We start from the raw sequence: 114,415 nt of genomic DNA, 5'->3' as shown, positions 1-114,415 counted from the left end.
ACAGGGATAAGAAATTATCAATACAGAGAATAGATTAAATTGCAAGTGAGAAAATTGGAAAGTGAAATAATAAATATAGTAGGATCAATCACTGTGCAACAGAAACAGAAATAAGCTGTTTATATACTGTATAACTTATAATCAATTCATAGCAATGATAAGTCACGAATTCTGGTTGATGCAGCGATAAAAAAAATATATATATATATATATATAAATGTATGTAATGGCTCAACAAAATTTGACGATGAGTAAGATGTTTCGTATAAAAGGTTCTCTTATATTATATCCCTTTAAAATAAAGTGAAAGGAGTTACAATGTAACATAGGCGCAAATATGCAGGTATTTTTATCTTTAGAATAATTCTTTATCTTTTCTTTTTCTTTACTTTATTATTTATGATTTCGAAAAAGCTTAGCTCCTCTAAGAAACTAAGTTTTTTCACAATCGTATTATTTTATTAACAATGTTATTTCCTGATTGAAAAATTGGTGGGTTAAATTTGAAAATAGTTAATTTTTCGTCAAAGGAAAAACTAAATACTTAGTTGAAATATTATCGTCCTGTCGTTAAGCATCGACTGTTCGGTATTGAGGTCTAACATTTTCATAATTATCTAAATAATTTTTAAGATTTTCGAGTTTTATTGAATACTGGATGTAACAAGTAATTATGTACCTGTAAATTGAGAAGCGATTTCTCAATTTGCCCCATTCATAAAATAAATTGGCAGCACTGGAGTTTAGAAAAATATTGGTTATATCCGGATAGTTGTGAAAATGTGAGACTTCACTTCAGCTTATAATGCAAGATATCTTTTTATGTCATAGTAGACTGTTTCATTTTCATACTTATAGCGGCACTAATACTAGATGTGCATTATTATTTTTTTACTTTATTTCTAGCAATGCTTCAAGGTTTGGCATAATTTAGAGTTGTGAATATGCAGTAGTGACTTTGTACATTCGGATTCTGCAATCTCTTTACAATGTTGTTTGATCATGTTCCGTTGTAATGTCGTAATGAATTGATCAAGCCAAATCTAAATTAAACCGAATCTTAAGCCTGATGCAAACTGAGCTTATCGATTGTTTTAAACAAAGTTACACATTAACGTTAATCATAAAAAACTAATCAGGCTTTTTAATAAGGGTTCTATGAAATGATAAATTCATTACATACATATTACATGCTTCTTTAAAACGTAATAATATATGTGTTTTATTCCTCTTGTATGCAATATACGTTAATTAATTATTCTATTCGATAACTATCGTACTCTCACATTTTTTTCACTTTTACGTTATACAATACAAAGTTCTATGTGTAACAGAAATTTGTTTTAAAAAAATTACACGATTCTAAAAATCTAGACATTCTAAACTAAATGTCAAGGTTTCATTTATGATCATCGTTTTTGACAATATAGACAAGCATACTGCACTTATACTAAATTATTGTTAATATACTCACGCAGAAACCTTATTTTAGATCGGTATGACCGTGTCTATGCATTTTTGACATTTTTAAATCACTCTCTACCTCTACCTGTACAATAATTTCAAAATGGCGATAAAACTTGCACAGGGTTCGTATGTGTCTCTAAACATGACATGACAGGCACTTTTTAGTGTCAAAAAATGTTTCTACTCTTCGAACGTGTAACCGATTTTCAATCTTTCACTGGTCAATTTTTCCAAGGCACGTTGAACATAATTCGACTCTACTGGTGTTAAACAAAAAATTGTTCAAGTAATTTTTACCTACAAATCTGTTCTGTATACATTTATAGCTTGAATTACGAACTGTGCAAAACGTTGCAACACTAAAAATGGATGACAAAAAATATTTACACAGACTTACTAGAAAGCTGAAAATGATGTCCTAACGTGCCTTGATAATGCTGCTGAGTACCTCTGCAAATTAGCAACTTTTGCCGCTATTATTCGATTTATGTTTCATGTTTTAGGTATGAAAATTATGTAACTACGGTATGTACACGTGCCAATGATTCATAAAAATATACCATACAAGATGAAATAATTGTAATCTCTTTGAAGGAAGTTGATTTATAATGTATGTAATTATTTTCACAGCTGCATTAGTATAACAAAAATAATAAATGCTAGAAAAATACGAGAAAAAGAAAAATAAAAACTACTAGACTGCTTTTTATGCAAAGTTTAAAAAAATCATGAATCATTTCATTCATTTCACTTCGTACACCTTCCTTGAAAAATATAAGTCCAATGCGAAGACCACTTTTTTCGTTTAATTATTATTTTTTTTCTTACCAAACAGCAATCCAGGCTATCGTGCCTATGCATTTACTATTCTTTATGTACAATGCTAAGCATTCATGCTTTTAGAGTAAAATGAGCTAGTTACACATTTTATCTCTTTTTACTGTTGCAACAAACAGCATACCTACAGAAGTTTACAAGTGGCCAATTTCACTGTAAAATCACTAATGCTTCACTTTGTACAGGTACACTATATTAATTTAGGATTACTCATAGTATCAATAAGGTTTACTACAAGTATTGGATTTTCCTAGCTGAATTATCTCGAACTTTGAAGTGAAAAATAATACTAGTTTGAAACTTTATATCATTGAAAAATAACTGACAGTTCATTTTTCTTCATCAATATAGATTATTTGGCCTCGCTCTGTTTGCAAACCATATTAAACCTGTACTAAACCAGATTATTTTTATTTCCACTGGAGCGTACCGATCTTGTTAATTTGTCTCCTTGTGACACGAAGAATTTATATCAACACTGACGGAAATGTTCTATCGGATTAGTGATTTTATGGTCTTGCTTTTGAAAATGACATTGAAACATCTAGCTCCACTTGCTGAAATATTTATTGCATACAGCAAGCTTTGCATCATGTGTCATATTATTGGTTCTCATTAACTTTATTGATCTTTAATGTTAAAAATGGAATATTTGGAAAAATCCGAATCAATACTCGATACTGTATAAAGTATCAAATACGTTCTACCTAGCTATATGTATACGTCATTTATTAATATTATATTATAGAATTATTGTGCCGTTACCGTTTTGGGAGGGTGTTTAATTTTTTCTCAAATTTTTTTCTTCAAATATTCTCTGAGGCCGTTTCGTCCTTATTTTAATTGTTTCGAATGTCCAGTTGTAACACTTTCACTTAATCACTCAGTGACCTTTAGCTGCCTCTTTTGCTGCCATAATCAACGGTGTCAATGACGCCAAGGGCCTTGCCAACTTCAGGAAAGGATGCTGAAAATAAAATGAAAAATTCATAACTATTCCCTAAAAGTACTACCTATTTCTGATACTGTAACTCTACAGCTGATTTTTGATGCTCATACTCCAAGTTCCCTTCCAAAGTCACGCGATACAGTATCAATTGAATGTAGCTTGCGCATTCTTTCAACTCCTTCACAATTCTCATATCCGACTTCAATTCATCAAAAAGCATTCTTATTCTTTATTCCATATCTCATCAAGTCTGCTGACTTTCATCTAATCCTTGACAATATAAATCTTCTGAAACCAAATCTACTTCAATTGAACCAAATTCTACTTCAATAATATACATAATTCCACCTCTATGTTCATTAATCGTCTTTTTAAAATAAATCTGAAGATACATTCAATCCATCGTTCGTTATGACTACTTCAATCATTCCACATGCAATTAAGTGGCAATGGATTTCATTTTACTTGATAGTCCAAAATAAGTAACTGAGTTATACGAAGTATGTAAGCGATTAGTTGTCTGCTAATTTCAACGGCAATTAGAGAAACATGTGCTTCCCTGATTCAAAGAAATTGGAAAGTTGAATTAGCATTTACCAAACTGATTCTACGCATTTTTCACTTATTATAAAAAATTACTTCAATCAATCAAGCAATGACTGACGACCTTTCACTGAGTGAATAATATCTGCAGCTGATAAATTGCCGGATAACCAATAGACTGTTTCAAATTAGAGCAATATTTTTACTTCGTTAGAAAAAGGTCTAAACAATAGTTTTTGTTGTACAAAAATCTTCTCAAAGCATAAGATGTTTAACTGACATCATACCTCACAGCATGTGATTTTTGCCATTCAAATAATATTTAAAAAAAAACATACATATTCAAATTTATTTGCCGCATTTCCCAAAATAATCGTGAGTACGATTATCATTGTGCAGAAAATTAGAATATCTTTAAAAAAATACAATAGTCTTATTTACTCAAAATGTTAGATTGAAGCCGATCTTCCAAGATCAATAAAAACAGACATATTATTATTTGTATTAAAATTTGATCAGTGTCAAACCATACTAATTCCGCGAAGAAATAGGAATATGTGTGCTTCCTTTCAGTCACCTTTTAGAATTGAACCAAAGATCCTATACTTTGAGAATTTCATTCATTGTATTGCTGTACTCAATAAACATACATACCTTGTTCAAGAAAAATAAATAGTAAATATTACCCTTTTACTACCCAAAGTAGAGAAATCGCAGCGATTCAACACATTGAACACTACAGGTAAACATTGCTAGTTCAAAGTCATGAAGACCATGAAACCTAATCTTATATACCGTGTTGTTTCAAGTATAAGCCGACCCCCAATTCTCAGCCAGTATTTCAGGTTGTTTTTCTTACAATTAGTTACCCACATATGACAATAACTATTTTGACGGATACTGTCAATGCAAAAAAACGCTGACTTATATTCGCAACAATACCATACGTAAGTAAGCAATAATCAAACCTTTAGAAGCTCTGAGGCCGAGGAACGTTTTTCGACTTCAACTTCGAGACATTGGTCTAGGAAGTCTTGGAATATCCCAGACAGTTTTTCTTTTTCCTTAATTTCTGGTTTACCATTAGTTGCTATTAAATATAGGGCTCTCAGCGGGTTTTCATTCAAATACGGTGGTTCTCCTTCAATCATTTCGATAGCCATTATACCCAGTGACCATATATCCACCTGAAATGTAATTGTAATTTGCATATATTTTATATACAAAACAAATTGTTTGAGAAACAATAATAATAAATTTCTCTTTGGTAGAAATACTCGAAAGGTTTACTATCAATAAATCGTTAGTAAGTTAGAAATGATCATAAAAATGAGCATATGTGTAGTATGACTTTATAGTATAAACCGTTTGGACCTTGTCTGAATGAAATTTCAACGTCTTTAGGTGACTGTTTTGAAATCGTTGGTCAATTATAATGAAAATTTCTGTAAAACTCAAGTTTGAGTCCTGTATAGTGTAATGAGCGTAACGTGGGATAAATGACAACAAATCTCTCTACAAATCCGAAATAACGGAAATAAGGAATGCCATTGTTATATCTTGTAAGCTCATTGAACAGAGATGATTCTATTTGAACATAAAAGGACATATTTTTCATGACTTCTCGTACACGATCAAAAAATCGAACACGAAATGGTGATAATTAATTCTCTTTGTGAATATAAATATTACGTACAGATTGGCTGAGTATTTACTTTCAATACTGCACAATGTGACGAGTTAATAAAACAAAATGATGCTAAATTAAAATAAAAAGCTCACATATAGGATTGAATTCAAAGTCAATGATTTTCGTCTTAATAAATACCTTAGGACCATATTGTTTGCGTGTTACTACTTCAGGTGCCATCCAATACGGAGTGCCGACCATTGTGGTTCTCTTACTCTGTTCGGGTGAAATCTGAGCGCAAAAACCAAAGTCTGTAAGCTTGACACCTCCATCTAATCCCAGCAAAATATTGTCCGACTTGATATCCCTGTGTATCACTTGGTTGCAATGTAGAAATTCGAGAGCTTGAAGCACTTCTCTACACACTGCAGCTATTTGTCCTTCGTCCATGCACGTTTCAGTTACCACATCGGTTAAACTACCACCAGGTAAATATTCCATAACTACCCAGAGTTCTTCACCAACTAAGTAACTGTCCAAATAATTAACAACGTTGGCATGTTTGTTCTCCCGCATAACAAGGATTTCATTTATTATCAGCTCTTTCTTCGGCTGCTGCGAGAGGTTCATCTGTTTTATCGCCACTTCCATTCCCGTCGAGGTCTCAATCGCCGTATATACTGTTCCTGAAGCACTATACAAAAAAATTCTTTTGTTAATATTACTTTCATACATTACAACTTCCCAATTCCAAAAAGGGACCTTACTGTAACAGTTTTTGTATAACTAGTTATGAGTATCTGTAAATTATAGGCGTTTACAACCCCTGATTAGGAACATGTCGACCTTTGCTCTTTCTACCAATTATCAAGGCAAGTTTCTTTCTTGGTATTTGCAAGTTGTGGTTGTAATTGGCGGAATTCCCTATAAACAGTTAATACTTACCCTTGCCCGATTTTTTCCATCTTTGTATATTTTCTATTAGGATCTCCAACGCTGACAATGGTTCTAAGTTTTTCCAATATTTCGTCATCAGACATTTTCTTTTTTCTGGCTTTATCACTTTGCGTGGGTCTTGATTGGTCAGTAGTCGTTGGTGTAGGTGTAGCCTGGTTTTTATTTCTATCGAGTCCTGATGGTTGCTGCTGCTGCGTTCCATTTCGCTGTGGGGACCCCAATGATGTTGGTAATGGCAAAGGTGGTTCTTCTTCAATTGGTTTGGTATACTAGAATACAGAACAACCAACAATAGTAGAAAATTTTGTTATTCGATACTTAACCATGATACAAGAAACAATGTTTCTTGAGTATAAAATTAAAACATACATTTCTGAAAAAATACGTTATTAGCTAATTACTAAATAAAGTACTGTAGTACGCCGAACATTTTTGCTTACAATAGATTTGGTGCGCTCAGGTCTGGCGGTAATCGGTGGAGGAGGTGGTTCATCTTCTTGTTCGGAACTAGTTGCGCAAGCATCTGTTGGAGTACTGCTTGGACTGCTGCTGCTCACCCTAAATATTGGTTTAGATGAATAAAGAGTTTAATTCTAATTTCATAATATTTCATTTATTATCTTACACATTGTTCAGCCAAATTGTGGCTAGAACTATTAGTTCAATTTATACTTGCTACAAAGTTACAGATTTAGCAATATCAGTGCTATGATCGTAAAAAATTGTAGTTATTTAGAAAAAAGTTGTTTGATAATTATGCATGGAAATATATTGACGCTATCACGTATTGACAACAAATTATGATGAATTGTTTTTAAATTTTATTCGTAAATTTACAATATGGTAAAAATGAAGAAAATAACCTACCTGCTTAGTGAATGCTGTGAATGGGAACTCCCGGAAGCTTGGGACATGGCCTGACCGCGGACGGTTCCAATGTTGATACCAGTTCCCATGCCCAAACTTCGTGGACTGCTGGCCCGTTCAATCGGCGCTATGCCAAATGTTAAAGTACAATTAAGCCATGGTATTTGTGACGGAAGACAGAAGTAATAAAGAGAGAAGTGTGGAATATACATTACATTCCATTCGAATTGGAAAATATTACCACTTATCAATTACAACAAAGTTATAATGCTTAGGAATGATATTTTCATGAGAAAACCAAGGGTTTATCACTACACAGTAATAGAAAATTTAAAAAATAGTATTTAAGCTCGTATAATGATTTAAAATAGTTTTTTTTACATTAGCACAGTTCGGTTCATATAAAATATTCAACTCACCAACAACCCCAACCATTTTAGTAGTAGTCATATACTTTGAGCCCTTTGCTTCTTTGCTACTATTATCGTACCAATTCAAGACATCTAGTACTGCTTGGGGATTTTTCTTTTGCTCCTGCTTACTGATGTTGCTAGACATCAGTAGCCTAGCCCATGCTTCCGGCATCCCCTGTGAAAAAAACAATCAATTGTAGTCAGAGTTGATATCGATTAAAATCTAACTACAATTAGACAAATAGTTTGCTACAACGCTAAACTATATTGTCACCCTCACTTACCTGGACATCTATTATGATACATTTCTTTCACTACAAAAATTCTATTAAATACTTAAATTTTGAGGGTAATATGTGTCCAACTGTTGAGAGTAGAAAATAGCGAGTAAAAGTTTGATAAATATCAATGGAAAAGTTCATTTGTTCCTTGGATGTGCAGTTACTATAGTTTCTTATGTCTAAATTTACGGAGCAATATTTATTTTTTCTACGTTAAATATTCATGTGCAATATGCTCACCATTATTGTAAGAAATTAAAAGTTGATTTTATGAAAAGTCACCAACTTGCTAAATTTCAATAATATGACTTAATTACTTTAATTCAAAAGAAGAAATAAGTTAAAAAACCTGTAAGCCACAATGACTAAAGCGTCCACACAAGTAAGAATCTACAAAAGCTGCTAGGCTAGATTTGAATTCAGGAAAAATAATAAAAAAATAGTAAAAAATTAGGTTTTATATACTGCAACAAAAACAAACTGTATAGTAACGAAAACACATAAGGCAGTGATTGAGGTATAGATGAGCTAAATCTGTGGTCATTTCAATTTACTTACTTTCAACGGCAGCTTGAAAAAAATACGTGTTGCGTTAGTCTTTTATGTGAAAAAAAAAAAATAGACATAAGAAGCACCATACCAATTACCGACCACAACCCCACACTGTTCATAATATATGTGAACACTGTGTTTTATAACTTTAACTTGGTCTGTTTGTATGAAAAGATCTAGATAAATTTTAAGCTTCAATAACAATCTTGTGAAAATATATGACTTTTTCAAAACTAATCATCAACCGTTATTATTTCAATTATGATAAGAAGAATTAAAAAATGAAGAGTAAAAGATTTTTAATCCATATTACTTACTGCATGTGATTTATTTAGATGTCCCATACCAACAAACCAATAGCAAAGCGAAAAGCGAGTGCATTGTTAATCATAATGATAAATTGCGAAATTTTTATTGCGCTTACCGTAAATTCGCCAGTAACAGCATCGAATCCAACATGTACCGTGTGTTCAAAATTAGTTGGATAACTTATGTTCGGCTTGTCTTTGCCATCCTTCACCTTCATCTTGCCTTTTAAAGTTTTCTTCTTGCGCTCATCCGAATCCGGTTCTTTAGGCAAAGGACGCATGTCGACAGGCAAATTAGGCGTTGACTCACCTCTATAATGAAAGAGATTTTATTGATAAATATGTAAGTTTCAATAATCAAATGGTTCCGATGATTGTTACATTATCTAATGCATATCCATATTAATCCCATAGAATACTGATTTTTACTGTAAATTATAATTTACTGCAGGATGAAGCTTTTATTATTTATTATGTAACAAAATCAGTATCTCTAAAACATATTCGTCATTCAAACTTATTATAAAATAATATACTATGATATAATGTAGATGTCTGGTTTCACATTGTAAGCATAATAATCCAATTACACCTGCTGAGCTGATTCTTAATATACCCTATAAGCATGTATATGTGAAACTCGCAAGATTTTGTGTGTGTGAAAACTTGAAAGAGAATATTTTTAATGACTTCAGTCTCTGAAGATGTATTATAGAGTGGTTTCTGAATGGGAGGGCTTTTATATTTAGCAGGTACCAGTTTAGTGGTTGTTTCTCTATTTTTAGGGGGCAAGGGACTCCGCATATTGCAAAGAAAACAGCATGAACTAAATTTGCAGCTAATGTAACAGCTATGATGGTTGAATTAAAGATTTGATTATTTACTGCCTTTAATAAAATCTTCAATGTTGGATCAGAACACTGGATGTAACAGCATTAAAGTTAACAAAGTATAAGTATGTTCGACTTTACTACGGTTTGCGATAGTTCAGATAATCCTAGAGTTACGAAACAACGATTTTTCTTGAAAATCCATCATTACATTTATATTATAAACTTCAATTTCATTACAAGTAAACCTTGAATATATGAAGCGATAACAAGGATCATATGGTAGTTTCTATATTTGAAACCTTTAATTTGGTGTTGTTACAGTACCTGTTTGAGGTGAGGCGAACCGGTGGTGCCGGAGGTTTGTCTTCTTCATCCGACATTATGCTCTTCGTGGTGTTTAGTATTATTTACCTTTCCTTTATAGCTGGGCCTCCACTTATTCACTAGTGAACAAAATGTGTTAGCTATTAAAAGTGCGTAATCTGTTTTACACTTAAATCATTAATTAGTCCAAAATGTTTCAAAAGTTTAAAAAGCATTGAATTAAGTTGAAGCCATGTAATTATCAATGTGCTCATATCATTTTGTATTGTAACTTTTCAGCCAAATGTATTAGTGATGTTGAAATTCAATATCGGTTTAATAAACCTACTAAAAGAAATTATTATTTGACAACTTTCGAATGAGATTGTCAGAGTTCTCGTTACAGAATGAGTAAACTTTACTTCATCGTAGCCTTAATTTACCATTTACTGCATTTCTTACAGTTCAGAAAGTATTTCATCAAGTTGATGTTATGAACTTCAACTTTGTATGCATCTACTTGTATCTAATATACAGATTAAAGCTCATGAAATTTAATAGAAATACCAGATCAAGTAGCAAGTTAAGATGAGGATGAATTTAGTAACATTGCTGTAACGATGCATTTTTAGGAAAAATCGTTACTTCACACCTTTAGGTATGTCTGAAATTTAGTAAACTATAATAAGTAAATTATACTCATATTTTCGCAGTCAACTCTTTGAGTCATTCGAAAATTGCGCAATAATGATTCTTTCCTTAATGTTTCATTATGATAACGTTGCATACTTCAAGCTTGTAAAAACAAGACACAGCATTGAATTTTACATGTTATTATAGATGAGCTTACGTTCCAAAGCAAACGAAAATTGTCAATTTTGTCTCATAGCAAGATAAAAAATGTATTATTAATATGTTGATCGATTTTAAATAAATATATTCTAACACTTTGAACAAATTGGTGCTCTACTATATTTCTACTATTCAACATTGCAGTTACATCTGTTCGCGTCTCTTGAGCGGATTTGTGGCACAGATTAAATAGCTAAGTATTATAACAATTCGAATTAACTCGTTTCAGACTTATTTTGGTATAAGCTAATCAAAAAAGCAGCTATATATTTTAATACTGTAACTATAGATTCAAATTAGAAAGAGCTACATTTTTGTCTGGATGTATCAAGTTCTGTATTTTTCCAATTTTTATTTTTATTTTAAGCAGTCGTGTACTCAAACGACTAAAACTTGTTAATTTTCAGCAATCAGGTTTAGTTTCACTGTTAAATAAGTCAAAATTATCGGCAGCCATAAATCTATTGGCTTGCTACTTCATTTCATTTTTAAGATCTCTATACGAAGTAATGACATTTATCTTGATTGGTTCAAGGTTAATGCGACAAGAGCTGGCAAACTGTCCAAAAAATTTACCAGAGAATTGGAAATATCGATAAAAAACTGTATTGCATTTTCGTTAATCTGCATCTCTTCACACTATAGCTGAATCCACACGGGTTACTCCTGTCACATATTTGCACGCTACTGCTAAGAGTCACGTCTAAATCACGCAAAGATATCTTGCGCCAAAAAGAATCTATCTCGTATGTATTTTATGACCATTTAACGGCAATGAACACCCGCATCATAGTTTTTCCACATGTGTGTTGTACCTTAGGATATAAACAGAATACAACAATTTATCAAAACTAAAACGGCTGTGTAACAAAGACCAAACTTAATTCAAGCTGAGTATTAAGTTTAGGAGATACAAACATTTGGAATGCTCAGAGTGATCCATGTAGATTGAGTCCATAGTGAAATTAGCCATTAATGATACGGAACATTGAATGCAAAGTCATATGTATCATTGAGAAGCAATAAATTATGACTGCAAGACAACAACAAAGTTAACAAAATTTTTAACAGTATTAGAAGGCAGGAAAACGTTGACAGTTACGTTCAATTTCAAATAATTGGTAAGAGAGAAGTTGACAAGAGACAAGGTATAGGAAACAACAATAAGTACGTCTAACGAATGTGAATAAAATGTTGACTTACAAATGTAGATTAATCACAGTTATAATGGACAAGGAATTGTTTCAACACTAAAAATTTGTGGGGTATTAACTAGAGTTCTCTTTGGATTAGACTAGGCGAAAAATACATATGTATGTACGAATATAGCATTACAGGTTTACCATTTATTATTTGAACCTTCAGCAGCCTTAAGTGTATCACAGTCGAGTATAGTCAAAGATCTAGTTGATAAAAAGCATGCCCGACACTGCACTAATTGTGACAGAACAGAGCATTTGAAACATAATTCCACCGGCCGTTTGGATAATATAGCTGAAAGATCAAACAAAAAGAGAGTATGTTTTTGGCGTCGGAGGAGGAGGAAATGTCAAGTCCGTTGCAGACGGACCGATGTTTGAAGTGCAGGAAAGAAGAGAATGGATATTGGCCATCCGGGAGCCCCCAAAGCGTGAATCACACACGACGAGCGATCTGATCACCACGCATCTATACAAGCTCACAATAAAAAGGAACCACGATTTTTTCATGTACTTGACGTATTGCGGACGATATATACCGCGCAAACCTCTTAACCGGCGTTAGTCGCGTGCCTGAATGACTTAAAGTGATCAACGACAATTCATTTTACTAAATATTTCGATTTTTAAAAATCCTTTCACTTCAGACAAGGGCCTGAATCACCGCCCGCCATCGCCACAGACCATACGCATTCAAACGCGAAAGTAAGAAAGGCAACTACAGGTACTACCCCTGTGATTCGTCATCTTAGCTGTCTCCAGCGCCCACTGGTGGCCTCAACTCAAAACTTTGAAAAGGGCTGAAACTCTGATTCAAATTTCACTGAAAGGTAAAATAAGTAATTGACGTGCCCTAACCACTAAACAATAATGCCACTGATACGCGCACTGCAATGGTTAGGTATGACTGACCTTCCTGCTAGTGAAAGATATCAATCATGACCGTCTCTTCTACTTGCTCCAAAGTATATAAGTATGTATACCTGATCTCACTGTTGAATTACAGCTTAGGTTATAAATTCCCTAGAGCGTTTACGCTCTTTCTAGAATATTTTACCTAGCTGGTATAACGCTTTAATGCTCTTAGGGTAACGTGCACATATTAGTTATGCTAAACATGGCCGTTACGTTAACGCGAGGGTTTTGTATACAATTTTAATGTAGACTATTTGAGGTTCAGAAACGTTTGTAGTTTCATGTCGTACAGCAAGAAATTTTCATTATACTACGTTTAAGCAGCCAGTCCGTACACCGTTAATGTGTGAATAATTTTGTTTACGATATATGTCGCTAGTTCCAAAATTGTACCCAAGGCTATTTTCCGCTCCTTGCTCGGCCTGAAGATGGCCGGCGATGTCAATGGTGCTCATTCGGAATCGTAGGTCGTAAAATTAGCAGGGAAATCGAAAGGTTCAGAATCAATCTAAGTATCTGTACAATACGAGTTATGCACATTAATTGAACTGTGCAGGTAGCATGCGTAAACACAAGAGTAGTAACAATTCAGGTATCCATCTTTATGACGTCGCCCTCAAGTGGCCCTCACTTCAGTGCATGTTACAGGGAACGTGAGAGTAACTCTGTGGGTTTTGCTAATCGTAGCACTCATAGTCCACGGTTAAGTTGACGAAGAACAAAATGGCGGTTGCCGTAAAGTTGTCGTTAATCGTGTAATTTATCTTCTTATAATTTGACGCTCTTATCATCTGTAATTTGGGGTAACATTGTTCCAAAGTGTATTGCAAGTGAACTCTACCATTTGTAATTCCATCTTAGTGTGTGTTTTGATTAGTGAACTGTATCGTCGGCCTGATGCGGGTCGCAAACGAATCATCTATTGCAAATGATGACTTCAATGCTGCCTAGTTTCAATCCACCGATCGTAAAGAGGCTGTTGGGTTGGAAAAAAGGCGAGGGTGAAGACAAATGGAGTGAAAAAGCTGTGAAGAGTTTGGTGAAAAAACTGAAAAAGTCCGCGGGGCTCGACGAACTTGAAAAAGCGATCACCACACAGAGTTGTAACACCAAGTGCATTACTATACCAAGGTGCGCAAGTTCTGTTGTTGTTATTATAAATGTTGTTATTTTTGTTTTCATTTGTCTGTTTAGAATATTCCTTATTATTCATTGTTACATGAAAACTAAGATGACACTGCGTTGAGACTTTTATATAATTACTGTAACTAGATCTACACCCGCTTAGATTGATTGACTAGAGTTAATTTTATTTTCAGCTCAGTATTCAAATTACACGGTTTTAAACTTCCAGCATCTCAATTGCCGATAAAACACTCTAAATCTATCTAAAAATAGAATTGTATCATTCCCATGAATAATTTGTACTTCAATAGTGGTTTCATTGGCATTTGATGTTATTTCAGCGTGTTGAAACTGGCAGTAGCTTTAATCTTGATTTAAAGATATCATCCAGAGAGGATATAACGCGTATAAAACATATGACTTATAAGCAAATCCAAATGTTTGATATTAAGAATTAAGATTATAACACAGTTTTCTGCAATTCATTGAGCAAAAAGGTTCTTGAGCCTGATTCTGCATTGCTTTCAACATCTTATTGTATCCCTAGAGAGAAAATAAGAAATAAGAGAAAGTTGTTATCAAGTAAGTTGCTCATATCTGTGATGAATATCTAATGCATAAAACAGTCATTTATGAAAAAATGTGTTATTCAAAATACCATTGCTAAAACTTGATATGCAATAAATCTGAAGTACCTAGATTAACTGATTATATTCCGTTTTGTGAGGTTTATGAGAGTTTGCATGCTTACATCTGAAAAAACAAATGTTATTGTGAATCAATCAAATTTGTTTTAATCGAAAGTTATTTTCATTCTTAAATGGAAGACATTGTTAATTTTCATAGCTACTATTTGTTCTTTTCCAATGGTAGTACCTGTCCTGTTATGATTCTGAAAACAAGGTAAACAATGTTGCATTTGCAGGTATAGTTATTACTATGCGACTTTGAATGCAGGCTGATAATCCTTTGTCAATCTGAAGAATCAGTTTGTATCTGGTTTAAATCAGATAACATTTTACAAAGATATTGATTGGCATGTCAGGTATTGGCCCCTATTGCCTCGCAATACATGAGTCCAATAAAAAAATTGATTCTTCAACAATCCGGTTAATATTTCACTTCTAAAGTAAATCGCTTGATATATTTCCCAAATTGTGGTCAACCTACAGATTAAGCTTTCTAAGGTATATACGAACAATAATTGAATGATACGAAATGACTTGTGTTTGTGTGTAGTCATGAAGATTTGATTAAACTTTCACCTTTTAGCTTACAATTAATTTATTTAAATAAGTGAAGTATTTACCATCATCATGTTCATCATCATCATTATCATCATCAATACATTGAGTATTTTATCGATGAAAGCAACAAATCCATCCAAAATAAAACTTCCATTCCAAATTCCAATTCACTTTGGAGTTTTGTCATGTTTCTTTCACTTAATTATTTATATTATGAATACGTCACCTTAGTAATATCTCAGATTTATTTCAATTAACATGTCGTGTTGCCAAATAGCGGTCCAGTCGGACGTGTGGATTGCAGCCATCCCAGTTGTATGAAACAAAAAAATGAATGAAATTCTTCGTCTCTATAAGCGTAGCCATTGATATATGATGCATGATACATAATGAGAATACAGCATTTGCTATATAGAAAAACAAATTTTCATGCACCTTGAAAACCTGTATGAAATTCAGTCTGCTTATATTTTAATTACAGACCTAATCAAGGGGGAATCGGTGATAACGGCGTTCAGGGCATCCGGGGAAAGGGTCTACCGCACGTAATTTACTGTCGCTTGTGGCGTTGGCCAGATTTACAGTCTCACCACGAGTTGCGAGCCATTGAACATTGCGAGTACGCATTTACTCAAAAAAGAGACGAAGTTTGTGTGAATCCATATCATTATCAAAGAATACAAACTCCAGGTAAAATGAAAAGCGTTGGAAACTAAAAAAAAATTCTGTAATTATAATTATATTCTCATTCATTAGAGTGGAATATTTTCTGATAATCAATCAATCATTATGATGGAGGAATTATTCATGAAAATTTGATTTTGAATCGATCATAAACACAGATTGCAATGGTAACGTGTTGAAAATATTCTGCAGACCACTTTTGTTCTCTCTAAAGACATCACTAATTGCTTATGAAATTGCAGGATACTAAACCTTTATCAATTGTTACAGTTTTGCCAGCAATCTTGGTGCCTAGGCATAGTCTTTCTGGTGACGAATCAGTTTTGTATAATACCTCATTAGAAGAGTTGAGCGTTAGTGTACCAGAAAACACAAGCTTTCACGCGACATTAAATCATCAACAGCACAACCAACAGGGCATTCCGCAATCCCCGCAACAACAGCAACCGAATAATCCTTATCAAGGAATGCAGGTGACGAGAAATTCTTGCATCTATAGATGAAAATATAATATTTTCAATATTCAAGTTTCTTTTTAAACTCTAGCGGTTATTGTAGAAAATTTGATATATCAAAGAAACAGCTATTACTTTGAATATATCTGTGCGTTTTAAATAGGAAAATTTAAGAAAAGTCTAACTAGTCTTTGGGCATTTCAAAGAAAGTAACAAGATCGTTTACATCAGGCAATTCAGTGTTGTCGTTTCAAATTGCTGATTCTATAAATAGACATAATCTTTAAGTGAATCAGTTGATATATTATGTGATTCATCAGCTATGATGTAGCCTCCAAATTCATGCCAATGACGTGTGATGTGTGTAACAATATCTGATTTTACCTTTATGTGTTTTTGTTATGGATTGGAAAGGCAATACGATAAGGCTCTGAAAACACAATTTCCGTCAGGCATCGTCTTGGCTATAAGATTGAAATTTAGATTTATGAAAACATCATTTCTGTTTTTTACATGTATAATTTCTTGATTTCCCATTTGACGTCATTTTCTGTTCTTCATGTCTGTGCTTCTCTATGCTTCTGTATATGGGGTTGTTGCCTATGCTAATACTTTTCTTAAATGGCAAGTTATTTTTTACGTTTACTCGATACAGCTAGTCCCTCGTTTCGTCGTTCTTTTATTTTATCTATTTTTATATATTTGTTATTTAATTCGCCATAATCCTGTTCGATTTTACTAGATTTTTTTCTCATCAATATTACATAGAGTCTTCAACTTTCATTGTATGATGATGTTTTCTGCTACCCTACCCTCTACCCTAGTTGGAAGATGATATAACTTTCTATCAAATTATAATATTGAAATATTATTAACAAAGAATACTCGGTTTCAGAATTTTTGCATGTTATTGAGTGAATAATTGCCACTTAGTCTGTACTGGGAGGTAAACAACTTAGGGTACTAAATTTTTTACTCAAACAAAGTAATTTGAAAAAATTCTTGTATTCTTATTTAGCATTTTCTCTTTTTGGATTACAATTGAAACAATAAATATTGCTTTAAAGAAATCATGAACAACAAATTGAAAAGAAAAAATTCTGTCAAGATATAGTCGAAATTTCTCTCATTCAGCGTAACGCTATTTTTTGGAGCATTGTATAATTTTTTAGTGCTCCAGATTTTAAATAGGTCACAAGTTTAGGAGATTGACTAAATATAAACAATACATTTCCGTTTTGTCCCAGCATTTTTTGTTTCAATAGTTCATTTTATTGAATTCGTTTTCAATCTTATTGTGCTATGAGTGTTTGAGGAATTATAAAATCATATATATTCAGTGTTCTCACCTGTTATTTAGTAAAGCTCGTTTTTAAAGACATTGGTCAAAATTAGTACAATTCTTTTGTAATTCTCGACATTAAGTTTTATAGCCACCCTTTGCTTTTATATCATATCCTACATATTTTAGAGCATGCAAGCAACAAGTCCTGCGAGTGTCGGTAGTTTAGGAAGCGTCCAAGGGTCTCCACGGCCAGCTCCAGGATCTATGGATCCTCCAGCTGATACACCACCGCCTGGTTATATTAGTGAAGATGGTGACAATATGGATCATAATGACAACATGTCTCTATCACGTTTGTCTCCTAGTCCAGTAGATGCACAACCAGTGATGTACTGTGAGCCTGCATTTTGGTAAGTAAAAAAGCATAGCATTTCTTTGTATCCTGTTCTACCGATATGTGCAAAAAATAAATAAATAAGCATGTTAAATTTGGGGTAGTCGTAAGTTTTAAAAAGAAATTAAGTAGAACAGTATATTAGGTATAAACACAAAGTTGTTAAAAAATGGTTACCAGATATATTACAATGAAATATTATGTTTCTTTCAAGGTGTTCAATAAGTTATTATGAACTTAACACAAGAGTAGGTGAAACATTTCATGCCTCCCAACCGAGTATTACAGTCGATGGTTTTACGGATCCAAGTAATTCAGAACGCTTTTGCCTTGGCCTTTTATCCAATGTAAACAGGAACACAGTTGTTGAACAAACTCGACGGCATATTGGGAAAGGAGTAAGGCTGTATTACATTGGTGGCGAAGTATTTGCCGAATGTTTATCTGATTCTAGTATTTTTGTGCAAAGTCCTAACTGTAACCAACGTTACGGATGGCATCCTGCAACTGTTTGCAAAATACCACCTGGTAAGTTGATTTAATTATTCATTAAATATTTGTACGTAACTACTATTCTCAGCAGCATATTTAACAAGAGTACTGTTATAACCCGTCATATTTTTAATCGACATTCAAACAGATGTTTGTTGATCAAAATTAATATCAGTGCAATTTTGAAAAATTTAAATATCTAACAATACCAACTTGATGAAAAAAATTATCATGGTAGGTTTGTAATGAATTGTCTTATGAATAAACCGAGTCTAGGAAAAGTAAAATCCACTGAATATACCAAATTTTCTAGTTTCAAAGTGATTCGAGATATAAAGTCGCTATCTGATCTTTTGTTGATAATTTTCTAGTTTCTACATAAGCATGCATAAGCTATAAGTGACGTTATTCAGCGATCGATTTTCCAAAGTGAATACTCAACCAAAATTCAACACAGTTTGTTTATTACAAAAAAATAGCAGTTCCACATGCGGAGTTCTATGCCAAATAAACTAGCCTCTTATCTCAACTGTTTTCGATTTTATGGATTTTTTTTTCTTATTGTTGACCCGTGTGCCTGAAACACTAACAAATTTCCTACATGCATTTATGTATTCGTTTCCAACTTACAAATTTTGCAAAATCATTCTTTCTTCATTTGTCAATCAATTTTAAAACGGCTAAATATGTATGATAATGTACATAAGTCTAACAACATGTTCAACATTGATCATGCCCTCAAATACTTCTATTAGCTATATGTTTTTATCCTTTTTAAAACCATTTGCTCAACGTCAAAATACAACAGTTGAAATTTTATAGTCTATCTCTTTCAATTATTCTGCAAAATTATCCCGAATTTTTACTTTATAACGCAAAGCTTTTACGCTATGTTCTAAAACGGAAAAGTTTTGTTCTCGATTTGTTTAAGTGATTTCAAACTTTTCACAATTGTGTTTAAGATAATTATCACACTAATATTTGCTAATGTATGTAAATAACATCTCCACTCCAAACTTTTGATACTTTTAAGTCAATTTTACAAGTGACATAACTTACTAAATCACACAATTTCACAATATATTAATTACATTATTTCAATTCTGCTCTTCAATGACCTCATTGTCTGGTATGAATTTTTTCTCAGATAGTAGCACTAATGCCTACTAAAACTTCGCAGTTACAGATTTTTTTGAACTATATTACTCTTACAATAAAATATATGCCAAGAATGTGTCCGAAGCACGTGTATTTTAGATGGGGAAATCCACCCTCTTTGCGGCACGCATTAGAGTTAAGATAAAAATCTGAAAAAATTAACGAATTATTCTTGAATTATTTGTAGCCGATTTGGTAGGCGAGCCAGTCGAAGTTTAAAAATGACCATTTTAAGGACCATTCTAATCTACATACTTTTGAATTGAAAGGAAAACAATCAAATTGAATAATTGGTTGTTGCGATAAATATCCCAGAAATTCACCCACTTTTTCAGCCATCTACTCATACATACCCCCTTCGTGTTCCTTTACATTAACATTACCCGCTTCAATTTCATAGTTCATGGGATATATGCAGGCATATCTCTCCTCTCCTGTTTGTTCTCTAATGGTTATATGGAGAACTCTTAATATTCCAAATACCCTTACTTCAACTACCCTGAGAGTGGAAACCATCAGGGTCTATTATGTTACGAAAGATCGAAAGAGCTCATTATTCTACGAATTATCTAAAACGAAATATTAAAAACATCACTAAGACATCTTTTATGGTTAATGTCCTTAGTGATTCTCGATAACAAACTATCGAGTAAAAGTACTGTGCATTATATTTTATCACATACGATTACATTTGTACAAAAACTATCAATGAAATTAACGTAATCTTCTTTTTCATTTAACCCAATTGAGCCTAAATAAATTATTTTTATTGCTTTCCTCGTGTTTTAGGTTGTAATCTTAAGATTTTCAACAACCAAGAGTTTGCTGCTCTCTTGTCCCAGTCGGTATCTCAAGGTTTCGAAGCTGTATATCAGTTGACACGAATGTGTACAATCCGAATGAGTTTTGTAAAGGGCTGGGGAGCCGAATATCGCCGCCAGACTGTTACTTCAACTCCATGTTGGATAGAATTGCATTTAAATGGACCACTTCAATGGCTCGACAGAGTTCTGACGCAGATGGGTTCACCTAGATTGCCATGTTCATCGATGTCTTAAAAGATGGATCCTTGACGATGACCTTGCTCGGTCAAATGTCTCGCTACTCTGCGTAAGCATTGGAAAAATCTTGGACTAGGGCGAACGGAAAACTTCCAATCGATCGTTTCATGTATAAGTTAAAAGTGTATTATTTTATTTCAAAATTTCCCCAAGTTTCGATGATGGAGTATCGAATAATCACGGCAAGTGTGATAAAAAATATGCATGCAACATAAATTGAAGTGGACCAGGCAAAGATGTGATTGAGATGGTACTCCACGTTAAGATTACACATTTTGGTCACAAAAATTGATTACCTAACTCAGACCGCCACTGGTTTAGAAATCATTGATTTGTAAATGACGACTGTATTAAGGAAAATTTGAAAGCAAATATTGAGAACTTTGAATTTTTTATACATTACCATCTGCTATGTTTGTAAATATATATAAAGGGTTCCATCTCGTTCCATCTAATCAGTGAAAGTCAATGATGTCAATCTTTTTTTGCAATTGTCCTTCGGACTTGGGCACTAACAAAAGTAATGACATGTTTGGCCATTTTTCGCCAAGTCTATCGGTTTTATGAAATATTTCTTTTTTCTCATATTTTCGGGAACATACATTTATCAATTAGTTCCAATACCAAGAGCATTAGGGTGGATTTTTTTTTTTCCACTAAATGTATCACTTTTTTTCTAATTTCCTGGCGAAGAAACTGTTCAACGGATGAATGCGAAATTTGACATGTGGACTCATTCATCGTTTACCTATTTACAAAAATTAAAAATCATGTCCTCCCAAAAATACACCTCCCACCCCCCTTGACGCGCGATGATCCCCAATTGACGGTGTGCATGATTTGAGTCGTCCCATTGGTCAAATTGGAAAATAGTCAGCCACGTCATAACTTTTTTTTTTTTTGTCGAAGTATAATCGAAAGCAAAATGTTGAAAAAAAGTTAGCATCCACAACCTTCCTTGATTAACAATAAGTTTAATGAGATGGAAACCTACAGATACACATGTATGTGTATAACGCACATGAACTGGCTGCCAATCCCACTTATATCATTAATTGAAAAATTTCGTTTTTCAATTTCGGAATTGATTAACAAGTTTTGATTATCGAGAAAATTGATAAGATACTACAGTCTATTGAAAGATTGCTTACACAATTGTCTCTTCTTACTAGTCTGACATATAGCAAAAATATTTATTGTCCGTTGCTTCAAAGTTATTCACCTATTCAACCTTGATACCAGATTGAACCCTTCCTTTTTAACTCTTTTCAAATCTGTTTACTAGGATATTATTTATTACATGAACTGTATATTATTTCGCCATCATTCGTCATGGTTTGAATTTTAGGAGTGTGTTAGGAAAAATTTAGTGAGGCATTTTTCTCCCTGTTTCCTTTTGCCTTAATGTTGAGGATGATTATTTTAGTATAACCAAATTCACTCCATTCGATTTTTTCAAAAGGAAATGAGTAATGAGAAACATACAATATCCCATATTTGCAGGCTAAAATATTCTTCTCTTTTGCATTACTGGATGAAAATAAGCATGATTCTTTGCATACATCATTATGAATGGTTGTGTTCAGCAGACATGAATGTTGCATAATATTTCCTTAACACCACTGCTACGGTGATTTTATATTGACATTGGTTAACGAAGCACATCACTTCCATAACTTTAATCTTTACTGAATGTGGAAAAACTTACACTTATCCTTAACATTATATCACTTTAAAGTAATTATCTTTTCTTCTGTAGCGAGGTCTGATTCGTACATTACTCATCAAATTGGTGAGCGAGTAGGTTGAGTCAAAGTGTTTAACAAAATGTAATGTAAATGAGTTAAGGGAGGTTTCTACTTTATTCGATCGAAATATCTTCCATTTTTTATCAGCATTTGATGCAAAAAATATTAAATATAGAATGTTGATAATTAGTATGTTTACTAAGGCGTCTTTATTGTACATGTGAATATGTTTTTAAATTTGAGAAAACATGGTACTGAGAGTACCAACATTCTTGCAGTTTTTTATTCATAAAGTAAAAACGTTTGAATATTTTTGGATAATTGTGGTTCGACTAATGACAGCGTTTATTGTACACGTGCCTACCAAATTTCATATCAATTGCTCATCTAGGGCGTGTAGGTGCACTTCCGCAAGTGAAGAATATCATCGCTGGCGCATTGACATATGTGCCTCCTCCCAGTCCCAGTATTATGTTTTGTCAAAATTTGAAAAATATCACTATGGACAATAAAGACCGCTTAGTAAACATACCAAATATCAATATTCTATATTTAATGTTTTTTGCATAAAATATTAATAAAGAATTGAGTATTTTTTGGCCCATCAAAGTAGAAACCTCCCTCAATGATTGGGGATAAATATACGTATATTGTATCAGTGCTCACATGATGTTGAGAATTTATGAATGGGTTTATATTTTTCTACTGTGGTTTAAGGTTTAATATTCAAATTCAAAATATCTAGTTTGTTACTTTTATATTTGCAATGTTAAGAAACCTTTTATAATTCCATGCAATTGAACTTACCTATTTTCTAATCAATTCATTTTTCCTAAACAAGATTATACAGTGTTAATGATCACTTTTGTATACTTCAGGGTTTTTATTACTAAAATAACATTGGTTCGCTGCATAACATAGACTGCGTTTACAAGCTTTATGCATCTTAGCCATGGTATCTTCTTTAGTCATTGTATCTTCTTCATACTGTTCAGTAATTTCTCTTTATGTTTATTAGTGGAAATATGCATAGTTCTCATTAATAGTGCCAAAGGTGGCCTCAGACTCATAATCAAGTCCACTTCGATTTCATAGCTGATTGTGAGTCATAATTGAGGGCTCTTATTGTATATCATGCTATAATTCTTTTTCTCTGAATTTTTAAGGCCCCAGGCTGCTTGTACAGTATCTTTCTATTTTGATTTTGAAACACAAATGTACGGCTTGGAAACGGAATCGCGGGTATGCTCTTATACTCGACAAAAGTCATCAATCCACACATTCGCGTGATATCTCAAGAATAAGTCGCTCTTTCTGTCACAGAAAATTTGTGTCAGTTTAATTTCAACTTCCTGTAACTTAGGAAATATTTGTAAAATACAAATATTGTTCGGCTTGTACATCATTATTTGCACTTCCAAATTCAAACTAAATGCGTGATTTAGACAACAATTTACAAGTGAAATAATGAATTTATTTAGTATTGAAGTTCGTAAATTTATAGCACACTGTCTATTACAGATCATGCTCAGAAATATAATCGACAAATCTAAAGTAAACAAAATGAAATTGGAAAATAATTATTTTTGCATCAATGTTTTATTACGTTAACGTTAGCAACTTCAAATTCATCTCAGTTACTGATTTATAATGCAATGCCATTAGTCATGAATTAATCAGAACAGTTGTTATAAAATGAATTGACCTCTTTCTTGTTCATTACTAAATCGAAACTTTTAAGCTGTATAACAAGATGGTCGCCTAGGGTTTGGTTCATCTCTACGCTTTTGTAACTCACAATTAATTAACGCAACATATAGTTAACTTAGCTTCATGCGACAGAAAGGAAAACTTGAGAAGTTACCTACAGCAAACCATCTTTATTCTATTATACATAAAGTAATTTTTTTTTTTAAATAATTACAGTGAAACATTTTTAAAACGTATTACCTTTGAGCTTCCGTAAATCATCTGCAATCATTATTTACAATTACGCATGCTATTTGTAATACCAAATTTTGAAAATATGGGATTTCGCTATCAGTTCATTATGTTTGTCTAGTATTGGCATAAATGGTTTGTAGATACATGTACAAAAAGTGGGAATGTAACATTGAAATTATCCAAACAAAACGGTTATTCAGAGTTAAGTATAACAACAAGTAAAGAATGACATTTTTGATCCAATGTGATTTTTTTTTCAGTTAATGGTCATAATTCAGTCAATCTGTTGCGTTTTTATCGTGATTCCATCGTAATGTACATTTATTATATACGATACAATTTCTGTTATTTTTTTTAAATATTCGTCAAACTAGGCATTACATAAAAAAAATCATGCCTACCTGAAAAGTAGTTCAGTATTAATATTTGAAGTTCACAATGATTGGAAGTTACAATTTGAAAAATCGGTATTTTCCATTCACATGAAAAACAGGATGAAAATCCCATAGTGTGGATCTTACTATTGTGGCAATAAAAATATGCAGCTTTTATACTGTTATTCTCACTTTGAATGGAAGATAAGATATAAAACCGACAGCAATCGATCCTACTACTGTAGGAAATGTGGATGTTTAACTCACGTTAAACGTAGTACGTTAAATGAATGTCTTGCATAAAAATTTCTAATACTATATCGCGTACTATACACCTAGTATACAATGAATGTAAAATCAACCAAGCTACCTTTCCAAAGGTAGAACAAATATCGTTACGTATTATGGTGTCTTATCTTATCTAATGTCATATTAATTATTAATAAGTATGATAAGAGTATACATTCTATAAACGAAATGTCTTATATTATACATACTTATAATAGAATATAATATTGAAGAAAAGATCAAATACAATGTACTGAGCTTGCTGAACTGTTGGAAGTAGCGTGAAAGGAATATTGAGGTTTCCAAAGTTATGTTTTTTGCGATTCGGTATATCAGCTGAAATATTATGTAACATACAGGACGGCCTGCTAAAAATGATTGATTAGCTTTATCGTATAGACCAACGACTAATTGCAGAATGGAAGTGGGGTGAGTTATAGTGAACCACCTCTGTAGCAAAACAATGAAAATCATGCTACGTACAGGGTGACCCCATTTCGACTAGACATTGTGTTACAATCAATTTAATTTCATAGAGGGACAACACAGCGCTTTATCAATTATATTGAATTTGATTCCAAATTAACGATATTGTATATGTATGTTTAATGCAGTGTTTCTTAACTCGTGGGTTATCAAATAGTAGAGTATTGACGGGTCTGTCAAATGTCTGGCAAAGGGCTGTGATGAAGTAAATTGTAAAACAATTGTAGTATTTACCTGGTTCATGGTACTTTTTGAGATACCAGTGACTGAGCATATGCTTAGGTGTACGTAATGCTTAACAATTACCTATTTTATGATGCGCGAATTTTTGCTGGACTTACTCAAGAGCGGATGAAAATCTTCAAATGTGTTTAAGTACTATGTGCTTCTTTGGAATGGTATCTCTTATACTAAAAATCATTTGTAAAATATTTTGCAAGAATATATTTTGAACAATTTTCCATATTCCAGAATTAAATGACAAAATTATGTATTTAAAAATAATTTTTAAACAATGTTGGAACTTTTAAAAGTAGGCATAAAATTCACTATTTATTGATTACAGTTGTTTGTATTCATATATTTCAAAAGTTTGAAGTACCAAATTACGGTCTGGCATAGACTATTTTAATCGTTGATTTAAATAAATAATCTAGAGATAAAATAGATGTATAAAATTAGTTGATAATTATAAATTTGTAATATATCCTATAATATTAATTGTTATCTTATAGTACTAATAATAAAAATTCTTTATCCATGCGAAGCATGAAATTTTGTCAGACAAAAAATGGTGAGTAGTAATTTAATTAAATCTTGTACAAATTGGAATGAATGGCAATACGAAAGTGATTTGAATTTATCAAAACAAACTTTTAATGAAATAAGAAACCGGTAACTTGCTGTATTCTACCACATTCGCTAGTAGGAAATAATTCTAGTTCTAGACCAAGAACATTAATTTGTGCAATTCTCAAAAAAATTATACACCGACATTAACAGTTGGACTTCCTGTAATTTATACTATCTGCAATGGCAAGATCGTTTACAACTACAACTTACATTATCAACTATCTAAATGTTATTCAACTCATTCCGAAAGTATATGCAGGCATGCATTCACAAATTTTACGCTGATTGATAAAATTCACGTCATCGTCAACGGGAGGCAGATTGAAATGATGAAGAGTGCAAAGAAATGAAATTTACTTCACCTTAAGGGAAAATTTCTGACTATACCATTATAATAATTATAAAGAGTATTGTGCATTTTATTAATTCTGGGACTGAAATGAAGTTAAGAAACACTGCTTAACTACATACCTATATTTAAAATTAGGGTACAGAACGTTTATATTTTTAACTGAATCAGAATATTTAAAATGCTACAAGGGACTATCTGTGTCAGGGTCCATACTCTTATAGTTTGTGTTTAGCATAATTCTACGAATTTATAATAAATGAAAAATTAGAATTTATCAACATTAAAAAAAAAAACAAAGAAAAAAACTTTTTAGATGTAGCAGCAGTTCATATCCAGAATAGATTGACGGTATACCACAGGGGTTATATTCTATTGAAATATAAATATAATTTAAAATTGTATAAATGATTATTTAGCAAGTATACGACCGAACTTTATTTAATATGAACGAAATCGCCCAATATTTTGATGTAATATTTTTGGAATACGTAACGTTTGTCACATTAGAAGAATAAAATTTGAGAATTTATTTACATCATTTAAAAGATCATGTTAGAGTTTTTCTTGTACAAATTTTATTGAATTTATAATCATTAAAGTTGAATTATAGTTTTGGAAAGAATTGTCTGTCAATAGAATTAAAATAATTATTCTATGACTTCTGATTAATCCTATGTATAAATAAATCGTACATACTTATAAATGTTTCGCTGTGTCGTATTTTATTATACTTATTACTCCTTTGCCATATTAAAATACGAATAATTCATTATAGTGACCAAAAATTGACAAATTTCATAAGCCATACGTGAAAATATTATTTTCAACTTTTACAGTCATTATTACATATTCGTATTTACTAATACATAAGTGATTCTACATATTTATGAAAAAATCTACAATTAATAATTATAGATAATTTCCCAACTTCTATCACTTACACTGGTGAACAAATAGTTCGATTTCAGATTCTTAATCAGCGACTCCAATAACTTATAATTTCTGTAAAACATGTATATGTGTAGAGGAGCAACTTTCTCGGAAATGAATTATTCCTTCAATTTAACGATTTTTTTAAAATAAAATTGTATCTAACAATAATAATTTACGTTATATCCTAACAAATACTCTCGAGTATTGAAAACCTATTAGTATACTATCAGAAATAGCAAAACACTGGAAAGAAATATGTTGAAAAGTTTGCTAAATATACAAAAAATTAATATACAATAGGTGATATGAATACTTACCTTTATGACTCAAAGGGTCAACAGAACGTAATAATTATTTCAAATGCCCTCATAAACGTTGTCGTTGGATATAAGCTATTCAATTGTGCCCTTCAAGGGCATGAGCATTATGGTTATCAAAATCGCCGTAAATAAAATATTCAAATGTTATTCAAACTCTATATTATAAATGTAGAACTATTAATTTTGAGTGATATATTCATCTGGAAACCTTTATCATGGACATGGATTCCGAGACTAGTTCAACCATTCTTGAGATTAAAGAACTGCTCTAGTCCCTTGCATGATTAAAGACGGTTGTTCATAATGTAATTGGCATGAGCTCCTTCCCATTCAAGAATCTTGAGAAATGAAACAGCAGACTCATTCGACAGATTCGTTGTTGAGATAGTTTCGTCAGTTAATGCTCAGCTCCGAACGTTGTACCTAATTCGTTGTTCCAACATAAAAAATATGCCGGCTAAACCTCACAAAAATTGATTTGTGTGTGGGGCTAACGGAAACGAATAGAATTATTTGAAGAAGCCAAGTCTTCAGCTCTAAGTCGTCGTTCCAGAAAACTTGAAATTTAAATAGCGGTAAAATAAAAAATACAAGAAAACGTATTGTGTGAATTTTGATAAAAACCGATTCTGCATAATTACCGCGAGTAAAAAAATTGTATAAAATCTCATGAGTCATGATTTGAATACGTACAATTGAAATTTATTCATTCGGATAAGGACATACATATAGAATACATTACAAGTTTTCAAGTATTTATAATACTCTACGAATTATGCAGGTAGCATTTTTTGTAACCCTCAGGAAATTCTTAAGAAAAAACTTGACAGCTTGGCATCACTTTTATATCTAAAAGGTTTTGAAGTCGAAGTAAAACAGGCGAATTAATCATGGTGTTTATTGGTGTGTCAAATTTACAAACTTGAACTGTGAGGTTTCTTTTTTCCATCTCGTTTATGTAACACAGCTAGTACCCACTGTATACATAGATGTACACTCTGGTGCTTCTCAGACAAGTATAATATACATATAGTCTGGATTTATACTTCATGTACTTTCTTATTTAAATAAGTTTACATTATTTCTTATAGATCGTAGGTATCTTTGTATTATAAACGTTGGTAAAAATTCACCTGATAGTTGTTGCAAGTTCAAAATTAACTTGTAACCATACAAGTACTCTAGTATGATGACTATATTAAGTGCAGTCCAAACCAAGTACTAAATTCAATATAACTAAAACGATTTCTCTGTCGTAGTTCGTGCATGTTATTAGTTTTTCTGTCGCCAATTAAACGACTACATCTGAGTATCAATTAATTCATTTCATAATCGATTGGGTGATAGGTTGTAGCAATAATGTCTGATAGTTCTTAAGTCGACAACAAATTTTTTTTCGTCCTACAATGCGAGTGACTAAATTTGCTGGATCTCATGTCACTGAGAAGAGTTGAAAAGGTATTAAAAAAAAAACAGGTACTTCGCTTTGCTACAGTCTCATGTTTGTTCTTCTAGTTTATTCACCCGTTGTACACTTCATAGAATAGAAACTAATATTCTCACAGCAACGGATCTCAAATCAATGATTTCAACAATTCTTCTATACTTTTCTTCTAGCTTATTCCTTGGGCGATTCTTTCGTTTTAATCTTTACTCATATTTTAAAAAATTTTTTTGGCTGAAGAGGTTTTTTTTTCATTTTTATTTAATTGATCCGACGAAAACGGTGATGATGAGCCGGTGATGATAGCATTTGCTTAAGGGAAAATGAGCTAAGAGACAAGCCTGCAGTAGCCAACAGAAGTGCAGATCTCACGGTTTTACGATCAACGCCACCACTGCTGTACGTTGATGTACTAGCACTCTGAAAAATACGAATAAAAGAAATAATCACAATTAAAGTGAAAAGCAGTCACTTTACACACGTGCGCGCAAAAGTTCACTTTCACTCAGAAATTGGCACTATACACACGAACTTTACTCACAGGGGTCACAAAATATTTTATACAACTCAGGTGTGAACTTTTTGCACAAAGAATTGGCATAAATCTACGAATTTATTATTGCAATTTCGTAGAATACATACCATTTCATTATTTCTGCATCAAATGAAAATGTATTGGAGTGGTTTTGTTCAGAATTGTGCCCAGGACACCTCAAGAGGATGCTATAGCTAGTTTTTACCGATCGAGTAAAATTACGCGATTGCATGAAGAATATTTAGTAATATAAAAGAAACATCATTTCATGAGCGTTCCGATGCAGCAGAGCATCGACTATATATATGTGATCTAAAAGATTGAATAGGAAGGGGTGAACTATATTTTCCGTTGATAAGACATTTGGTTTGTTGAATCCAATAAAGTCTTTGTAAATTCGTTTGCTTTGTTGCATCAAAGTCGGTACCATCGACCGAAAGTTATCACAGTAGGTCCTAAATTTTATATAATGTCTTGGTCGCAAGGGATATCGAAAGAATATCGGAGTGCATTATTAAGAAAGAAAAGTTATTCTGTAAAAAAAATTTATTGAATAAGTTTTGGTGCTTTTACATTGAATAAAGTTAATTTTAGATGAATTCAGTGTCATGCAATTGATATGAAGGTAGTCGAAAAAAGGTATCGAAGTCCGTTTCATCTGTGTCACGCTTTGCAATGATTAACGTAGAGTATTCTATACTTACGAAATCCATGCCATATATTTAATTTACCTGGTTGAGTGATAGCCGAAAAGCATATAATGTAGATCTTGTTAAATGCATCTCGTGATTTTGGATGACACGCTGCTACCCGGCACCCTAAAACATTACAATTACAGAACACTGTCAGTTTTACCTAAATAAAAATATCACTCATTCGAAAGTAATTCGTTGTTTAATCTGGTTTCAACATCTCTTTTATAACATATAAATATTCAATTCATGGATAGATTTATGCTATTTTCGTATTATAATTATTCAGAGTTCAACTGTGTATAAATTTTTTTAAAATTTTTGTTTTTCGATTTGAACTAGTCAGTGTACAGTTTTACTTCATTTTTTAGGCATCGTTTTCATGTTCATCTTCCGGAGTAATAAATGTGTTACTGTATACGAGCAATTTCGTCAATTATAGGTGAGAGTGATCAGGTGCGAAATACGTAAGTATAAAGTTATTATAAAAATTCAACTTTTATTTATTGTTCACTGATAAATATATTACATCTTCAAAATAAAATAAAGAAAGTAACTCGAGTAATTAAATTGTTACAATAGTAATTTCTTATCAATGTCTTATTTTGTTGATGTTATTAACTTCAACATCCTGTAAAATATATCAAGACTAAGATGGCATGCCGCCATGTACAAGGCACCGAGAAAAGAGGAAGTGGAAACTGGAGAAGGCTAACGAGAGACAATGAAATAGAAGAATAAGAATCTCCCGGATACGGAAGCTCCAAAAACTGACCCTAATTTAATAGGAAACAGGTGGCACAGTTCACGGTAAGGATTCGGTCGTTTTCAACTAATCAGGACAGTATCAATCCTCCGGATCACAGATGTTACGCAAATTTCTAGGAGGTATTTCTTTGCCTCAAAATATGGAGCTTCTAATTCACTCCGGTTAAAATTGATTATTTTAGCAGTTGAATGAGTGAAATGCCCGAATAAGCAAAGCTTGTTGTTTATTTTTGCGAAAAAATTAATTTTCATTGTCCTCTCTCTAAGTTTCTCAGGCAGATTCTCACAGATTCAAGTGTAAACATATGTATTATTATTACGGAGTCATAGTGAAGTATAATTCGCGAATTTGCGATAACCTGATATATTGTAAATCTAGCGTAGAAAAGCTCAATGGATTGAACTATGTGTATATATAGTTAGGGAGTTTCATGAGAATCTGTGATCCGGAAGACTGACACTCTCCTTGTAAGCAGGGTGGATTAAAAGATATTGGTGATATCGGACAGCTGTTATGCATGATATTCTTCAGTCAAGTAGGTTACGGAGTAACGCGCTTACATTATGCGTACGGTAATAACTGATCCATTTGCTTTGGCTTATATCCAACTGAAATGATGTTGATTGTGGCATGAATTTGTGAATAGTATTGCCATGATTTTTAACATCTTCTATCTAAGCCTTTGTGTCAATTTAAGCGGACGGCTGCAACGTAAATCGGTTCTCCTTATAACAATAAATATGAATCTCATTAGGACCATGTAGAAGATAATCGTTATAATTTTTTATCGTTGGTATTTAAACGTAGATTTTATCCGTTCTCGCTTCGCTTCATTCCAGTCACTTCTGTTTCTACTTTATGTTGCTCGATGCGAGAGATCGAACCTTTGGAGGTAAACGCTATAGAAGAAATCACTATTCTACGAAACTTGTGATACTAATAATAACAATAACAGTAATAATTGAAAATTGATTATAACGATCGATTCGTGGGTCGCGTCTAAACCGCATAGATGACCTCTCGTAAAGATGGTAGTTTTTATTCCAACTCACATCTCCAGAGTGATTTTTAATAAATGATACATGCACTACAAAAAACTTTATTTCGTATGATTTATTAATAAGAGATGGTATATGGCTCGGTACATAAACCTTTCTTCAGATCCACACTTCAGGCCATCTGAGCCTCGAAGTATGTTAGTAATTAATTAATTAAGTCACTTAAGAAGGTTCTCACAACAGGGTATTAAATCTAAATCAAACTTTGTATATTCCACTGCAAAAAATAGTTATATATTCTGATCTTTGTAAAGAAAGCCCAAGTGTTAAAAATCAAGCATTTCAGTTCTGCACATATGCCTACGCAGTAATTTCGTACTGCTCAGAAAGGGTGCACTTTTCACAGATTTTAGTACAATATGGGGATGAATGGGAGTTTTGTTTTGTTTAGTTTTGTAGTTGGAACATTTTTTACCTCGTAAATTCGTTTTGCCGCGAATCCGTGCGCTTACTTCCCTTATCTTTTTGACTGAGTAATTACTACGAAGAATCAGCACAGAATATCATGCTGTTATCTGAATACTTCTGACTACACGTGTCTTTTTCGTATTATCAATTATGTACTAAATCCCCGAAATCGATCAATTAAATGAAACATATATTCTCGTCTTACACAGGTACTGCAACTTTTATGAATTGAAGGTTCTCTTGTACTTATGATCGAAATAGTTAAGGAGCAATTTACTTTTCTGAAGTTACACAGCTAGTTGATTACTGCAAAAGTCAATCATGTTCTTAAACTAAAATTACCTTGTACCAATAGTGATTTTTTTATCAATGCAATCGTGTTTTGAAATTATGGTCTATAGCATGCATTTGAACGGGAAAAAACTCAAAAATAAAAGAACTAATTTAAAATTATCGGCGCAGTCGTAGTTTGTATTTTTTTAAATGATCGAATTATAAGGTAAAAGTTAAGGGCAATCACGTCCAATAACGGCAATAACGTGTCTCTAATGCTTTGTAACCAAAAAAAAATACTTATAAAACTTACATTCTATGACTATTTCTGTTCAATTCTCACGTGATTTATTGTAAGACGTTTTAAACAATTTTTTTTGTTTTCTTCTAGTAATTTGCTATATTGAGCATGAAAATAGTATAAAATTCTGTATAAAAATAACACAAAAATTTGTAAAATTAGAAAGAATCATGTAAAAAATAATCATTTAGGAATTCTATTTTCTCTATAACAAAAAGATCTATAACAGTACGCGGAAGATGTATTGATGAACAAAGCAAGATATTTAAAGAAGTTAAAGTATAATCAAATTCTAATATCTTGACGCCAACAATACTATCTAAATTCGCAATAGTCATGTTAGCTTCAAACAATGAGTTATGGTTTCAGATACTCGGGGCTGCGACTTTTTCCCGATAACCTGATACGTCATGTAATAAATAGTCCAGTGGCATTGCAATAAACGGATCACAATTTACGTTTATACAAATGACAAAGTTCATTCACGTTCCCTTACACTGTGTTCGAGATGGATTGTAACGAAATGAAAATTACGTACAAAGATCATATCTCAATATAAACGTGTGAAAATTTCGAACGTATACGTAATCGAACTATTATCGAATCGAATTATTATTTGCATGTTAGAAGATCATTGAACATGATGTTAAAACAGCGTTTCTGTAGTCTCATGTAGCACAATGCATTGGGATTGAACAAGTCTATAATTACTCAACTGCAATATTCAGTTTATACTTATAGAGATCGCAAAGACGCCTTGGCGATGCAAATTAGGAAATGGCAAGTCGTGATGTTCTCGTTAATGGATCGTTAAAGATTTTCGTACTTCGAAGAGTTGTACAAAGTCCCTACCAACAAGCACTCATCAATTTACATACACTGTTTAGTCGTAGCTCTAGTCGGTTGTTGATGATTGTGGCAAAATGCACGTGCGTTAAATACTCAAGTTTCACTATTTTTAGTCACAATGCTGATTCAAGCCAGATCTTATAGCGTTATTCGAAACAAACAAAATCCGTTTACGAATCTACATCCCATCTGCAGTTCTCTCTACCTTGGCTTTGTGAAGACTAAAGATTGTGTGTTTTATAGTTAGCAACGTGCCGTTCTGTTCCCTACCCCACTGCGCCCGATTCACATCTAGAAGTTAAATTTAGGGAGACAGGATTGGAGCCGGCCTTTAGAAAGTAGCTCGGAAATGTCTTTGAATTTGAACTTGAGGACGTCTGCATTTGTGTGGGCAGGCTCGCATATATTGTAATTCTTATGTAGTCGAGAAAACTATATATAACCAGAAATTATAATTTGGTTAGTATAAAATTTACGGCTCCAAATAGAATAGACATGGCGTACCAGCTATCTGAGAATTGAATAATACTATAACATAAATTTTTAATAATGATAACAAGAATAACAATAGTAATGATAAATATTATGCAAGCTGTAGAAGCGTAAGTGTAATATAATATTTCAGTCAGATTATATGCAAATAGAAAATTTGAAGCTATTCCATAAAAATTTGAAATTCCATTTGTACTATATTAGGTTTCATTTCCTTTGAGTCTTAGAATCGTACATAATTTATGTACAATCAAAATAGATTTTTGTGAAAAAAAAAAAAAAAAAAATAACAAATGAAAGCTTTCCAATGATCAACAGCAACCCAAAGCTTCAGAAAAAATGCAAGGTAGAAACAAGGATGATCTAACTCATAACCGATTGTCAAACTGTAGTATTTGTGAAAATTGAAAGTAAATTTTATACAGTGTGCTTGCAATGACATTGCGCAATTGATACTTGAGAGAGAAAAAAATTAACGTAAACAATAATTCTTTTATTGGCAAACTAGATCATGCTGAAGGGAACAGTAATTGTAAAGAATAAATTGCGCTCCATTTCAGGTTCAAAGAGCAGTATGACATGTTGTTTGTTTGAGAAATAAATCTTATCAATCTTTGCATTCAAAATCAACTTATCGTAACATAAAGTTGGCGTTTCGACTGACACAGGCTTCAAATAAACATTGCAGTTACAGTACTAATATTTGTGATACTGAAACGAGCCACTGATTCACAAAAGGTTTTCACCGGAAAATCACTCAAATAAATGGCCTATGAACATTTCTGACACTTACGCGCTGATTCAAATAGTTTGATTATAAAAAACAATTTATATAAGAACTGTCTGTATATCAGTAGCTCGCTCACAGCGCTAGCTCCAGCCTTATCCAATATTCGTTTCTCTGATTTCAACTCAGGTCCTGCATATCTGATTACATGTAGAATATTATTTACTATCTTCTAGAATTACATAGAATGAATATCATGTACTATCTTACAATACTTTTCGGTTGTCTCAGTCTTGAATGACAATAAAGGTTGGTACATTAATTTCCTGATCCTTTAGATGTGAACGATGATTAAAAATTTAGTTAGTATTGATCTTAAGATATTGCAGTACATCAAGTAACAGTTAATTCATGCCACTTTCAAACTCAAACATTTTAATTTGACAAAATTTAAGGAAATGTGGAAAAAATTCTATTCCTTTTTGATCTCCTTGTGAATCCAATTATTTGATAGTTGATATATTATTTAGCTTGAGTATTGCCGTAAGAAGCTTTCTACAAGATTTCAATGTGTTCATCATTTCAATGGTACTTCAGAAAGTTTTCTGGTTTTATTAAAAAAAAATTAGTTTCAGTCTTATCTCACTTGTCTCATTATCCCATTCATTCACTCAATGATTTCTGGCATTTATAATTCGTTTGGCAATATTTTAATGAAAAGTTTTATGAAAACTTGTATCTTCATCACGGTGTACTAATCTACCATTCGGCCAAAGTGGCGGGCAAAAAGTATCACTATATAGAATCAATTTGAGACATACTTTTGACATTTAGGTCTGACCTGAGTCTGAAAGGGAAACTTGGCGAGTTTTTGATGGTGTTTGTCACTCAACACTTTCCTCAAATGAATATTGAAATGGCATATTTTCACGAGAAAGTGCAAGCCAGAAATAGTTTTTTAAGTTGATATAAAATTCTTGGGTACGCATTTGGCGAGTTCCCAATCGAGAATGGGAAAAAGAGTTTGCCAGTGTTTAACGTAACAGAGTAAAATTTTGATTAAGAGTAATAGGTCACAGCGCGTAACATATATCGCGCATGCAATAGCTAGTTGGCGGTCGTTAGTTGTGTGTACAGGTTACAGTATACAGTAGCACGTTAGATAATCTCGACTAATTTTAACAATTTTTCTTTTACGCTATACCTCATCCGAGGCGCCAGAAATCCGCGTATTACGTAAAATTTTCAATTGGGTGGAAGTCCACTAACCTTCTCACGAGGAACGTGTCGACGAAAGAGAATTACTCGTGTCCTCACGGCGGTATTCACTATCTACATGCACATGAAGCAGACGCCGGTTCCATACAATACTACTGATCAATGTCCACCTCGAATCGGTCGATAAAACAGCAGTTACTGCAGGGTGTTATGCCATCTATGAAGTACTTGCCGCACTATTTTTTCGCGAACGATGGTATGACGAACACCAGATGCATAACGTTAAGGCGCACGATGTCTCATGTTTTCAACTGCTGCGAACAGCGTTCAATTTTTTCTATATAGTTTGGAGACGAGCTAAACTTAGTTTAAACTTCGATTAACCTTTAGATGGTCAGGATTTCAGAGAGAAAAGTGCCCAAATTAGTGTCTCATATCATGTATCAACTGTATACAAAGTTCGTATCACAGGGCGAGCTGATACATCGGTTTTCCGGTCCTCTAGAGATTAACGTTGGATGAATCGGGCCTTATAAGTTCGGTACGACTTGGGCATTGGCATGCGATAGATTTTTCTTCACGAATGCCGCGCTACACATGTATGTTACTATACACATACTTAAATATATATTGCATATACTACATACATGTACTGTATACCATAAATATGCTTATATATATTAGTGTAGTCGCGCATGAGCCAAAAGCATGGCCACAGTCTGGTTAGGTAGCAGTTACGTAATTCTGACGTTATCTGCCGAAACGTTCTAAACAATGATAAAAAATACGGGCGCCATTGGTTCTCTAACCGCTGCTGAGTTGCTGCCGGGTTGAATACAGTTGAAATCCACACTTCTCGTCCGATCAGTCCGTTCAGTAACCGAACTTGGTTCGCAACGTTCGCGTTCTGTCCTATACGGTATTCATTTGCCAAAAGTTTCATCAGCTGTAAGAAACCTGTTCGAAGATAACACCGGTTGCAAGGTAATTTTTGAAAATAATACAGCTTCTTTGAATAAACGTTGCAGCTCTTAATTTGCGTTTGTTTTAGTTTTGGTCGTTTTATTTTGTACATACTACTCTAATTCTCGATAAAGAGGTTATATCAGTTAATTGCCTGTAATATGAGAAAATACGCGTCAATGTGTACAGACTATGTTAGTTGCTTCGTTAAATAGTTTTTTTTTCGGAATCTCCATATTGGATGGTTATAGATCGACTTTAAATATAAAAAAAACACAAATCTGTAATTTTTTCAGATTTTTATTTCGAGGGCTGAGTCTTTCTGCCAGCCTTTTTTTGGTTCTTAATTGTTGAGCGCTAGAATGGAATTTCCTATACATTCGAAAATAACGACGATTCAAAATTCAACGAAGATTAAAAAAGCATAAAATACGATGTTGTTTAGCTTGAAAAATGGTTAAAATATAATATACTAAATAAAAACACCAACAATTCGTGCGGTATATATTATCTAGAGGAAGACTAAGGCTTGAGAATGAAAATTTGAAAAAATTAGAGAGCAATTTTTTTCTACATTTGGAGCCGATTTATAACCATCCAACATGATCCTCCATTTAACGACCACCGTAACGTATATACACTGATCCATTTCTTTTTGCTTCCATACGAAAATTCACATAATTTATAAGATCCTTTGATCGTTCTATAATTGGAGTTGATCAGTCATTCCGTGATTTGGCTGGATTCGGAAATGATGGCGCAATTCTATAGTTTATCAGTTTAGCGTAGGTCAATTAACTGATGTGACTTTAGATAGTACTTTTATTATATAATTTTTAGCTGCCTTATACATATGTTTTGTCAGTATTTTATTGATCGCTGAAAATGACCGCATTTATGTTTCATTCAAGCATTGTCAGTGTCTGAAAGTTTTTTCTTTTTAATCAAATTTTCTTCTCCAACATTTACAGATGCCTGAGATCACGTTAGTTTCTCAAAATAAGAGTTTTGGCGGATGGCAAAAGGTCTTCACCCATGACAGGTAAATACATACTTTGATCATCTAAGATCCAGATGATGTTTTTATTTATGCTAATGGAAACTTTACGTTATTGTAAAATTCATATACACAGTGGTTGACAACTATAATCGCAACAAATAATTACTTGTATCACATTTTATTGTAATTCCAACAATATTTGAACAGTTATTCGTAGCAATATCCATTTTACTAAAATTTTTTAGGAACTATAAGATGTATATATCTTTTTTAAACAATAAATGAATTTTTCTTTCAGCGTGGAGTTAAAATGTAAAATGAGATTTGGCGTCTATCTACCACCACAGACGGAACAAGGCCCAGTTCCAGTTATCTATTGGCTGTCTGGTTTAGAGTGTACTGAAGCAAATTTCATTCAAAAAGGAGCAGCACAAAAATATGCGGCTCAGCATGGTGTCATAATTGTTGCACCTGACACTAGTCCCCGAGGACTTAACATCCCAGGAGAAGATGATGACTGGGACTTTGGAACAGGTGCCGGATTCTATGTTGATGCGACAAGCGATCCATGGAAAACTAACTACAGAATGTATTCCTACGTCACAAAAGAACTGCCGGCATTGATAAATGAAAAGTTTCCAGCCATCCCTGATCGAAAGTCTATAACAGGTCATAGGTAATGTTGCAATCACAGTTTAGTAAAAAAATAGTTATAGAGGGTAACCAAAACAATATTCGTCTTATAGAGGCTCGTAAAAATTGGCCAAACATGTCATTTTTCTTTTTTGAACTAATCTTCACTAGTTCAATCACTCTAATCTTGTCACAGATATTTAATGATTTGAGTTTCTTTTACATTCTCAAACCATTTCCATAACTCCAAAATGCTTTTGTAATATTTATTAAATTGTGATTAGAATACCAAAGTAATGAAAATAGTTTTAAATAAATTCATGTGCTAACACCCATTTACTACTGTTTTCCAGTATGGGTGGACATGGAGCTTTTATTGCTGTTCTGAAAAACCCAGGTCTGTATAGATCAGTCTCTGCAATGTCACCCATTTGCAATCCTATAAATTGCCCGTGGGGGAAAAAAGCTTTTAGTGGATATTTAGGTGGCGCGGAAGGAGATAGTAAATGGAAAGATTGGGATTCTACTGAACTCATTAAGAAATATAAAGGACCTCGACTGGATATCCTAATTGACCAGGTAAAACCTACAACATTGTCATGTTGTTAAATTATTTTTGAAAAAAAAAGAAAAAAAACAGTGTGTGGAACATAGTATTGAAAAAAAATTAACGTACTACAGTGATCTCAAGTACCTTTTGCAAATGAAGCGAAACTCGAGATTGCTCGATAAAATTTCGGACATTTCTCAAGCAGTTTAGTATGTGATTAAAAGAAATCTGGTCATATCAAAATACATTGAAATATTGGAAAAGTTATGAAAATAATAAAATAACATTGAAATGTTGTTTTAGGGTACAAACGATAATTTCTTGACAAAATCGCAATTACTACCTGAAAACTTGGTGGCTGCAGCTAAGGAAACTGGAGTGTCTGTCAATCTGAGGCTACAAGAAGGTTACGACCACAGTTACTACTTCATATCAACATTTATTGAAGATCACATCAAACATCACGCCAAGTACTTGAAAGCTTGATTGAGTTAACTTGGGTGGAACTCAAGATAAAAAAAAATTTTATACAAATAAAAATCGGGTACAAAATGTCCTTGATTTTAGTGTCAATGAAACCCTCGTTCCCATACTGCGTAAGTCAAAGTTTCATTCTATGTCGTAGTATTATTGAAACGTTCATACACCTAATGTTGTACTATATACCATTGATTAACTTTTTATTACAGCATCAAACGATACTGACAGATATTGTAAACGAAAATCATTTTACACCATCGTTTTTGGCATTTTCGTACTCTAATTATAAGAGACGTAAATCAGATGTTTTGTACTTCATAAAATGGTCCTGGTTGAAATAGAAGTAGGTTTTCCAAAACCTCTCTTTCCACATCATTTTCCAATATATCAGACAGGCATGTAATGTCACTTGAAATGTAATATTTATTTTCCAATGTCTGTAGATGCTTTCATGAAAATAATTTTAAATGTTATATAGAATTCCATACCTCAGCAGAATTCATATGATATTTAAGATTCAGAAAATTATACATGAGGAATTATGCAGTTTCTATTCAACTCTTTGAAATGCATCTCTTCATTGATATCTCTTAGAGATACATTTTTTTTCTTTTTTGTTAGAACCCGTAGATTTCTCTACCTATCTTATCAATGTAGTGAAAATTACAATTGGAGTCGTAACTCATTATTACTAACTAACAATTATTCTAAATATTTCAGATAGTGGTCTTCCAACAAAGAATAAGATTTGAATTTCGTTTACTTTCCTATAGCCTTTTACACAAAAACACAAAGTAGTCACTTTCATTCTAAGTATTTGCTTATAAATTGTCTAGTGTTGTTACACTTTATTCAGCTTACATCCTCCATATAAATAGTTTACAAAATCGTAATGTAGAATTAATTTCAACGTGTGGAAAGCATATCATGAGCGAGACCGAGGCGGTCCTCTCAATTCATGCCAAAAAGTTAAAATCGGTTCACGCTTCTGCCAGATATATGCATTGCCCCATTTCTGCCAGAATCTGGTTAAATAATACAAATTTATAAATATGATTAACTGAACTGATCAAGAATAATAGTCGTTATTATTGCATACATTTCAGATATACTCACATTCCCCATGCTGCACCTCCTAAATGTCCTGCATGATCAAAAAACTGCCACTTCATTATGCACCCTATCGTATCAAGGCAGACCATTGCCTTAATTGCCTGTGAAGAATATAGATAGTTATTGTGAAATAAGTCTTGCATTTCGATGATGAGACTCCACAGTTCGCAAAAGTAGCATACTTTCTTAAGTAAAAACGATTGTGGTCACTTAATTTACAAAATGAGTATAATTTCAGTACACACCATATCACCTGTGAACGTCCACATTGGAAGAAAGATAACGCTGAGCCGTAAGTTAGGATACTGCGTGCAGGCAAAGCCCACAATTCCCATTATGGCTCCTGACTTAAATGAATTAGTTACGTTAGTCCATGTGCTGTGCAATAGAGATATTTATAGAAAGAAAGTAATGAAAATATCAACAACTCACAGCTCCAAGAGAAAAGCCTGGTCTGGAGAACAGAGTCTTGTAAAAGTAACTAACAAGATTTGACATCACCCCACTACTTAGATATAGAGCTAGAGTCTGTTCCTTGCCAAGTGTTGATACAACCGGTGAACTGAAGCTGTGCAAAACAAACATATTCGCAGCTAAGTGTAGGATCGTATAGTGTGAGAATGTAGATAACACCATTGGCCAACACAGCGCACCTTGGGTTAAGAAGAAAGAACACTATTAATGCGAATCTGATTTGATTCAGTTGATCGCGAATACTAGTATTCTGCAGGTTCAGTATGCATTTCTGGTTTATCAATTAAGACAGTTTCTGCATACCATTGAACAATTTTAGAGTTTCATTTCATTCATCACATTAATCGATAACACATTTTTTTGAGTGATCTGATTAGGTAAAAAAGTTTGATTAATCCAGAACTGTATCGATTAGGATTCATTTACATCTTGTTTTTCTCATTAGAATTAAATAATAGGAAGCCTCGTTTCTGACAATAACATCAACCATTTCACTCAGCGATATGTTTTGCGCTGCCACAATATCTCAAGAAAGGCTTCAACGAAAAACAGGACTCTTACACTTCTTGAAATTTAAACCTAGATATTTGGTTTAAAGTTTGAATAGCCATATGCAACACATTAAGCTTTAGCATTTTCGAAAAAAAAATTTCATAAATTCGATAGTAATAAGGTTTCGTATTTGATATAAAAAAATTATTTTTCAAGCTAAAAGCCATGTTCTTCAGAGACAATAGCATGGCAAAAAAATCAGCATGATCGTACACCTCTTGTGCAATAACTTTTCTCAGTTTTGGCATTATCCTAAAGAAACTTACTCGAATTCGGACTGGAGAGAAAATATCGTTGCATGGTGCCCTGAAGAGCTGGTACACGCCACGCGCCAAATACCAAGACATTTAGGAAGCAAATAGGAACAAATAACTTTTTTCCTTCATCTAAGCTATTCCACCAATCGTGAACCGTCGCCCTCCATCCAGTGCGCTGAATAACGAGAGCAACAATAGGTCTATATTTTTCTTTCCACTTCACCTTTTTCAGTCTGTTTTTTCAAGGAGCACACTTCCATTATTTTTGGACGTGACATAAGCTGTACATGATCTCTCGCCACGCATTTAAATATGACAAATACGTGTTCTTTGAAAAACAGAGCTTTAAATAATTGCATTATTGTAATTAGAAAGTGAACAACAACTTCACATACTCTTACTCGAGGGAACTCGAATCGATGGACCACCTTCTGCGTGCGAGCCCTAATATTTTCATATTCCCAAATTGCTGATCCAACTATTGATGCGCTACTGAACTGTAAAATAATAATGAAAAGAAATTTGAAAACTGGGCAAAGCTATTTCAAGTATAAGAATATGAATTTCATAGCAAATGTAGTTACATGTTTTGTTGAAAATTATAATTTTTTTTCATGTCCGCCTAGGCAAGAATGTTTAGTTTTTCCAAATTATGGAGAACATTCAGTATTTTGTAATCATATCAAGTTGATAGAGCCATTTTCAATGAATTGGTGAAATTCTAGCTGCCAGACACCTTGGTAGTAAATACTCTACGATAGGTAAACGCAAGATGACATATCGAAAATTACATTTTGAAAATAATTATCCAGTTTTTATTTCGATGATAGTAGCAAAATATGACTTGAGCGTATCGAAAGCTATTGTTTTCGTGGTGAGATTTTCAGGAAAATGTGGTGGTGGTTTAGGAAAAGGAGTTTTCAGGTATCCAGTGTGAATGGCATAGCAAATTCCCGCAGATTTTCCAGTTTTCCTTTCAAAAATTTAGATTTTTTTTAAGATACCTTAACTACTCTTACTAAATGAACTCACTTTTCTCACTCAAATCAAACTCTTTGCATTATACGCATAATATTTTAATTGTAGGTGGAAATAGTCAATCTTTCTCAAAATTCATTTAATTTTGCTTAGTCTCAATTATTTAACATTTCAACAAGTATTGGGCATTTGGAAATTTGGAAATATGTTATGGTGTATGGATTTACTTGAAAGAAAATCATGCCTAAAGATTATTTCAATTCAGGAATATGTATTTAGCAATGTGAATTAATTTTGGTGATCGATTATCAGCAACACTTTATATATGTCATAATATTAACAAGAACTCAAATTTGATTTATGAACTTTTTGTACTATGTAATATTTGTTTTCTACAGATGTAGTGCACACTGACTAGAATATTTGCCTTGGAGCAGTATTAATGGGAGAAATCAGAAAAATTATAGGGGCCGTGCTTAAATTGGGTTTCCATAAATTCTTTAGCAGTAGATATTTTAAGTATATTTATACTATGAAGCATATGCTTGCTAATTAAGGAGAACTCATAATGAAAGAGGCTCAGTATAAAGATTTACTTGTTAGCTCAAATATAAATAGCTCAAAACAAACTAAGTCAGGATTAAAAAACTGACATCCGTTTACCAATCGCAGCAGTTGAATTAATGAAGACCTGATCTATGCCAGCTGTACACCTACACAAAAGTGATTAACATTTGGAACACTTTAGCGAAACTTTTAGTTCCACTGACAAGGTTGTGGCTAACATTGTTGACACAGAAAAGTTCTGCAAGGCTACTCGCGAAGATTGATCAGAGTTACGGATCATTCCACATATGCTCTTTTAAATAACCACTTTCTTTCACTTCGAGCAAGAAATTAAACTAATCAAAAATTGTGATAACTCATGCAAATAAATAGAGAATTACCATAATAGAGAAGCCAACTGACTTCCATAATCTTGTAAAGTGAACAGGATCTGGTTTGATACTTTCACTAGCAAATTGCGGTTTGATTTGTTTGGAGGCATCGGTTACTCTTCGAAAACACCTGACGTGATGCAGGGTCGTTTGCGACATAGATTTTGGTTTGTGATACTGCAGACCAGATAGTAACCTTATTAAAGAGAGGAATTAAAATATTGTATCATAGCTTCAGATGCATGATGTGACATAACCACAATTTACCAAAGATGACATTTCTCAGTGTTTACCGTTTGCCTGACATGTTTCCAAAATTGAGCAACGCCTGCGTGGCCATAATTGCCTGGGAAATAATTATCCTTTCATTAACTTTGTGTACTATTATAATAATTTTTACAATCTTCAACTACATTATCAATTTCATACGGAAGCCCGGTTGTGCGTACTGTAGTGTGAATTTTCACAATTCTTCGTCCATAGGAATGACAATTAAAATGAAAGACTTGCACTCAGCGCACACCAGGTAACGCTGCTCTGCTTTATCGGCAATCCTATTGGTTAAGAACTCAGCAGCATTTGCCGCCGGTGAACACACATACAAACTCACCGTACTTTGCAGAGTTACACCGTTACAACCAACATAACCATAAGTATAGAATATATATACATGTTCATATGCTCTGAGGTTCCGTTATTAACAGTTATAAGCACTGACAGAAGTTTTGTGTCACTCTTGCCCTACAGGATTATCAATGAAACTGTCTCACTCCTAGGGAATTTTTAGTGTGAGACGGCTGTTTCTAGATTCATTTTAAAGCCGTGTAGTCGCGTAGGTGTAGCCCTTACTTCATGGTGTAGCCGTAGAAAATGCCAAGATGGCGTTGTGGGCAACTTGCCCCAAAGATGACAAGTTCGGTGAAATTTTAATCGTCTACCGAATTTAAAATACGGTTTTAACCATGTACATACATATTAAAATAACAGTATTCTGCTACTATACACGATTTATTTTTCTGTGAGCAATGAAGATTAATTTTTTTTTGTTTTTTTCTACGTTGTCAACTTTTAAAGGTTATATGTTGCATTGATCTCTCATGCGAAATTCTGTATATATTCATTAATCCCGTGTGGTTTTATTGCAGTTTTGTGAACTTTATGTGTGTTTAACTAATTGACTGATTGCCAGCTTCGGCATAATTTTTTTTTAAATATTATTTTGAAGGTTATAGTCTCGTTTAATTCCACTCTAAATTTGTGAACTGTATATGGGTTCTAGTTATCTTTGATCCCGTTTTTTACTTACCATGATGGGTATATTGTACGAAAAACGGCCTTTAAAAAGGCCAAGATTAGGCCCTCCCGACGTATATCCACAAGAGCCTAAGCAAAAGGAGGATGAGCTTACATTAGTAAACGTTAAACATGGCTTTGCTACCATGCCCCAATTATCTGATGAATTTGGAACAGCCAGGCACTGTAATGTGACAGCTGCAAAAGTTGGTGCATATTTCAACGGTATACTTGCTAAGAAAGAAGAATTTGCCACGATGCCTGATACAGGAAGAAAGAGACAGCAGATTAATCCAAAGGATAACTTTTGGCCTGTAACTGCCAGAACTAAAAATGGGATCGAAGCTTGGTTCAAAGATCTGTCTGGCTGTAAGCCTTTACTAGCCTTGGCTAAGAAAGCCCCTAATTTTAACAAGAAAGAAGAAATTTTCATGATGTTGTGTGAATATCAAGTGCCGATGCTGAGAGCTGCTTGGTTTATTAAATTAAGTTCTGCTTATACCGTTGCTGTTTCTGAGGCAAAAATTAAGAAAAGGCAATTACCTGACCCAACAACTGGTAAGATTCAAAACAAAAAAATACAATAATAATTAACATCGACATGTCTTGTTACAGTCTATCAAATTTGTAATTTTTATTAAATGAGCCAGATATCGACAGATATATTGAACACTTTATCTAAAATTATTATACTCACAAAATGGGCACAGGCTGAAAAATGGCAATTGCACATTGTTTTTTAGTTTATCATTATTGAGCTTTAATATTAAGTGGTTGTTTGAAATCTTTGATAGAATGCTATATCATATGTTACGAAGGACTGTCGGAATTCCATTTGAAGTATTAATGGCAACTAACCAGTAATCTTGATGTAACGATGAATTTTTAGGAAAAATCTCTTTTCCACAACTTGAGGTCTATCTGAAATTACTATCAGTAAAGTATAATTAACCAAATTTTATTTATATTTTGCTAACTTAACTTTTTCAAAGTCATCCTAGAGTTCCAAAATAGTGATTTCTTATGCAATGTTTCGTTATTTTAACATGACTGACTACAAATTCCTTGGAACACAACTTATTAGATTAATTTATGCCCATCTGGCTGTTATTTCTCTGAACTTGTGAAAAAGAATATTGGCAAACTGAATTCTATGTTGAGGAAAGTCAGTGAACTGAATCTCAGCTAATTTGTTTCCAGCTTATACTCAAGTTATTCTTACACTCATTAGTGGCTGTTCAACAATATAGTTTACAAGAATGTAGAATGACATGAAAGAAGTACCACATACGAATAAAATGTTTAGAATTATATACCACTTGCTACTTAGATTACTACTCATTACTCATGTACTAATGCAGACGAAGTGTTTCAAAATTTCATTGTGACTTCCGTGACAATTCGAATACATGTATTAACAATAATCTTGGACTTGTAAAATACATTGAATAGTTTTCTTGACATGATACAAATTTCATACTGAATATTTTCTGGAATTTTCATTAATGAACTTATGAATCAGATACGAATGAATTCTACTTATTGCAAATAATCTATACATTTAAGTCGAGTGGGAATAAATATTTATGCGGCAATAACTCGATCCTTTTTTCTTTTAGAATGGACTGGTACCTTGATAAAATTTCTAAAAGATCAGCTAACCAAATTACAAGAATATTACCATATGAATCACAATATCTCTAATGGCACAAGCAGCAGTACCAATGGCAGTAATCTGAGTAATAACAGCACCAATAATACTGTGAATAATCAGCCAACTACACCAAACCCAAATCCTGGGCCAATTGTGGGTCCAACTATGAACGAAGATCATAAATTAGCACTTAAACAGTGGCATTACTGTATTCAATTAGCCAAATACATGTTTGAGGAAGGATTGCTCGATAGGCAAGAACTGTTACAATGGATCTTAGAACTGCTGGATAAAATGAGATCTGCTCCGCTGGACGATGGGATTCTGAAACTCGTATTACCATTAGCCTTGCAATATCTAGAAGAGTTTGTTCAGTCGGAGTTATTAGCTAGAAAATTGGCATACTTGTGCTGTCGTAAAATTGCACAGATGTGCAGCAATGTAGAAAACAGCAATAATCCTCAAAGTCCTATGGTCACTGCCCCTGTAAAATCAGAAGTCAGCAATATAAAAGAGAATCCCGTTGCCCCAACACCGGTTAATCCATTAACCGTGACTTTCAACGACTATATTAACTGTCCACATCACAGAGACATAATCTTGGGATTATCGGTTATAATTCAGGTACCTTTCTAATTACATAGAGTAAGTTTTGCTTGGTCGTCACTAAATTAGACACTAAATTAGACAGAAAAGTCATTTTAATTGAAAAGTAAAATAAACAAACAAGACTACTCCACACAAAGGTTTTTGAAGAACATTTTCTAGGGTGCAGAAAGTCACTTGAGAATGAAGAATTTATTTTATAAACATGCATTGAAACGCATCTTCAACAATCATTGTTCCTAAAAGATAATTGGTCATTAATACCAAATTAAAAAGTAACTTTTATAAACTATGTGTATGCTTTGTTATTACGTATCAGATTTGCTAAAGATAGAGCTTGCAAAATCATGATTTTGTATTTCACCATTTTCAACAATAACTAACCCATCTGGAAATATGAATGAATTTTTTAATTATTCCAATGCTAAGTTTGATTGGGGAAAAAAAGGATGCTAATCAACTCGCACATGTGATTTTATGAATTGGCAAACAAGAATATTATTTCAAGACACACTTTTGAAATGCTTATCCAGCTAGAACCTTTAAACATACACCGAAGTACTTTGTATGCTGTGCAAGTGAGCAGAATTGAAGCTGTTTCAAACTAGTTAAAGTGTTCTTCAAAAAATGTATCACTCAATGAGGCCTTTCATTTCCTGTTCAATATTTCTCGTGTCTTGTCAGCTTTGACTAAGATAATCTGTTCTTAGTTTGTACAATCAGTAGACCAATGTTCTAATTTCCCTAATTAACTATAAATCTTTAGGTAATTACGATTGAGTGTCCAACCGCCTTAGTTTGGAATAGTGTCGGCGAAGGTAAAGCACCATCGGTTTTAAATGGGTCGCCGTTAGATCATCTGCCTAGTCCTCCATCAGCTTTACCATGCCCCCCTGCCAGTTCGATAAATCCGACGATGAAGCAGATCAAGGTTGCTCAAGAAAGTGTTCGCCGACGATCATTAGCTGCCGAAGGCCGATGGTCGTGTGACAAATGGCAGCAAAGCAGTGCCGGTATGACAACGACTAAAGTCTTAGCTGCTCTGGATGCTTTAGATCGTCACAGTTTTGACAGAATGGATGCGTTAAACTCTCTGGATACACTGTATGCTAAAATATTCACTGCTACACCTAAGGAAAATACAAATGAGAGAGACACGAAAGTTGAATATTCTCCCCAGCAAGATGCCGCTATTATAGAAATTTTATGCGAATGGGCGGTAAGTTCGGAAAGGTGGGGCGAGCATAGAGCAATGGCTGTGGCTAAGTTGTTAGAAAAACGTCAGAGTGAAGCTACTGGAGAAACTAACGACAGTGATGACAAAGACAGTGTTTGTAGTAATGCTTCACCACCAGGGTTGCCAATTTTTCAACCATTACTCATGAAATTTCTCGACACTGACGCTCCGATTTTAGACCATAGTTCTTCCCAGTCCAAAGCACAGTTCACCAATTTGGTTCACTTATTTTCCGAGCTTATTCGTCACGACGTCTTTTCCCACGACGCATACATGTGTACTTTGATATCTCGAGGGGATCTGATTCAAGGTAATTGTACGCTACATTAAAAATTTAGAGTATCAAAGTTGAAGGTATTCCACGATTTGAAAATATTATTACCACGTTTCACTGAAGTTAAGGCTATCAATACCACAGGACCAGCTGCTAGTAAACCAAGTACACCGAACAATCGTGAACCAATAGACGAAGACAGCTTATTTCCTGGAATTGATTTGAAACCAGCTAAACTGGAAGTGCCAGATCACGGAAGAACAATGGATTATGATGATAGTAAAATTGACGATGATTTAGATAAATTGCTACAACATATTAAAGAGGATCAACAGAATAGCATGGATGCTCCAGACAGTCCAAAGGAAGATGCCTTGGGTGGCCATAACGCACATGATGGGCTAGATTCTAAAAGTCCAAATCCATGTAGACATTTACTTTATACTACACATTTTCCATTGCCACAGGTACTGGCATGATTTTTCTTACTCATATATTTGAGACATAAGGATACTGAAAATTTTCTGAAACTTTTTATGGTTGCAGGATGAAACCTGCAGTCAACATGACTGCAATCAACGTCACGTTTTGTTGTATGGTGTGGGACGAGTACGCGACGAAGCAAGACATGTCGTTAGAAAAATGACAAAAGAAATTTGCAAATTATTTGGAAAAAAATTCAGCATCGATGTTGCAGAAGGTGGCAAAGTAAAAAAACACTCCCGGAGTGAATTCAATTTTGAAGCTGTTACTCAGAAGTTTCAAAACTTGAGTTATTTTGACCAACACGTCGTCACGTGGCAGTGTGCTACACAAGTCATTGAAATGCTGAATACATTCGCATTAGCTGGATCATCTTACTTACCTGTTCAGGAACATGTCGCATTCTTATTTGACCTAATGGAACTTGCGCTAAACATATACGGACTTATTGATGTTTGTATTCAGATATTGAAAGAACTGCCGGAGATTGAAGCACAATTGACAGTCAGAAATAGTCAGCTCATCAGAAGTTACACCACAAGCTTAAGTTTATATGTTGTTGGGGTGCTGAGACGATATCATTGTTGTTTATTACGTAAGTTATTTTTCAAATTTGGACCATGTTAATATATACATTCTGTCTTGAATTTGTTCTCCATAATTACATATCTTCAATCATCCAAATTTATTCAACTTCCAGTTGCTCCAGAACAAACAACAGCAGTGTTTGATCTCCTTTGCAAAGTTGTCAAGCATGTTTCGAATCCAAGTGACTGTAGTTCTGCAGAACGTTGCGTTTTAGCACATCTGTACGATTTGTACTCAAGTTGTTCATTATTGAAGACAAAGCCCCATGGCGTGGAAGCTTTCAGCAATGCCTACCCTAAAATTCGAATAGCTTTGTACAGCGCATTACTGCCAACCCCATCGAATCACGTTTACAATTCTCAATTCATGATTGACGTCTTTAGTAGTCCGAGGCGTAGCGGAAAAATTGAGCCTCAATGGGCCAGACAGTTGAATGAAACTCCGGCGAATCGTTATAGCTTTGTATGCAATGCAATTATTGTTGCTGTGAGCAGTGAGACTGATAACGATAAATTGAACGATGTTGCGATAATTTGTGCAGAGCTCACAGCCTGCTGTAATGCTCTAAGTGCTGAGTGGTTGGGTGTCTTGATGGCATTATGTTGTTCATCCAACAGTTCATCATTTTATATTGATGTTTTAAATCAAGTTGATGTTCAAAATTTGAATGTTCGTAATTCTTTGGCTGTGTTTACATCCATTTTGATTGGTAAATATTCTTATACTACTTTTAAACTGAGTAATAATCAGACTGATAAAAAAATTGAGAAACTGTCATAAATCTCTAAAGGCTAATCCTTGTGTGATTGTGTTGCAGCCAGACACTGTTTTTCCTTAGAAGATTTTGTAGTGCACATAGCATTGCCGTCTCTTGTAAAGGCTTGTAACGAAGGCCGTGGCGATGCCGATATGGAAGCTGAAGCAGGTGCTCTGCTAACTTGTCACCTACTCTTACAACTATTCAAAACAGTCGAGTGCCCACAACCGGCTTTATATTCAGTTAGCACCAGTCCACATCCACTGCCCAGTGGGAATCTGAGACGTTACAGTATAAAACTTAGCTGCGACAGACACTTGCTAGCAGCTGCCCACAATAATATCAGAGTCGGACCTGTATTGGCAGTTTTGAAGGCGATTCTGGTTGTTGGTGATGCTACTGCTGGTAAACTTCCGCCTAAAAAACCAGACATTCCAATGGCACACTCTAACAAAGCTGGTCCAGGCAGTGTGGGTGCTAGTGAGAGAGAGTCTATTAGTCACATATTGGGCACAAGTGACATCTTAGGCGGAGGCGATGATTTGGGTCTTGATCTTGGACTGTCGTCAAGCAATCTTAGCATGGAAACAGAAAATGTTAAAGGTTTGTCAGCTTTTGCTCAGCATGTACTGCGCCAAATATGCAGTCAAGAATGGGTTCTAGAAAGGTGTCTACAAAATCCCGAAGAACTTTGTCATCCCGACATGCTTTTGGACAACATGTTAACTCCTCGTCAAGCTCAAAGATTGTTGCACATGATATGTTATCCTGACACGCTTATCGACACATTTTTAGACCAGAAAACGCACATCACAAATATACTGGAAAACCTCGAGCAATGGAGTCTACGAATGTCTTGGCTCGACCTGCAACTTATGTACAAACAATATCCAGCGGGTTCGAGTGATTTATCGCAATGGTTAGACACTGTTGCTAAAGCAGCAATTGATGTGTTCCAACTCAATACTATTTCTGGTAAACCGGACAAAAAATCAGGTTCTATATGGCTGGTAGCGCCTTTGGTATCGAAGCTGCCTAGTGCTGTACAAGGTCGTGTTTTAAAAGTAGCTGGACAAGTGTTAGAATCTGGTAATTGGTCTAAAGCAAGCAGAGAAAAAGGCAGGTCGAAATCACCATCTCTCTTCAATCATCAGCCATTTTTATCTTTAGTATTGACATGTTTAAAAGGACAAGATGATCAGAGGGAAGGGTTGTTAACGTCTCTGCACTCACAGTTGACACAATTTTTGAATATGAGCAAAGAAGAAAAAAATATTGGCTTAGAAGATCCAAAAACCAGGGAAGTATTGCAGGATGCTCTTCAACTGAGGTTCAGTTTGGTGGGAGGAGTTTTTGACACAATCCAAAGAAATACCACCGTAACAACTGACTGGGCGATCTTATTCGTACAATTGATTAGCTATGGTGTCATAGACTTGAACAATAATTCGGAACTATTTACAACGGTAATAGATATGTTAGCAACTCTAATACATTCCACACTTGTTTCGGATTCGCAGTCTGAGAAAGATGAAAATAAAAAGCATTATCAGAATCTAATGAAAAAACTTAAGAAGGAATTAGGTGATCGAAATTCACAGAGCATACAATTTGTAAGACAGTTGTTACCTCTGCCCAAAGTGACAATGGAAGTTATCACATGCGAACATGTCGGCTGCTTGACCGACACAAAGGGCAACAAAATAGCTGGATTTGACAGCATTGATAAAAAACAGGTAACTCATTTAAAAATATATCTTCCGCTATCGAATTGATGAATAGAATTTCATGCACATTGTGTCTTGTTTGTTAATACAACTTTAATTGTAAAACATGTGCCAAAACGGAAAAAAAAGTTCCCTCCATCATAGTAAAGAACAGAAAAATCAATCTGAATTATTACTAAATTTTTTGAAAAGGCCAGAGATTGTGTATACGTAGACTTATTTTTGATGTGATACCAATCTAATATTTGATCAGAAATGTAATTTTTCTGTTTATTTCTAATACTTATAAATTTTTTCATTCATAGGGCTTACAAGTATGTGACTCGCAAAAAGTATCTGCTTGGGAGTTATTAGAAGGGCATAAAAATCCAGCACCACTGTCTTGGGCCTGGTTTCGAGCGGTGAAAATGGAAAGAAAACCATTAACTTATCAAGCAGCTCAAAAGTTGCTACGTTATCATACTCATAGTGCAATAAAACCTGCAAGTCATTATTTAGACCCACCGCCGTTACCTCCCGAAGATTTAGAACCAGATAAGAAGGAATCAGAACCTGGTAAAGCTGATACACCAATGAGTGTTGAATCCCCTGGCAGAACAAGTAAAGGAAAGGCTATGAAGCCTAGAAAACCTAGGAAGAACAAAGGTGCAGCTACTCCAACGGCACCAATACCTCAGCAAATGCAGGTACATCGTGACTGATTCATAATGTATTCCAGAAAAACTTGTGTTATTTACTAGTAAATTGTTTAACAGAGCGGACAAAGGTATTCTGACTTTGTACCAGAAAGTAAACTTTTGCCTTGACTTTCTTCCGGTACCCTTTGTGTTATTTCAAGTTATAGAATTGTACGCAGACTCTTGACACTACCTTTTCGAACGTGATTGAATTCATCACAATCTTACGCATTTCACGTGACATATTTTCTTACTACTCACAAGAAAATGATGGACAATACGAATCAAGGTTGAAAATGATGTTTTATGTGGCTACAATTAGAATGAAGTTTCGCGCAAAGTCAAATAATTGGCCGTACAGTGGTCTCTCAGTAAAGTAGATTGTTATTTTCCTTAATACAAACAGATTGGCTTTGTGGTAATTCTTACAGTCCATTCAGTAAAAACAACCCTTTCTTTCTCATTTTCACAGCTGTTGAAAAAAGTGCGCTAATTCAAAAGGTTCTAATGCTCCATCAAAACACTGAATGTGAAAAAAGATCTTGTGTGATTATTGTTTGTCAATTTGTCAAGGAAAAAAATTGGCTAGAAACTTTTATGCATTGTATATATAAATAAATTATTTATGTCTAATATTTATATGTTTTTATTCCAGCAACAAGGTCCACCACAAATGCAACAGATACCATATGGTCAACAACCACAGGTTGTGCAACAACAAGCAATGTTCCCAGGGCAACCACAACAACCGCAACAGCAATGGTACCCAAATCAACAAGGACCAACACCACAGCAGCAGTATGGTTACGGACAACAAATTCCACCGGCCCAAGTCACCGGTCTTCGATACGAACGTCCCGGCATGAATAACCAGTCGAAACAAACACTATCCAATATGCTACGTCTTCGCGTACCATCCAATCAGTTCATGGGGGGACAACAACAACCTGGTGCACCCCCAGGAGCTGGACCAGCTGCATACCAGGGTATGCAGAGACCACAGTTCATTAGACAGCAATTGCGAACACAGCATGCTGGCCCAGGGATAAATCCACAGCAAACTATGTTCCCGCCACAACAGCAGCAACAAGGAATATATGCTGGGATGCAACAAGGTAATTTATACTGAACTTTTTCACTTTTTACTGTATTACCAGTGTTGTACGTAATGTAGCTAATTTCATCTATGATAATCATCCTGAGTAAACTTGTTTATCTTATATAGTTAGGGCGTGTGAAGTTCATCTTTCATTCTCATCTACACTGATCACAAAAATGAAGAAGGCACTCATTTTTACTTACAAAAACCAGAAATTTTAAAGATGAAAAAAATTCTTTCACAAATTTGTTAAAGAATATTTGAAAGCTTGAATCATCAGCATCACGATGCTTTTTGCAGATTTGGTCGACGTCAATTTTTTTTCTCGAATTTATGCCTCAGAAGCGACATGTGTAAAATTTGTAGATTGAACTTCGAGTCCAGAGTGCTGCACGAAGCACAGTAATTTTTTGCATAGATTTCTAAGCTAACAATTTTGAAGTGGAAAGTTGAAAATGCTTTTGTTGAATTTGGTGTACAATTGTTTTTCTTTTGTCAAGTTACTTTTTAAAAAACTGATCAAACGTAACAAGCGAACAAATCTTTGAGAAATGCTTTTTAAGAAAAGGGTTCTGAACATTGAATTACCTTTTTAACCACATACCCAAAAATCGAATTCAACCACTTTTGCAGGGCTGGGTCTCTTGCAAAGAGTATTCTTGAAAATGATCAATACAAACTTGAAATTTCACTTGACACAGCTTACATAATAATAGTGACCTAGGCTTACCTCATAAAGATTAAAATGTTCCCTACAAATCCCTTTTTGAAATTGGTTCTACAATGTTTTTCTGTCGAAATAAGCAACTTTAAACAGGAACGCATGATTGCAATGTTACCTATGGCATTAGCGTTGCCCAAGGTGTACCAGGTGAATTTGCACGGTAGAATCTAAACCTAGTTTAACCATTTTTTGAGAAAAGGATTTTTCGCAGAATTATGCAACTTTCAAATTTCTGGTTTTCTGAAGTGAAAATGGGTGGCCCCTTAATTTTTGTGACCAACGAAGATAAATCAGCTGTTCATCTTCACCTTTTTTTAAGCTATAAAGATGAGATAAACTGCTCTCTGAAACGTAGGTGACACCATTCGGGAGTCAAGACTCGGATGTGATTTTGCAAAAATAAATCTGTCCTTGTTTCAAAATACCTACATTATCTGGTTCATTCCAATAAATCTTGTTGCCCCAACAAAAAAATTATTCACAGCAACAATATCCTTTTTTCAGCACCCACATAAGAATATTTTGCTTAATTAACAATACTTTTTTCTCAGTGTATTAGAAATCTCTCTTTATTTTCGTCATTCTAATTATCTACATAACATTGATGATAATTTAATCTAGACGAATTTGTGTACAGATAATCTTATATTCATCTAGATAAAAATACTCATTATCTTGTACAACACTGTCTAGTGCTAATCGTTGGCCTTGCGTGAAGCTAACGCGTCGAAAGTTATTGTGAATCATTATTCGATTGATATTACAAGATCGATGGTCACTTTCAGGAATGAATCAAAACTATGCAGGTTACGGAGGGCAACAAATGTTGCCACAACAGCAACAGCAGCAAATGTTACAGCAGCCACAGCAGCAGCAACAGCAACAGCAGCAACAACAGCAACAACAACAACAGCAGCAACAGGGCATGATGAATCAGCAGCAAAATATGATGTTCCAGAACCCACAGCAAATGATTGGTGCTCAGAGAGGACAAGAATATATGCCGCAACAAAGAATGCAGCCAGGTGCTGCTCGGCCGCCTTATCATCAGGTATGAAGAATCAAAATGAATGTCTACTATACTGCAGTGTATTTTACATACATGTATTTAGTAGATTTTATAAGAAACAACATGAATGGGTAGGGAGAGATACCACTTTTACCATATTTTCGTTGACTTATTCTTTTTATTCATGATACGTCACTTACTGTGTCAGGTCCACAGCAAACAATTTCAAAGCCTAACTCCTTGTAACATCCATACATACATGTACACACGCACTTCCATATAAACAAGTAGAAACACGTAACTTACAGCTGAGAATTATCGGATGTCTAGCACTCAGGAGAAATGTACAAATTTGAAAAAGTTACAAGAAAATGAATGATAAAAGAGTTAAGTCTGCTTGAGTGATAGTCGTATTCAGGTCTTCGATTCTACTTTGGAAAAACTGGAATTACCAAGGAACTTTCATACAGTTCAGTCGCTGGACACCCCGAATTAGAAGTTTCACCTGAACATGCAATATCATAGATATTATACATATTTAGAGTTACTAGTATTTTGTTGCATTCAACGTATTTTAAAGGCTCCAAACGTCACAATGAACACTATGGGGCCAATGGGTGGGGGAGTTCAAAATCAACCAGCTCCCCCATATAGACAAGCTAGTGGCAAACCTGGCTCAGTTGGAGTTGCTGGTGTTGGAGCAGGTGGTGTTGGTTTACAGCAACAAAATCAACAGTTCCAACAGGTAAAGTTTATTGCAATCCATGGACTTTTTTTAATTTTATTTCTAATTATTGCATTGTTCCAAATACAAGTCATCCCTAATGTAAGTGGACTACAAAAAGCTCGACTGATATTCAGAACAATACATGTGTGCTAAAACTCGGCATAATGCATTAATCATTCTAATCTAACGCTGATCCTAAAGAAATCATACATTTGATAAAAATTTGTTATATGATATGTAATGGGACATTGCACATGAGCTGAATCAGTTGCCTCTCAGATATTTTGTTAATTCTGCATGTCATTAGTCTTTGGAAAGTTGAGTTCTCGTCCTAATGGATTGTCTAAGTAATGATGCATTAATTACATAATTTACAATCAAAAGGTTTTATTAATTAAGAAATAAATGGCTCCATCATCAACATTGCTAGGGTATAAGTTTTTCTTTCAATAGACGCTGTTACCAAAGAGACAAGGAAAAGATGATCGCTAAAAAGTAGATTCTTTCATTATTAACGATGTGGTATTTTCACTAATGTCGTCTTTTTTTGGGACATGGTTTAAATAATTAAAATTTTTCCGAACACCAGTACTAGGGTAATATCCTATTCATACGTTTTTCAAAGGCAGATAGTGGTTACGAAACCTAAGTGAGATAATCGGGAATTTTTGAAAACATTTTAAAACGTTTCAACACCGTGTCTGAGCCGAATATTTGACTTTCAATGCAACTTCAATATGATTTCACTGCAGTTATTGTTTCATTCTTTTTTATATTATTTCTGTATACAAGCATGGAAAAGGAAAAGACGCGGATTTTCAGTTTTAGTTTAATACTCATACTCTGTTTCAAGGCTCCATCTACCTGAGCATATGCAGCCAGTTCCTGCTATTAAACAGATTGCGAGTATTGCGAAGTATTGCGACAGACCATTGACAACTATTTGTATATTATGAACTTATACAAGAATGAATTTCAGATGTAGATCGAGCAGTTCTATTATTTTCTCTTTATACCCACAATTGATTCATTTATTTTTCAGCAAAGACTTTGATTGAAATTTATTTACCTCCACTGAGTAGTATTTGAAATTTTACTTTGTCTCTATAGCAGTAAGTTGAAAAAATAAGAATATATTTAGTATAAAATCAGGGACACCTTAGTTATTGGAAAAACTGTCTTTGTATAATATTTCTTTAAAACTGACGTTGCAAACTGACCAACAGCAGGCCATAAACCAGCAACGCATGCGGCATATGTTAGCCATGCAGCAGCAACAACAACAACAACAGCAAGGTGGAGGTGGTGGACAACAGCCGACACCTCAATTGGTAGCTCATCTTCAACGACACTCAAATCAACCACCCCAACATCCTTATCAACATCAACCCCCGCCGTATTGAGGTAAGGCTAAATATGACTCAATATTTGTCAGAATTGGACAGTTTTTCTTCACAGGAATTACAGTTTTTGAAAATCTACATTCAAATAACAAGCTATTATTGTACGTAGAGTTACAATTCAACAGGTGAGTTAGTTGAGTAAATTGAGATAAGAAGTTCTTTTGCTTGAGATGAATTATCAAAAACCGGTAAATGGAAATTAGTTATCTTATTTTCATTTTCCTAGAAAAGTTTATTGTTGATACTATTTATGTCTAAAAAAGTCACATGGTCTTTTATGCTGGTTTGAAAATGATGTAAAGTCAATTTTCTAAAGATTTTATGTTTTATTGATATTATTGCAATGGCCTAAATGTCACTGACAGAGACCCATACATAAGTATTGATGATGTGCGGTTGAACACAGGGTGAAAGTGGATTTCATATGCATAAAACAACTATTGATATATTTTAAAAAAAAGTTGTAATATGACTAAATTATGATACGTAATAAGGAGATTTTTCTACTGGTACAAAAGGATGCAACCCTAGTACATCATATCCAGGTAATAGTACATTTTAAATACTTTCAGCTCTATATAGTGACACAGAGTGAGCAAAATTGCTCTCTATATCATCCACCCTCGTATACAGCTATCAACAACAGCCAACTGTGAAATATCGAATTAAGGGAAAAGAGATTGCTTAATGTATTCTAATTGGTTGAATGAAATCTGTGAATTCTTGGCGAATTTAGTAGATATATTGATGTTGCAAACTATTTTTCAACCAAAATATTATAACTATTTGCATCCTTAGTACCCGCATAATTGAAGTAAAGGGTAAATTCGTCCATTTTGCTATCTGGGTGATGTGTTAACGAAGTATAGATGGAGATATGTTCATCAACCTAGCATTTTACTTTATCTCAAATCAAGTAACAATAATTTAATTTTTTTTTTTTTTCACACTATATAGTAAAAAATAATTGTATCGGTCGGATTTAATACTCACAAAATATTCATAATTTAATCATTGACTATACTGAGATGTATATAAGTTGTTTATATTATTTTTTACAGAGTTGCATTTCAGTGAAGCTAATATAGATGCACCTGAAGCGTGTCTCGTATCCGACATTGAATGTGAAAAAGTAAACTAGTAGATTAAAGTTAGTGTGGACATATGTAAGTGTTAGTGAATTGATTGTACTTAGTTTCGGTTATCACTATCAGTTGCATTATGGTCTAGAGAAACTGTGGACGACACTTAAGTCTTAGCAGTGTTTTAGTGAAATAATGGACCAATTCCTGTGTGTGAACTAATGATATTTCATTAGAAAATTTACTGTTACCTGAACCTAGATTTCAACTTGAAATTTCTTCAGGATAATCCGCATTTTCCAACAATTGTATGTGTATATACTAGTTACATAAATTTAAATTAAATGAATATTTGTAAACAAACCACACCATGTCTTCATCTACTTCTAATTATGAAAATAAAAATTGAATGAATCGCAGAAATTATATAACATGAGTATGGATATGTAGATTAAGTAATTCTGTGTTTTCACTGCCTTTTTAAACGTGAGTTACTAAATAATTCAAAAATGCCCTGAAACTTTTCGCATATTATCTTCTACCCTTTCACGTCCATGACGAATTGTATGAGAACCTTGAAATTGTCACCCACATGGCGTCAAAATCAAGAATAGCTGCAACTGGAATTTACTATTCATGTCACTTTTGGCCCTGAATTTTAATGCATATCAAAAACATGAGAGTTCAAGCATTTTGAACATTCTAATTGTATAACCCTTTCTCAAAGTGTTGATACATTAGCTTGTGTTATAAATTTTTTTTCTGAATTATGTCTATTTCATAGTAGGGAAGTTATTACCTGAGTGTTCACAATTTCTCAACAATGATATTCATACTATTATTCTTTTCTTTCAAATTGTTGAGGCAGAACTATAAAATCTGTTCACGTTTTCATGGTTATCAGCCCCAGTGAAAATTTCTATTATTATGAATTTTCACAGAAATTGGAACATTTCGTATTATCTCTGACAAAATTGTAACTATGCATAGTTTTTCGTAAAGAATTGTTTACTATCGTTAAGAACTGTAGTATCTTGCAGATTTTTTACTGAAAAAAATCAAAATTTTCATGAAAATATACAATTTTTTATGACAAACTATGCATATTTCAAACATTGCATTCATCAAAATATACATAGAAACATAAAAAATATTGTAACTAAAAACTTGTATATCAGATTACGATAGGACAAGTGAAACTGATTAGTACAAATAATCTGCATATAGCAAACCCTGCCCACCTGTAGCGATAGTATTCTAATTTCCGACCTACTTGGATCACGACCCAGACAAATCAATCTCTGCTGCATTTGTTTCTTTTATATTACATCCCACTTTTCTATTGTTTCCCAAAAATTGGCCCTCTTTCAGTTTTACTCCCACTATGTTTTGAAATCTCATTTTTACCTTCCAACTTCAGGTATCCTTTTTCTCTTCATTCCCCATCACATTTTCCACACTATCCTGACCTTCTCAATCTTCAGCTTGCACGTCCATTCTATTATATCACAACTGCGCTGTGTATTACTACCGCATTAAAATTAGAAGTCTCCTATTGTGAAGTTTGAGTAACTCATTCATCGACATACATAGTTCTTTATTACAAAAAATATATAGATACATAATTAAAATTAGTTCTGCATTCGCATTGAAATTTTAAATCACTGAATATTATTTTAATCAACTTCATAGGCTTTCATGATACCGCAGCAAAGATCAATTAACTGCATATATTCACTACCTCCTTCCAACAATCGATAACTGCATTCCTATTGAAAAAAAAATCAATTAATAATTAGATTTTTATTCGTTTACTTCATAAAATAAATGACCTATAAACATCTTTATTTCATTACTCATATGAAAAATTCAAATGGTACAGACCCCAAGTTTTTCTCCAATTATCGCCTTTTGTTTGTCAGAGAGTTCGGTGGAATAAACAATTTTATCATTCAATTGTTCAATAACCTGCAACGTATATAAAGTAAATGAAAATGAAATACATATTTTGCACGGAACTAATATATTTATTTAGTAATATTTACAAACGGAAACCATCGTGCTTTCGATGCAATGTAAAAATTGAATATCTTAAAAACTCAGACTACAAAGGGATGTCACGATTATTATTATTATTGTAAATGATTCAATAATACTTGTGATACTGGATAGAATACATTAGAGTAAATTGTTGACTCAAAAATCCATAATCTTCGGACTTTAGGAATTACTACATTTATAGTTATCAAAATCTACACTCTGTTTTTATGCACATTCCCAACAACAAAAATGCTTAATCTTTCATTTTATAAATTAGTGAAATTGTCTATAAGTTTATCACTTTCTGGATCAATCCAAATACATAAGTTTTGAAGCAATTTTTCTATATTCCAAGAAATTTTATACCATCAATATTTGAGATCTGGAATGCTTCGTACCAGCCATACTGACAGTGATGCCTTTGAGACCATGCAGGAGTATATTTATTTACATTATTTGAGGTTTCTTACTATAAATCATTTAATCACATCTCAATCAAAAAATTAAGTTTCTATATTTATAATCATACTTGGGTAAAATAAAAATAAAAAAATTATTGTATTCTACACTTGCCTGTGATACTGCATAAGCTTCCATCATGTAATTGTCGATGAACATTTCCACTTTGCTGTAATCCTTTGATTGGCACATTTCAATCATTTCATCCAACCATTTATCAGGAATCACCTGTAAGTAACTAAAACAGTTAATTACACATATAGGATGATGTGATATCAATGGTTTGAAAGATTAGTGTTTTCTGATAGCCCGGTCTTTTCCCTTCATACTACATCTGATTTCATTTTGGAATTCAGAACATTAGAATAGGTACAATTACAAAAACATTGCGTAACATAATAATATTTTAAAGTCATTATTTCAAAAATTGCTTCTTTGAATACTCAGGTTATGATTACTCCAGAACTGTTTAGGGACAGTATGAAGACTGACAGTATTTCAATATTATTACCATCATTACAGACTAGAGCTATGCAATTGATCGATTAATTGAAATAACAATTAATTGAAAGTTCCGATCAGTCTATAGATGAACAATTGATCAGGCCGATTGGTCGAAAAAACGATTAGTAGACTGATCGAAGAAATAATTAATTGAAGCCCACAATCAAATGATTAATCGTACAGCTCTTACTCAGTAAAGTAAAAAAAACTTCACACAAGATAAGTATGCTAACCCCGGTGACTTCCAGCACATCATCTATTGCAATTTCGGCACCTTTGCCTTTTAGTCGTGCTACAGATTGTAAGCATGTTATAGCTCGTCTCATATCTCCACCAGACGCATCAACTACCTTCATCAATACAGGTTTATCTGCTTTCAATTTTTCCATATTGCAAATTAGTTCTAGTCGCTCAATGATTTTCTCTTGGCCCAATGGCTTAAATCTGAATTTCGTGCAACGTGATGTTAACGGTTCTATGATCCGAGAGACGTAGTTGCATATTAGGCAAAATCGTGTGCTGCGAGATTCACGTTCCATAGTGCGTCGTAACGCTGCTTGAGCAGCATTAGTCATGCTATCTGCTTCATCGAGAATTATTATCTTATATGGAGGGCACGGTTTACCACTGAAATGTAAAAAGAAATTATGATAAATACGATTTGCAAAAAATATTCAAATACTTGTGACAGTTAACAAATTACATGCATTTGATCTATTTAAAGAATTTCTCCAAACATTTCACAAGTTGTGATTCAAAATGATTTAGAATTAATTGACAATGATGTTAGACTACTTCCGTTATTGATTTATCCAAATTTATTACACATTAAATACTTGAATTCCCTATGTGACAATATTATTCATCAATTTGAATATAAATAAGGAATTTGTTCTCAACTCAATTGGTCCAGGGTGCTCATATTTTTCAGTTTTGTTGTGTTATGTGAACTAGATATCTTGCAGCTCATGGAGTAGTAATTCAGATTTTTAGATATAGCAGAATAATAAGTGGGGTGTTTGTTTTATGTCAAATCAGTAGACAATTTTCCATGAGATTTTTTAGTTTTGTTAACGCTTTTTCACATAAGAATACTACCCTTCGAGGACTTACCAAAAATTTTAGATTACTATTCAACAAGTTGTTTTCAACCTGTGAATTTTCAAACCATTTCTCAAAACGTCCCATTGATTTTCAAAACGCAAAAATGAAATAACATCAAAGTGGAAGTGAATTCTTAGAATCCATTTTTGTCCGAGTTTCGTTAGTAAGAGAATACTTGGTAAAATTTTATTAATTAATTGCCTCAGAATAGAATAGTTGTCACACGAAATATTGAAATAACATTACATTTGTTGGAAATGATACTCAAAAATCAAACCTAAGGAATCTGCAATGCATATTCCCACAGATGTATGCTGTATACAGACAAAAAGTTAAAAGCTTAAAACTTCCAAATCTTCTTTAAAGCAAATTTTATGTCCCGTTGTTAATAAGAGCTGTTGTGAATTTTATAACAACTCCTGAGTTCAACTGGGAATATCTTTCCACCAAATTTAACAAATGCTATGTCAAAATATTTCTCAAACCTTTTACTAAATCATCATTGGCAATAGATATTTGTAACTATTCAAAGTCTCTATGATTGCTAATTGATAGAACTCTGCACTGCAAATTGTCGATTATGTGAAAGAAAGATCTAGATATGCGTTACACTTATCTACTAGATTGCCAACTTTACCCTATTGAAATCAACTGTATAAAATTGGAGATGTAGAAACTTTTAATCTAGTCAGCAGACACAAATAATTACTCTGGCGATTCATTAGTCTCAAAAAGATACATGAATTGAGACTAGGGGCTGCGATTCACATACTAAATTGCTTTATGATACTGATTTTCATAAGGATTGTTTAATGCATGCTAAATGGTTCAAATTATAATATGGATTTCAAATTCATAGGTAGATGATATAGAATTAATTTTTTCACTTACTCGGGTCTTGTGCCGCTGGCTGTTAACTGTGCGAAAGTTTTGACTTTGTCTCTGATGACTTGGATGCCACGCTCATCAGAGGCATTTAATTCTAGTATCCTATCCTTGTACATGTCCCCAAACAATTGTCTGGCTGCAGCTAATATTGTGCTGGTTTTGCCCGTACCTGGTGGGCCATAAAACAACAGATTGGGGAAATCGCCACCAACTAGACATTGTTGCAAAACTTTGACTACCTCCCCTTGTTCAACAACATCCTCTACAGTTTTGGGTCTGCTGTGGAATTGAGAAAAATGTGCTTAATGTGTTGTAATCGAATTGTGACATTGATCTATACTTTGAATCGCCGCATATTTAGAAATAATGATTTCAACCAATTGTGCCAGTCAAATTTGATAATCTAAATATACAACTGAAATATGTACGGAGGTTCTTCTAGTCAAGTTTCTTTTGGAGTGTTATTTATTGTATTGCAATGTCCAAATTGAGCATTTCATGCCAACTGAATGAACGCCTAACCCTCACCATCTTGGCTTTTGGACGCGTACATAATTTCAGCATTTCACACCCTCAAGTAATGAATTAGATTTCGTTAGTAATCCAAAAATTTATTATTGGTACTCAACGTCAGTACTGATGTCAGATTTCAATCGAGCTGGTTCAGAAATCAGAAATTCTCCTTGCAAAATATTATGAAACTGCGTAAATTAACCTCAATATTAGTTTATAAGATTGAAGAAATTTTTTAAACTTACTATGATCCAATGTTTTCAACACATTCAAGAATGACTATAATATTCACCCCATAAGAATTATGTTTGAAATATCTATGTATTATAATGATCTAACCAAAGTCTCCTCACGAGACTCAGTGCTAAAGATTGGGATTTCAATCGTTTTTCTAGTATATTAGTTCAGTAACCGATCCTGAAATTTTTTACATACGAAATTGAATGCTTCAATTGCAACTCATTCAATAATGACCCACATGTTGGAGATATCATGTCGCGAATAAACAACTTGAAAATGATTTTTTCATATCCGACAAACAATCATTACAATGAATAAACAATATTACTTGAACATACTATTTTTCAACCCATGGTGGTGTAGGTCCTTTACGCTTATCCTTTGAGCTCGAACTTGAAGTCGGCTTTCTGTCACTGGTGCCGAGCTTACCTCTTTTCAAAAAGCCATGCATTTTTCAAAATAATGAACGGTGTCTGATGAAAAACCAACCAACGTATCAAGTTCGCGCGTTTTCACGTCAGAACAAAAAATTCACGACATGCGCAAGGTACTAGTTTTCCTATATTCATGGCCTTGTGAACATAGCCTATAGGAATTAGTAAAAACTGCCATAAGCATAGAGATATTATAAATAGAGAGGCCAAGATGGGGTCAGCTTGAGTGGAAAGGTAGAGCCAAAGATCCTACAAAAAGGTCGTGCGAATAGGAAGACGGAAAATCGATCTATCCTTGCTTGTATACACACAAAACTGCGTATGTTTATGTTGCAATTTTCCATTAATAATTTTGTTAATATTATGAATTCTTGTAAAATTTAGCTTTTAAACTTGAAAAACGCTCAAAAGATAGTCAGTCGTGATCACGACTCGCTTTATGTATATGATAAAATATAGCAGGCGTGCGTACCACTTTTATGGAAACTCGTGATTGGAATGATTCTTTTATTGAAGCTCAAAAGTTTCAGAAGTTGGCCACAAAATTTGTGATTGCAAAAGTATGTATATAGTCTCAAATTCCAAGTAGCAATCCAATGTATCGCTTCTTAGAAAACAAAACAACGTCTTCATCTGGGAGCCCCATAGACTCATAGCTGATCTTGTTGGACCAGCCTAGGAATTTCCCGCTCTCATGCAATTTTTTTTTGTAATTATAGGTAACTTAAAAACTGTTGGAAACATTAAATACAAAATATAATCCGTTACAATTTAAGAACAGCCGCGTCAATTCCTGAAATGGTCAAAGGTGATTTTCTAAACTAAAAACATGGAGATCTTGTGAAAGGGAACGTTTTATTTTTCAAGTCATTCTCTTGTTCTTTTTTTTCATTGAAAACAGAGGAGTGGTAAGTAAAAAAAAACTAAAAACCTATTTGCCGTGTCTGCGATTTACAGTATTATGTAGGCGAAGTTACCGTCGATACGTTAGATCAGACATCCAATGGTCAATAAAAAAGAGATACGCCAAGGACTTAGTTACCGTTGGACCATAACTGATCTCCACTCAGTTGGTATCAATTGCTGAAATGACAAACCTAGTCGGTAATCACAGACATGTGTATACCAAAAGCTTACCGGAATACCATTCCATATTACGATTACACTAGTATAAAAATTATCAAATCAGGCAAGCTAATTGCAACAGCATTCCATTGCTCTGAAAGTATACTGACAAATAATCGTTCCATTAGCAGAAGGGCAATTTTCTACTCATACAAAAGCACTGCGCATTTTACTTTTCCGACGAACAAAATGCATTCCAAACTAAATTAAACAATTATGACAGAATGAACCTGAGTCATGAGATCCAATCAATCCGGCACTGGATAGCCTCTTGCATTTTCATACTTTCGTTACTAGAGGGCATTGCATGTGGTGTTCCGTCGAGTTATAGAAGATATTTTGTATGTTATGTTATGTTTTATACCCTGGCTGCACTTAGCAGTGAAAATGGTATTGCCGAACCTGCGGACAGGCCGACGGCCGGGTACTGGGTAGTTGTTAAAAATGGCCGACTTGTGAACTTTATTCCTGTATGTCTCCTTCATTACATTAAATAAAAATCAACATTAATTATCAAATTTGTCATTTGACAACGTTGAGTAACATGCCGCGTGTCAAAGCCTCACCGAAAAAATGCGTCAAAACGTCCAATTCGCACCCGGCAGCCAACACTTGGGTGTTCCTTATGAAAGGTAAATAAAAAAAGAGAATAAATAAATCAAACAACTGGTCAATTGTAGGGAAAAAAATTAGCTGCAATCAAGTTTTTCACCCGTTTCTCGTCCCAATACAATTGTTGTCATGAATTTTCAGTCTTATGCTTTTTTTTTTATACCTGGATCAATACTATCGTCGATCAAAGAACGATGCTGGTTGTTATTCTTTATGTAATTACAAGAGACTACTGCTGTCCTGCTAAAATTATTTCACCAGCATCGATTTGGTGACCCTACACAAATTTCATCCAATAAAAATTAGATTGTTTATTTCTTCAAATCCAAATGCCTTGTCGTCTAGTTTGTTATGTTTTGAAATGCGACTAAAGGTACGTAATCAAGTTTGCAACTAGGACATTGTATGAATTTAGTATCCAATAGAATATTGTCAACATGAAAATTTTTTCATTTTCCCCATCCATTTTGTTATATCAATCTTTTTCATTGATTTTTTTTCAGGTGATGGTTTGGAAAATACCGATGGTAGTTCTCCGGATGTAGTTAAACTCCGACACCCAGCCTCTAACCAGCCGGCTATGTTTGTATTTAGCCCAGGTGATACTACCGTACAAGAAGTTTTAACCTTTGACGAAAATAAACGATCATGGTTCATTGACGACAATGTTAAGTCTGATGGAAAGATGCATTTGTCCACGCCAATTGATCCAATATTCTTGGTTTTACCATATTTAAGGAAGGTTAGTGTTCATGCCAATGATTATTTCATCATTCAAGACTAAACTATACAAGAAATAGGAATAAGTGGAACGTTACGACAAAACTTTCTATCACAAATTGATATACAATTTATATTTCATTTCAGTCACAACAAGTAATGCCACTTGAGCAAATTCTTCGTGATGAAGATTACCCAGGAACATCCCGCCTTGCACGATGTCAAAATCTAAAACTGTCTTTGATCGCAGATCGCAAGGGTGACGAGGAACTGCAAGCTTTCAAGTTTAACGAAGACAAAGCAATGGTCTGGCTTCAAAAAAAAGTTGGGCGAGTCGCAGAAATACTCAGGCAGAAAGGTGTCCATGTATCCCAAGGAGCTGTTAGTGCTACCTACATTAAAAGCAACAAACATGAATCTGGCACGGAAGTTGGTAAGAACCCGGATATCAATTCTCATTTTCTAATAACGAAATTTCTGAATTGACATACAATAAAGCATTAATATACCGAGATATATAAATATTTAATTTCATTAAATTGATCAATAACAACAGTCTCAATTTCTTTCAGAATATCTTAAATATGCACACGGCATAGTTTCGGAATACCTTGCAGAAGACTTGTCTAAAAAACTAGCTCAGCACTTAAGTCTGCCCGAAGACGCAGAAAATAAAAAACGAAAGTCAAACAGTCCAAAAGAAAGCAGCGACGAAAAGAAAGCTAAAAAAGACTCACCAGAGGCGGAGTCCATCCCCAGAAATGGAGCACTAGACTTAACAAAACCTGAAAAGGTATGTACGTATGCTAAATTATAGAAAATTTGTAAATCTCGGGGATTTGTTTTCGCACACAATTTTTTGAATAGATTTCGGAGAATTGAGTGAAAAATTCATTTTGCAAGGTTTCTAGACAATTGTTTCTTTGCATGTAAAAATTTGATATGCATTTAAAACAGAGAAACCTTTTTTCCATTAAACGAAAATGAAAGCCAATACAAACAATTCAAAACTACAACGACGTGACGTCACCTGTGCTAAGGTAAACTTATATATTACAGAATGAATGAAACTCAATTGCTTGTAATATCCACAATCATCTTTTTTGACGAAAAAGAAAATATTCGACCCAATTGCTTTATGTTTCTCTGTTTTATATTTGTCTAAAAATTTTATTTTTTTTACCATTGAAAGACCTAATTTGTACGGCTTTCTAATCATATATCAGTTCATAGTTCATGATGTGACAAGCATGACAAACAGTGCTATCACAGATTGAATATAAATTAAGTGTTCAATAGACCTTGAAAACGTCACTTATAGCTGGAAAACATTCCTTATTTGACAATTACTCTGAAGTATAAAGAACTGATTACGAACCCTGAGAACATATTTAAATTCTGTAACCTCTGATACAAAATTTGTTTTACAACTTAAAGATAAGTGAACTTAGATTTATAGGGCTGGGGATCTGGCGCCATAATATTTACAGATACACCCGCTGTATAAAAACTATCAAGACTGATTGTCAAGCAATCGCCTACCAAATATTTGTATAATTTTCGAAACGAAATTTATTTATTCATTTCTTAGCCTCTGAAAAGTGCTAATAATATCTATTTTTACATTGGAAAGGTTGCTTTAATTCAGAAACCTTCAACCAGTTTGTTGAAACAGTATGAAAACTAGTTTTGTTCTTGTTAGGTGGCTTGTTGAAAGACTTGCATCTGAGACTTCATAACTTTTCAAATTTTGTGTTCATCATATTTCACTGAATGATTGCTTCTTCAGGAGGGCGATTTTTCTCACTCAACAATCAATGTTCGTAATAAAACAGATTTCGATAACTTTCGGTATGTCAAAGATATACGTCTTGAATGACAATAAAAAATTAGATTTTTGTAATGGATCCAGCATGTAAAATAGGATATTCCAATCCTAAACCATATAAAAATATTTCATTACTGTCTTTGTTTTGAATAATAGCAAATGTTGTTTCTGTTTTCCCTGTACTCTGAATATACATATACTTGTAAAAAAAGATATAAATTTTATACCAGCAAATTAAAGTCATCTTTTCCTTCATTGAAATGCATTGCTAATTGAAATATTATACTTCCATACTAGTAAGTTCAATGAATGATAAATTAAGAAACAATTACTGGTCAAACGCTCGATTAATTTTGAAAACAAAGCTAGGTCTAAGCACTTGTGAAACAGAAATCAATTAAATGGCCTTTTGGGGTAGTTTTATATTAATTTTGGTCAGGAAAAATAGTGTCTGCTGTAAACTCAAATGAATCGAGCTCACGGTGACCGTGAATTAGAATGTATCAGTCAACAGAGCTATGTGTCAGATTATTTTTAAAATATCTTTTCAAATATTGTAGCCCCAAAAACCTCTGACAATTTCGAAGAAAGAGATGTCCAGACAGAAGGCAGCAGCTGGTTCAAAGAATATTTCGAGTTTTTTTAAGAAGAAATGAGCGGTGACCAAGTCAACGAATCAATCAATCGCCAGTTGGTTTTCCAAATTTATAAGAGATCTTCAAAATATTCTGATAAGTCTCTGCGTTCCTATTGGTGTTAAACTTTAGATTTGAATTGGTAAAAATATCTGAAGGAAACTTGAAGGTTAAGCAATGTTCAATTATCTACTTACATTGTTGGAAAAATAGCCCAGAAAACCCCGCAATTGTTAATCTAGAATTGTAACTAATCATCACAATGGATTCATAGTATCGTATAATTTGATCTCACCAGTCAAACATAATTCAAAATCTGCGTTGGCTCACTGTTGCTCAAAAGATTTCAACGAAAATTAGTCATTTATTCCATTAAATGCATAAGTAAGATTTATTTCTTATTGACACATTTCACAATTACTGAATTGCATTTTATTATTACTCTTATATAGAGTTCGATTCCTTTAATTTTTTTTATGAAATAAAAGTATTCAACATTTGGGATGAATTTGCAATTAATTAAAAAGAAAAGATTAAAGACTTAGGGTGTCAATCTGCGAAGATTAATCCATTAAGTAAAAAGTAAACCCTTGACATTTTTTGAAAACATCTATCCTGTACTGTTGCAATGTTTAACTTAGAATACGTTAGATATAAAATTCTAGTATTATGCATTTTACGCAATAAGGAGCTAACAAACGAATCCTACGATTGAAATTTGTGTAACATTCAAAATAGAAAAAGAAAAAAGCCAGTGTTTTTGTGTCTTATATATTTTGTAATATTATGGCCTTTTCATTATTGGTTGGTTAGCTCCTTTTTGCTTCCCATAATATCCTTTATTTCAAAAGACTGTCCAAAAAAGCAATAATTTTTTTTCTAACCGATATTTAAAATTGTCAGAAAATTTCTTCCTCACTAATTGTAATTTTTCAAAGCCAAAGTTGCAAAAGTCATATTAGGGTAATATTGAAAAGTTATAACAATCTAGAATATAGCATATTTTACGATTATCAAGCAATTCTATTGCAAAACTCGCAGCTATGTTACACGCAGGAAATCCAAATCGGGATTCAATGATAGACTTTTGCTCCTTTAAATTGAAGTCATTCATCTAGATATCTGATAGTTGTATCCAGTATTTATTGCATATTTTTTTATGACTTCTATGTCTCAATCTGTACCTAGAGTCATGCACTTTATTTTTATTTTCTTAAATACTTGACAACAGCTACCTTCAATGCTAATTGTCATTTACTGTGGATTTGCATCCTATTATTAATGACATGTGTTTAAGTTCCACCTGACGCATGAAGGACATTAATGTAAATATATGATTGTTTTTAATTGATACATAAGCCATCTGACGGTTACTGTCATTTGAAACAGGACACCGCTGACACTGAGGTACTGATATTTGGAGTCACATAAATTATCCCATGTGTTTAGTTTGAACAGTATACGAATATTTTATACTTTATTTTATACATTGCGTCCAATCGACTTTCCAGTTTTTTCATTTTAATGAAAACTACAATTTTATATTTGTCGTACTTAATTAGTGATGAATATTATTGATGATTAGTTGGAGGTGTCGATTGTGATAGCTCTACGAAAGGTTTCGAATTAGAAGTGTGTATGAGTCGAAAAGAGTGTATGAGGATAAGTGATAAGTATTTGTTTTTGTCCTGGCTGTACGATAAAATATTATGTCAATATTGTAGATGTAATATAATAATATACATTCAGAAACAGCTACACGGTATCCCTTTCTTCTCTCTATGCAAAACTCATTTACTTTCAAAAACTACACGTTAAACATCTAAAATATAGTTGAAATTATCACTGAATATCTTGTGACCTGACTAAGAAACACATAAGAAAACTTCAATGATTTGACTCAGATTAATCAATGCTTTCCTGATCACTATGCACAGCTTTTGTTTCATGTTAGACATTTTATTAAATATTTACATGTTTCAAACAATGAATTACAGGCGTAATTGCTTTAATATCATCTCATCTTGAGCCAATTCTGAGAATAGCCTTTCATGTAATCAACATAGGTTCACTCTTAGGCTCTGTAGCTTCAATATCCCTGCATTTGGCATGTTGCAGTTCTCTCCGTACTTCGCCAGTAATTGAATGATGTGATTGCTTCTTCAGTAATTCCAGCAGAGCATCCCTCTGTTCTGAACTGACATCACTTTTGTAACGCTGAACAAATGTTAAAAGTGCTTGATGCCAGAGAACAGGCAAGTCTCTTGAGTCTGTGCTAAATCTGAAATTATACAAGTAAAATTTACATTGTTAAACGATTGATTGAAGCTATTTTTACATCCGATGTGTTACATATCGTTAGTTCTGGAGAATCCTGACTGGTCGCAAAGCCATTAAAAATGTGATTTTGACCGACCAAAGTAACTAATAAGAATTAGTTATCGCATGTTCAATATAGACAGACAATTATTTTATTTTCCAGACTGAATGATAAAGTTACAAACAAAAATCAACGTGCTACAGGTTTTCGTTTCTACCAAAAACACCAAAATGAGAGTTGATTATTTTTTTTCATACTTATTTTACGGAATTGTCAAATACGAAAGATAATGGTGTATTCTTGTAAAAACAACTAATTGAAAATACTAAAATACAAACCTCAGGAAATGAAATACAACAGCATCTACGACACGATATGGGAGGGCATATTTTTTGTCCAAAAATATTCTCAAAAAGAGGCTATTGGCACCGGTGTAATCCATTTCTGCAATTTTTAAGATTGCTGCGGATGAATGTAAGATTGGAATAGAATTTTTGGCAACTACCGAACCAATTATGGTAGCTTCTCTCAGTGTACAAGAACCAGAATCCAAAAGCGGCAATAGTATGCCTTTCATAAAACCACCAGGCTTGAATAAAGCTTTTCTTAATGCTTGGTATAGATGAAAATTGAGCCTTTTATATTCTGCAAGGTCGTCCCTGACACGAGGTAATAAAACGAGGTTGAAAAATCTTTGTGCCATTTTCTCTTTCAAATTGGATGCAAAAATTCTAGTTGCTTGATACATCGCAGCAGCAGACCATTTAGGTGGATCTGTAATGTACAATATCTGTTCCCAGTTCTTCAAGTTTGGCACAATTTTGAACGCTTTTGGTAATTTCCCACTGCGGTATTTAGCCAGCACATCTCTAACTCCTTCATACATTTGTCGAACCCTTGGATCAAGTTCCTGCATCTGAATGGAACCAGCGTCAGAGAATTGTGTATGAATTTCAGTCTTTTTCTCAGTCAACTTGTCCATTATGATATCAGTTAATGTTCGCATCGGCGCTTTATCTCTGTTCATAAACATCTCTAAAGCCCGTTCGTCTTCTTCATTGATTTCTATGTTGTCGAAATAGTGATCTCCTATTTCATCTTCACTTGATTCTGCTTCACCCTCGCTATCATCGTTGCCAAGTTTAGTAACAGGTTTTTTTGGAGACTTTGAAGGTCTTTCCATTTCACCCTCCTCCTCCATTTCCATTTGTTGACGCCTGGCTTGTGACAAAATCTTTTGCGAGAGACCAGAGTCGACAAACTGAAAGATTCATCTTACTTTAATAACCACTCATTGGCAAAGAGGATGTATGGCAAAAATCATAAGTGGATGCACATAAATATCGCCCAAAATCATTATTTTGAAAAAATGTTTTACACCAAGCATAAGTATAACAAATAACAAAAAATATCTTTACAAAGTTGCTTACACAACATGGAGAATATATTCATGATCTGTCATTGGTGTGAGATTATTAAAAAGTAACAAAAATATAAGAATTTGACATTAGTAACGTTGAACAAATGGAATATTGCACAAATAATTACGATCTTACAACCACAGAATTATCTAGGAGTTGATTTTGAAAAAAATCAGAATGTTTTGCTTCATTACAATTTAAATAATTTGAGATTTAAATTCTAAGATTGCGAAATGATGTTTTGTAAAATTGTAACGTTAGAATTAACGTGACGAATTTCAACCTCGTGAAAACTGTGGTAATTATCGTTGGACTCGATTTCAGAGAATGATATTATGAAGAATCCAATCTTATTTGTAGTGAATTTTACGTACTTCTTCATCCTCATCTTTTCGGTGCCTAATTTTTGTTCTGTTCTTCTGCTTGACCACTTTTTCGCTGTTGATTTGTTCTGCTAAGCCAATTTTAACATCCTGAGGATCTCGCTTCGAAACCTTTATTTTCTTCGCTTTACCCATTTTACAATGATTATTTTGATTTATTATCAATGATGAATTGGGAAATAATCACAGCACGTGGAATAGCGGCCAGGACGTGGGCTAGGATCACGCATAACCTACACTGAAGCATATGTCTCATTATAAGGTTAAGGAGTCACCTTAAAGCATATACTACTGAAGGTAGCTTCGCGTGTACAGAAAGTGTAGCGGAGCGAGAGAGACCGAGAATATGGCCGCCGAACAGCAAGAGACAGAGAATAGTAGCACGGGCTTATTCGTGTCCTTGTTTGAGCTATGTCTATGTGGATTTTATTTCTGCATGCCAATCATATATGCCACATTGTATGTAGTACAACTTGATTCAAGATCATCAATTATTGATTCAGTTGTCAGTTAAAAATTGCAGGAAGAAATTAAGGAGGATTTTCGTTGTGGGCTATAAGAATAGCAGGATTTAAAAGTTATCCCTTGAGATTTGTGCAACAGCTATCTGGTAACACTGCTGGTATCACCAACCGAGCGGAGCCTCTAACTAGCTCTCCTTTGATTCCGTTAAGTTTTCAATTTTACTTTGTTTCCCTAGCTATAGAATTGCCTGTCATTCTTCATCTTTGGTCGAATGAAGACGTTTTCTGTTGCCTATACATATGACATGTGACATGGTAGATGCAAGAAGTTTGTACGTCATGCACATCAACGCATGTATGGTGATGCTGCGCACTATGGCATACAGCATCGACATAATGGATCGTGGCGAGCGAGAGGAATCTTTGCACCATTATGTGCCGCGCGAAAAAAGCGGGGGAAGAGTGGGGGGCAAGTAGTGCGCATGCGCAGAAGGAGAAGCGATTAGCGCGCCAGAGAGGGGCAGCGGAGAGACGAGAGTGATCCGTAGTAGTTCGACTCGAGCGCTTACGGAGAAAGGTCTGAACCGGTTAGTCGTGCACCGATAGTGAGCCTCGCGAGTGATAAATGAGAACACTTGGATTACATCAAGTTACGTCTTACAGCGTTAAAGAAATAAAAATACACCAGGAATCTACTAGAATTAAAACATGAGGAAACGACGGGAATTAACAGGATCATAGAATCCTCCTAAAATATTTAGTTTTCGGGTAATAGGAATGCCAAAAAAATAGGTAATTAGTATTCGGCGCGCATCAGATAGCGCTGGACTCTAATTCTAAGTAGCGCTTCCTTGCTTTATTGGCATTCCTATTGGTCAAAAACTTCGCAGCAAAATACTGCGGCAGCACTTCGCTGCCCGTGAAAATCCGGCCTGAGCCTCGTGGTTTAAATTACTAGGGATATCGAACGGGTGAGTATCGACCTCTAGCGCCAAACAGCCGAAACGTCATTTGTGACTTGAGCGAACTGCTACGGTCGATGGTCTATACAACTAATTTTACTTTATGACTGTCATTGTGTTTACAAAAAATTCCGAAAAATATGCATTAGCACAAGTTTTAAATGAACCAACATTCACGTTCTATCATCACACAGTTTAGTGACATTGAAGATTTCATCTGTTCATACATAATCTTGTATTACTCTTGTGTATAAAATGGCAATAATGATCGAAAGTTGAGTAACACTTACGCAGATTAAAATCCGCTCCGGTCTATGGTAGCATTTTACGATCCGGATTTCGGTCTTTGCTATTCTGCGAGGAGAAAAGCAACGAGTAGAAATTTCTTTAATGCTGTAATAACTGAATAGTTCAACAATTGTGGGTAAAAAATGGCTCTACACAGTGTTCCACCAAAGCGAAAAGAAATTTACAAATATGAAGCACCGTGGCCACTTTACAGTATGAACTGGTCAGTGCGCCCTGATAAAAGATTTCGTCTAGCATTAGGTAGCTTCGTTGAAGAATATAACAACAAAGTACAGATTGTTTCTCTCGATGAGGAAACTTCAGAGTTTACTGCCAAAAGTACCTTCGATCATCCATATCCAACGACCAAAATAATGTGGATGCCTGATGCCAAATGTACGTAAGACGCTTATCATTTCTGAAATACGCATAAACCAACTGTATCCTCAAAAACAAAACAACGAGCTTACTCAATTGTATAATATTTTTGAAAGTTAACAACTCAGACAAAAGCCGTGGCTGACTTTGATCTTATACATGAATAACTCCATAGGTATATTAAATATCACATACATTTTGTTCTAGCTCTGTTTCCTGATTTGTTGGCCACATCTGGGGATTACCTTCGGGTCTGGCGTGCAATAGACGTAGAAACACGACTGGAGTGTGTACTGAATAATAACAAAAATTCAGACTTCTGTGCACCCCTAACATCATTTGACTGGAATGAAGTGGATCCAAATTTAGTTGGAACATCAAGTATTGACACAACCTGCACAATATGGGGCTTAGAAACTGGGCAGGTAGTAGGGAGAGTTAGTTTGGTTGCTGGTCACGTTAAAACGCAACTTATTGCTCATGACAAGGAAGTCTATGATATTGCATTCAGTCGAGCAGGCGGAGGAAGAGATATGTTTGCTTCGGTAGGAGCCGACGGCTCTGTGAGAATGTTTGACCTGCGTCATTTGGAACATTCTACAATTATATACGAAGATCCTCAGCATACACCACTGCTGCGCCTTGCCTGGAACAAACAAGATCCAAATTATTTAGCGACTGTTGCTATGGATGCGTGTGAAGTCATCATTTTGGATGTTCGTGTTCCTTGCACACCAGTCGCTAGGCTAAATAATCACAGGTACATATGATACGATTATTGTTACCTGTCTTCATCACACTGTATGGAAATTTTGATAATGTAATTTTCTCAAATGTAGTTGTGGATCGTTTCAAAAGTTTTCTCATTTTGGGAAAGTATTTCTTGGGACAAGTATTGTTATAAGGAAAATAAGCAGTAATGTTCTACTATCAATATTACATGAAGTATAAATTTTATAGCACACTCCCATCAAAGAGGTTGTAGGTACAACTGAAATTCAATACTTTTTTGATCATTTCATTCTAAGATATTCGCATGTTGAGTGTTTAAGAGAATTATAATTACAAGTTTTGGTTATTTGCCTAGAAATAAAAAAAAAAAAAATACGGAATGAAATTAGGACGAAAAGCCTAAACACCAATTTTTCACTTCAAGATACTTTAAAAAGGTGAAAATTTCCATGGACTTGTTCAATTTGTAATCACGCTAGCTTACTTTGGTTGTAAAACTTTTTTTTAAATTTCCTGGAAATAGACTTTTTTCATTCAATAGTTGAATCAATCTGCTATTCATTGGTCAACATGGACAAAAGCAATCTTGAAAAATGATATGCTTAACGATACCAATGTCATAAATCAAATAGTCTGGTTGAAAGTATTATGTTATTACATTAATGTCAACTGTTCACTCTCGGTGATATGTCTTACTCCCTTTGGATACGTTATTAGAATTATATTTTAGACTTTATTTGAAAATTATTACTTGTATCATAAAATATATGCTGACAATATGGCCTGAACATGTATATTTTATATGGGGAAATGCATTCTCTTTGTGGGAGGAGTTAGAGTTGAGATAAGAGTCTCACAAAAATCGGAAAATTGAAATTTTTGAATTATTTTGAGCTGATTTGGGGAGCGAATGTTAAAAACTTATCGGAACCGTGAATGAGTACCACCGTTATATGTATCTATATATATATATATTGAAGGTTTTTTAATTTCATAGCACTAATGAAGACAATACGAACTTTAGTCAGGAAAAATTTGACAACTGGTGAAGAAAAGTTAGGCAATATTTTTTCCTACAAAAACTGGCTAGCATGTCCCTATCACCAAGTATTGGAAAATACAACATTATTGAATGTATTCATATTAGAATTACATATAAAATAAATATTTTAAACTCCAAAGTTATGCATCATGATATTTAATCTATGTAAATAATCTATAAATAATAATTATGTTTTCGCGTTGTTTGTTATAATAGAGCAAGCGTAAATGGAATAGCTTGGGCGCCACATTCAAGTTGTCATATCTGCACGGCTGGTGATGATCACCAAGCACTAATTTGGGACATTCAGCAGATGCCAAGAGCTATAGAAGATCCAATTCTTGCGTACACAGCTGCAGAAGGTGAAGTTAATCAGATTCAATGGGGTGCAACACAACCGGACTGGATCGCTATCTGTTATAACAAGTCTGCTGAAATCCTACGAGTCTAGGTAACATCTACTAGATTATTTGTTTTAAAATAAGATTGAGGTTGCACATACAAATAAACATGAAATTCTACGGAAATGAAATCTCCACCACGTTATGATTTTTATTTAAACAAACGAAAGAAATAATTATCCACAACTTTCAAGACACCTCAAACAATGGAAAACGTGTAGTCAATATTTTAGACCTCATACTTCAAACTCGTTTCATTGTTCATGTAGACTTTTTTATCGAAAAAGTTGTACAGTGAATAATAATCTATGATCAGACAAACGGTGGCCACAGAATGGGAAATGAAGATCTTATCGAATTGATGGGAAACTAAAATTTATTGATTAAATAAAAAAAATTTCTACATCAGTCAGGGACAATACTTCCTTTGATTTGGAAAGGAAAAACCTACCTAAAAACCTTAATTTTGTGCACAGAAATTTATTAATTTAAAAAAAAAGTTTCTTTTCTCTATATAATGCATTTATTAAAACAGACTCACATCACGTTTCTTTTGTTATATTTGGTAAATTCAACAAATCTTTTTCAATTGTGTGTATATTATTTTATTTAGCTCCGTTGATTGATAAGGCTATAAATACTTGGAACACCAGGTAAACGTTTCCTCCACGAAAATTATTGCTAATGAAACTCTTACAAGCCTTTCTTTGAAACTTATTTTAAAGTCAGTTGTTGAGGCATTAAAAATGACTTGAAATTTTACTGAACGATGACTTGGGAAACCTGGAAAAATCCTGCAATTTGGTAATTCACAATCTGTAGAATATCTGTAAAAGTATTCTTCCTTTTTATATCGCAACCTAATCATCATATTAAATGCGAAATAATATGATGCAAACTTGGAACTTTCGTTATTACAGTCTTGTGATACTTTTATATCAACCGAATTGTCTTTTTGTATGTACGTATTTTTCGCTGATTTAAGTTTAAAAAAGTCGTAGTAGCGTAATTAATTCTATTTATTTGTGTCAGTGGGTATAATGCTCTACAGTTTTATTCGGAATTCGTTGCTTTGTTTGTGCTTGGAGTGTATGACTAAATTTTCGTGTTTCTGGCTGTTGATATCGCAGACTAACGAAGTTTTGTCAGCATTCCATGCTTGAGCATAGTAACGGATTCAAATATAATAATTCATTTTATTTAAGTTTGAATAAACTGCAGAGCCTCTCTGTCAACAATAATAAATATAATCAGCTCAGTGTCTTCTTGAAATTAACCGAAACGATGATGAGACACGATGTTTTTATTGATCATGTAATGTATACATGCTCAATTCAATAATTAACAGATATGAATCTGTGCAAAGCTACAGTACAGTATAGTTGCTATGGATTTCAAATAAACTCCTTTGAAAGTAGATTTAGTAACTGTGTAAAAGAGAAAACGTTTGAATCTGTTTCATCTGATTTAATTTATGGGGTTTATTTAGTATCGTATCACCTGTGATCTAGGTACAATAGTTTGGTAAACTGGTTTTCTAATTTTCTTTTCTTGCAGGCAATTAGCAGCAGTTAATCAATAATCGAATTGTCTGTCACCTAAGAAGAGAAATTTCTTCTGAAGAAATTTTATTAGCGTCATTATTCAGCATGATTAAATTTTATAATATTTCAAGTGAAATATAAAATATTCCGTTACAAAATTTTTATAGTTTACCGAACCGTTATTTAAAAATAATTCTAACAGAAAAAAAGACCGTCAGGCAACATCAAAAGAGAGTCAAAAAAGTCCTTTGAATAAATAATAGTTCAATGGTATTGACGGTGGAAAATCGACACATAACTTCTAGACCTGAAACTATGTAATGTTCAGAATATTTACCTTCCTGATCAAGTAGCGTACTTGGTAATGTGGTAAATCGAGTAATTTTCGTTTGCAAATTCCATCACTTTTAACGTGAATCGAGATATGAAAGTGCGTGAAATTTCATATCGCTAACCGAAAAATGTTCTTCTAATTTTTCATTAAAATTTTTAAGTTATTCTTTTGAAGAAAAAGCAGTAGCGATCTAAAATTGGATGGACTTGTAGTAAGTTACAGACAAATCGGAATTTTTACGCCAAGTTCGTAAAATGTCTCTTATGCAAGTGTGACCCTTATACGAAGTTGGTTATTCTCTATTGCATACCTATGAATTCGTATATCTATGAGTAAGATTTAAGTTAAATACAATAGCTGATGATCTTCTACAGGATAATATTAAAGAATTGAATTAGTTTCTTATTTATTGTTCATTCCAAATTATGCATATGCAAGTGAGGTATATTTTCTTTGCTTTGAACTTGAAACTAAAATTGTCATGGGACAATTATAGATGTTTTAACGTATCAGAGGCATTTCATGCTATCTCAAAATACGTTTGGAAACGATGCTGTCCCAAAATGCGATTGGAAAATATAGAATCTTCAATTTCGCGTGGAAAAGATGGTATCTGAGAACGGAATTGGAAAAGACGTCTCGAATTTTAACTGAAACAGACGCTATATCAAATTATTAATGCAAAAGGCGCTATCTCAAATTGTGACTGGCAAAGACGCTATGTCAAAATACAATTGAATTGATGCTATCTCAAGTATACATTCATTTTCTACAAACTTAAGCTGTCATCATCACAGCCAACTCAATATTAATTAAAAATCTTGTACATACGCCATTCTAAAAACTCTCATTTATCGAGTGAACATATAAAATTTGATTTGTCTGCTGATCTCATACCTTATTTTACGAGATATGAGATGATGATCTGTAAAATATTTGCGCCAAAACTCAACTGGCCTTTGACAAAGGAATTTTTCATCATTTCTATGTGCAGCAGTTTGAATTTAGATCAATTGTCTTTTGAACCTATAGGTGACTCCTGAAAGAAAAGGAATAGAATAAATATTTCTACTGGAAAAAATACAAATCTTGAAGGGACCAAATAAACGTAAGCTTTCGTTTTGCGGAATCTAGAAATGCACGGATTGTTTGTAAAAAAAATTAGTTTTTTAGGGCCTAAAACCATGTACACGGAAAAAAGTGACATTTGTTTTTGAGAAAATCGGGTTTTTCTCAATCTAAATTCCGATGTTCTTTTATAGAAATCCAGATCATGATAAAAATCGAAGGGCTTTTCCAAGAAGTATCAGAACATCTGAATGTCAAAGTTTTGATTATAAATAATTTTTTTTTTTTTTTGAGAATACCAATCTGTGTTACAAACGAAGCTCATGTATTAAAAATACTAATCGTGAAATAGTTATTTTCCTGACAAGTGCGCATAAAATAGGGATATCTTGACGAGCGTTTTATAACATTAAGCGTAATATAGTGCTTTGAACTTTAATTGCAGAAAGAATCAATTTATACTTGGGGTAGCATCTTTTTCAAACCTATTTTGGAATAGAATTTCGCCAATCGTAATTCAAGGCAGCATCTTCTGTTATACCTGTGATACCTCGATTTATATTTCGTCAACAGTGAACTTGAGTTGTTAATTTTATGTACTTGCATCTTCATATTAGTGCATAATGTCTAGATCGAACCGTCTTATTTATAAATAGATATTAGAATTGATGAGATAATCATTATAAGCACTATTACATAGAAGTCTAATTGATTTAATTGAAAACATCAGTATGTAGTTTAATTTAACAATGAATTTCATTGGTAAAAGTCACCAACAGCAAGTTGGCACTCGTTGTAACTATCGGTAATTTACAGGAGGATTTAATGACGGCCATATCATTCAATCCTTATATGCTAGACATTGTTGTTTTCAATTGATGGATTCAGAAAATTATATGTATTTAATAAAGTTTTGTATACCAATAATCGTGTAATATCGTTCTTAACATATAATGCCTATCTTTCATTTGCCATCTTTCGAAATCGAAAGAACTGAGGCTCATACGATTGGTCAATATTTAAAAATCAGTCAAGCCGTAGCTTCTTTTAAACCTTTCCTTCGAGAAAGGTGGCAAATAAAACGTGTGCATTGTTGAAGCTGCAACATGTGAAACGTTCACCCTAGGAGAACACGCTCCATTCTTATTTGAATGAATGTCACACTGGGTCACCGTGGCCCTACAGAATATTCGATGAGCTCTAGTTGAGAGGCGAAGTGTCCAAAACAGTTGGAAAATTCTGAAATGTAGACCAATGTAGAAGAATATTTTTCAATTATAGTAAGTTAAGATTCTACTTATTTACATTGAAGAAAACTTTTGAAATTTTTATTTCCAAAAATCAACTTTTTCAACGTTGAACATTTTATGCTAAAGATTTGGATAGAAGAAATCTTAAAATCGTCAATGCCGGTCATGGATATCCGGTGTGTTTTTCTAGTAGGGTTAATTAATATTTTAAAGTAATCTATTACATTTGGAAAGAATTTAATATGAAAAATTAACGGTGACTATGAAAAATTAACATGCAACATATTTAATGTACCTATGAACTCAAGTCTAAGACAAATTGTGATTTTTTATTGCAGTTAGTTTGGACCAACTATGACTGAAAGCCACTAAAATTATCGATGGGCACTTATTCTCTGCCTCATAAGCAGGTGTGTCATAAATTAACAATGCTGCAAAATTGATTGAATTGCAAGAAAACAAAACTTCGGAAAGACCCCAACCACTGAGCAACTGTGCAGGTAAAAAGTCAGTCTATTCAAAATCTTTGTCACTTCATATCTCTAGGAAAAGAATTTTTTTCACATAAGAAGACTGGCCTAATTGTGATAATGCAACTAATCGGCAACCACACACTTCTCTTAAAGTACTTGCAGATGTCAATGTATTAAGTTATATTGTGCTGTTCTCCAAGGATTGAACCACTAATTTTTTTTTATTTCAAATTCATATCTTTCGAAATATATAAATTTTGATTTAAATAAGCAAATTCAAATGAAATTCGTTTTCAACATACATGATGTTTGTAGCGAAGATACTTTTGATGAGGCAAATTTTTGTAGGGATTTCAAAGGTATGATTTTGATTTCCTTTTATTAACGATCGAACTGCAACCGCGTAATGACTAGAAACAAAGAGTTTGAAGTAAAAATTTAGCTCTAACAATAATTGGATACTTTTCGATTAGTTTTATTTTATTATTATAAATATATGTAAGTACTTATAGTTATATTCGACAATAACAATCCAATACACTCTTAAATCTAATTACGTCATTTGCTTTCACTTGGGGCGTAGAGCATTTTACATAACTTCTGTGTAATGCATATTTTACACATCTATTCAAATGAATTGAATAAAGTCAAAGGGAAAGGGAAAGAAATAAAATTTACAACACATTAGAAAAAGCAGTGATTATATTTTCAAGTGAAGTCGCCCATAATTTAATCAATTTTATGAAAATAAAAGTGTCATATTTACATCAATGAAATTATTGCTACATGATTATAAATTAAAGATGTCAGTCTGATAGGATAATTTAGGCATAGGATGACGTCGCAACACCTAACGATTTCTTCCTCCATAAATTTGCTATATAAAATCATCACAACGTGAACACTAATTCTTAAGCTAGTCATTAACAAGGCATAGTAAGTAGGGGAGGGTGGGGCACGATGGCCCCCGTCAAAGATTTGGTAAAAATTGTTTTTTTGTTTTCTGCCAAATTATTGTAAATTTGATGTGTTTACTTATTTTTAGGCCAATGTGAGATATCTGGGACGTAATGGACCGCCCAAAAAATTGGGTAAAAAAAAATTTTGTTATAGTTTTTTCATTTTTGTAAATTTTTGAGTATTCATCCAAGACTATTTCAGGCCAATTTACCATATCCTGGGGATAATGGATTTTTAAAAACAAAAAAAAATTGTCTTTTTCCACCCTCCCCTATATCTCTGAAATAAGCTGATTTTCGAAAATTTTGGTGTTGAAAAAATCGTGACGTCACAATCCTCCTATTTGTAGTAAATAATTATAGAAATCGTAGCAGTGGCAATTATTGCTTAGAATAATTTCATTCACTTTCAAGGTCTACAAACTTTGAGTAGGTATCATTAGTTCAATAAATACCACTTACTCTGATGCAGAGTAGTTTTTATATAATATTTAAATTCGATAAAATAACTTATGACATTATTGTACACACATGATTCTCTATCTAGAAACATCACGTGAGGTTGTAACAATCTCGTGACATTTCAATACAGTATGGTATTTAGATATGTAACATGCAGTTGTGTAAGGTTTAAAATGAGTACACACGAAGTACAGAGTCGAGTTAACAATCTTGATGAACGGTATGGATTTATTGTACGCGGAAATGCGCTTATTTTTCCGAACAGCTAGTAGGAAATTGCCCGAATTGCAAAAATTTGACTAAGTCTGTACTGCATTGTACTCCACGGGTAACGCCACATTCATGAAACCGCAAACACACCTATCAGTTAGGTATTGGCAAGTATATCGCAATGTTTGACAACCTTTGGTATAGACTATAGGGTATCCGGGATGGATTATCCCTTGTTGTAGGAGAGGCAACACTTTAATCCGTCAAGTGTCGGAAATTCGATCAATAGTAACTTTAAAAAAGGAAAGGAAGTAAAACTGTGTGCTGTGTTACAGCCACATCAATTCAAACTTGCTGGTTTATTTTCTGGATCTGTCACAGGTACGACATGTTTTCAAAAAAACATTACTTCTACCCTTATATAGGAATAATGTAAGATTCTGAGATTATTGGACTGTGAAGAGGGCATCTTGTAGCAGGTATCCCAAGTGTGTTAGGCCTGGTCAAAGATATTTAAATAAACTAATATACTTCTTCAAACAACGAACATATCCCCTCTTTACAGTTCTATAAGTTAAGAGTATGTTGTAGTCAGTCTTTTCTAATAGAGTGAAATGTAACTCATATTAGTTATTAATTATCGAAGCCTACGCATCGATGCATATGCCTATGTCTAGCACAATTCTACGTGTGAAGCCGAGCACAAATACCAAACAAAAATTTTGTTTCATGTGAAAATAATGCCAGAAATTATATTCTTGTTATTGCATTACCACTAATTGCAGGAAATTGCGCTATCTGTGGCAGTTTTGCGTTAGTGATGCGTAGACTTTGATAATAGTCAAGATAAATGACGTTATTCTTCGATTGGTAAAGACTGACTATAGCAGCATGCTCTTAACGCGTGAGTTTTCATGAACAAGCGCTGTAACTCAAAAAAATGAATATGCCCCCGCAATGAGCTTCATTATAACACACTCCGTTTTGCGAATTAGCGCACCCTAAAGACGGATGGTATGATAAACATCTTACACATTCTTCGCTGTCTTTACTTTCCGCACAAGTAATCATCTATCGCACTAGCTACAAATTAGTGAGCACGTGCACAATGATTACGTGTATGATTATTAATTCCACTGAATTTCATCCTTTTCAGCTTCTCTTAATTTTATATATGGGTATACCACCATCTTTATTTTAGTCTCGTAGGTCAATAACTCATTCTAAACTGGCCAAAGGACAGGCCACATTAATAGGATCAAATTCAATTCATCCAAACTATGCTTATTGCTCATGACACGAATTAAAGTTGCGCATATTCTTTATTTTCTAATTATGGCTTTCATTCTTTACCCGCAGGAAGATTTTTGGACGAGCTAACTGGGAATTCATTACAATACGGGAAATTTTCAAATTCAAACTGCCTGTTCATAACATAACTAAAGCTGCCAGACTGATGTGATCGTCGCGAGACCTGGTTATATAAAATTCGTTGCTACTGTAATAGTTAGTGCATAATGTATTACGTTTGCTCAAATAAGACTTTAGTTCGCGAAGGTGCCTCCTCAGAGACCGAAACGGTAAATGAATAATGAGTCATTGATCTACGGAGTAAAAATAAAGATGACAACAATTATGTGTATGTATGTCTAATAACGTGTTCTATAACGATAGAATAAACCTAGACTTTACACAACAATTGGGTATACTGCAATTCAAAGCCACGTTATAGCTGTATGGAGTGTTGCAGAAATTTTTCTTACGTTTTTATAACTAAATTTTACCTATACAATGTACTATATCGATGACTGCTAACGCAAATACGAATCAAAAATGAAATAATTCAACGAAATTATTATTCGTCATCTTCAACCGAAGTAATTCACTTATATATTGAGATCAAAGCCTCAATCTTGACTCTACCGAAATGATGAGATGAGCTTCCTTACTGTCAGTCTTAATGCTGTCATACTTGCGTATGTACATTGTATCTACATCCATTACATAGGATAGAGTTGTGACCATCACTCCTAGCTCTCAATACAAACGTGATATGTGAGATAGTTTACACTATATACTAGTGAGCGACACGCCTGAGAAATTCTACTGAATTATATCTTCCTTCTCTACATGGTTTCATATCTAATTTACAAAACGCACAATTTACTAGATATATAATGAAGATGTAATACCGTGCATGCCATAGTAACCATGTTCCCCATAGCAATGGTTACGTGAACACGACGAAAAGCACGATGAATAATTAAATAGTGCGGGCAGTGCTTCAATGGTCCTGGATTGTGACGACCAATTTCAGTGCCTACTCCTGCTGCACGCTCTAGCGCATTTTTTTGTATGATCAGGCGTAACAGCGGCGGAGTAAGATACAAACGTATCAGCAGCTCCAAGAAGAATGCACCCGACATTCCGAAGACCTGTAACGGACCACGATAAGTTATTCGTCACCAACGTGATGTTGTACATATGTATGTACATCGCGCCTATGCAGGCGACAGCAAAGCATTATATTTATTTAAAAATATATACCTGGATTGCTATTTCGGTGTCCCAAGTATTCATAGGATGATGTTTCACGAATATCAGGAGCGTTATCAGGCTAAGGCAAGCGTTTAAGCTGAAGTACCGCGGGAACAAGATGCGCTGAACTTCTCCAAACGAATGTCTTGGCAATGCGAAGTATAACGTCAAGCCTGTAACAATGAATTAGAAGTGATTAGAATAGTTGGATGTATCATATATATATTTAGTGGAATTGATAAGTTTAATTTATCCAGAATTGGGTGTAAGAAAAAAAGTTTCTTCATATAAATTTATCATCGAAATTTTATTACCTGATACGAAAGTCATCCATATCTGTGCGCCAAAGTGGATTACGAATGAAGTAAGATAAATAAAGGAAGCTGTGCGGGAATGTGGCTGACCGGCTGTGTTGGTACGTTCTGTGGATGGTACCAGAGCCGAAGTCACGCAAAGAACCGCAGCAATCATTATTACGTGAGCTGGCTGCGTCGTGTAGAAAAGAATTCTGAAAAATAAGAGAGAAACTTGTTTGTTGATAGCTTTCTCAGATCTGGATTACTTAATCTTAAATTGCTGGCGCGTGAACAGCACAGAGTGTCACGTTGTATTACACACTACCGGAAGGACAGTGCGAGTATATCCGGAATAATCGTAAACCACATTCGGAAAATTGAATATACAATTACAGAATTATTGTCATACTTCCACGTGTTTTTTTTTTTTTTTTTTTTTCGTACCAACGGAAGCGGGCTTTTCGCACTTATTGATCGCGCCTAAGGAAATCGGAGTGTTTATTACGAACCAGAGAATAAATTTCGGTCTAAAGAATTGTGGTTAATCGCAGAGAGTAAAAAAATTACGTCTGCTAGCGGCTAAAAGTTTAAAGGACCAAATGTTATACACATAAGGCTACGATTATTCAATTCCATTTTATTTGATTACGATGTACCTACAGCTTTCCCTTCCTCCGAGAGCAAACAAGGGTGACCATTATTTATCGCAAGACGACGCCGATAATCGAACATGTTACTTTCATCAAAGTCGGCAGATAATAATGTGTCATCCTAATCCGTATTATAATTTTCTGGCCTACAAGTAACTATCTAAGTCGAGAACTAAGTACATATTAAAATTTGTCGACAAGAAGATAGACGTAATCAAAGATATGATCATTCTTTAACTTGAAGATGCATTGTTTCCATCTTGTCATTTGCAATGATAGCTTAATTAGTTAATACACGTAGCAATCAAGGCGTTACATTAATTTGAAGCTTCATATAATTAACGCAGGTTATTCCAAGATTTATTAGCCGATACAATTTTTATTCTAACTATTGAATCAATTTCATTATAGAGTGCCGTTTCAGAGTATAGATTTTATTTGCGCAATGACCTAAACAATACACGGTGTAAAAAAAAGTGAGAATTGAAAGAAAAGTCAAATATAATCCAGTGATGAAGCAGATCGGTTCAAGATTTGAAAACGTGACGGTTACTGGGTCGTATGTTTCAATATATAGTAATCCGCAATTATTATGTACAGATTTGGCCCCGTGCGTTGTGTGATATGATATTATAACGTAATCTACGTATACACAAACTGTGCACGAAAATAGCGCAATGTAGATCCTGTTCATAATTTGTCAACTTCAACTTGTCACGTATCCTCGGTGTTTGTAGCACACTCTTGATATTTGGGCACAGCTGACAATAATTAACTCCGCCGTTACCAGTTACAAACCTACTATTTTATTTAGTCATTGTTGTTTTTCAACGCATAGTTGTCACCGACAACTAACTGAGATTATCGCATAATATTTTATTTTCAAAGCAAACATTCGACCCATATTGTAGGTGGCATAGGTACATACAGGGTGAGTCGCTTCAAGTATCGAGAATGGGAATTCAGCCAATCAACGGGATGAAAGTGTGCCAAGCGGTACCAGTTGGGCGATATATGATTTGGTAATCAAAATTATAGTTCCCCTACTTCACTTCGAGGAGTCTTATCGAAAGCTCTTGTGATTAGCTGAGGGATCCTCGAAACGTTTATTCCGAAATCTATTAATAATAATCACGTTAGCTAGATTAGTCGTTGTTGATACTTTTTCCTTATAACAAGAAATTGAGTATGCTTCCCCCGTCACGATCAAAGTCTGACGTCATTGTTCTGACCGTTGATTGGCTGAAGGGACGCGCCTTCGCATCTATCAAGTCCCTCCGATTCTCGATACTTGAAGTGACTCACCCTGTATATTTTACTTTTCAGCACTTGATTGGAAAAAAATTACGCATCGGCTTTGGTTAAGAAATGAATTTTGATTATTTCGACATGTATTTATATTTCGTTACGTCTATAGAAACCAAGTAATTGAGTTTTGAGGGAAATATCGATCTTTCTTATACCGTCCGTCAGACGGTCTCGATTATTTTCGTAACTGCTTTAGTAGGAGATTTATGATTTTCAGTGTATACGCGGTTACTCTCATGGATGGAAATCTTTATTTTCGGTCTAATTCAACTTTCCTTATTTCATGGTAGACACTTTTTAACAAATCAAATGATGAATAGTCTCAGTCAAGCGTATTTGCGACCGATAGTTAGTTATTTAGCCCAGGCCAATAAAAGGCCATTCGTATCCCGCCTTATGTACATTTGAAAACAATGATCTTGAAATTAAGAAATAGTCTATCTATCTTACATATACGCGTACCTGTGCTTTCACATCCTTGACATTTTGAGTAACTTATCAATTACTCTCTTCCGATAACGGGCATAGATATATCTATGTATATAGTGTTAAAAATAACTCGCGCCGTTCGACGAACTCTGTGTCATATTCAGTCTATGTGTCCAGGTAACGTAGAGAAAATTATAAAATTCGCTTCTAGAATACTTGAATTGAGTTACGTAATGTATTTTGTAATTATAATTGTTCGCGTCATTACCACGGAAGCGTTTTCCGAGTGAAACATTTGATTGATTCGTAAAATAATATCACACGTGCCGTCAAGTGATTAAATATAGATTGACTCGGTTTTTTTTTTTTTTTGTTTTTTTTATCACAAGTGACAATGTTTCAAATTTTATCAGTTATCGTATTTATTATAAATAGCTGTACAAAAATGATATTGCGAACTGCAGTTAGTAGTCCTAAACAGGATTGTGCATTTATTTATAAGAGCCATGGCATTTCTTTTATAAAGGTTGAAAATTTCTTTAAAAAATAATAAAATTTTGTCATTGTTACAGTTGTACAATTATAGTTAGAGGTAAGAATTAATTTGGAAGAATCTGATACTGATATAAATGAACTAATCATTACCGAACTTGCAAACAACGATGACTGTGCAGCTTTTAATGTTAGTTAAAACGTGTACGTCAGACACGTGATAAAGCAAACGTATTTCAGTCACACAGAAACAATTTCTGTACTACAAACATCTTGCATGAATCTTCGATCGAGAAAACCTCATCGACAGCTGCTGTGTATGGAAATTTGTTATGGTCAAATGGTTATCAATTTCCGGAATTGATGCACATGAATGTAGGTACGGTTTCTTCACGCGTAAATCGCTTCTCTACGTTATGGCGTATATTTCTACGATTTCTACCTACAATTCGGCATACCTATACCAGAGTATACTACATGTATAGCTGATGTTCACTTGGGTGGTCCGTAAAGCCAAAAGAAGTTCCAGAATCGGACGTCGGCATGGACTCGTTAGTTTTACGGTTGTTCCTTCGTGGAACTCTGGAGTAGTAAATTAGACGCGAGACGTTTTTTGTTGGGCGCCATGTAGACGTCTAAGAACTTATAGGTATATACACACCTCATTACGATCAGAACAGAGCAACATACCTTGCAAATCGAATAGAAAGTTATTTCATCGATCATGGCAGTGTCACAATGAAATTAGAAACTTTAAATCAGTCGTGACACTGATGTGATGAAACCTTTCTTGATATCATTGTCGAGTGAAGCCCCATCTTGGGCATGTAATCTACGTCAAGGGATAGAGAACTCTATCCACCATGAAATAATACGGACGATTGGAACTTTGGAAGTACCCACTTCACATAGTTGTTTTCATTGGTTGTCCTATCATTTGGTTACTGTTTGCTATTTTCTGTTCAACGGTGTAGCTGCGTCGACGCAGATAATATTGTTGTTTACGTTGGGCAACAAATAAAAAAAAAAAATTGAATAGATGATATGTTTCTCTTGCACCTTGTGCGACTTTTAAGTCTCGTCATTATGATTCACTGATATGATTGACTGATATTCGATATATTTCAAAGAAATATATGTACAATGAACCGTCGCTGCGATTTTGATAGAGTAGCAAAGTGAGAGCTGAAGTCGGAAAGGTGTAATCAATTATGATACCTGTAAACACCTAAGAACCATTGCCTTTCTGCGGAACCTGATTCTAAAATTATACTTCTATGATTAATAGTATTTGTCATGGGATCACAGGTTGATTTCGTTTACTTTTGAATCTACATGAATAACGAACAAAATGTCATCTACATTATCACATATCCTTGTGTAAGGGTGGATCAATTAGATATTTCGTCGAGGCTAGAGAAAAAATATTTAACCGGATCGTTACTATATTTCTTTCACAGCGTATGATTTTTATTCGATAAACACGTATGCTGGCTATCTTATATTGCTGTACAAACTATTTATATTTACACTGTTCTTATTTACAGATAAAAAAATGGGCGTCTACAATAGATGAAACATTTTTTGCCAGCTACTGCATATTCATACGTTTTTAATTTTTTTTACTCCAAAACCCCAATTAATGCCATTGTGGTGAATGAAAAAAATTGGCCAGAAAAAATCAACGTTGAATAGGTCAGTATTCATACACATTACATATAGTATACATAAAACAAGAAATTCGTTGCAACTTCACAGAAATTAACTAACACCTTTACATATTACCGATACGATTTTTCTGAAACCAATGTTTTTCAACGTACGTTTACTTAAAAGAAAGAATTCATTTTACAAACAGTTGGATCGAAACGTTTGACAGGTACAGACTGCAAGTATGTTCAACTGGTGTTATGAGAATTGGTAAAGCTTGAAAAAATTCCACTGAGTCGACGAAAAAAAAAACGTACTTGGCTGGGAATTGTGAGCTGATGGAGAATGCACCATACGTAGGATTATACTCTAAAGAGCGTTATGTGCACGTAGATAGGTAATCCTGTGAAATGTACTGACGGATGACAGTGGTGTCAAATTAAGGCTGATACAGCGGTGGTTCACTGTGTCTTCACCTGCTATAGATGAAGAAAAATGAGCATTTTTTTCCCGTGAATTGGCGTGCATGCCAATCATACTCACAGCTCATTGACTCGTTCCAGACGCGCGTGGACTCAGTCTGTACAACATGCTTACGTAGTACGTACGTCAGTTATGTGAAGACGTCAAATAATCGCGCGCACCTTTCAGTGTCATATGACCTCGCGATCAGATATAGATACAGCGAATGGTCTTGAACCCCGACGCTTACACGTGTAGGTATACGTTATACTTATATAGCCAACAGCTGTTATACCTAGAGACTGCAACTATAGTAGTACAGAATGATCGTATACGAGCGCAGTGAATCAGTCACGTACGCACATTTTCTAAATTAGTAACCACAAATAGGTCAGTTGCGTAATTGAAATGCTCCGCTGGGTGCAGGGGGCGATTGACCCTACAGTATCCGTTCCCGCGGATCAATCTGAAATGTCGTTGATGGACGTACATGAATCTACAAAATATCGACACTCTGACGATATCTTGGCATGCCTACAAAATATATATTTTCTAAATTCGCAGAATTCCCATTTTTCAAATGGACTCTTGACACACCACGTGACAGGGCCGATAGAAAAAATTTGTGACCCAGTCAAGTGAAGGTCGAGGTAAGAAAACTGACCCTTTGCAGGTATACGCTTAAGAGCCAACCATACAGGTTATTTTTTTCACGCCACCCGTTTTCACCAAAGGAATAATTTTTTTTGTCTAGTATTCGATAAATACTTATCGATTTTCAAATATTTACCCCCTCCGCCCAAATATCACGTGTACGTATGGACAATTATTGCAAAAAGAATAAGGGTGCTAAAATGTGGATGATCCTTTCGCAGGTCATTTTTCCAAATATTAAAGGAAAGAACATATTGTACAAACTGCTGGGATTTCATTTCGCGATATTGTATCAACGTAGGGTGAAATACGCGATAAAAAGTCACTCTTCTTGGTTACCTGCGGTACAGGTTGTGCCTCGTCTTTACTCCCAACAGACAGCATCTACTGGATTTAAGGACACCGGTAAGCATGAAACCACTGGCTTGGGTGTGCCAAGCAGGATATGTAACACTGATCGTGAGTCGTGCTGTCTTTATTTCATTTCTAAAGGTATCGTATAGTCGGTACCGAGATTAGTGATCAGTCCGATGACGTGGTAAGCGGATGTCGTGAGTGAAAAGAGGGCAAAACACGAGGTCACAGCTCAATTTGATAGCCGCAGTATTTATTTCGATTGTCACTTTGCAATGTGTCATCTGGTGGTAAAAAATAAAACTAATGCAACCAGGCCGACAGCTGTGACCGTTGACCGTATATTTTCGCGTGCGGATAGTGGAACAGGTACATTATTGATTATGTTTAATTAATTTATGTGACATGAGTAATTCGAAGGCCCAATAATTATGATTTGTCTCCATTAAAATTGAAAACTTAGGTTATGTGGTGATAAAATGGCGCCGACAACCAGGCTCTGACGTCATGAGGACATTTTCCAATACGTAGAATACGATATGGGAGCGTAGCGTGCCTGTGGACTGCATAAAGTACCGTTGTACGTATGTACATACAACAGCATGCCCAAGACTGTTCGAATCACGGTGAAAAAGGAAAAATTGGCTGAAATTTACGACAGCAATCTGAAATTTTGGGCAAAGTTCATGGCGGATACACGTGGTGTCTTATAGAGTCCCATGGCCAGTCGGATTATGACGAAAGCAATTCCAATGGCTACGAACGATTCGGTTTAATATATAAGGGTTAAGTATGCGGGGCGTCTTTTGTGCGGCATATCGTGAAGCCGCGCAACCGGTTCGTTTGCGCTTGTTTCTAGGGGCAGAGAGACAGATCTTTGTGTGCGTGCCTTTGTAGGAATTGGTGTAGGTGTCTGTATCGAGCACAGCCCACGATTGCTTACGTCTAGTCACTTATCATCGTTGGCCAACGTGCAGGATCGCACGTTCCCGTCTCGTCGTCACTTGAGAGATTTTTCGCCCGTATAATTCACGTTTGCCTCATTGTTAATTATAAGCCCCGCCGCGCGCCGTCGAAAACATATTGTTTACTTATCAATACACCCGACTTTATGATCCGGTGGGCCAATGACTCCTTTACTGACTGAGGCGCGGTCGAAAATTTCCGCTTTATAGGTACCGTTCAACATCTGATAAGTTCTGAGCAAGGAAGAACCGTGTCGATTAATTGCCATAAAAAATTCCCTCTATGGTCGCCAGATATCGACGGATAGAAAATTGATCACGCACGGAATCGGATCGGATTTGATTCTTCGTAGACCTGAAAGCGTCAAAATCTGTACGTGGAAAAACAAGTTCTGATTTTCGGGATGATTATATATCACAACTTTCCCCTTTCTCTGAGTATATAGAGAAAGCGGGAAGTTAGAAAAACCAGAATACTGATAAATGTTTCTACTTTGTAAATTTTATTTTACGTCATCACCCCATACGTTTGTCTATCTATGGTTTTTGTTCTAAGTATCGTCAAATTTAAATCTTTTTTAAAAGAGAAGGTGTTTGGATGAATTAGAGAGAATTGAAAATTTGGCTGAAATTCGAAAATCAAACTACTTTTTATCAATTCGAAGATTAATCTATTCAACTTTTCGATACCGACGGATAGCGGCTTATGTAAGTTGTACATATCAGGAGTGTGAATGGGTTCTTGATGGATATACTTTTTGCGAAGTGAAGTAAAAAAAATCGGCTTGAAATTATCACCTTACTGTCAGGATACGTGTATAAATATTGCCGGATGGAGAGAGATCTTTCGAGTCTTGGCAAGACGTCAAATCTTTGACTATGTGGTTCACCGTCACGTGCGTGTGACTACCTGAAGCGAAAATACTTATCAATATTTCGTTGAAAGGAGAGCATTGCGACGCCAGTTCAATGTTCGAAATATCTTCAATGTGGAGGAGAAGTTTTGTGCGTTTTAGAACGAAGCCTTCCAACTTTCGCTTTTTGACATAACATGTATTTGCTTTTGGTTTCATAGCATACGGTAGAAGATTTCAACTCTGATATAAATTTATCAAATTATCTTTCCTTCATTAGACACGAGCTGGAGAAGCAGCGACTGTTCATTTCCAATCTATAACGTATTTTTCCACGTGAAAGGCTGCAGCCTTAAGAACAATTACCTTGTAAGATTCGAGCAATCAATTCTAATTGTGAATTTGCCAAGATCAACTGCAGACTTTGTACCGCTTTACCTCTGCTAGATTACAATCAATTCGATTAATTCATCTCTGTCATCCAACTGTGTAAAATTGTACTGAACATATACCTATAACGTAAATCTATTTACGTACAGCAAAATTTAGCAATTTTATTTTAGGTAATTTGTTTGTAATGACGGAATATTTTTGTTTGCTGTTTTAATTATCACGATGACTGTTAACTACGCTTCCAAATAACCCGACTTGAAAATGCAATATTTCTAATTTAATAATGGTTCTCAGAAGCATAGGTATGTACACATTTGTCGCCTCATGTATCAAGTATTGAGCCATGAAATGCCAAAATACATTGTCCAAACTATACAATTTTTATTCGCCTAAAGAACCGGGGCAGAAGATTCACGGCTTGATTCGATTATGTATTGAAATTAGTAATAAGTTAAATAGCGAAGTTCTTATGTTTTACATTCTTTAGGAAAAAATTATTGCACTTTCAGTGTCCTAAAAAATGGGAAAAATAATTACGTCACTTTTCGGGATGAAAATTGAAATTTTTATTTTTACCAACGGAAAAATATTTGACATTTTATTTTGAAAAATCAGTATAAAAAATTAACATCATTTCCCATATTCCGGTGAAATGAAAAATCTTCCAGATATTCAAACAAAATTATCAAAATACATAAAATGACTTTAGAAATCTGGCATTTTTTACGACTTTTGGAACAGTCATTGCTCGTATGAAATTTTTCAGAAAAATTTAAAGAAATTGATTCAGGCGTTTTTTAAGTCCTTCCACTCTCACAAAGAATTTCATTTCTTTCGTTTATTACCATAACAGTTCGGTGTACTTCACTATTACAGCATTAAACATATCGTTGCCAGTACATGTGAAACTTAGGATTATAACGGGTCGCCGATAATACTACCCGTCATAAGTATTCGTGATAATAAGCCTGCTCGACCAGACTTGTATTAAAGTATATATTACACCTGTTTACAGGAAATTACCTCCGGCGTCTGTTCATAACCATTCATTTTCCAGCGTCACACGTGTCTGATGATCATTAAGTCGATCATGTTAACATTATTGTTTTTATTACCAATTTTTATACATAATGAGGAGCTTCGTCAAGCATTATACATTTTGTCTTTAATTTAGTTAATTTAATCTTCAACAACGAAGCGTGTAATCTTGTTAGCAAGGTTATTTTTTTTTTTTTTTTGGTTTCTAGATTTTCTAGTAAATTGTACCTAATGTTGATACGGCGAATTATCTGTGAGTCAACTCCCACAGCGTAATACCCGAAGCAGTGAGGCGGAACCGAAAGCGAAGGTTTTCCGAGTAATTTGCGTGCTTTTAACGAGAACAGAGTGACTCTACGCTATTCTTGAGTCTAGAAATAGCACTGATCCAAACCCCTTGAATGAAAAAGTTTGTCGCGGACTAGTCGCCAAAATAACGTAATAACGAATAATACGAAAACCGAATTGAAAGATTGAATAACCGCGAGTCATACTTGCGAATTTATCTAATTGCAAAATTCACTTTCAGACGAATTTAGCTTCAATATATATCACTTAGACGCTGTGTGAAACTAAATATCAGCATAATTCCGCATGAAATATCGCATCAAGAGTCCCTAAAATTTTTTCCTACCAGTAGTATGAGTACCAAAAATCAGTTTGTTTCCAAAAGGACACGAGACTTGCTCACAGGCAGTTATCTAATTGAAATACCTTAAGTTTTACTTTTGTAGAGTCTTTATTGTTATTTACTTGATTCGTGAGATGACGAATATTTAAGGATCATCCTATGCTCTTATCTCTAGTCCGCTTGGTTTCAAAAAAAATTATTTAATAATTCAACAACTAAACAACATTATGTGATTTATAAATATTGCTATATCGCAACACGGAAATGATCAATCAGCGATACGTCATGTCACCAATGCCCCAAATCAGTTTCGGTTCTTTTTGTGTAACGCCGACCGTATCATTTATGGCGCAGTTCTGCGGATACTTCACATAAATTTAGCCGCAGTGTATTTGTAAACTTATTCAAATGTTGTTAACTCATATCGTATCTTGAGCAGACCATGGCATTTATATTTCCGCCAAGTTCCTATGGTTTGCCAGCTATTGCAGATCCCAAGATTAGGTACACTTAGATCGCAATCGCTGGCACCTCAAACAGTCAGCGATCAGTATCGAGTTGGCTCCTTGTTCCTATCTAATCTGGTTAAACTCGCCGATGATAACTATCTGAACGAAATGACGGAGGCGCAATTGATTATAACTTATAACAAAAACCTCACGGTACAAACGATATTCTTTTAGAAAAAATAAAAAATAAATAAAGGACTAATTACAGTAGCAAGTATGAGTTCAAATCGGATGGTACTAATTTTGGTCTCTACTGCAGAAGAACCGCAGGACTTCTCAAGTATATCTGTTTATTAATTTTTTTTTTAGCCAAATCTATACATTTGATGACCTTATATTACGGTTAGGTACAAAAAAGAATTAAGTTGATGCACTATTCCGTTGGCATAATGGTGAAAAATCAGTGAAGGAATCAGCATTTAAATATGGTAAAAAAAAAAGTGTAGTTGGAATATTAAAACTGCATAATGTGGATCATTGAAATTATATTCTTATCAGACTTAATACAATCTGTGTAGGACATTCATTCTTAATGTGAACACTGATCTCAAATAAAGCAGGATCTCCATTATCGACGATTATCATTGGATAGCTTAACAATTTCTGGGGGCTAGAATTCGGCGCGTATTATTCATCACACCGTGCTACCGTCGTAAATTTCGGAGTATGGCACCGTGGCCATTATCTGCATTAACTATCATAAATTTTGTTGATCCCTTTACAGCACCGATTGACAGATTAAAGTACTTGTCTTCCTGCGTGATCTGTTACCCTATAAACAGTGCACAGGACACTGGAAGTCATAATTTCATTACGTTGTTACAGTTTTTACTATAACTTGTAGATGCGGTGTTGCGCTAACATATTTTCCAAAGAGTTTACGGCGAGCGATGACACTTTGGATTAACGCATAAAGAATGATAAGTGATTGCAGCTGCTGCACCGCTATGAACGTGGCTGCAAACAACGAGACCCAGTTGCGTGGTTTCGTCAATTGGACGCATGATTGAAGCCTAACGTACTGTTGCGATAAGAGCGGATCACATATTATCAAGAGTTTTTTCTCAACTGTTTGATCCGTACGTCAAAATCGATATATGTATGTACAATCATGTCCACATCGTTTTATCGTGTACATACGCATGTAAACGTATAACAATTCACGTCCCGAGACTTATGACGATTCTATCTGATAATGAATCCGCATCAATAACTCGATGATATGAACGGTGACGTTACAGACGAAATTTCAACTTATTGTTGACCATCTGAGACAAATTCATAAAAATTAAAATACTCGGGTATTATTAAAAAAAAAAAAGACGAACTCACTTGTAAGCTGGAGAGTGTTGCCATGCTGAATATGACTTGGAGATAAGATTGATCAACACACTGTAGTAGAAAGTGCATTTTGCTAGTGCATCTGTGTGAACAACTGGGACAATGATTGGCTCAGATTTTTCATTTTGTCGAGCAATCTCAGCCTCACGAAGTAGCATTTCTTCATGCTGTTTGATGTATCGATTTTTTGCCTTCGTCAGCTTGTCTTCGTGGGGATCCTGATGATCAGGTTGACTTGCATTAGTCTCCAGAAGACCGCTGCCAACTTCTTCATCCTCGAATAATCTTCTCATGCACATTTTGATATGATCGTTTATTACCGTGGGCAAATCGAATGGTGAATTTGCTCGTATTTTTATTTTATCATAAGATCTTCGATAATATGTAATCGGTCGGTAATTTATGCTTCAAGATTTATACAAGCACGTTAACCAAATGTAATCACCAAATTTCGAAAATACAATTTACACGAGAAAACACTCACGAATGTCTTTTTTAATAAATTTTGACAATTTTGTCTGCATAAATGCCTGATTTACCTACCGACAGCGGCAGCTGGGAATTGCTCGGCTTCCCTGCCTGCCCGTTGTTTTATACTTTCAACTGCGAGTCTTCCCCCACCATCCCAACGGATCCCCACGTTTACCTGGCCGCTGGCCGATCGATTATGATCCAGAAGAACTGTATAGTATTTCTATAATGTGTAAATACAGAGCATTTTTAGGGTTCCTTACTTTAAAAGGAAAAATTGGAACCCTCAAAGGATCACTTCGTTGTCCGTCTGTCTGTCGATAATCTTTTTTCAGGAATGGATAGAAGTATCAAGTTGAAATTAATATTAAAAACTAAGGTCTACAGTCCCTAGAAGGTGTAAAAAGAAGGATCGAGGAGATAAATAATTGTACGGTACAGCTCTGATCACACTTGCCAAGATCTTCCTTCATCTCGTTCAAAATAAACGTTTTTTCATAAATACTTTCCGTGTAAAAAGTACCCGTTTTTATGACGGTCGAGTGAGTTTTCGGATGCGCATGCGCGGTGTACAGAAAGAACCAATTTTAAGCCCTAGGAGTTGAAAGTAGTCTCTTTAGTACTGCGCGCATGCGCTGTCGCGAACAAATCTGACATTACGCGACCCTAACCTCAATTTGGTGCTCCGTGAAAAAACGCGTAACATAGGCTTATTATATAAAGAATCGTGTGCAACAAGGAGTCAGCGGTCTTTCCTGATCTCAAATCCTCCAAATACTTGATCTATAGTTTAGATGTTTTATCCTCTCATCTCCTTGAACTCGTATAACCCTTTGGGAACTTATCAATTTATAGCCTTTTTGTACTTGAGGGGTTAAAAATAATCATTTTATTTCCCATCGTTTTATCTCCCGAACGAAATTACGTCACCTAAGCATATATGTTTCTTTATATACTCTGAATGAAAATCAAAATAGTGCCACGATATCTTTAGATCGGTCACACGTCTGGTGCGCAAGATCACGTGCTGCAGGATTTACGTGAGGTTATCGCATAGCATCGCGCCTAAAACGTGGAGTGATTATTTGAGGTAAGTTTTCATTGCCGTGAGGCTACATCTCAGATCCAAGCCAGACGTCTAAGATATTTGGGGCATTCTGTACACAACCCATCGATCATACTGGTTTGATTCTGATTTTTAACTACATTCCTTGTCAGAAAATGAATGCTAATTTTTTCCGTTATTTATCTCAAGTTGTTTTTGTAATATAAATTTTTCAAACCTGGCGGTTTTCATTGCTAACCGAAGATACGCTTCGTACTCGCAAATTAGTTATTTATCGAATCTCCGCCACTGCTGGCCACAAGAACTAATTATTTAATTAATTATTTTTATTTCATAATTATTTTAATAATTATCACTTATGGTGGAACAAAGTTTTGGTGCAGAGTCGAATTTTTTGAAGGACCGTGTAACGGCTGCGTGCGTGCAAATCATCACACCTACAGAACTTTTTCGAATGTACCAAGTATAAATAAATTTTTACCAAAGCAACACTGCAGTAGCGAAAAATGTGATGTCGACTCGTTTTCAAAAAGCAGTTTGAAATATGCATTCCTAAAACCAGTATATACAGTCAATGGTATAATCTTCTTTGGTTCCGAAGACTTCGAAATCCATATGTTGCAAGACAATATTAAAAAAAAAAATTCTAATTCATCACAAAGTAGTAATGACAGATTCGAAAGGTTCTCATTGGTTGCCATTACCAATGCCAACAAAAACTGTGTGGGATAAAAATCTAAATGAAACATCTAGCATTCAAACTTGTATCAAGGAATTTAATGAAACACGTCAGTAATGCAGTCGGCAGAGATGATCTGAAAAAAAATTTAGTAGGAACCAGAATAATTTATAATTTTTTCCGATTGTGAATGGAGAAGTGATAAAAAATAAATGAATAAGTAAATACTCCGATCTAATTACATTCAATGATTTTTATTTAAAGCAAAACTGTGACATGAGAATCCAGTCTTCCTTAACATCACAACCAGACAATTCCAATATATTAGGTGTTAAGTTGGTATCGAGTGCTCTATATTTTTAATTAAATAAACAATCAGCGGCGTTTGCAAATTCCCTGGTTCCATTACGAGCACGTACGTTCTCACTTCGGTTATTAACCAGAAGTCATGCATGGTGTAAAGCAAGTCAAGTATTTGGAAGTTACACTCGATATTTCCGCGAAGAATTGCAGTCACAGGCTCGCAGACCGCATTATACTGTGAATGTAGAGTCTGTGTAAACCAAATATGTTATACATTTAATTCGCGTGTACATTCTCGTTGCAAAAGTTATATAATCGTTGCTTTTTTTTAGCGAATCGTTCGTAGGCCGGATGTTCATTCCTGATACTACGAAGGAATTTAAAGCTTGAAACCGCGTATGTTTTACCGCAGATCTTGTGTGCAATTAAAAATGTTGATAAGCAGCGGTCAGGCCGTTACCATTTACGTACGTTTCTACTAAAACCGACGAAGAACTACGGAGAACCTTCGAATGCAAGGGAAGAATTTAGCGCGGTCATAAACCTCGTTACCTGTGAAGCAGCACGAAACTCTACGTCACGACACCTCCCATGACTCACCGTCAATATCATATTGTAAGAGCAAAAAATTTCGGTAAACCCAACGATAGAACAAAAAAAAAAATTGAGCAAACTTCGGAAAATCAACGAATAATGTAAAGAGAATCATGGACTGATGAGCCAAGTGTGCGTGAAGATGTTTCACTGATCTTGACTTTTCTCCGATTCCATTTCCATTCCGGAAAACCATTGTGAATTATATACTTCTGTAATCGACCTGCGTCGGAGAAGAATCTCAATTATTTTTTATTCAACTTACATTTGTTCGTTCGATAATTTCATCTGATTGAATAGAGAGTATAAGTAAAAAACAGATTTATTTTAGTGAACGCTTCTTTGACCAGAAGGTGAAGATGATTGAGCAGAACTAGAAAGTCCATGTAGAGAAGATCCCATTCAACTCAGATGTCAATAACTCTTTGTGCCTCGAATATATTTATAGAGAAGGTTTTTTCTCGGAGAAATGTGCCTCCACATGTACATATATATGTATATATATATATACATATACCTATAATTAATGGTGTGACTATGCTTAGGCGTGAGAACTGTGCGTGTATGGTCCTGTATCTCGTATGCAGCTGGAGGGGTGTACGTGCAGAAGATCAGGCTGCACAGTTAAAACTAACATCACGATGACGTTTCTAAATTCCCATACTGGCTCCTTCTGACATCAGCCTGCATTTCGACGTATTCTTTCCCGGATTTTGAGAAATGAGGAGGTATGTGTTACTCTAACATGATTATTGAAACATTAGCGGTACGTTATTTCTTATTTCTTGGAAAATAATTTCCGACGGGTCGAACCGATTTTCTAAATAGGTAGCTACTATGGGCTTAATGTGTATTCTTGGATAACCCCGATGAGACCCCTTGAAAAGATTGCATACATATATATTAAAGTCCTCTATAGGCGTTACGTTCCTCTTGGAGATGTGTTTCGAAAAAGTCTTATGTAGGACTCGAGTATGCGGAGATAAGATGGAGGCAAGTAACCCTATTAAGAAATCAGTTTAGCCGGGTCAGCACAAGAGATTTGAAACAAAAATATTAGTCCAAACGCTGATTCAACTGCTGTGGTTTCAATTTTTATTCGTATTATTGCTCTATGAATTGGCAAAATTTATACCGATGTTCTTACCTGCAGTGACGTTTCTTTAAACTAATTAAATGTCGACTTAAATGAGACCTTTTCTAATTTATTTAAATGGGGAAAACTTCGAATTCCGAAAGAAACCTTTTGAAATCAAGAATGGTTAATCATTCAATTCGCAGACCTTATCGAAATTACAGTTGTTGACTGTTTACTTCTATTTTATACCAGACTGTGCTTTCATAAAATAAGTATAAATGAATACTCGTTTCAAATATTCGAATGATACGTGCGTCTCCTTAATTAGACGAAATCATGTCACACTGATAAAAGAGGTGATCTGAAAGCGGTGCTTCCGGGTTCTCATTTTGGAAATGTGGGACGCTTAGGGCCCGTCGTGGTTTCCAAAATTTTTGATAGATCGTTAAGAAGACATCGCAATCGTTATAAACTTATTAGGAAATCTGTGAATTAGAAGTCGGTTAAATCTTTTTGAAGGCATCAGCCGCTTCATTTTTGAGCATGGAGGCTGATTTAAGTTCATTTAGCGATTATTTTTTTTATTTATCGTACTATACTATTAGTAAATTAGGACAGACTCGAAAAACTGCGTATTAGAAGACGTGACTATTCCGGTTAGGAAATATCCGTCGAGCTGTCGTTGAGAGCTGTCACATTAACTAGTCATCTGTATGGGTTCTATCAATTCTACAGTTGCTACGTCGTATATTGAGACGAAAACTGCATCACGGCTGCATGACTTTTATGGGTGAAAGGGCCAAGCTGTCGGCATCAAACTATATATAGAAAGAGAGCAAAGAACTTTTGAAAAAACTACAGCAGTGTTAATTTAGTGAATAATCATAAAATAGCATCCCGGCTTTCGAACAGAAATGAATCCAGCAAATTCTGATAACACAAGTTGAGAAACTGAAAATTTGAGAAACCGTTTTGTAAATAAAACGTTTAAAATGATTAAACTTTGTTTTTTCTTACAATGCATTGTGTTTGTCAAAAATTAAGTTTTCGATCTATAAATATACTATAATGCAAGATTTTTTGAACGTTTCGGACGTCAAGATTTGTGAAGATCTGATCAGCTATCCCCAAGGCTATCTGACAAGAACGGAAAAGCCATTCAGTTTGAATTAATTGACATTCTTATCAACTACTTTTGGATTAGAAGTAATTAGCACGATATCAGCACAATCATATTATTAAGACTATAAAAAAGTTGACAATAGAAACGAATCTGCCCGCTAAGTATATAATGTATGCAGCATTTCTCGGAATGATATTCCCTGATGAATTGGGGGAGCAACTGTTTCACAACCATCGATCATATGGGTATTTTTTTTTACCGCAGAAAAGTGATGCAAAAAATAAGATTTATTTTATTTCCAATAAGGCATAAATTTACGAAGGTCAAAAAGCTGATGGTCTCAGGTAGGCATTCCAGTAAACCGCAAACCTCAGAGACGTCAAGTGATTTTTGCTACGACTACGTCTCTTCATATGCAGATAGGTATAAAAAGCTGGCAATCCGTATATAAACTCCGAACGTACTTGAAACCGATTCTAAGGCAATACACTCAAACTTCAGTAATTATATCCTTTACATAAATATACCGATAAATTCATTATAAAGTCTAATGAAAGTTGTATTATACCTGGTTGGAATCGATTATAAGAAGTGTTTTCCGCATGGAGCCCAGGAAAATTAGACCAAGAAAGCCTTTTGAGAGTGAGCAAAATAGTACATTGTGTTACAAGTGCGGAAATTGAGTGAGTAATTCCGATGGGCGTTATAATTACACGAGTCAGATATTGTTCATCCTCACGTGTGACACACGCTATTTTTTGCGACATCTGAGAAGGAAAGTTTGTTTTGAAAAGCAACTAAGCTGCCATTAACAGCGTGTCAAGAACGGAGCTGCAAAGTATCTATGTATAAGACATTTTATTTTAATTATATTTATTAATATACATTTTACACTCAATACCTATAAGTCGGAACCTTTTTAGGCAGGTACTTTTTAACGTACCCAGTTTCATTTTGGAAGTAACTATATAGCCGACAAACACTCGCCTTAATGACAATAACTAGAACGAGTAAACTTTTTTTACACGTTACGTAAACGGGAAAGAGTTACATGGAATAAAGCCACGTCTTACCCAAGCTCCGGCAAGATATTTAATTAGACCATATTCCAGCAGAAAAAAAAATAGTACCCAAAACTGAAACAGTCGAACACGCAATATGTGGCCTAAAATTTTTTCCCCGGCAAAGAAAAATGAAATGAAGTCTTTATTAATATATAAGCTGCGTGTACGCGAATCAAGATGGCGCATAAAATGCCAATACGCGTGTACAGTGTGTGCAAAAATCGTGTGGTTCCTTTTTAAACGGGTCTTGCACGCGATCTGTTCCATCTTAATATAAATTCAATACGTATGTGAAGGTAGCTGCTTGCTACAAATATTGGGGAATTGATTGTGCACACAGCATCGTATTTTTTCCCCTCGCTGCGAAATATATGAAAGTTATGTCATATATAAAAATACGGGTGAATATTCGTGGCGATATTAAATCGAAATTAATTCAATAACTCGTTGTTTCTTTCAATGCATATTTGCCGGGCTGTGGTACCAAACGAATAAAAGATAAAAAGTATCAACGTCCCATTAGCCGAGCCATTCACACGTGTCAATTGTTAAATAATGGAGGACATTTTCAAATCGGTGATCGATAGTTCTTTCCAGCGCGACCAATCACCAGTGCACTCCTGATGAGAAAATATATCGATTCACAGCTTGGCAATACAAGATAGTTTTAGATCTGATATTATAAAGTAAATCTGCGAACAGCGAGAGAGTATTGTTGAAACGCTGTCAATTCTGTGTATTGTCATTAGCCAATATTACTCTTATAAATAATCCAAATAACAAAATACAATCTGCTGGTGGTTCTTCATGATGGCCTAAAAACGAAAAGTGGGCTTGACATTCTATTTCAATAGGGAAACAAATCAAAGCAAAAAAAATAAAAAAATTTGAATACAGTATCGGTCGAAAACAAAAAAAAAAACAGTCAACCGTAAAATGATCGAAAAATTTTCTTTCACTCTGAAGTTTGTATAAGAAATTTTTAGACCGATCATTCAGCCTGCTAATTTTAAAATACCAATAAGGGCGTGTTATTGTTATTATTATATCATTATTGTTATTGAGTTAATTTCACTCATCTTCGCATCAATAAAATCCCTTTTTTCGGATTTTGAATCCTATAATTTAAGATGCGGAATTCAATCGCGATGCTCGTCGGCAATTAATCTATGCTACTTCAAGATGAACGTCATAAAATGCGTCACAAGATACGCCATAGAATGCGTCGAAATGACGGCATGTGTGCTCCCAAATTAGCACATCGTTTCGGACATAGATACTCAGACGCAAATTCGGAATTAGTTTATGGTGATATAGACACCTCTTTCGGACGTCTCTGCGAGTTCTGTAAGACGACGGAATTTTCAACAGGGACGCTCAACCTACTCAGTTTCATCGTTTCCTCTCAGTATAATACGTAGTGTGTTATCTGGACAGAAAATCCTTATTTCCGTAGAGGAACTTTACGACGACGCAGGGGTTTTATTCTGATAGCTCATCACTGTATCTGTCACAATAAAAGAACGATACAAGTAATAAAGTTCAATGTTTTTGGGTTAGGTAATATTCTTACACCAATTTTCCGTTTACATAACCTCGATAATCTTCAAACGAAACCCGGCAAATAAAGAAACGTTTGATAAACTGATTTATAAGCCTATTCTATATGTAAAAATATAATTGGATTGTTGGAATCTGATGTGATGAAACATTCACAAGGTAAAAAGTTCCAAAGGACAACTAATAACTATGAAACATTTCATAAGGATTGCCTGAAAAAATTCATTTATATTTGCAAAACTAGATGTTGATACTCTGCAAATAACGATTATCTAATTTTTGTCTATGAAAGAGGTAAAAATTAATGTCGAAGGTGTGATATCTCTGCTGAATAGGTGCCATAAGCATTTACAAGTATAATACCTGTCTTGAAAACATTGAGTTCTATCACCCATATCATTATTTTGATGTATAACCTAAGCAATCAAATTTCAGGATAAGGCCCCAGGGTAGATTCTTTAGGAAAGATTATAATCATGTCAAAGAACCGCCTCGCTTTATACGGAAGGAGAATCCCTCAGTCCACGTCATGTAGGAACACGTGTAAACGACCTCTGTGCTCTGAAATTCCACACTGTTCGGTTTTGTACCGACGACGTTGTGCAAGAGCCTGGTCACCACTAACGGATCAATCGTTGAAATTCTAGTACTAGCAATCGTGTTGGATAAAATTCGGTAAAATATCGTGCATACGTTTTTCAAGAGGTACGGCAATTTACAAATAAGTGACATTTTTTAAGAGAATTTGATGAAAAATTTGTTTGCATAGAGAACAATTCCAACAATATTTATGTTAGACTGTATCAAAAAAATTGACTATTTTTTTTTTTTTTAATGGTATACTGAAAATATCGTTCAAGATGACGAAAAAGAAATACCATAAAAATTTCAGATTTTAATATTGATATTTAGAGGTGCCTCATCGCGATTTTCTATTTTCCATAAGAATAACATGGCAAAAATGGTTCTTGCTCCTTGCGATTTTTATAACTAGATAACGACGCGTCGTACAGAAAATTCATAAACACATTTTTGTAGGAAATTGAACGTTCTACAAAAAAGGTCTCTTGTCATTTTACAATAAATCTACTCCTTCAAAAGTTATTTCAGGTCCTTTGTTGATGTTTGACCTCGAATAACTATTTAAATTCATGACAAGCAATCACGGTATTTCCTGTAAAATTTATAAGTATAATTTCCTGCTCTCAAATTTAATCTCGCGTATAATGGTTGACTTATACATGAAAAAGTGATTCCTCGGGGAAATATTTCGATTAACACAAAAACAGCTGGTTTGTACGCAAGTACATTTTTAAATTGATTTATAAAACACCCGTGGAAACGTATTTTTAAACGGCAAACTAAAATAAAACGGTGTGCTTTTAGACACCGATATTTTGTAGATGTTTGTACTAAATTCGAAATTTGCAAATCTTGCTCGATAACTCTGACAGACGTATTGAAAGGTCTTAGCCCTAGTTGTGATGGCCAGAATATATAGTATATATATACATAGCATAGTAATTCGTAGTAAAGCTAGGCATCGATAAAATAAAAAAGATGTTCGTAATTTGTAAACGTACGGAGTTAACCATAAAAAACGCACCAAATCGTACCTAATTCTATACCATGATAGAAAATTCTCAAACTTATCGAGTGATCAATTGCTTTTCAGCTAAAGCCGGTTAAGTTCGGCAGACATAAGTCACCATATTCAATTAGCCATTTTGAATGTCATAATTTAAACGCTCAGTTAGAAATCAGCGATCCTGAAGACCATAAAGCGGATTGTATTCTTATAAAATGTATCAAACGCGATATTTTGGGTACTTCGTGTAGTCTTATTATTAGCAACAAGCCGAATGTGCACCAGTGGCACCGCTCTATTGCAGTTTAAAATTGCTAAGCTCTAAGGTTTGGTACCTTTTCTATGCGCGACGTACCTACTCGCATATTATTAACGAATAAACATGCAATTTGTAATTAAAATGAATAACTATAATTACAAATTGTAACTCGGCAGTGCCCGATACTAATATATTTCAGAACAGTTCTGAAAATCCTGTCTAGTATGTATCTGGATTCTGACCACAGTAAACCAGCTTTAACCATCTGATCCAGAGATCCGTGCAATCAGGCAACCCAAGTTACCCAAATATACGTATATAGATACATTTTACGCATCTCCAATTAGTCTTCGGAAAGTGTGACACGTGGACTACCGATTAACGATGTAGTAAAAATGATAATTTTGCCCAAGAATAGTGGCCGTGCAATTTTAGAAAACTGGTAATGCCTCGCAACGGTTGATTTCGTCGTTTTTGCGAAGTGCAAAGTGGCCTACGTGACGAAGAGTTACAGAATTGCGAGGGGACTGTACACGAGTTATAAGAGCTCCGAGACAAGCTTTAGCCTCGGTGTCAGTCAGCTATATCCATTACTTGGTTGCCCCAACGGCGTACGCGCTAAAAAAATTTTCAAAAGACGCGTTTGTACCAAGAATGTAACGGAGAAAGTATCAAATGTTTGGGAAAAATATTATTTCCTTTTATAATCATTTCCTTACGAAATCCTTATGTTAAATTAATTCATGTCAAATTTTGTTAACTTTGTATGTTTGATATTTTTAAATTAGATTGTTAGAAAAATGCTTTTGATATGTTTGTATCGAATAGGACTGTACGATTAACTGTAGACTTTGATTACTTGTTTTTTCAATCAAAAGAGCGATAGACCCTTTCAATTAATCGTTTTTCCGAGCCCATACAGGGTGTCTCATGTTAATCAATCCAGTCAAATATCTCGAAAACGAAAAGTGTGAGTAAAAAATGTTTCAGGCAAAATTTTTCGCGTTCGAAAAGGGAAAGGAGATGGAAGAGTCAAATTTTCCCTAAGTGGACTGGCCAAGGTCAGATGAAAGTGAATTTGGTTTCTTTTTGAATGGAACAGTATATTTTTTTCATCAGCATCTGATGGGGCATCAAATTCTGCATAAAAAAAATACTTGCATGCTTATCACAGAGGAATTCTTTCCAACAGCTATAGAGAAACGTTTTATTTGCGAAGCAACGAAGGTGCGCCACCGATAACACGTACAAATGGGTCCAGGTTACTTATGCCAATGACACAGCGTGTAAAAATCATTTATTCAAAAACACGCACGCACCAAAGTCTACTCTAGTGTGTAAAATCAGGCATTTCAGTTGGACGCATCCCTCATGCCGTCAACGTCGTTTTACGGCACTGTTTGGAAAAGAGGCAATTTCGCACGCTCCACAAAGTTGGAACTCTTTCTGAAACCTGTTCGAAAGTTCAATTTTCAAAGCCTGTGGAGCGTGGATAAAGTGTCCCTTTTCCGAACAGTGCGACGAAACGACGTTGGTGTGTGCATAGAATTGGAATAATATATTTTACAGTCTAAGCGCTTTCTTTGGCGCATCTATAAACGGAGCTCTTGCTCGTGAAGGATATCTGCATGTGAAATGTATCCAACCTATATCTCTACTCATCTATTCTATGTGCTAGTTATTCTAAGGAACCCGAAGCAACTATCGCAATATAAAATACTCATTAAGGTGTAGGAGTGATATAATAGATGCGTCTGTGCAGCCTCACATTATCTACATACATATGCAAATGTCAGTAAGCATTTCACAAGATAGCGAAATTTTATTAGCGGCGCTTATAAATGCACGTGTAGCCATGCTGATGTAAGTATTCATACGTAATGCATGTACGCAATGCGCCAAAGCTAAGTTATGTCAAACAAAGTTTCGCACGTATTCCTTATTGCTGTGATGAGATTAATATTTACAGTTTGATAATGTTTAATCAATAATTGTTCCAAACATATTGCAACACGTTATGAAATATACATATTATGTATACATGTATGTGTATTATAACGTACTTGATACATCTATGGCACGTGACACGAGCACTGTGGAATCTCATTAAATGAATTACCATGGTAAATCGTATAAATACTTTATACGTATAATAACGAGAAGAGTGAGACGAAAAAATATCACCGACTCATCAGTTCTTGTTAATAATCATTACTGGCGTTAATTATTAATTTTTTATGTCGTTTATCACAACCAAATGTAGGCCGATCGTATAAATGCAAAGCGAATGCTTTTCAGCAAAAGATCCTATTGAAAATCTTTAATTCTTATTCTTGCTTTACGATAGTTGAAACCTTCATGTGACTACCATTTGACAAGTCGATTGTGATCGACTTACCTCAATTGCGGTCGATTTTTGTCGGTTTCCGATCGCTAGTCTTTCTTCATCTGTGTATAAACAGGATTGGGTTAAGGGGTTACGGGTAGTTAGTATTTTCAAAAAAATGAATTTTTTCTGCATTTTCTTGGCGTATGATGTCTCGAAAATATTACCTGTAAATTTCAAGTCAATCTGACAAATAGTTTTCGAGATATCCTACATTTATTTTTTTTCCGAAAACCCGAGGATTCAATTCTTTGAAGGCAATTGTTTAAACAATTTTTTTTTTTGTGCATTATTTTTTTTTAAATATGTTGGGCAATTTTAAACCAAAAGTTATTCCTACGAAATTTACCTTAAAGTCATAGTTTTTGAGTTATAATTTTTTTAAATTAAAAACTGCAATACTTGAAAATTTTTAAAAATTAATAACTCGAAAAGTTTTAACCTTAAATTAGTGAAAACACTTATTTTTTCCGGCTCTGACTACCCCTAACTCCTTAAACTGATGAGTAGATAGCGTTTGAATACCACTGTGGGCTGTGAACATCGTAAAATGACATCGTCGTAATTAACAGTTTCATGATAATGCGTAAACAATGACGTTTGCATGTGATAAGATAAAGTCGCAGTAGCAATTCCTGACCTGGTTAAGGAGGAATTGGCTGGACCGTCCGAATGAAAAGTTAAGGAAAGAGAAAAAACCATTCATAGAGGCTGAGCACACGCGAATAATACAAGCTACAATACCAACAATTTGAGAAAATATTTTAGAATCAATTAAAGTTCAAAGTGATTAAACTCTAGATTTAAAGAAAAACAACCGAGAAATCGTACAGCATAGCATCTTCATAACTCGCAAATGTAATTGTTCAAGAATATTTGTTCCACCGTCCTTACATATTTTTATTTTAAATAATTCTGGATAGAATCATTTGTAAAATATTTTTCAGGCGATCGCTGGGAATAACTATGGTGAAGAAAATAAGCTTAGAATCATTGGAATTGGATCAAAAATACCAGAGTTTAATTATTTTGCACCTTTTGATGATAAAACCTTCTTTTAAATTGTTGATGTTGTAGTTTTGGTTTATTTTTGCTCAGATTTATTCTTGTTACATTTTAGGGATGTAGTTCCATTAGTGATCACTATCATTGGCACATGCCAGTGACATTGATTTTTTGCACAATTTTCTATCTCTTCTTAACTTTTGATTTAGATTCCCCGGCCGATTCATTCTTAAGAGAATGCTGTAATCTGTCCTTACCAACCGAGTAAAATGTAACTTAATTCGACTATTGTCAGAATCTACGCATCGCTGTCGTAAAACTACCACAACTAGAGCAATTCTACCGGCAATGCCGTACAAATGTATACGAAATCTTTTCTTCTTCAGTAGGAATAATGCCAGAAAACGTATTCGTGTAATTAGCGATAATTCATACACAACAACACATTTCTTGGTGTTATCCTCGCATGGAAACAAAACTTTTTTGAATGCTGCAATTTGGCGTCAGTGCAGCATAGGCTTTGAGAATAGTCAAAATAAATGACATTCTACTCGATCGGCGAAGACTGACTAAAGCACCTCGTAAGCTGCTGATTTATATTTAATTTATTGCAAAAAGAAATGAGTATGGTTGCATCATATCGATATGTTGTAAATTCGCTGTAATTCTGACGAATATGAAATATGCGTGCAGATTTTCGTATCACGATAACGCCGGTTGAACAAAAATCTGCA

At 34.3% G+C, this 114,415-nt stretch overlaps 10 protein-coding genes across 23 annotated transcripts; 5 read left to right on the top strand and 5 right to left on the bottom strand.

Moving 5' to 3' along the window:
* Nucleotides 1–2,291: 2,291 nt before the first annotated feature.
* Nucleotides 2,292–12,678, bottom strand: LOC124409024 (serine/threonine-protein kinase Pak). 4 transcript variants are annotated; one of them, XM_046886412.1, is made up of 12 exons: nt 12,363–12,678; nt 12,136–12,286; nt 9,962–10,080; nt 8,921–9,116; nt 8,503–8,514; nt 7,670–7,838; nt 7,251–7,377; nt 6,824–6,941; nt 6,372–6,652; nt 5,625–6,120; nt 4,765–4,983; nt 2,292–3,271 (listed from the first exon to the last, which is right to left on the bottom strand). In XM_046886412.1, exons 3-12 carry the CDS (start codon nt 10,015–10,017, stop codon nt 3,188–3,190), a joined length of 1,758 nt encoding a protein of 585 aa, XP_046742368.1. In that variant the 5' UTR covers nt 10,018–10,080; nt 12,136–12,286; nt 12,363–12,678; the 3' UTR covers nt 2,292–3,187. The 4 variants fall into 4 exon arrangements, with proteins under 4 accessions (XP_046742368.1, XP_046742369.1, XP_046742370.1 ...); XM_046886413.1 differs by having other exon boundaries at nt 12,531–12,678; XM_046886414.1 differs by lacking the exon at nt 12,136–12,286 and having other exon boundaries at nt 12,531–12,678.
* Nucleotides 12,679–13,591: 913 nt separating this feature from the next.
* LOC124409992 (mothers against decapentaplegic homolog 3) lies at nt 13,592–24,116 on the top strand. Its single transcript, XM_046888055.1, has 6 exons — nt 13,592–14,037; nt 15,760–15,968; nt 16,233–16,435; nt 17,889–18,112; nt 18,311–18,624; nt 20,536–24,116. The coding sequence occupies exons 1-6, from the start codon at nt 13,835–13,837 to the stop codon at nt 20,802–20,804; spliced, it is 1,422 nt and encodes a 473-aa protein (XP_046744011.1). The 5' UTR covers nt 13,592–13,834; the 3' UTR covers nt 20,805–24,116.
* Nucleotides 24,117–37,664: 13,548 nt separating this feature from the next.
* LOC124409991 (S-formylglutathione hydrolase) lies at nt 37,665–40,564 on the top strand. Its single transcript, XM_046888054.1, has 5 exons — nt 37,665–37,854; nt 38,805–38,875; nt 39,132–39,509; nt 39,820–40,045; nt 40,320–40,564. Exons 2-5 carry the CDS (start codon nt 38,805–38,807, stop codon nt 40,500–40,502), a joined length of 858 nt encoding a protein of 285 aa, XP_046744010.1. The 5' UTR covers nt 37,665–37,854; the 3' UTR covers nt 40,503–40,564.
* Nucleotides 40,565–41,340: 776 nt separating this feature from the next.
* Nucleotides 41,341–45,372, bottom strand: LOC124409335 (presenilins-associated rhomboid-like protein, mitochondrial). Of its 4 annotated transcripts, none has more exons than XM_046886889.1 (8): nt 45,076–45,370; nt 44,818–45,004; nt 43,288–43,389; nt 42,902–43,067; nt 42,042–42,262; nt 41,855–41,956; nt 41,613–41,710; nt 41,341–41,521 (listed from the first exon to the last, which is right to left on the bottom strand). In XM_046886889.1, exons 2-8 carry the CDS (start codon nt 44,965–44,967, stop codon nt 41,422–41,424), a joined length of 939 nt encoding a protein of 312 aa, XP_046742845.1. In that variant the 5' UTR covers nt 44,968–45,004; nt 45,076–45,370; the 3' UTR covers nt 41,341–41,421. The 4 variants fall into 4 exon arrangements, with proteins under 4 accessions (XP_046742845.1, XP_046742844.1, XP_046742846.1 ...); XM_046886888.1 differs by having other exon boundaries at nt 45,102–45,370; XM_046886890.1 differs by having other exon boundaries at nt 45,258–45,282.
* Nucleotides 45,373–45,669: 297 nt separating this feature from the next.
* On the top strand, nt 45,670–60,601 carry LOC124409978 (mediator of RNA polymerase II transcription subunit 12). Of its 4 annotated transcripts, XM_046887995.1 has the most exons (14): nt 45,670–45,826; nt 46,034–46,659; nt 47,721–48,379; nt 49,128–49,908; nt 50,017–50,339; nt 50,419–50,950; nt 51,056–51,652; nt 51,761–53,436; nt 53,733–54,113; nt 54,760–55,219; nt 56,713–56,978; nt 57,517–57,681; nt 58,890–59,067; nt 60,128–60,199. In XM_046887995.1, the coding sequence occupies exons 2-13, from the start codon at nt 46,116–46,118 to the stop codon at nt 59,064–59,066; spliced, it is 6,561 nt and encodes a 2,186-aa protein (XP_046743951.1). In that variant the 5' UTR covers nt 45,670–45,826; nt 46,034–46,115; the 3' UTR covers nt 59,067; nt 60,128–60,199. The 4 variants fall into 4 exon arrangements, with proteins under 4 accessions (XP_046743951.1, XP_046743953.1, XP_046743954.1 ...); XM_046887997.1 differs by lacking the exon at nt 60,128–60,199 and adding an exon at nt 60,268–60,601 and having other exon boundaries at nt 45,670–46,659; XM_046887998.1 differs by having other exon boundaries at nt 45,670–46,659; nt 58,893–59,067.
* A 1,126-nt stretch (nt 60,602–61,727) lies between these two features.
* Nucleotides 61,728–66,497, bottom strand: LOC124409980 (replication factor C subunit 4). The gene is made up of 6 exons (XM_046888000.1): nt 66,235–66,497; nt 65,147–65,422; nt 63,385–63,778; nt 62,762–62,875; nt 62,033–62,116; nt 61,728–61,917 (listed from the first exon to the last, which is right to left on the bottom strand). Exons 1-6 carry the CDS (start codon nt 66,345–66,347, stop codon nt 61,825–61,827), a joined length of 1,074 nt encoding a protein of 357 aa, XP_046743956.1. The 5' UTR covers nt 66,348–66,497; the 3' UTR covers nt 61,728–61,824.
* A 1,314-nt stretch (nt 66,498–67,811) lies between these two features.
* On the top strand, nt 67,812–73,004 carry LOC124409981 (ribonuclease H2 subunit B). Of its 4 annotated transcripts, XM_046888003.1 has the most exons (6): nt 67,812–68,087; nt 68,571–68,809; nt 68,935–69,220; nt 69,360–69,580; nt 69,778–69,827; nt 71,176–73,004. In XM_046888003.1, exons 1-6 carry the CDS (start codon nt 68,000–68,002, stop codon nt 71,189–71,191), a joined length of 900 nt encoding a protein of 299 aa, XP_046743959.1. In that variant the 5' UTR covers nt 67,812–67,999; the 3' UTR covers nt 71,192–73,004. The 4 variants fall into 4 exon arrangements, with proteins under 4 accessions (XP_046743959.1, XP_046743960.1, XP_046743961.1 ...); XM_046888004.1 differs by lacking the exon at nt 71,176–73,004 and having other exon boundaries at nt 69,745–69,827; XM_046888005.1 differs by lacking the exons at nt 69,778–69,827; nt 71,176–73,004 and adding an exon at nt 69,655–69,684.
* Nucleotides 73,005–73,193: 189 nt separating this feature from the next.
* On the bottom strand, nt 73,194–75,610 carry LOC124409979 (bystin). The gene is made up of 3 exons (XM_046887999.1): nt 75,366–75,610; nt 73,909–74,831; nt 73,194–73,531 (listed from the first exon to the last, which is right to left on the bottom strand). Exons 1-3 carry the CDS (start codon nt 75,507–75,509, stop codon nt 73,300–73,302), a joined length of 1,299 nt encoding a protein of 432 aa, XP_046743955.1. The 5' UTR covers nt 75,510–75,610; the 3' UTR covers nt 73,194–73,299.
* Nucleotides 75,611–76,911: 1,301 nt separating this feature from the next.
* Nucleotides 76,912–84,447, top strand: LOC124408738 (DDB1- and CUL4-associated factor 7). 2 transcript variants are annotated; one of them, XM_046885888.1, is made up of 4 exons: nt 76,912–77,484; nt 77,674–78,226; nt 79,457–79,691; nt 84,176–84,447. In XM_046885888.1, exons 1-3 carry the CDS (start codon nt 77,232–77,234, stop codon nt 79,689–79,691), a joined length of 1,041 nt encoding a protein of 346 aa, XP_046741844.1. In that variant the 5' UTR covers nt 76,912–77,231; the 3' UTR covers nt 84,176–84,447. The 2 variants fall into 2 exon arrangements, with proteins under 2 accessions (XP_046741844.1, XP_046741842.1); XM_046885886.1 differs by lacking the exon at nt 84,176–84,447 and having other exon boundaries at nt 76,913–77,484; nt 79,457–79,800.
* A 3,439-nt stretch (nt 84,448–87,886) lies between these two features.
* LOC124408737 (transmembrane protein 205) lies at nt 87,887–101,082 on the bottom strand. The gene is made up of 4 exons (XM_046885885.1): nt 100,497–101,082; nt 88,794–88,987; nt 88,489–88,652; nt 87,887–88,376 (listed from the first exon to the last, which is right to left on the bottom strand). Exons 1-4 carry the CDS (start codon nt 100,802–100,804, stop codon nt 88,089–88,091), a joined length of 954 nt encoding a protein of 317 aa, XP_046741841.1. The 5' UTR covers nt 100,805–101,082; the 3' UTR covers nt 87,887–88,088.
* Nucleotides 101,083–114,415: the final 13,333 nt, after the last annotated feature.

The sequence above is a fragment of the Diprion similis genome, chromosome 8 (assembly GCF_021155765.1).
Source record: "Diprion similis isolate iyDipSimi1 chromosome 8, iyDipSimi1.1, whole genome shotgun sequence".
NCBI classification, from domain to species: Eukaryota; Metazoa; Arthropoda; class Insecta; order Hymenoptera; family Diprionidae; genus Diprion; species Diprion similis.
Note: the sequence above shows the minus strand (reverse complement) of the source record. Positions and strands in the feature narration are given on the sequence as shown.

What these genes read in the sequence shown, in the direction of transcription:
- LOC124409024 (XM_046886412.1), bottom strand. Translation starts at nt 10,017, where the DNA reads ATGTCGGATGAAGAAGACAAACCTCCGGCACCACCGGTTCGCCTCACC. An exon ending in TAAAATGGTTGGGGTTGTTG is followed by an intron (nt 7,378 to 7,669) that starts GTGAGTTGAATA and finishes CATTTGGCATAG; the next exon opens with CGCCGATTGAACGGGCCAGC. An exon ending in TCACAGCATTCACTAAGCAG is followed by an intron (nt 6,942 to 7,250) that starts GTAGGTTATTTT and finishes ACCAATATTTAG; the next exon opens with GGTGAGCAGCAGCAGTCCAA.
- LOC124409992 (XM_046888055.1), top strand. Translation starts at nt 13,835, where the DNA reads ATGATGACTTCAATGCTGCCTAGTTTCAATCCACCGATCGTAAAGAGG. An exon ending in ATCCTTATCAAGGAATGCAG is followed by an intron (nt 16,436 to 17,888) that starts GTGACGAGAAAT and finishes TACATATTTTAG; the next exon opens with AGCATGCAAGCAACAAGTCC. An exon ending in TACTGTGAGCCTGCATTTTG is followed by an intron (nt 18,113 to 18,310) that starts GTAAGTAAAAAA and finishes GTTTCTTTCAAG; the next exon opens with GTGTTCAATAAGTTATTATG.
- LOC124409991 (XM_046888054.1), top strand. Translation starts at nt 38,805, where the DNA reads ATGCCTGAGATCACGTTAGTTTCTCAAAATAAGAGTTTTGGCGGATGG. An exon ending in AAGTCTATAACAGGTCATAG is followed by an intron (nt 39,510 to 39,819) that starts GTAATGTTGCAA and finishes ACTGTTTTCCAG; the next exon opens with TATGGGTGGACATGGAGCTT. An exon ending in TGGATATCCTAATTGACCAG is followed by an intron (nt 40,046 to 40,319) that starts GTAAAACCTACA and finishes ATGTTGTTTTAG; the next exon opens with GGTACAAACGATAATTTCTT.
- LOC124409335 (XM_046886888.1), bottom strand. Translation starts at nt 45,148, where the DNA reads ATGGCCACGCAGGCGTTGCTCAATTTTGGAAACATGTCAGGCAAACG. An exon ending in CAGGCTTTTCTCTTGGAGCT is followed by an intron (nt 41,957 to 42,041) that starts GTGAGTTGTTGA and finishes AATTCATTTAAG; the next exon opens with TCAGGAGCCATAATGGGAAT. An exon ending in GGAGGTGCAGCATGGGGAAT is followed by an intron (nt 41,522 to 41,612) that starts GTGAGTATATCT and finishes TTATTTAACCAG; the next exon opens with ATTCTGGCAGAAATGGGGCA.
- LOC124409978 (XM_046887997.1), top strand. Translation starts at nt 46,116, where the DNA reads ATGATGGGTATATTGTACGAAAAACGGCCTTTAAAAAGGCCAAGATTA. An exon ending in TCGAGGGGATCTGATTCAAG is followed by an intron (nt 49,909 to 50,016) that starts GTAATTGTACGC and finishes TCAATACCACAG; the next exon opens with GACCAGCTGCTAGTAAACCA. An exon ending in CAATACCTCAGCAAATGCAG is followed by an intron (nt 54,114 to 54,759) that starts GTACATCGTGAC and finishes TTTTTATTCCAG; the next exon opens with CAACAAGGTCCACCACAAAT.
- LOC124409980 (XM_046888000.1), bottom strand. Translation starts at nt 66,347, where the DNA reads ATGCATGGCTTTTTGAAAAGAGGTAAGCTCGGCACCAGTGACAGAAAG. An exon ending in CCACCATGGGTTGAAAAATA is followed by an intron (nt 65,423 to 66,234) that starts GTATGTTCAAGT and finishes TCAATTCCACAG; the next exon opens with CAGACCCAAAACTGTAGAGG. An exon ending in TAATTGGAGAAAAACTTGGG is followed by an intron (nt 61,918 to 62,032) that starts GTCTGTACCATT and finishes TTTTTTCAATAG; the next exon opens with GAATGCAGTTATCGATTGTT.
- LOC124409981 (XM_046888001.1), top strand. Translation starts at nt 68,000, where the DNA reads ATGCCGCGTGTCAAAGCCTCACCGAAAAAATGCGTCAAAACGTCCAAT. An exon ending in TTGGGTGTTCCTTATGAAAG is followed by an intron (nt 68,088 to 68,570) that starts GTAAATAAAAAA and finishes ATTTTTTTTCAG; the next exon opens with GTGATGGTTTGGAAAATACC. An exon ending in TTTTACCATATTTAAGGAAG is followed by an intron (nt 68,810 to 68,934) that starts GTTAGTGTTCAT and finishes ATTTCATTTCAG; the next exon opens with TCACAACAAGTAATGCCACT.
- LOC124409979 (XM_046887999.1), bottom strand. Translation starts at nt 75,509, where the DNA reads ATGGGTAAAGCGAAGAAAATAAAGGTTTCGAAGCGAGATCCTCAGGAT. An exon ending in GAAAAGATGAGGATGAAGAA is followed by an intron (nt 74,832 to 75,365) that starts GTACGTAAAATT and finishes TGAATCTTTCAG; the next exon opens with TTTGTCGACTCTGGTCTCTC. An exon ending in GTTGTATTTCATTTCCTGAG is followed by an intron (nt 73,532 to 73,908) that starts GTTTGTATTTTA and finishes GTATAATTTCAG; the next exon opens with ATTTAGCACAGACTCAAGAG.
- LOC124408738 (XM_046885888.1), top strand. Translation starts at nt 77,232, where the DNA reads ATGGCTCTACACAGTGTTCCACCAAAGCGAAAAGAAATTTACAAATAT. An exon ending in GTGGATGCCTGATGCCAAAT is followed by an intron (nt 77,485 to 77,673) that starts GTACGTAAGACG and finishes ATTTTGTTCTAG; the next exon opens with CTCTGTTTCCTGATTTGTTG. An exon ending in GCTAGGCTAAATAATCACAG is followed by an intron (nt 78,227 to 79,456) that starts GTACATATGATA and finishes TTGTTATAATAG; the next exon opens with AGCAAGCGTAAATGGAATAG.
- LOC124408737 (XM_046885885.1), bottom strand. Translation starts at nt 100,804, where the DNA reads ATGTGCATGAGAAGATTATTCGAGGATGAAGAAGTTGGCAGCGGTCTT. An exon ending in CAACACTCTCCAGCTTACAA is followed by an intron (nt 88,988 to 100,496) that starts GTGAGTTCGTCT and finishes CTTATTTTTCAG; the next exon opens with AATTCTTTTCTACACGACGC. An exon ending in ATGGATGACTTTCGTATCAG is followed by an intron (nt 88,653 to 88,793) that starts GTAATAAAATTT and finishes TCATTGTTACAG; the next exon opens with GCTTGACGTTATACTTCGCA.